Raw genomic sequence first — 144,179 nt, forward strand, 5'->3', positions numbered from 1 at the left:
TACACTGGGTAGCCATTGTTCTTGTCTGCCCTCAGCCCGTACAGCAGATCTGTCTAGGTGGAAAAAAAAACAGGTATACAGTGGAAAATTATACAACTCACTCTTGACCTTAGCCTCTTAATTTTCAAAGCAATGCAAAGTCGTGGCGTTTAGACGACTCCGCAATGTGATGTCAATAATAACACCGCTGTCTTCTAAGCTACCTGGCCAACACTCAGATTCAGACGGGGCTTGTTTGACTTGCTAGCGTAGCGGAGGGGAAATGCCGAGCCTCCACCTCCAGTCGAGAGAGCAAAGCGGTGGGTATTTCCAGGCCAGCACGAACACAATTCACCATTCAGCGGCAACGAACATCAAAGGCATATTTCTCCCCTCCCCCTACCACGGCCAAGTTCCGACCTCGCAGCTTGGGTTTCCAATGAGAGAAACAACCCCCTCCACCCCGCAATCACTTCCACGACTCCTCCTTTCATCGTGAAAAGAACCCAACAATCCACCGTGTCATGACTTACCTAAAAAATATCAAGATTATCATGTTACACCGATAACCAAATATATGTAATTGACAGATGACTTAAATCGGAACAGCTACCCTGTGCTAACCCGCTAACAGGTTAGCTAGCTTACCTTGAAAGCTCACAACGCTAACCTAACGTGCGGAGCTAACCACTCCACTAGTTAGCGGACTAGCTAACATAAACAAACACAGCTTTGAGCTTCACCCACAATTTCACAATTACAGCGTCTTGCGCGGAGATACAAATAGTATAAGGATATAACAGAATACCAAATTAGTCCGTTAGTGAAATTAGGAGTTTCACGTAACCCCTTCCGATTTTGATTTTTGGGTTGGTTAGCTTAGCTAGGACGTATGAAAAGTAGATCCAAGCACCACCGTACAAAACCTGCTGTGCTGCCAGCCAAATCAGAAAACCCCACCGGAGCCCACTCCCTTGCCAAAGATGATTGTCTTTGGTGAATAAAAATTGACGCGCTACAAATACAGCGTTCAACGGCAGATACAAGCATAATATCTTTACCAGTGTCGAGCGTTACCTCCGTTGTTCTCGTCAGGAAAAAAATTCTTCTTTCTCTCGGCTGAAAATAGGAAAGGACTGCTAGGTGAACCACCCGTGTTAAATCCGAACCACACCCGCTGTTGCTCCGCCGAAGATGTTGCTTCCGCCTGTATGATCGAACGACAAGATGGCGAAGGGAGAAAATACAGTATTCTGCCGCACTCGATAAACTAGGGCGCCATTTTAAACAAAGTTATCGCATCGAAACTACTGTTCTAGACATATTATCAGACACTATTGTTGTTTTATACGTGAAGGACATTCGGCTCTTTAATTCCCGAGTTAGAGCTAAGCTAAGTTGAACGCAGCGGTGTGATGCAGTAGTGGTGAGGAGGGTGAGCTACATGCATTCATTAGACAGGAATGTGATTCATGAGCTGCCGTGATGGAAATGGGGCTTTAATTAAATTGCAGCCGTGTCGGAAAACACCAAAGTTTCCCCTAATAGATTCGAATTGTGGAAACATTCGATAAATTTGTCTTTTTTTGGGGAGGGTGTATGTGTTTCCGTTTTGGGGTAATCATTAATAATTGAAGCAGATATTGACATGCCAGCTGTAAAGGAATAGCATGCCCTGGCACTATTTTTTTTAACATCCACTAATGCATACCTCTGCACTGGCACAAGTAAATACTGCAAAAATCCACTGATAAAACATCAAGTGAAACTGCCATGCATAGTGCAGCCTGTGTTCACATGTGGCTGATTCAGATATTTACCATAGACTAGAAAAGGTCAAAGTACAGGGTGTCATTGGGTGCATATCTTTGTTGCTGCAAGATATGTATGATGGGTTAAACACTGTCAATAGGTATTCAAGAATAACATGACATCAGGGATATAAAAGAATAAAGGGCATGTCGGGCATGTCTGAAAGAATCATGTGATTGTGCTAAATTATTGATTCATTTATCATTAAAAACTTCAGGTTAAAACATTAGGTTAAACCAGGGCATACATCAATTTTGAATGTACTGCAGAATAACAGTATTTCTTTTTCATATTCACAGTCTTGTCTGCTGTTGCACCAATGAAGTGCTTCATTCTTTTTTACTGATTTTTGCACCAAGAGCACCGCTGAATATATAATCCCTAGAGTAAATTCTATTTTCATTGTGTGCAAAGGGTTTGTGGTTATCTCCATGTTGAATCTGTGTCTTCAACTATAGGTGAATGTTCTTAAACTTCCTGAAATATAAGACATCTGTATGAATGGTAGTTACTGTCAAATGCTCTGGTGACATTTCTGTACTAGTGTCTTAGAGACGAGGTGATTTCTGCACACTGACATTTAACAAATCAGTATTTTCACAAAAACAACCATGGTAAAGAAAGGAAGCAAAGCCAGGTAGATGAATCCGAATAAATACACCTTTTATTTGACTGATTAACAGATCTGATTATACAAACGCCAACACAGAGCTCTGAAATAACAGGACCAATCAGCGAGACAATGACTGTACATTCTTGATGTGACGCTCCCGTATTCTGACCCCCTCCCGCCCGTCACCCTGCCCGCTGCAGTAACTATGGAACTGAATCACTAGTGTGTCTTTCTGTACAAGTAAAGCTCAGCTACCCACCCTTCTTCATTTTTCAGTGCACTGCCTGCAGTCTAGGGCTCTGAGTGCTATGTAACATGATGGGGAGTTTGGCCAATTGTAACAGGGTGCCATGACAGATCTCAGGTGCTTTCTCCACAGGACTAGTGCTTCGACTTGAAATTTATTTATTTTTTTTTGTAGTATTGTGTTTGTTACGTAGTCTAGCAGACAGGCTGCTGTAATAATAGTGTTTGCACTGTTTTAAGAGCTTGTAGTGTAAGAGCATAGTAATGTTTTTGCCATTTGGTTGAAAACGCAACCAGCCAAAAGTCTCTCAACGTACAGTTCTAGGTTGAAGTAACTTCCTTAATTTTATCTACATGTGCCTCACACTCCCTTTTGTTCACACACACACTCACACACACAATCACACAGACACACACACAAATACTGGTTTTGTTTGTCCCTTCATCTTAAAAAACAAGCTGTTTGCAATTTTGTTTCAGTTTTTCTTTTTTTTTTTTCTTAATCTCTTCCTCCATCAGAAATCACTGGCCAAGCATGATCAACAAACACTCACACAATCATCCCTACAGTACCTAAGTGCAGTTTCTTCAACATGCGCCCTTCAGCATTTCCTACAATATAAAACAGGAATCATCATACCATCACAATAAATGGATGGAGCCTCACTTTCACTCTTGCAATTATCTTTTTCAATCCACCTCTCACTTTCCTTCCTTGGGTTCTTTTCATCCCAACCTCCACATCCCCAATGGTCCCTTTATCCATTTGCGCTCATGTAACAGACAGTCTTGTATGTAACAGTGACACATAATCACCCTCAGCATAACAGCCAGGAAGAGAAAAGAGGGAGGTTTCTGAGGGGGTTTAGGGGGAAAACGGGTCGAGTTCTTTTCTTTTAGGAAAGTAAAAGATGATAGGAGGGAGTGGGGAACGGTGTCCACTCTGCCCTTTTCTCCTACTTCTATCTCTCTCCTCACATCTTTATAATAATGAAGCAGAAGATGGCAACGGAAGGAGAAAAAGGTGAGGGAGGTGAAGGGTGACTGAGGGGGAGGGGGTGAGAGAGAAGGAGAGCAGGATGAAGTGTGTGTTCGTCTTCATGTGTCCTGGCCGTCAGTGGCAGGGGTCTCGTTGGCATTGGGCAAATCTGAGTCAGTCTCACGACTGGAAATGCGGTCCAGCTCCGCCTGTACATCGCTCAGGCCCAATTTAGAACCTGTATCAAGCATAAAGACATTCACACAATTACAAAAAAGAACACAAAGGAAAATTATGTCATTCACTAACATGCATGCAACAAAAGAAACAATTCAATGCACTTTTCCAGCATGGGCAGATATAACAGACTGCATTTAGCACAAAGGCTGTTACACATGGTTACAATTAAGGCTGGGTCCAATATTTAACATTCTGTAGATAATATTCTGACTCATAGGCTCCAGAATCTTGCAATTCAATCAAATGCAATATCTCACAATGTTAGAAAAGTGAAAGAAAAGAAAAATCTGCTGTTTCCTGTGAATATGGTTCAGAAATTGAATGGATTTGTCTTTGGCCCGTTCCCTATAGTTGTTACATAATCCTGCTGATAAACAAACCAGCAGGCATGGACACTTTAATTACATCCTTGGTGGTGGTATACATCTATGACTGTATTTTGTCAAGATGGTTGTTAAATTGTTTTTTTTAGGTCTGATATTCCACTTAGATAATAAAGCATAATCTGAAAGAAACATTTTGACTGTTTTAATAATCCATTCTACAACATTCCTCATTGAGAAAAACTATGCTATTATTCATACTCTTTTTTTTTTTTTTTTTATATAGCAATATATAGTTAGGTTGGGAATGTCCAAGACCAAGTCTAGACCAAGGCAGGGCAAAACTTTAGCTACATCCCCCAATATATGCCAATATAATATATACCGCAAATAGCTGGCATACAACTGAAACTACAGCCCTGGAACTTTCAGCACAGATACAGTAGGTGGATAATATCTATAACTACTGTACATAAAATATCTTTGGGTGAGAGATGAGCAGATGTCTTTAGAGTTTTGGTACAGATTAGGTATTATTACAATAGGCAGCATCACTTACACTACCATTCTTTATACATACTGTTATATAGTTTCCTTTGGACACGGTTGTTCCAGATGAACTCTAGTGATCAAGGTTGCTGAATTTTATTACATGTGATGTGACTGATCTCTCCACCTATAGCTTCAGCAAAAATTACAAAGGAATAGATAGTGATTGGATTTGGTGCATGAAGTATTATGTCTAATCACAGTAATGATATTAATAAATCAGATAATGCACAGGCAGTTTAGTAATGCCCGTGGAGTTGAGGTTTAGACTGGTTTTGAGATTAAATCCAGATTCCTAATTTGTCTGTGACTGAGACAAGTCTGAGTAAAATACAGTCAATTCCAAGATAATATACAGACATTTACACGGTGGTGTTTTGGTGAGGTCAAGGTGAAGATTTATTATGAGCAGTAAGACACTAGAGTGATGGAGTTTATTAAAGGCGACAGTATGAAGAATGTGTAACTGCCATTCAGAATACATGTCCTGTAAATGGAATGATCTACCGCACCACCTTGACAGAAAATGCCAGAATCTTAGGCGACACGACAGAACTGACATGTTTCAGTTCTGCAGATTTGGGGTAGGAGAATGTTCTGAGCAGTTCTCCACATATCACCCAGCTTTAGTTGGAAGCATGTGCAAGGTGTGTGGCATGTGTTAGTAGCGAGAAATGTGATGGAACATGCCAAATAATAGTGGGATAATAATAGGAGTGGGCACAGGGAATGATTTAAACATTGCATTAAAGAAACTGTCCTAGCTGTGACTGGTATTTTTGCCTTGCCTTCTTTGTGAGAAACGCCAAAGAAGGTAAAAAAAAAGGAAAAAAAAAAAAAAAGAAGGCGGCAGTTGTTATAACACAAGCTTGGTTTCCTGCTGATGCTTTTCATTCATGTGGCTCCGACCAATACTGAAGCCAATACGACTATCCTGATTCATAGATGTAGTGAAACTAAATACTGCATGTTAGCAAACTTGAAGACATCAGGCTTCTCAGCTTTCATTCTAAGACGTTGAAATAGTCTTTAAATTGCACAGGCCGCCACAGCCTCAGCAACATCAAGGCATGTAATGGAAAACTGATACATCCGTGGGATCATCTCCTGGACCACTATTTCAGTTTTCACCTTCTCTGTGGATGCATAATTAATACAGCAAAATAAAATTATTCATAGCCTCAGTTCAGTCCATGCTTTATTTTGTTTAGAAGTAGTTAATGGGTGATACAGGAGGCCGGTTCCAGCATTGGTGCCCGAAAAAGTCAGAGGTTCAGGGAAACGGGTAAGGAAGAGGGATGAAAAGATGAATAAATGGATGCTTGTGATGATAAACAATGACATTCTCAAGCAATAATAAATGTGAATATCTCTCACACACACCTTAACGTGGCCAGCATCCTCTGACTAGTGCATACACACACACACATTGTGAAGGATGTTAACAGTGAAATTGCACAGAAAAAGACTATGAGTGTAATTATGAATGAAAGACAGCGTCACACAAAGGTTCAAAATGAGAATTCAGTGGAGCTGTGTGCTACGGGAAGAAGACGGAGTCAGACCATGTCATGATTCTCTTTACCAGGTGTAATGTTCGAGATGTCTGGAGGACAGGTCAGGCCGAGAGTGAAGAGGCAGAGGTGAAAAATGGCAGATGATGAAAAAAAAAAAGACAGAAAGAAAGCTACATAATGAGGAATGAATGAGGGTGAGGATGGTGTTAAGTGGGAGTCGACCAATTATCGGCTCAGATAAAACAGCATTTTCACTATTATCAGACTCATTTTGTTTCAGTGATCCAATATTCAGTAAAAAAAATAAATTAAGTTAAAATGTGCTTCTTTGACTTCAATGTCTTTGTTATATCTCTGCTCCTAATGTGTGTGCTAGTGTTAATACTAGGTCCTGTGTGTATGTGTGTGTATTAGAATCTTTGTTTTTTGTTGTTGCTATTGTTACTGAGCCAAAGGCATTGGGTAAAGTGCAGACTGAATTTCCCTACGGGGATTATAATGGGAGTTAACCTTTAACCTTTTTAACCTTTATATTGATCAAGCGGTAAGAGACTGGAGAGGGGAGTGGGAATCATAGGTACATGTGTGTAGATGCTTCATTGGTTGCTCCGGTCCATCGCTGCAGAATGTCAGTGTGGGTTATAGTGTTTTTTGTCCAGAAAAAAAAATGTAGCTCCCCCTTTCACTTGTATGTGTTCACTGAACAGTGTTAGCAGGGTCCGTGTGGTGGATGCAGGGTTCCTACAGGTTTCTATAAGTTCAATTTAAGACCTTTTAAGACCTTTGTAAGACTACTCAGAACAGAATTTAATGCCTATTTCATGATTTGTAACTCCTAGAATTTAGGAAAATGTATTTATTTACCCCCAATGCCTTGATTCCCACCGTTCCGAGTCATTTCTTCCAAGGGGCTGCAAAGTTAGTGAAAATTCGTTCCTAATTTCAATATAAATGATCAGGTTGGAACTGAATCAACTAACGTTACTTTGTTTGCAGCTTGGACATTTAACAGACACATTTAACACAACACAGAGGACAAGTTTATGGCAACATAACTGAAGATCTACCATATCAAATGTAATATGTTTTAAAGACCTTTTTAAGGTAATAAATGCAGATTTGTAAATTCAAGACTTTTTAAGACCTCATCTACATATATATCTATGATGTAAATAACATGTAGCAAATGGCCTCAGGCTGGGATCACACCTGGGCGATGGTCTGTCTGTAAACACAAATCTGTAACTCACTCAGTTTCAGTCTGCTTTCTGCACCACAATATGGTGCTGCTGATTCAGCATTATTATTCCAGACAAACATTTCTGTGTGGCTAATGACAAATTGTCTGGCTTTTTTTTTTTTTTTTTGTGAATGTCAAATTGACAGTACCTGTTTTCCCCCAAAATCCTCAAATTCCATTACATACATACATGCATGTATAATGTCAAGATCTGGTGCTACAAAAATTAGACCTTAAAAGATTATAGAAGGGTTTGAGGAAGCCAGATTTATGACTTGTTAAAAGGTAACTCATAGTTAAATCAAATTTCAGACATTACATTCACAAAAATAACGGTACAAAGGGCTTCATAGTGATTGCCTTGAACCAGTTTTAATCATGTTTGAATCCAGCCAATGTTACATTTACGTTTCTTTATGGCTAATGGTTGTGCTACTAACGCTGAAGCTGTTAAAACTCATACCTGAACACCTCCCACTCCACCCATGAATGACTGTTGGAGGCTCCACTCATTCACATCTGTTATGATAAAATGCTTAACACTAATTACATATTTGACAAATTCTTTACAAAGATTTCCAAAGAAAATATAGCAATATTATTTATTGTGTGGAATTTCAAGACCTTTGAGTGTCAAATGTAAGGAATAATTAGCAATTTCAAGGATAAATAATTAAGGCCTTATTTTAGGACAATCACACGTAAGACCTTTTGAGGATCTGTGGACACCCTGTAAAGAACAAAATCACAGAATCTTCCAGGACATAAAATAAAATCTTGCGTGAATTTGCTCAAATTTGCACATTTGTACATTACAACAACCTCCAGAGGAATAATCGATTTCTGTAATCAGTTTTTGTTCTTGTTCATCGAATACTTTAACGTACAGTTAAACAGAGGGGGCTGGCCACGGGAAGGCTAACATCTAGATCCAAACATACATTTAAAATCACCTTTTGAAGACATATATTTTGAAAGTACATTACTTCTAGTATCAGGCAAGTTTTATTATTTCGAAAAATGTTTTAAAAATACCTAGATGGCATTGTATTCAGCATAAATGTATGTTTGCAATCTTTGTCTGTCAGTGTAATTCAAAGCATAACTTTGATCCCCTTCTATTGGACCTATATTATACTTATGATAAGGTGTGAGGTCAATTTAAAAACCTTTAGCTACTCTTTTACAGTGGCTACAAATATATAATAAACTGAGATAAATATATGTTAAAATGTATTAAATTAGTTTATTAAAGTGTCTGACTTTGTAGATGTTATATATGCAATGTATATACTAATAAATATGCTGAAAAAAAAACTATTGAAACTTGTGATTATTCTCCCTTGTCCATCCATTATCCAAACACTTGGCAAAACTCTTGCTATTTTATGTCCTTATATACTGAAAAAATACAAACTGTTTACTGTTTTGCAAAATAGACACCCTAGAGGATTTGACAGTTAAATGAAAATTGGAACTTTAAGGCAGGTTTTGTAAAGTGGTCAAAAACAGATGTGCGGTAAATTTTCTGTCCATCTGTTACCGAGGGGTTTTTACTATTTTTAAGCCAGAAAATTAGGTTAAAACATTTTTTCCAATCACACATCTAAAAGTGCTCATTATTCTCTGCAAAATGAGGTATCAGTCATCTTTCTACCATAAATAGTTGTGAAAGGGCAAAGATGTAGTAAGGCTGTCCATCCGATAGCGCTTGGCCAGCCTCAGAGGCATATACATGTATATATATCTTTCAACAACCATGTATTTTTCCATGCATTTTCAACATGAAGAACAAAGAACAGAGGCTTTGATTTCAGATTGTTTCATTTCTGAGATAAATCGAGATTAATACATTTTGCCCAGTGTTGATGTATAATAGCAAATGGTCGTTGTTTCTGTATGGTGTTCTTGGGAATGGGAACTCATAGTTAATGTTTCTCAGTATGTTGTGGGGCTTTCAGCTGCATTGGGTGAGGTTTATGCTCTCCGAGTGCTGTCTAGTAAAACATGTACAAGATGCTCAGAGGAATTTCAGTAAAACTTCGGGTTTGAGTTTGTTACTCAAAATTTTAACATCAAGACTTTCATTTTATTTCCCAAGTACATCAGTTTCTTGCCTTACATCACTATTAATAATCAGTATCAGACCTAAAAATACAGGAAATACATATTGGTCGACTCCTACTGTTAAATCTGAACAAATGACTGTGTTGATGTACTATATATCTACGTAACTCAAAGTACCACAGCCACCTCTAACTCAAAGAGTGTAATCTCACCTGACTTGCGTACGGTTCCTGGAGTGTTGTTACCGCCGCCTGGCGTCCCGGGTCCCCCTGTTCCCGCCTTCTTTGTGAGTAGACTGTTAAAGAAGTTGGCCAACACGCCCTCACTGGTCTGACCTGCAGCACACACACACACACACACACACACCTGTGTTAAACTACCACCACGGCTTCACTATGGAGGCATGTTTCACTCATTAAACTGATGATATACCTGACTGTGGCATGGCGTTCGCTACGTTGGCAGCTGCTGAGCGATTACTCGTCCTGGGGGAGCCGGTGGGTGCTCTGCTGGTGGTGTCCTATCAACGACAATGAGTTCATTTACACACGTGGGCACTGAAGGGAGGCGACTTCACCTTCCTTGTGAGACAATCTTGGCATAAGAGGCACTTACCACTGGTCGCCCTGCTGTCACAGCAGGCTGTTTGGCTAGCAGCGACTGCAAATTAGAGCACAATATGCACACTCACTCCAATTAGTATCTAATTAACATATCATGACTCTGACGTCAGATTGGATTGATTAGAAGTAGAAAGCAAACTGGCATTCAGACAACAGAAAGGTTTTCTGACCTGCAGTTTAACCAGAAACACTTGGTCATCTTCAGCCTGAATCTCCTTTTCATGAACAATCTGTGAAAGAAAGACATTTTAAATGTATTTTCTAAAATATACATTTTTATTAGAGGTGTAGTGACCTGACATTTTCATTTCAATACTGATGGCTTTTTCCCAGAGTGGGTAGCTGCCAATAAAGAGTACATATCTAATATAAGTGTTTAATTAACAAGCAGTATGGCTCATTGTGTGGAAGAAATTCTGTTATGTATAAATACATGTGAGTTCACTTTATACACTCATTTCTACCTTTGTAAACTGATATGTTACGAGTGAAAACATATGCAATAGGATTAATTTCATAGAATACTTAATTTACTTTGATACACCAAATGGACAAACATACAGGGACACATCACACTTCCCATTTCCACTGATTTGAAATACTATCAGTAATAAAAAGGTTTAAATTCTCATGATATTATGAATGCTTATCACAATGAATTGCAAATCAACTTTTATTTTCAGGTTTAAAGACTGAATTTTCTTCCTGAGTGAGAGTTGAAGAAACCAGACAGTTCCTTGTGATTTAAAATGATTATTTATAGTCAGAATATGTCAAATATTTCAGAAATTTAGAGGCACAACATTTCAAATATTATAAAGACAAAACATTTCAACGCTGAGTTAAATCAGGTTAAAAGAAATGCATTTTGTCAGCACAGATGACAATGTAAAGAAAATGAGCCCTAATGTTTAATGCAATATTTATTCCAATATAAACTTATACTATGACAATTGTCAATATCATTTTGTAGCCCTGCCCCTGTTAGCAATGAAACACCTCCATTCAATCTGTGCCAATACTTCTGTTCATATAGTGTGTTTTATTGGATATTACAGGTTAAAACATGGTTTTAAGTGTAAAGAGCTTGGTGATTGTTTAGACTGGCAAAGTAATTGTAGGTCATTCCAACAGACATTAAAATGTTCACTTATGGCTAAAAACTCTGTCTGTTATCCATGAACCAAATGATGTTTATCAGTGATGCTGATAGAATCCCAACATAACCCGATATTACACTGACGACTGTGTGTTTGTTGGCTGTGGGTTTCAGTTTTTCATTTCATTTCAGCTTCATTTGACTTTTTTCCTCCCCTCACTGTGGCTGCATCTGTTAAACCTAAAGTTAAGATGGTGGCTCAGTGGGTACACCAATGGAATAAAACAGACTTTTCAGAGTGAAAGTCTCCATGATGAGGACAGAAGGACAACATCTGTAAATTACAGAGATTAAAAAGTACTTTTTCTCCACACACTCTTGATTTTCACATTGGTTGCTACTTGGGGTGCAACTGTACAGGTAGCCCACGGTTCGGTCCATACGTCAGTTTTTCGACCACGGTTTCGGTTCCGTTTTGGCATGTGTTTTGTGGATAAAGAGAACAGTATTTTCTTCCCAAAATGATATTTTTTGTCAGCAAAATCTGAATTTCACATTAGGAACAAATTATATCACTGTACTGAATAAAATAACACTTTGTGTACTGAACAATAGAGCCCTTTCTTATTCCTTGACTATTTGTATACAGTCGTGTAAAACAGGCACATGCACACATGTAAGGCCCAAAGGGGGCTTTTTAAATAAATAAATTCCTGCTCTGCATAGGGATGTAAAAGAAAATAGTGGTATAGTATCGCCATGGTTATCTACTGTACGCATTTCCTTGTAATAGCATGTCTCCGTACTTAAAAGTGAGTCACTGTGTAGACAATGTGTTAAATCACTGGTCGGGTTAGGTTGCAGGTCTAATGTACACGGGTACGGGTGGGTGTGGGTTTGGAAAAGTGGTGGATCTGTGCAGGACTCTGATGAGTGTTGAGACTAAAGCTGCTTCTCTAGCTGCTGTCTCCACTGAGAGAGGTGCTGTGTGCTCACATACATGTCCAGAGAGAGAGGAGAGAGAGAGCAGTATATAAAGTGCCAACGCAAAATCAATTGCAAAACCGAAATCCCGCGGTCCATAAGGGCAGATTGTCCCGTGCAAGGCGGACTGAACGGTATACGTTTTTTCCCAAGTACCGTTGCATCCCTAATTTGTACTATGGTAGAAAAAACCTAGATCTGATTCAAAGAGCAGGTACAGGTCAACAGTGCAGAGCTGATGTATGACATAGTACACACGTAAACCTAGAACTGAGTAAGGCGAGGTACACACTTAATAAGATAATCGGGCTGTTTTTGTCCCGATTTTCCCATTTACTACCAAGGCCTGCAAACGCCAGATTATCTTATGTTTTATGAGATTATCCTATAAGATTATCCTGTGGTCTGAGGTGTGTTAGGAGTGAATTTGTCCCAATAATCGGCCCTGAAACGCGTCAGGCCAACAATCATAATTATTAAACTTGTTCAATATTTACAACGAAAATCTTCACGTGTGCGGGGAAAACCGACAACTCCAGAGCAGAGTCCTGCACGGGTCCACTTTTCCAAACCCACACATGCTGGTACCCACATACATTAGACCCGCAACCTGACCCAACCCGTGATTAAACACATTGTCTACACATTAACTCACTTTCAAGGGCTTCATTTCTGCCTAAAACTCCCGCTATCTTTAAATCTCTAATATGTGCTGCTCAGTGACATCTGTGGCCAGATGTAAACAGAAGTGAAGCTCACTTCTTTGCTCACTACCCACCCACATTTCATTTAATTTCACCTGGGCCTGTATCCATGAAAATTCGTAACTTTTTTTTTTTTTTTCACGTCCCCACATGTTTTTGCGTATTATCAACCTTTTTTTGAGGGGGGGGTTACTCGACATGATTCAGGACTCTGCTCCAGAGTCATGCTATGTTTCTTCTTCTTCGTTTTTGTTAGCTCACATGTGACATTTGATCACCCGAGATTTCTGCCTTGGAGGACTAAATTCTAGATCGGTGGTTGGACAGAATCGTTATGTGTGTGATGTGCTGTGTTGAGATTATCTGAGCACACCACACACAGTACATCTTCATGTGTGAGGTCTGTAACAGATAAAAAATCTCTTCAGATTTAGAAAATCCTCGTGTGTACCCAGCTTAGGTCAACCCATGGATCAGACCGAATGTCACTGCTGCTTGTTCTAGGTGTGTGGGTCAGTATCAGACTAATATTCAATATCAGATAATTATAATTTTAATGACTCTGTATCAGCTCGTAATTAACGTCAGATACAATTGGGGTGAAGCTTAGTACACTGGTTATGAGGTCAACTGCAAACGAGATGTTGAAGGCAATGCTACATAATATTACAGCTCTAAATAATGTGATCAGTTGTAAGATTGTCGTATTATCTTTACAGGGGCTCGTACCTTTCTGACTGGCGGTTTGACTATTACGTCTTCAAAGCTGTCGTCTGATTTTACAGTCTGGAAGTTCTCATGGAGTATTGCAATCTTCTTCTCATTGTCCCAACCTGACGGACTGGTAGAGATTAAAAAAACAAAGAAGAGGAGGTTACAACCAAATAGAAGTGGCCAGCCTCTTTAACCCATAAAGACCCAAACATCTGCCATCCACCAAAATCATCTACTGATGTAAAATGTTTAATACCTGCATATACACTAATTCTATCAATACATGTAAATAATTGGTGTAAAATGCAGTTTTTCATTTTTTCATAGTCATCAGATATGACCCATTTGGATGTTCAGAGGCTCTGTAGTTACCGTGGAAACACTGTCATCTTCACTGATTCACCAGTAAAACCCATGGAGTTTAATAAATGACAGTAGATGGACATACTTGGTTTATGTTCACTTATTGATATCTTTTCTGAAAAACTCATATTTTCTTCAGTTTTCTGTTTCTGAATCTGAGTTTTTATGAACATCTACGTAATAGGTGAATTAAATACAGGAAAAGACCCGATTTTCACTGAAAAAACGGAAAATACAGAGGATAATATCATAATAAATGGTGATAAATCATTTAAGAAAGGTTAAAAAGTGAGGACAATTCATTTGAGAACTTCCCCGAAAGTAGCGCTGGGTCCTTACGGCTTAATGTACAGGGACATGTACAAAACACAAACAGAACACAGAGGCTTACATGAAGACAGCATCTCTTTCCACCACTTGCGCAGGGCAGTGGAAGGGAAAGCCGTAGAGTCTGTGAACCAAGTATTTATACAGAACGTCCAAGTTCTTCATCTCCTTCACCGACGTGTAAACCAGAGACGCTCCATCTGCCGAGGCTGTCAAGGATCATTTTGTCACAAGTACAAAACCTTAGGTCGAACTAGAGTGACTGACGAAAGGCTACATCTCTGTTTACCGGCAGTGTGCAATCTCATCTGTAAACACAATAACCATGGAAAGATTACATGGGTTGCTACTGAGCCAGGACTGAAGAAAGTGATTCTGAAAAACAAATAATTTCATCAGCACTGGGTAATCTTTGATTTTTATCCAAGTCTCTGTGCAACAAAGCAATTTAACCGGCACAAAGAAGCTCTCAGAGGCACATGGTGGAAACTGTGATCATGATAGTTTAGTTTTCCTACATCTTTTTTGTGATCAATTTATGTGTTTATTTATGTGGATAAATACAGCCAGGCCAAAAAAAGTCCCCACCTGGCATTAACTAAGCTAACCATTCATCCTTTCATTGAATAATTACTGAAGTGATTAATACGTTTCAGCTGCAACAAGTTCCTTAACTGATGCGCTGAGAAGCCTCTCATTTATTAAACAACCAGTTTGATAGAGGGAATAAAGACTGCACTTTCTTTCAGTGAATAAAGGTCACATGCTCTGATGAGTCCAGATTGACCTGTTCCAGAGGGATGGACACATCCAGGAGAGAAGTGAGGCAGATGAAGTGATTACCCATCATGCCTAGTGCCTACAGTACAAGGCTGTGGGGGCAGTGTGACAATCTAGGGTGGATTCAGCTGGTCAGGTATGGATTTAGAAATGTTATGTGTCCGTGAAATGATGTAAAGAAATGTTGCGACACTGCTTAAAGTGTACCTGTACTGGTCATGCTTAAAGGTGGGGTGCGAGATGTTTTCCTGGAGCATTTTTCACTATATTGCTTAAAATCTCCTTCACACCCCGATTTCAACCAATTAATTAAATGCTCTAACACACAAAAAAAAAAATTGTCACCTGTGGAACGGACAGGACTGAAAAAACACCATCCAATCATTTCGAGTGCCCAATCAAAATGATTGAATGGTGATAGGTCTATCAAATTCAACTGCCATTTGTCCTTCCCCCTCTTCATGCATAATCGTATGTTCGCAGAGGCTTGAAGTGCTTGTACAGGAAGCGAAGCCAGAGCCAGAGCTGGGCTATATTAGTTATATTAGGATGGAGAGTTCACTGTCAAACTGTTTTGTCACGAACATAAATCAGTCGGAAATGTAACGTTAGTCAGATAGGTCTGAACTGGAGCTGTTCTGTAAGAGTGGGGGTGTTGGAGGAGACTGAATGAGATATGCATGGATCGGGGCTGGAGCTGGGGCTGGGGCTGGGGCTGGGGCTGGGGTCGGGGCCGGTGAATTGTTACTGTGCAGTGCTTGTGAACCTTTGGGGACAAGCATTCCATGTGCCAGTACTCTGGACGTGTGGCTTCAGGGGGATGTCTGAAGAAAGGGGTTTGGACTTTTGAATTGAGTATTTTCAAAATGTAGCTTGCTCGAACCATTTTTCTAAGATCTCATACCCCACCTCTAAGACATTAATTGAGCATTGTGTATGAGTTACAAGCGAGAAAGGCGCTCTGATGACTGTCATCAGGTTGTGATGTCAGCTTGGAGGTGTGTCTCCAACTGAAGGCTGTGAGTTGCAGCTCATTAGAGTGGAGCTGCATACCTGGGCCCGGTGTGCAGACATTACTTAAGCTCCTCCTGTGACTCCCACTCTCTCTCTGACTCTCTCCCTGACCTGACCTGACCTTCACTCCTCAGGTATCCACTGTTGTCATTTGGTTAGGTTAATTCTTTTTTGCTTGCAACTTACAACACCTTCACACACCATTTCCACTCATGCATATCCTACACCACTGACTTAACTGACTTCCACATTTCATATAATTAAATCTTTAATTTGGTCCAATTTGACTTATTTAAGATTCGTTTGATTATTTAATTTGGTTGAATATGTTCAATAAAGATAATATGGAAAGTTTAACATGGCATTGTCTCCCTTTTTGTTGTGACCTTTTGAGCCAGGTCATGACAGGCGCAAACTCAGTTAAAAAAAAAAAAAAAAAAAAATCATCATAAAAGCACCACACTGGACCTTTTCATTACATGAATTACATGCCGGGGTAGAACTTATGGGAGCAGCCGTTGCTGGCTAGAAGTGACGTACCCATGTTGTTTCTGGGTGATTGAGTGCAAGTAAACAAGCAGCAGTCAGTGAGCCAGATTGAGTGGAAAGCACGAGTTCATGCTTGTTGTTTGCGCAGCCGTAAGCTTTGCACTCCGCCACTGTCTTAGAGACACGACTCAGCACTGGTCAGTAATGTGTCATCTTAGACTGGAGTCTGCTGCACGGGGTCAGTGACCAGTCCATCACAGCCCAGGTAATCAGACAACGCAATACTACTGTGTCACCACTCATCCTGGAACAGCCCTGTAAAGCCGGCAACATGTCGCTGACCATGCCTAACTGACGGAGCAGTGACTTAGTACTCACATGTACTTGACAACAGGCTATGTCGCAAGTTACCGGATGGAACCGCTAGTATTATATGTGATCTTCTGAAATAGCTAGCAATGAAAATTCACTACAGGTACCCTTTAAGTAACCACCAGTTGGATAGAGAGCATAAAGATTGGACTGTGTTTCAATGGAAAAAGGTCATGTGATCTGACGAGTCCAGATTGACCCTGTTTCAGAGTTATGGGTGCATCAGGATGAGAAGAGAGATGGCTGGAGTGATTACCCATCATGCCTGGTGTGTACAGTATGAACCTGTGGGGGCAGTGTTATGATCTGGGGTTGAATCAGTTGTTCAGGTCTGGATTTAGAAATGTTACATGTCCATAAAATGATGTAATCAAAGATAAAGATGAAATATTAGGGTGTGGGACTATTTTTTGGGCAGGCTATGTATGTTTGGATGAAGCTGCCATTGGAGAGAGTATATTAGTTCAACTTTACAATATTAAACCAGGAAAACATTTTCATCCTCACAGTGTGATGATACACCTATTACGATGCATTTAAACACTGGTCCTGAAAAAAAAAAAAAAAACATCTTCCCATTTTAAACAACACTTATGGCTATTGATTCATGAATTTACTGTTTAATGAGTCTATGAGGTGCAGTGAATGCAGCCCCATGACTGAGTCTACACTCCAGCAGCAGGAACAGAAGTTTGTCTGTAAACAGCACCAAATGACAGTAGAAAAGTTTTTTTTTTAATTACATAACTCCTTAGATACAAACATTTACCTGCCTGTGTGCTGTATAGTATTGAGAGATTTACTCACCAAATGCAAAATATTCACACTATGTGACAGGCTGTGAGATCTACCCATAGAATGAAAAGATTCTAACATTATAATATAATACTAAAAGGTGTTCCACTGTTATTTTCAGGAAATGTTGATACTGGCACAAGGACAAAAATGATTAAATTTTGGTGGTGATCGGGGGGTTGGGGACAGGAGGTGGGGATGGGAGGGGGGGTTGTTTGCTCGTCTGTCTGCTAGCAAGATAACTCAAAAAGTTACGGACGGATATTGATGAAATTTTCAGGAAATGTTGATACTGGCACACGGAACAAATGATTAAATTTTGGTGGTGATGGGGGGGGGGGGGGCCTGATCTGCCTTGGCGGAGGTCTATGCTCTCCGAGTGCTTTTCTAATTATAAATGTTATTGTGATTCTGTTTTGAGGTTGTCTGAGGCTGTCAGGAACTTTGCTTTGGCCTGGGATCATAACACTTTCCAATTCCCATTTTTATCCTCATCCTCCATCTTTAAATATACAGAAAAGAGGACACAACCAAAGTGTGGGACAAGGTGTTAATTCTGACTGCCAGAAATTTCAAGGTAACTGCATAGTCCTTGGACAGGGATAGTATGGTTTTAGTAAAGGATACACTGCAGACAGAAGCGTCTGATGTGAGACTGGATGAAGTCCAGGTGTTCATCTCTGTAGTCATGTTCCTTCTCCAATGTGCTGATGGCATCACACTGAGGACAGATAAGAGGGTGTCAGACAGAGGTGAATGAGTGTCAACAGATGAGACTCAGCGTTCTGCTGCTGTAAGATGCTGCTGTTTATGCAAAAATTTGATCATTGTTCAATTTTTTCCCCCACAGGATGGTCCCAAATTACACTATTATTTTTACACAGTTGTAAAATATTGAACCTAATAGGGCATAGGTGTACACAGCTTAGTTAAAGGTGTTTGTTTATAACCCTGCAGTGTGTGTATATGTATGTGTGTGTGTGTGTGTGTACCTTAGTGCAGACGACCACAACTGGTATGCCTAAGTTGTGTGTGAGTGTGTTGTCTCCTAATGGTAGAAGGACACTCTCCTCGTCTTCGCTCCTCCTCTGTGGGGTGCCATCCTCCCCACTGCCTGGCTCTGTGTACTCCTGGAACTGCTTTACAACTACACACACATACACAATTTATGTTAGCACACAACAACCAGAGACTATAGTTTTAAATTTTGTTATTACACGTATTACTCGTTTATGTGGTTGTTTATGAGGCGTGCTTATGGGTTTGCGTGAGGTACTGGGATATGGGTTGTGGAGACTGTGCTGCAACCACCATAATGGTCTGGAGACATACAGGATCTGGGATGTCCCCTGCATCCACTTTCCAAATCTGTGAATTTCTATAATACTCTGTAATACTCTGCATAGCAATTAGGATTTGTTTATGCCTCACTAGAATATGTGACCTTGCAAAATAATGTACTAACAAGTCTGTTTTTTTACATTCATTAACACTTTCAGTGCCATGGGCCGATTAAATCGGCTTTACGAAAACAACCTGTAAAGTGCCACGGGCCGATCAGATCGGCTTTGGAGAACACGCCATATTTGTGTACAAACAAACCATCCACCCCCATTTCTTTCTCACATTTCGATGACGTTCTTTCTGTGTCCCCCTTTTGAGACCAAGCAGACGGGAATTTGAGGTCACGTGACCGAATAATATTTTTATATCTTTTTAATGTTTCTTATTCTCCGGTGTTTCATCAGAGGGAGCCCTCCATGCCGGGGGGCGGCTGTGGACTCCGGGGGCTGTGGCGCCTTCTCTCACTGGGGTCCGCTCCTTTCTGGTGGGTGGGGGTCCCAGTTGGCCCTCTCCCACTAGTTGGGATGCGGGGCTGTGTTGCTGGTGCCTGGTCGCCGGGGTCGGCGGCTGCCTCCTGGTGCGGATGGCTCCCTGAGACAGTGCCTCCTAAATTGATGTTTTACTTTTACTTGTACATTTTTGTTCTGGTCTACCCGTGCTCAGTCAGTCTTCTTAAGTATGTGTGAGCTTGTGGGTTTGCATGTATATGTGTGTGTGTGTGTGTGTGTGTGTGTGCGTGCGGGTGAGTGGGTGGGTGTGGGTGGGGGGCGGTACTGATTTTTAAACTGATATGTAAAGCACTTTGTGCTACAGTTTTTAATGTATGAAAAGTGCTATATAAATAAAGATTATTATTATTATTATTATTATTATTATTATAAATTATGCAAATTACGATCAATAATGAATCGGCTGCGTCCGGTGCGTTTTGAATCTAATCAGCAATCGGTCGGATGTTACCGAGCGGTTTCCTGCAGGATGCTTCAAATATTATAAAAACAATGCGAAATACTGAAAAACGGACAAATTCTGTGGCACTTTTAAGGCTTATTAGCCCCTTAACTGTCTGGCACTTAAAGAGTTAATCAGTTAAATTTAGCCTCAAATACTACATTTACATGCATAAAATATTACATTTTCTGCTTTTATTCCAAAAAATAAAACCTGTCCACGTCCTGTTGTTTACACTAGTATTCTAACTGACATACAGCTATATATACTCTGATTAAAAATATTCAGAAAATCTGGATGGACATTCTGACTAATTGTAAAATATGCATGTAAACATATATACAGATACATTTACGACTATAAAACAAGGACATGTTATATAATATTTTTTTGGTATGTACGTAATACATGTGAGAATGCTTCTTTGAATGAAAGACTACCAAAGAACTTATATGCAAAGAATCTCATAGCAACAGGGCTACTTTTCTGTCATTCTGGACTAAAAGCAGTTCTTACAAAGCCCCACAGAATCATCTTTCATCATCTGTCTCCAAATGCTTTACAAAGGTCAAATAACTTATGACAATGGGACGTGAAACTAAATTATTTTTTCTATGGCAACATCAGCATGTAGCAGCAGAGCGACTCTTCCGCCACGCTGGACAGAAAGCTGTTATGATAAAAGTAACCGTGTTTCACTTCTTTGCTTCTGTAATCTTTGATATATATGGATATCATATTTTTTGAGTGCTGTCAGTATGACTCACTTCTGTGTTCTAGCTCACGCAGTGTTTCCGGGGCGACCCGGAGTTTGTCGATGTGTTCCCTAGCGACAGCGGCCCACTTCTGCAGAGAGTCCAAGGCATTCCATGGCCGTGACATGTCAACTGTTATCAGCAGCAACGTGTCTCCAATTGTATCCACTGGTACAGCTACTCCCTGCAGACCTTTGTGGTAGAGGTCTCCGTCTAACACCCAGGCATTACACCTGGTGTGGTCTAAAAAAAACAAAACACAAAAAGACCCAGAGAAATGATGTAAACCAAAACCACAGGATTGCTCTCAATGGTACCATTTACTCTGCAGTGGTATTTCTGATGTTAAATGATGAATGAGTAGTTGTTGGTTACCATCAATGTCGTCGTCATGGACATTGAAGTAGAGGTATTCCAGGCCACGCCCTTTCATGTATTCTTCAACACCCTGTAGCTTAGCAACCAAGGTGGTCTTCCCCGAGCCCACCTCACCTAAACAACAGGTTCAGGAGATGGCATATTTATAGTTACTGCACCTAAATATACTTCTGCTATGTTGGCATCCACTGCATTAAGAACAAGAACAACAGCAAATTAATGCTTCTAGTTTAATTAAAGCCTGAGGTTGATCAGCCACCATACTGCACAACTGTGCAGTTTGTTCATGTATTCAATGGTCCACAATAGTAACACAACACAGGTTTAATAACAAAAACTGCAGGTTGCTCAACCATACATTTAGAGTTGGTGCAAACATCATATACAGATGCACAACCAATCCAACCGTCCTGTAAGAGAACTAAAAATGTGCACACAGAATTAACTTACTACCTAAATAACAGTGTGTATAACCAGTATTAGAAGTAATATGTAGGTCATATATTGAAGTATTAATACCACACTATGGAAATCCACGACTACAAGCAAACGTTATGGATTGAAAACGTTACTGAAGTATGTATGACAGTATTATTGGTTAAGTGCTATATGAAAAGTCAAATTAGTCATTATGCAGTAAAATGGTCCCTGTCAGTGTTTAACTAGTATACATGATGTTTTTGGATTCATATTACTGATGCATTAATGTAATGTACTATTGTATTGTATTTTACTAAAGTGGATGTTTAAGGCTGAGCTCATTTGAATTATATTATTTACTGTTGTGTAATTTAATCTACAACAACATACCATATTCTTTAAAGTTATAATGTTTGCAGCAGTGCTGTCCTGTGAAGACCATGCATATCTAAGTCCATCTGTACCATCTGAGTCCATTTTTCAAGCAATCAAAATGACAAGTCTTTTTTTTTTTTTTTTAGCTTTCTGGCAACACATTTCATTCATGCATTCAGCAAAGGAAAGACATTCAAAATAGACTCATTCGTCTCTGACATGTAGAGCAGTAGACATATAAAGGAGAATACAAAGGAAATACGCAAATACTAGTTCTTCAAATATGTACCTAAGTACAGCACTGCTGAGATTCCACTTGTGGAACAAATACACTGTCGCTACTAAGTAAATATCACCCAGTACTGACAGTGGGTCTAACTGTAAGGAGTGAAAGCCCTTTAAGCTGAGTTACTTCCTCGTGATATTTGATTGTAGGTTGACTCTCCCTTTAGTTTTGAGAAGCTTAGGTGCTGTTTTGGGTTCTAGCATTTCTTCCAAATTTGTTAAAGACTTAAGTTCATAGTTATGGAGTTATTACCTCCGCCAAGGGGGTTATGTTTTTGCCGGCATTGGTCTGTCTGTCTGTCTGTCTGTCTGTGTGCAAGATAACTCAAAAAGTTATGGATGGATTTGGATGAAAATTTCAGGAAATGTTGATTCTGGCACAAGGAACAAATGATTAAATTTTGGTGGTGATCGGGGGGGTATCATTTTTAGACCAATTTCATCATCATATTTTTATATGCAAATCCCAAAAAAGCATTCAAAAAACCCCACAAAAGCTTAAAAGCAAGGTTTGCTTAAGTTCTCTGCATCTGCAATCATTATGTCTGTGAAGCATCATTTTAGATACGTCAGATGATCTTTAGATTGACTTTACATGATTTTGGCTTATACGAGTCCTTAAACAGACTAGATGCTCCATCCAAACCTCTATATAAACGTATAATTATTCATCATACCGTATGTTATTTTCATATGCAGTACATTTCCAGAAAAAAATCCTATACTATAGCTTGGTGCTTAGAAAGCTGTCAGGTGAATGTAATAAGAGTAAAAAGTACATTCCCTCTAAAAAGTATTTCCATCTGATGTAGTAGAGTACATCTCTGAGCTACGCAATATAAAAATACTGAAGTAAAGTACAAGTACTTCACCCTTGCAGCTCACTATGACAGTATTAGTACATCTCTGACATTGACAGTGCATGTCCATTTGTTCTGGCATATGGGGTAAATTCAGGCTGACAGCATTATTCCTGTCATTGCTTTTGTGTATGTCATATTATCTTGTGCCGACAGGGGGACTCCATGCATCATGAACTGCTGATGTTGTGATGGGAAGCATCACAAATGGTTTTCCAGCTCCACTAGGCACCAGGAACCACCTCGTTGATGAACTGGGATGAGTTGGTGTGTGTGTGGATAATCCCAGGTGGATGTGTAAACAGTGTGTGTGGCGGGGGCAGGAGGCACCCTCTCTGGTCCTCTACAGCCCCGTGGCCCTGTCTACACACACACACACACACACACACACCTCGTCCTCAGCATCCTCTCTCTCTGTGGCTGCTGTTAGCATCACTAAATGCTAGAATGACTTGCAGTGTATTTATGCTAGTCCACTCTCTACTAGAAGACAATGAGGCTGTGTGTTGTGTGTCTGCGTGTGTTCGTGAGCCAGTGTGGACGTCCAGAAAATAAATACACCTGTTCATCTCTGTTAGCAATCGCAACCAGCCTTGAACACAAAGCATCACCTAGCTAGCTGTGCTCTACCGAGACGAGATGACCAGCAGCTTCAGAGCTAATCAAGCTAACGATGACTACTGGCTAGCATGGCAACTGTCTGCACACAAACACCAGATACCCACCCATGACCAGGACATTTTTCCCAGACGGTAGCTTTGATCTTGAATGGGTGGACACTTCACTCAGGATGGTCGACCTGCGAACATAACAGTCCACGTTAAAACCCACGCAAACGCCTGTGGTTCATTCATTTAACGGCTGACAGCGAGAAGCTAAAGGCGAGCTAGTGCGGCTGTGTCACCAGTGAACAGGCTGTCTGGTGCTGATGCTAGCTAGCCTCGTTAGCATCAGGCTAGCTGTCAAACCATCCTCATCCCTGCACAATGAACCCTGTGCGCCCACCCTAAACCCACTAAGCCCACTGTGTCCAAGCATTATGGAACACTTGTCGCTCACCATAAGTTCTGGCCGTCATCCTCCTCTGGGTTGGAGTTCTCCAGTGTGTTCTTAGGTCCAGCTGAGGTGGAGGATAATAATGCACTCCTCCCTGAAGTCGCCATCTTCGCAGGGCTGGTAAAACCGAGCAGATCGCCCGGATGTAGTAGCTCTGCGCTAACATAGCCTGATGCACAGCACAGCACGGAACAGCACAGCACGCCGGGACCGGGGCGTGGTCCGCCCGCACAAAGCTGAGGTCCATCCACCCCAGACATGAGATGAGCTCATCAGCAAAGGGTCACATCTGGACTGTGCATCAACTGCAAGTCCTGGAGTCTGCAGGAACAAACAGACTACAGTGAAGGAGCAATCACATCCAAATAAATACAGAAGAATAAGGGAAAAGGTGTTTATTAGCCAAACCAGTAGGTTTATAAGTGGGATATATGAGTTATGGATGGATAAATGAGTCGTATGCATGATCTGATCTCATTTTATACCTTATTAGTCTATAAAATATTTTTGCTATTATCCTGGTGTTTCACAGATGCACAAATCACATTCAAATAAATATAGAAAAAGGAGTGAAAATGTGTTTATTAGCCAAGCCAGTAGGTTTATAATTGGGATATATGAGTTATGGATGGATGAACGAGAGTCGTATACATGATCTGATCTCATTTTATACCTTATTAACCTATAAAACATTTTTGCTATTATCCTGGTGTTTCACAGATGCACAATCACATCCAAATAAATATAGAAGAATAAGGGAAAATGTGTTTATTTGCCAAATGAATAGGTTTATAATTGGGATATATGAGTTATGGATGGATGAATGAGAGTTGTATGCATGATCTGATCTCATTTTATACCTTATTAACCTATAAAATATTTTGCTATTATCCTGGTGTTTCACAGATGCACAAATCACATCCAAATAAATATATAAAAATGAGTGAAAATGTGTTTTTTATCCAAACCAGTAGGTTTATATTTGGGATATATGAGTTATGGATGGATGAATGAGAGTCGTATGCATGATCTGATCTCATTTATACCTTATTAACCTATAAAATATTTTGCTATTATCCTGGTGTTTCACAGATGCACAAATCACATTCAAATAAATATAGAAGAATAAGGGAAAATGTGTTTATTAGCCAAATGAATAGGTTTATAATTGGGATATATGAGTTATGGATGGATGAATGAGAGTCGTATGCATGATCTGATCTCATTTTATACCTTATTAACCTATAAAATATTTTTGCTATTATCCTGGTGTTTCACAGATGCACAATCACATCCAAATAAATATAGAAGAATAAAGGAAAATGTGTTTATCAGCCAAATGAATAGGTTTATAATTGGGATATATGAGTTATGGATGGATGAATGAGAGTCGTATACATGATCTGATCTCATTTTATACCTTATTAACCTATAAAATATTTTTGCTATTATCCTGGTGTTTCACAGATGCACAAATCACATTCAAATAAATATAGAAAAAGGAGTGAAAATGTGTTTATTAGCCAAACCAGTAGGTTTATAATTGGGATATATGAGTTATGGATGGATGAATGAGAGTCGTATGCATGATCTGATCTCATTTTATACCTTATTAATCTATAAAATATTTTTGCTATATCCTGGTGTTTCACAGGCGCACAAATCACATCCAAATAAATACAGAAGAATAAGGGAAAATGTGTTTATTAGCCAAATGAATAGGTTTATAATTGGGATAAATGAGTTATGGATGGATGAATGAGAGTCGTATGCATGATCTGATCTCATTTTATACCTTATTAATCTATAAAATATTTTTGCTATATCCTGGTGTTTCACAGGCGCACAAATCACATCCAAATAAATATAGAAAAAGGAGTGAAAATGTGTTTATTAGCCAAATGAATAGGTTTATAATTGAGATATATGAGTTATGGATGGATGAATGAGAGTCGTATGCATGATCTGATCTCATTTTATACCTTATTAACCTATAAAATATTTTGCTATTATCCTGGTGTTTCACAGGCGCACAAATCACATCCAAATAAATACAGAAGAATAAGGGAAAATGTGTTTATTAGCCAAATGAATAGGTTTATAATTGGGATATATGAGTTATGGATGGCTGAATGAGAGTCGTATGCATGATCTGATCTCATTTTATACCTTATTAACCTATAAAATATTTTTGCTATTATCCTGGTGTTTCACAGATGCACAATCACATCCAAATAAATATAGAAGAATAAAGGAAAATGTGTTTATTAGCCAAATGAATAGGTTTATAATTGGGATATATGAGTTATGGATGGATGAATGAGAGTCGTATGCATGATCTGATCTCATTTTATACCTTATTAACCTATAAAATATTTTGCTATTATCCTGGTGTTTCACAGATGCACAAATCACATCCAAATAAATATAGAAAAAGGAGTGAAAATGTGTTTATTTGCCAAATGAATAGGTTTATAATTGAGATATATGAGTTATGGATGGATGAATGAGAGTCGTATGCATGATCTGATCTCATTTTATACCTTATTAATCTATAAAATATTTTTGCTATTATCCTGGTGTTTCACAGATGCACAAATCACATCCAAATAAATATATAAAAATGAGTGAAAATGTGTTTTTTATCCAAACCAGTAGGTTTATATTTGGGATATATGAGTTATGGATGGATGAATGAGAGTCGTATGCATGATCTGATCTCATTTTATACCTTATTAACCTATAAAATATTTTTGCTATTATCCTGGTGTTTCACAGATGCACAATCACATCCAAATAAATATAGAAGAATAAGGGAAAATGTGTTTATTAGCCAAATGAATAGGTTTATAATTGGGATATATGAGTTATGAATGGATGAATGAGAGTCGTATGCATGATCTGATCTCATTTTATACCTTATTAACCTATAAAATATTTTGCTATTATCCTGGTGTTTCACAGATGCACAATCACATCCAAATAAATATAGAAAAATAAAGGAAAATGTGTTTATTAGCCAAATGAATAGGTTTATAATTGGGATATATGAGTTATGGATGGATGAATGAGAGTCGTATGCATGATCTGATCTCATTTATACCTTATTAACCTATAAAATATTTTGCTATTATCCTGGTGTTTCACAGATGCACAAATCACAGTCAAATAAACATAGAAAAAGGAGTGAAAATGTGTTCTTTATCCAAACCAGTAGGTTTATAATTGGGATATATGAGTTATGGATGGATGAATGAGAGTCGTATGCATGATCTGATCTCATTTTATACCTTATTAATCTATAAAATATTTTTGCTATATCCTGGTGTTTCACAGGCGCACAAATCACATCCAAATAAATACAGAAGAATAAGGGAAAATGTGTTTATTAGCCAAATGAATAGGTTTATAATTGGGATAAATGAGTTATGGATGGATGAATGAGAGTCGTATGCATGATCTGATCTCATTTTATACCTTATTAATCTATAAAATATTTTTGCTATATCCTGGTGTTTCACAGGCGCACAAATCACATCCAAATAAATATAGAAGAATAAGGGAAAATGTGTTTATTAGCCAAATGAATAGGTTTATAATTGGGATATATGAGTTATGAATGGATGAATGAGAGTCGTATGCATGATCTGATCTCATTTTATACCTTATTAACCTATAAAATATTTTGCTATTATCCTGGTGTTTCACAGATGCACAATCACATCCAAATAAATATAGAAGAATAAAGGAAAATGTGTTTATTAGCCAAATGAATAGGTTTATAATTGGGATATATGAGTTATGGATGGATGAATGAGAGTCGTATGCATGATCTGATCTCATTTATACCTTATTAACCTATAAAATATTTTGCTATTATCCTGGTGTTTCACAGATGCACAAATCACATCCAAATAAATATATAAAAATGAGTGAAAATGTGTTTTTTAGCCAAACCAGTAGGTTAATAATTGGGATATATGAGTTATGGATGGATGAATGAGAGTCGTATGCATGATCTGATCTCATTTTATACCTTATTAATCTATAAAATATTTTTGCTATATCCTGGTGTTTCACAGATGCACAAATCACATCCAAATAAATATAGAAAAAGGAGTGAAAATGTGTTTATTTGCCAAATGAATAGGTTTATAATTGAGATATATGAGTTATGGATGGATGAACGAGAGTCGTATGCATGATCTGATCTCATTTTATACCTTATTAATCTATAAAATATTTTTGCTATTATCCTGGTGTTTCACAGATGCACAAATCACATCCAAATAAATATATAAAAATGAGTGAAAATGTGTTTTTCATCCAAACCAGTAGGTTTATAATTGGGATATATGAGTTATGGATGGATGAATGAGAGTCGTATGCATGATCTGATCTCATTTTATACCTTATTAACCTATAAAATATTTTTGCTATTATCCTGGTGTTTCACAGATGCACAAATCACAGTCAAATAAACATAGAAAAAGGCGTGAAAATGTGTTTTTTATCCAAACCAGTAGGTTTATAATTGGGATATATGAGTTATGGATGGATGAATGAGAGTCGTATGCATGATCTGATCTCATTTTATACCTTATTAACCTATAAAATATTTTTGCTATTATCCTGGTGTTTCACAGATGCACAATCACATCCAAATAAATATAGAAGAATAAGGGAAAATTTGTTTATTAGCCAAATGAATAGGTTTATAATTGGGATATATGAGTTATGAATGGATGAATGAGAGTCGTATGCATGATCTGATCTCATTTTATACCTTATTAACCTATAAAATATTTTGCTATTATCCTGGTGTTTCACAGGCGCACAAATCCAGACTAAATATCCTCTTAGATTAGTGGCTTCTTGAACCAGGGCCTTGACTGGTGCATATGGCATCATGCCTGAGTCTAGGATCAACCACTGTCGGAATTCTGAAGCACCAATAAAGGCAAGTAGTTGTGTAGAGATTATGGCCCAGTTACTGGAGCTGTACAACACACTGACTGAGAACACTGGTCCCTGGTATGCACTCTGTTGTAGCCTATTTATAATCATGCAGCCTCATTGAATTAAAAGTGTGGAGCGCAGTAAAATAATGGTCTTATGAATGTGTGCATAAATAATAAATAAATAAATAAATAAATAAATAAATAAATAAATACAGGTTGTTGTTACTGTACTGTAGCCTACATACTGTAGCTCCAAGAAATGTGAAGTCAACGCATTCAGATTCAGAATACCTTATATATAGCCTATGTGTGTTTGTGTGTGTGTGTGTGTTTTAATATATATACCTAAATATACATTAAATATACATAATAACCCTTTCATGCATAGTGGTCATTACAGTGGACAGTTATTCTACAGCTGTTCTTTTGTATATTCATGGATTTTGTTGTTTTAGTTCCATGTCAGCCAACATCACATAATACATCAACCCATACACTGCATTTGATAACATCACTGTAACTTGCTGTTCTTGATAAACCTGATCTAACATGTTTGACTGTAAATGAATTCCTTGTTATTGTTATTAGACTGTAATTAACAACAAAAATTTTGTCGTTTTTTCTTTGTATTTTATCTCCATGAAGTAAGTAATGACTACTAGAATATGTTAAAATGTGAGAAAACATCAGATTAACAGCATTAAAATGTTTTTATTTTATAGTTTTTGCACAGTATATCAGTAAATACATGTTTCTTTGCTTCATAAATTAAACACATGGTGTCCAGCTTAGTGGCCATTTTTGCAGCTCTACAAAAAATTCAATCGCATTGTTTTTTTAATGCCTAAAGAGGAATATAAACACTCAAGAAAAAAAAAAAAAATCTTGATTAATGTTCTCATAATTTCATGTATGAAAGGGTTAAAACACTGTTAAAACACAATTAGAACTTAGAAGAAGTAATATGTACAATATGTACCAGACAAATGTTATCACTATGATAAGTAAGAGAAATATAGGCTACATGAATAAAAATGAACATTAACCCTTTCATGCATAGTGGTCACTACAGTGGACAGTTATTCTACAGCTGTTCTTTTGTATACTCATGGATTTTTTGTTTTAGTTCCATATCAGCCAACACAGTGGAAACTTATGCACCATCCCAAACACTGCAATTCAGACCATTACTGTAACTTTGCTGTTCTTGATAAACCTGATCTGCAGTGACATGTTTTAGTGTAAATCAATTATTTGTTAGACAAAAAGTTTTTTTTTTTTTTGTTTTGCATATTATCTCCATGAAGTGAGTAATAACTAGCATTAGAATATGTTAAAATGTGAGAAAACATCAGATTAGCAGCATTAAAATGTTTTTATTTCATTGTTTTCATCTCACTTTCTGATATTGGGTTGTAAACATGTTTCTTTACTTCAAAATTAAGTACATGGACATTATGTAACTCCATGAAAAGAAAAAAAAAACTTGATCACATTGTTTTTTTCATGCCTAAGGAGGAATAAAAACACTCAAGAAAAAGTTTTTGACTAAGGTTTTCATAATTCATTCATGCAAATAATAGCTAGATGAAAAAAGTGTAACTGCGGTATATTTGGTCTTTCTCTTCTCTTTCAGAAATTTGTGTCTGCTTTTTCTTCAACCCTTATGTGTAATTTAATTTTAATCTTACATGACACACTAAAAGCAGGCTACATATATTATTACATGGTTTTTCTTATTTCAGAATCCGCACTGCTTCACTGATACTGCAAAAAAAAAAAAAAAAAGTCTTAAATTAATCGGAGAATCTGATGGTCTGTGCGTGAACTTTAAATTAACTGCAAAGTGGTCTCAGGTGTGTGCCACCGCTTCTAATAAAACGACTCAAGCGTATCTCGGCCAATCAACACCGAGACCCCCATGAAAAGCCTTGTGGGTGCAGTTCACAGGAATAACCACTAGATGGCGCTGACACACTGCGCGTCGGTGCCGCAGGTCCCTGGGTACGGTGCGCTCTCTGCGGCCCCCGATGGAGTCAGAGGATTACAAACTCCAGTTAAGTGGCGCACCGTCCTCCTCCTCCCCATCTTTCATCCAGAGTAAAGCCAGGCGCACGGAGCGCATCCGGACCGAGCTCACCCACTGGGAATTCCAATTCAGCTCTGTGCTGTCAGCGCCTAAAGCAGCCGAGCTCTGCAGTGGAGGGGGGACTGAGGAAACATAGAGACAAAGAGAGTGAGGGAAAAGGGAGATGGGTCCGGTGGCGGTGAGGTATCCGTGATTGTCAAGTAAACGGCGGTGAAGTTGTTCGGCTCCGCTCGGATCTTTTCTCCAGGTCGTTGAGGTGAGTTTGTGTGTGCAGGAGATGATGGGAGCAGTGGGACAGTGCATGCCTTACCATGAGGACTATTTCTGTTATTTTCTCAGGAAATTGTTTTCTGTTGTCATATAAGTGCATATAATAAATAATACAGGCTACGATGGACTTAGATTTTGCAGCCTGGTGCAGCAGTAGGAAAAAAGCTTCAAATGCACATCATGACTTGTCTTAATTCTATGGACAACTGTACCTTTTTTTTTTTTTTTTTTTTTTTATCAGTCATAACAGTTTTATTCTGCAGAAGTCTATAAGGACTTGAGTGTTTGTTGGAGAAGAATATTGCAAACACCTTTCTAGGATACTCTTTGAAAGACCTTGTTTTAAGTGTATTCAGTTTAGGTGGTACAAGACAAGATAAGCCCTCTCAGAAGATGTGCTCCATCCTCTATCCTCTATCCTCCAGCCCCCTCTCCCCTCTGTTTCGCTCACTCTCATTTGCCAGCCTTCCTCCAGCTTTTCCTCTCACCCCATCTCTCTAATCCCCCCTCTCACAACCTCTGTCCTCCTCACTCTCACTGGTTCCCTCTCTCTGGCAGCTCTAATAGCACTGCCAGTTCACAACACCAGACTGCTTCACTTCTGACACTGCTCTGTTTCTTTTCTCAGATCCAGACCTGCTCTTATGCGTCCATCCATTTAACTGTGCATGTCGCTGTCACCTGTCAGGACTAATATCCCACACAGAGTTGCATAACATGCCCCATTGCTCCTTAACTGCCTTCACTGTAGCTGGGTGGTGATGTTGCTTCTCTTTGTCTAATAATCAATATGTGAGGAGCAATTACAGTGTGAGTGAGTGTCACGGACCTTCCCGTGGCAACATCATTAATGTCACATCTGTCACTGTCACTGTGCACGTGCATATCTCAAGGTGAATGGATATACACATAACTACATCTGTGTTCATACGCAGCAAAGAATCCAGATTGATTCCCTCTTTGTGGAGAAGAGATGACAACAAGTAGCCTTGGAATGATTTCAACATGTCTTACATCACTTGACAATCAATCACTGCGATTGTCTTTTTTTGTTAGGGTATTATTTTGATTTACGCACCAATTTCAGGGCACACATGCCACTTAGTTCCAAAGCAATCAGCCTCTCAATCTGCTGTTTTCGAGCACAGTTTCAAATGTCAGTAGTACTTTGTAATGTACACATTTATTGTTTTCTGCAGACATATTTATTGTCAAATATCTGTCATGTCTTATTTGATCACAAGTCAATATATTTGTACACTAGAGGGAAATAAAATGTGTCAGAATAGGGGCTCAGATAATTTATTGTGTGCTATTTGCAGTCCTCCACAATATCTAAACCAGAAGGGCACTCGGAGAACGTAAACCTCCCCTGAAGGCCAACACTCTTATACTCTTCTTCTGCTTTCATATGATTATTGACCAACAAACAAAGCAACCACTGACAACTGCTATATGTTCAGGTGTCCTCATTTTTGTCACAGGAGCCATAGGTTAGGTTAATTGACTGTTACCATGGTTACAAAGGTCTTAGATCTGACTTGGTGTGTAGAAGCACAAAAGTGAAACTCTAGTGTTTTCTTAACAGTTTTCAGTCCAGTCCAACATGGTGGAGATAGAGCTCTGCTGCTATGCACTTGTGTTGAGAAAAAAGAAAAAAAAAAAAAAATCAGTTTCACTTTTGATCAATATAAGTGCTCAAACAGTAGAAATGTGTATTGATAAAGAGATTAGAGGAAAAAAGATGAAACTGTGGTGCTTTCTGAGAAGCACTTTCAGTCCAAAATGACAGAAAAGTAGGTCTGTAGCGGCATGATTCTGTGGCAGTATAGAGCGATGTATTAACTCTGAGCTCTTGCCGATGTAGCGTGTTTTGTTCTAAGTTGGCCTAGAGCATAGGTGTCAAACATGCGGCCTGGGGGCAAAATCCGGCCCACCAAAGGGTTCAATCCGGCATGTAGGATGAATTTGTGAAATGCAGAAATTACACTCAAGATATTAACAGTCAATCCTTTTCCTTTAGGGACATATAAAGCCCTACTTTAGTCTCAAGTGGGTCAGGTCAGTAAAATACTATCATAAAAACCTACAAATAATGACAATTCCAAATTTTTCCTCTGTTTTAGCAGAAAAAAGTGAAATTCCTTGAAAATGTGTAAAATTTATAAACCAGCCTTTCACAAAAAATATGAAAAACTAGAAATGTCCTAAAAGAAGTAGGTGCAATTTTCCTAATATCTGCCATTTACTAAAATATTTTGTGTATTTACAGATCCATTGTGATCTGTAAGTTGTAATGCACATTTACAAATGATAAGCAGAGGCAGAATAGAGTTAAAACTGCACTTATTTTTCTTAATAAATTTCAGTTTTTTCATGGTTGTTCATGTTATTCACATTTTTAAAAAGACAGTTTATAGATGTAAATGTTTCCATAATGTAATTTTACTTTTTTCACTATAAAACACATTGAAATGTTTGGAGTTGGTATTATTTATATATTATTATGTTATTATTTTACTGGTCCGGCACACTTCAGATCATATTGGGAGGATTTGGCCCCCGAACTGAAATGAGTTTGACACCCCTGGCCTAGAGTAAACCCAACTCCTGTTTTAAACAAAGAGAAAAACAAGATATAACTTTTCCTACTTTGTGAATCAATCAAAAGTTAAAAGGTTTTTTAAGATTCAGGAAAATCAGCATGTTTACCCTTTATGATGGTTAAAAATAAACCTGATTAATTAACTAGATTTAACGCTGTTTAACTAAACAGCTATTAGAATTTCCCCCCGATGAACATATTACAACACCCTGTGACAAAGCGTAATATCCAGATTCACTGTCACCTCTGGCAGCGTGCAACACATGTGACAGCTGATCCAAAGGCGCGCTGTAAAGATGGGTTCTGCACATAGCTGTTTCACAGTAGCTCAAGCTGGAGAAATCTTCCACATCCCCCGTCACTATCAGTGTCATCTGCTGTCAACCGGAACAGACAGGCATCTGCTGCTTCCTGCACACACACACGCACGCACGCACACACACACACACACACGCAATAAGGTACCATCACACTTGGGGGGGGCACACAGAAGCGCACTAACTACACACCACCCACACACAAGTCTGCTGTATGTTGTACACCTGCTCTCCAGTTTGCCTGTATACAGCCCATTCAGCGTACTTAGCTAAAAATAATCACCACCATCCAACACACACATAGAGCATGAATTATGGAAGACAGAGGAGAGAGAGAGACATTCAGGTCAGAGTCAGACCCAGTTCTAAGAGCTGAGCTCCCTAAGGATGATACTACTAGACCGCTGCATTAATATTCAGTTTGTACCATCCACCAGACCCGCGGTTATCCTTTAGTTTGGACTAACTGGACATGAGGATTCCCAAGGATTCAGACTCAATGCTCCATGTACATTATGGGCTGGGAAAATTGATTTTAAGATTAATTATACATTCACAGTGGTGCTTCGTGTGTAATAGTAATATGTTCTGCTTTCAGGGGGTGTCAATTAGATCAAGAGCCAGAAAATGTAAGGGAATAGCACATGTAAGTGGGAAGTGTTACTGATGAAGGTACAAAGTTAGTTATTCTGTTTGTTTACTTTAAAAGCCCTGCACTCCCACGCTTGTGTTATCAGCAAATTTTCGATTTGAGAAGTTCAAACTGTTCTGGAAAAAATGACAAGAGTATTCATTAAAAAAGCACACACACGTAACAGTAACAATAACACTGTACTTTGTGCTGCCAAAATAGGTGTGACAAGAACAGAAACAAAGTGAGGAAGACGTCAGTCAAACTGAGTGTGCACAGGCCCACACACACCGACACGTCACCTCACCGGGCAAAATAATTAAAAACACCTGAGTGGGTGGATGATGGATCGAGGGTGTCATCCTCAGTAACTCATTAATTGTCATGTATGCACTATTTGATATTCACCACTGCTACAGTATAGAAATGCATCCCACCTGTGTGTTACCCTGCTGGTAATAAGTGTGTTATGGTGTACAGGAGCTTTAAGTAGAGTCGCCTTGAGCAAATGCAAAGCACGTAAAAAGATCTTTTACTGCTTTTTTTTTTTTTTTCACTTTGTTGTGGGATTTGTCAAACTGGCAGCTTTACTGTAAAATGTGCGGGTGAATAAAAGTCCTTTAGAGTCTCATTTTCATGTGGAAAAACCTCTGTAGCACCATGTTAAAGTGGCTGGCAGTATTCTATTTGTGGGCTATGAAAGCTATACACTCTGTGGAAACGTGAGGAGAAGCCCAGTGATCTGTTTCAGTTAGTCAGCAGAGTTCAGCGTTTGTGTATGTGTACATCTGTGTGTGTGTGTGTGTGTGTGTGTACAGTATATATCATGTCATGTGGAAATCTGCATACGTGTACAGATTCTAACTGCATGTACTAACGTGTACAGTAAAAGCAAAAATCCATATGCATGTGTATTTGTGTACTTGTGTCCTGTACAGTTTCATGTGTATTTGTGTATATTTTGGGACCTTGTCTGATATTCAGTGGCTTCAGAGACCTGACCTTGAACAGTCTGAATCCTGTCTGCTTAGTCAGGGCCACTGCATCTGCTCAAGCCTATGCAAACAACAGTTTAAATGAACTGCAGTGCATGTTTTTTTTTTTTACTTCACAGGAAAACTCTATCTATCTATCTATCTATCTATCTATCTATCTATCTATCTATCTATCTATCTATCTATCTATCTATCTATCTATCTATCTATCTATCTATCTATCTATCTATCTATCTATCTATCTATCTATCTATCTATCTATCTATCTAATCTATCTATCACCATCTCTCTCTCTCTCTCTCTTTCAGTGTGTGATTGTGTGTTCAGCATGAGTAACATCTACGAGTCGGCTGAGGCCACGCTGGGCTTCATCAGTTCTCCATGTCTGACCAAAGTGGAGCTGAGAGTGGCCTGCAGAGGAATCTCAGACCGCGACGCCCTCTCCAAACCCGACCCCTGCGTCGTGCTAAAGATGCAGTCTCACGGGCAGTGGTTTGAGGTACTGTAATCTTCATGAGGGTGAAAGCAGGGGCACGGTATGCGTAGGTGGATCTCAGCTTTAGAGAGACTCTCATAAGCAGAAAATGAGGGTGTAATTGCAAGCAGCAGGGGTTTTTATATTGTTCTGAAACATCTCTGAACATAACATTTACTGACCCGCTGTAAGAGATTTGGAACAAGAGCTGCTGGGGTTATCTTTGAAGTCCAAGAAATGTCTCAGTCCATAAAAATATCTTTGCGAGGTTTGTTAAAGGTACTTTTTTTCTGCTTCAGGGCTAGTCTGAGTAAAAGAAAGCATGTATTTTCTTACCACACAGTGTTTGCCCATGACCCAGTGATGTACTCGTCATACTGGGAATTTAACTTCTGTGCATTTACTTTTCACTTCATGAGTTCCATTCAACCACAGTGGCTTTTAAAAGTCATTGCAGAGCACTTGAAATTATTGAAGCACCTTATTTGAATGCATGTCTGACTAAATGACTGTGTTTAATCAAGGACCTGAGTATCATGCAGAGGTGTGATTGTATCGTTTCTCACACTCATTTGTAGGTTATGTTTGGCTCTTAAAATATAAATGCTAATTGTTGCAAACGGCAAAAACAGAGCCGCTGAGGACTGATGAACGATTTGTATTATTCAATCCAAATGCTTTATCGTCCTGAAAGGGAAATTTGTCCTGGTTCTTAGAAATCTAAAACAAGGTGTTGACCCCAATTATTTGTTCTGAAAAATGAGAGTTAGACTTTTCCTGACACAAAGCTCTGCAAACTCTGAGAATATATTGTTTGCCACTTAATAGGAAATGGAAACGGGTCTTGTTTCGTGCATGTAAGTGTTAGACTTTTTGTATTTTTGGTTCAAAGACTCAAGTACTTCAAATGGAATTTCCTACTTAAGGAAACAACCTTGCTCCAATGAAGTGTAGTGGCAGCAGCAGCAGCACAGGTATCAGCTGAACAATGTTATACCACAGCAAAAAAAAAACAAAGTCAGGCATGTGAGAAGGACAGATGTGCATTTAATGGATGAAAATATTGGGACACATCACGTCTACAGCTTGTAGAACTTCCTATTACTGTTGATTTGAAATATTGTCCCAATGAAAATGTTCATGTAAGGCTTTGTGAGTAAATGTCAAATCAATATTTATTTTAAGTCAGAGGTCTCAAAGTCATTTTAGTTCAGGGGCCACATTAAGCCAAATTTGATCTGAAGTGGTGTGGGACCAGTAAAATAATAACATAATAATATATAAATAATGTCAACTCCAAACTTTACTTATGTTTTAAATTGAAAAAAAAAATTTACATGATCAAAATATTTCCATCTATAAACTATCCTTTAAAACAACATGAATAACAAGAACAAACTGAAATTTCTGAAGAAAAAATAAGTGCAATTTTGACAATATTATGTCTCAGTTTATCATTTACACATGTGCATTACAACTTACAGATCACAGTTGATCTACAAATACACAAAACAGCACAATGTTATTAAAATTGCACTTCTCTTAAGACATTTCAGGTTGTTCATATTGGTTTAGGTATTGACGTTTTCTTTTTGTGAAATGATAGTTTGTTTTAGTGTAAATACAGTAAAATTACATGAAAATGTTTACATTTACAAAGAGAAAAATTGTGAGTTATGAGTATTTATAGGTTATTATGATAGTATTTTACTGGTCCTGTATGTGGAACCCGAACTAAAATGATTGTTGATATCTTAGTGTAATTTTTGCATTTCACAAATTCATCCCATGGGCCAGAACGGACCTGTTGGTGGGCTGGATTTGGCAACCCAGGCCACATGTTTGACGCCTCTTTTTTAAATCTAAAAGCTGATTTTTTATTCCTGAGAGAGAAGTGAAGAAACAAGATGGTTAGTTGGATATTTCAGAAATCTAGAAGTAGAACATTTAAACCAGTGTTTTTCAACCTTGGGGTCGGGACCCCACGTGGGGTCACCTGAATTTTCTAGTAATTGATAAAAATAAATTTAAAAAAACTTACTGATAAAAAATATATGGTGAGTTCAGAGAGACAATCACAATCCAAAAAAGACATGACAAACTGAAGCTGAAACTGAAGCACTGTGATTCTGTTTATCTGTCAAATGTTCACTGTGGTCGGTTTGAGATGCTGCAGCTCTTGTATATATATATATATATATATATATATATATATATATATATATATATATATATATATATATATATATATATAATTCATAGTTTGAGTTATTGTTTGTTCAGTATTAATTGTCAGCTTTGGAAATCCAAGCTGGACTGACTGTACATATCCTGACCAAGGAAAATTAAATAAAATTCTCACTTTGTGCAGTAATCTACACCTGGCTTTTCTGCCTCCGTCCATAATAATATATATTATATAGACCAAATGTTGTCTGAAATTAATGTTTATTTACAACATAGTATAGCAAACTATTACATGATCATAAACAAACTAATTTTAACAAAAAAAAAAAGTCTCAGTTTTGAATGCCTGGGGTCGCCAGAAATTTGTGATGTTAAAATGGGGTCACGAGCCAAAAAAGGTTGGGAACCACTCATTTAAACAATTTTATAACAAAATGTTAACATTACGTAAAGTTAAGTAAAAGCTCATAAGCATTTTGTGAACTTAGATGATAATGTAAATAAAATGAATCCTAAAGACATCATCATTTTGTTGCCCAGTCCCCTCATAGCTATAAAACACCTGAATTCAGTGTGCCAGTGTATGTGGAGGGAACCATCTTCATTTAACATATTTTGATACTCACCCATGCATACACATCCTTACACATACGGTGTTACAGTGGCCCTTCAATCAGACGTACAAATGTTTTTGCACATATTTACTCACACATGAATAGTACACTAGGATTCCTATATGACTAGATTTTTTTGCCAGGAGTTGTGTAAACAACATATTCTGTCTGGATATTCTAAATTAGGCCAAATGGAGCTTTTTCTGACAAAGACATTTGGGAAATGCCGATGTTATTCAGGTTTGATGAAGATTCGTTAAGTGAACACGCAGCACATTTGGAACATGCATCTCATTTGTGGCTTTTCCTGCAGATTAAGAAACACGACTGCTGTTTACAGTCAGATGGAGTAGAGACAGGAGGAGAAACATACCTACCTTTAAATATTACAGAGGAAGGTAGGAGGAGGTTTTAAGATAAGAGCAAATATCAAGACGCTGACCTTTCCATGAAGGTGCTTGAAGGAAGGAATGAGGAACGCTGTGTTTGGACAGTGGAATGTCAGTCACCAGTGAAAAACCTAGTTTTAGTTGGTTTATGAACTGTTGCATGTAACCAGTAATATCAGTGGACTCTTCAATTTCATTAGCTGTGAAAAAATGTAGACTTCTTCATAAAAATGTCAAAACTTAAAATATTTTGTGCATAGAAACATAGGGTTTGACCCATGTTGTCATGGGTATTGATGCCGCATACATGCACACATATTCACTGCAAATTTGGAAATGCAAATTTAACACCCTAAAAGTTGAAATTAACACCAAGCCAGGGTTTATATGGGAACCACCGGTTAAGTGTTAAATTAACACTTTTGAAAGTATTAAAATGATTAACACTATGACAGTGTTCAGACAAACTCTTTAAGTGTAAAATATTAACACCACAATAGATGAAAAGAACACTAGATTAGTATTCAAAGTTCATTAATTAGTGACACCAACAGAGTTAACTATTCAACACTGCACCAGTATTCAAGTAACATTCTGAGGTGTTAAATGCAAATTTAACTATTGTTTACTATACTACTCATAAAGTGTACATTGTCCACTGGGATTAACACTATTAGAGTTAAAAATGTACAATCTGTTAGTGTTAAGTCTAACTATCCACCACACATGTACAATAATCACTCCAAAAAGTACTGCAAAAAAAAAAAAATATATTTTTCTTTAACGGGGGCTTCACATAAAATTTGACAAGGCGCACAACACTCCTAAAACCCTGTAAAACCACCTTTTACAAAACTGCCCAAAACATGAGGTAGCTTGGAAGTGCCTGAACAAAAAAAAAACAAAGGAAACAGCTCAACATTGTTGCTGTTTTAACCAGTTACTGTCACGACTGAGTGACAGACTGAACTCATACGCACGGTGCTGAAGGGAGAAAATGGGTTTATTAACATTAAACAATACATGAGAATGAGACACAATCTGGGTTGGAAAACATCAGAGTCCACGGGAAGATAGGATCAGGATGGTGAGAGTCCGGGTTATGGCTCTGAAGTGAAATGGGATGAACGTCTATGGAACGTCTATGGTCTGAAGCAGTGACAGCAGCAATGATCTGGCACCAGACCAGAGCAGAGGAGCCGCTTCTATGGGCTCCTAATGGAGATGTGCTCCAGGTGTGACAGGTGCCAGCAGGTGACGTTGATAATGAGTCTGAGGGAGGGGTCTGTGGCAACGCAGGAGTGCACCATGACATGCACTATTTGTTCAATAGCTTTGCTCTCAACTCTTGTATGAATTGTATGAATTACCTAAGACTACAATGCAAGAAGCCGTCGAGCTAAAATTAGCCTGTTCGACGTTCTAAATTTGCAGCAAGAGCTAATTTTAGCAGCTGGTTAGTAAGTTGGTCTGAACAGAAATATACACATTATGATACTGACAGAGCTGACAGAAAAGTTCCTTCCAGCCTAATAAACAGCCTCGTTTCAGAAGTAAAATGGTACTTATACGACGTCCATGAGCACACTGGTCTTCTCTGTTGTTCTGTCCAGAAATCCACACCCATTATGGTGTTCAATCATGCTCCTCAACACCTGGTAAATGTACCCCGAAAAATGACACCATCAAAGACACAAGCTGACTCTGTGAGTGTTAGTTTTTATGGATCAAACGTTATATTAACTCTGAATGGTGTTAAATACAAGTAACACTGGAAAATCAACACTGGCGGATTTGCTGTGTGACGTGTACAGTACTATGCGTGCACAAACATCAAAATCAAACCCTTACACCTAATCTTAAACCTCACAAAGCCATCGCAAATTTCAGTCCAAACTGTCTGTACTTTGTAGGTCAGCTCCTCATTTCACTGGTTTAAAACCCAAGCTGGTTTTTTCATTGCCATAGAACTGCACACATGCACATTATATTTTCACAAGGCCTCAAGATCAAGTGCTCAGAAAGTAGTGCAGCATTATTCTGCCTTTGGAGACTCTACTTTGTGCAGCTTTGTGTGTGTGCGTGCATGTGTGTATGCATGTGTGCGTGTGTGTGTGGGTGAAGCAGAGAAAGAGAGAGAGACATTGTGTGTGTTAAGATAAGCCCCTTTGTGGGAATGTGGAAAAGGATAAATGTTATCGCTGCCCATCAGATTCAGATACTCTTAATTGGATAATTGTTGAGGGAGGCCGTGCATATAATGTATGTGTGTGACATGATTGTTTTTGCTTTAACGAGATGCCAGCTTATTGAGGTAAGTGTCAGAAAAAGGCCAAATCTGTGTGCGTTTGTGGATACTGAATGTGTGCTTTGTGTACAAAAGGGTTATCAGCAATAAAAGGGACTCAGTCATTCCTGCTAGTGCCGGATAGGGGTTTTTCTTTTTTTTTTTTCTTTTTTTTTTTTCTTTTTTTTTTTTTGGCAGCAGTGACATAGCTGTCTTTTAGCATTCTATAGCTTTCTATGTTGGGTAGTTAGAGAAAAAAAAAAGTGAGATCAATGGTCTAACTCTTTGTAGTCAAACAGCTTGCATGATTTTCAGCGTCAGGGGAAAATCCATATCCCAAGCTCTCAGACTGAGAAGTGTAAACAATTTGGTAATGGCTACTTGTGGTAATTGCTTCAATGGTGCTGAGATCCGCAATCAATGCACTGTGTGTTTACATGTTGAATGAAACTGTCATACATTAGCCCACTTTGGAAGACCATCACACTTGTTTTAAAGTGACACTGTTAACCCTTTCCACATCACTAGGCTTTTGTTCCACATAAAATGCCCCACAGTTCTATGTAGGGCTGGGCAATAAAGTGAAAATATTATTACTATGATAAGTGTTGAGACGATTATAATTATATTCATTATGGTATTAATTTTTTGGGGGGGTTAATTTTGTTTACAATCTTAATTTAACTCATATGTATTTTGGTGTTGAACAAACCTCTGCTTCTAGATTTGTCAGATTTTCTGCTCCTCACTGAATGTTTGTCATGTTCTGACTATAAAGAAGAGTTCAAAACCACAGGGTGTTTTCATCTGTTGAATATAAAGCCCAATTAGACTTTCTGGAGAATTTTGAGAACACTGGCTCTTGCAACATTAATTCTAAGTGAATAAAATTAACAAAACAAGCACTATATGAGAAGATTAGTCTTGAATGATTCATCTAATATATTTTAATTATAATATCTGCTTTTTTTTGTCGTTGTGCGTCTCTGAAGATCATTTTTATCTTTCTCTTTTTATCTCTTTTATGAGTAATTTAAAACAAAAAATAACCATCTATTTTTTGTTTTTTTTCAACCTTCACTCAGGACCAAAAATCGGCAAAACAATTAAAAAGACAAAGAAACTAGATGGTTTGTTTTGAGATGAAATAATAATGTGACATTAATCATGACAATTTTCATCTGAATATTTCTGTTGCCATTGTCCACTATGTGATAGCATAAGATTAACCCTTTCATGCATGAATTATAAGAACCTTAATGGGTCAAAACACAGTAATGTCTCGTCAGAGAGCGAATTTTAATTGATTGCCATTCCAACATTTATTTCACTATAAAGTACCTCCTTGTTTTGGATGATCCCTTATGGTTCAACTAAAGCAAAAATGAATTTAAACGTAAAAATGTGGGTCAAATTGTCTCTAAAATATCCTGTCAGATTTTGAAAACCGTTTTTTGACCCTAATCAAGATATTTTCCTGAGTGTTTTTATTCCTCTTTAGGCATGTAAAAAAAAAACCATGTAATTGAAGAATTTTTTATGAACCTATTTTTCATGGAGTTGCAAAAATATCCACTCAGCTGGACATCATGCATTTAATTTTTGAAGCAAAGAAACATGTATTTACTGATATACTGAGTGAAAACTATAAAATATTTTTTTAATACTGTTAATCTGATGTTTTGTTACATTTTAACATACTATTATGTTAGTTATTATTCACTTTATGGAGATAATATGCAAAAAAAACCAAAACTATTTTGTTCAAGAAAAACTGTTAATTACAGTCTAATAACAACAACAAGCAATTGATTTAGACTCAAACATGTTAGTGCAGATCAGATTTGGTATGGTATGTGTAGCAGCCCTTGGCATCAATAAAACGGCGTAGAGTTCGACTGGTGCAAATCTTTATTTCATCATCACGCACCGTGAAACTAAAACACAAACATTTGTACGTAAGTTATTGTACAAAGTTTACTTAGGTTACATTTTCTTATCCCTTAAAGACCCCAACATCCACCTTTAACCTAAACCATTTAATACCTGTTGATCCACTAATCCTATCAATCCATGTCAATAACTGGTGTAAAATACAGTTCTTCATCTTTTCATGGTCATCAGATATGACCATATTTGGACATTCAGAGGCTCCGTAGTTACCGTGGAAACACCATCATCTTCTCCAACATTGATTCTCTAGTAAAACCCATGGAGTTGGATCAATGACAGTGGATGGACACACTGGGTTTATGTATAGATTAAATCAGAAATGAATAAAAAAATGTACAAAATGTGAAAAAATTAAGTAAAAAGGAGGAAAATAAACAACAAAATAAACTAAAACATCCAAAGTCATCAATAAAATGAACAAAATTAACAAACGTAATAAGCAAGAAGAACAGAATAAGCCACAAACTGAATGAAACTGAAGAAAAAAAACTTAAACCCACGTAACTTGATAAATGACAGTGGATGGACACACTTGTTTTTACGTTTAGTTAATGATAGATTGGCAAAAAAAAAGTCACTTTTGTTTTTTCAGTTTTCTCTTTTTTGATGAAATAACCTTTGAATTTACTCTGAGCTTTCATGAACATCTACATGATCGGTGAATTAAATATGGAAAAATACAGGATTTACACTGAAAAAATGGAAAATACAGATGATATTAGAATAATTGGTGATAAATCACTTAATAAAGGTTAAATAGAGGGAAAGTGACACAAAAGTAGCTCTGGGTCTTTATGGGTTAAAAGCACAGACATTATTACAAACAAGACATATTGCTCATAATTAAAATTGTAATTTAATACACATTTCAAACAAAAGAATAAACAAAAGAACAAAACATGCCACTACAATTAATTAACACATACCTTGCTCCGCCTCCCAAGGGTGCAAACTCCTCACTCATCCAGTGTATAACAACAGGTATGTGAACCAATCTGTGTTTTAACAACAAAAAAAACGACCCATTCCACATGACTGTCACGCTTGATATTTGTTCAAAATAATGTGTCAAACAAATCAAACTCAAATGTTCTTTCTGCTCACCTCACTTCTTTGTTCAGCACAGTCCTGCTCTGCGTGGCAACCCAAATGCATATGGCAAAACAGGTGTGAGCCAATCAGCCTCATTATATCCCAAAAGGGGGTGTGGCAACAATAAAACAAAATGGGAAGAAAATCCAACAGAAGCCAAAAATAAATAAAAACAAAAAAAAAAAGGGAAAAAAAATCTAAAATAATAAACCTATCAACCGGCCACTAACAGTATGAATGTCAGTGTATGGGATGGTGCATAGGCGTCCACTGTGTTGACTGATATGCAAATAAAACAACAAAACCTATGAATATACAAGAGAACAGCTGGAGAATAACTGTCCACTGTAGTGACCACTATGCATGAAAGGGTTAATATTAGGTTTGATTAGCTGTGTTGTGTTTGTCGTGTTTGTTGTGTGTGCAGTGTGTGGATGCCCTCTGCTTCTGTGCACATGCTCGTTTGTGTTCGCAGGTGGACCGTACAGAGGTGATCCGGAGCAGCAGCAGCCCAGTCTTCTCCAAAATCTTTCTGGTGGATTACTACTTCGAGGAGGTCCAAAGGCTTCGATTTGAACTTCACGACATCAGCTCCGGGAACAACGGCCTCCGTGACGCTGACTTCCTGGGATCTATGGAGTGCACTTTGGGACAGGTTAGTGTCCACGCTCTAAACCAGGGCGGTCAAATTCATTTCAGTTCAGAGGCCACATACAGCCCAATTTGGGTAAAGCAATATCATAATAACCTAAAAATCATAACTAAATATTTTTCTTGTTTAAATGGAAAAAGTAAAAGTGCAGTTTTAACAATACTATGCCTCAGCTTCTCATTTGCACATGTACGTTACAACTTGCAGATCGCCGTAGGTATACAAATGCACAAGACTTTTAGTAACAAGCAGAATGTTGTTAAAATTTCACTTATTTTTCTTGGGAAATTTCAGGTGGTTCATGGTTGTTTAGATTATTTGCATGTTTTTAAAGGATATTTTGCAAATCTCAACATTTTCATTTTGTAATTTTATTTTATTACAAAGATAAACATTTGGAGTTGTCATCATTTCTAGGTTATTATGCTATTTTACTGGTCTGACCCACTTGAGGCCAAATGGGGAAGGATGTGTGTGACCCTTGAAATCAAATGAATTTTACACCCTTGACTGTATCTTTAGTGTAATTTCTTCACCTCAAAAATTCATTCCATGGACCAGATTGGACCCTTTCGATGGGCAGGTTATGGCCACAGACCCCATGTTTGACACCCTTGCTCTAAACAGTCTCTGTAAAGTAGAATAAAAGCCTCCAATAACAGTCTTCTGTAAACTCTGTAGTCAGGCCTGTAACAACTGTTATATAATCACATCATTATTTGAGCTCCCCCTACACTTTTCATGGACATTGATCTCCATTCACTTGTACAGAAACAGCTGGAGGACACTAACAGGACAGACATAAGCCTATTTCATCTGTATTTCCACTCAGTTTTCCAGTGTTTGACATTGGATTCCTTGAATCACGTCATCTTGCTGGATCTGTGTTGTTTTGAGATGCTTTACTTCTATTACATGCATTGTTAGTTATTTTTGGTATGACTGGATAAAAGACATGACTGAAGGAATTAATTTGATAAATGAATTCAATTTTTTCGGCATAAAAATAATAAAAAACACTAAAGTTGAGATTAGTGCCTCAGGAGACATTACTAGCTCAACAATAATTGAAATTACAACCTGTTTGATTGTCGTAATGCATTAATTGTGAACTCATTTCTCCAGTGACTGCCAGTCATAAGTGATGCTTAATTTTATCAAATTTTGTGGAACATTGTGTTTGTTATTTATACCCACTTGAGTACTGTTTTTCTGCTATTATTTATCATTGTACATACATTACATTGCGCATAGTTATATTTGTTTTTGAATTGAGTTTTATCTTAAGTTCATGTCCATAAAAAAACTGAAATACAGAAAAAAATTTACCCAGCTCTCTATTTTTCAGCACTAGGCTTTGTATATTTTATTTTATTGTATTTCAAATCTGCCATATGCACTTTTTGTTTCTAAACCGTAAAAGTGAACGTAAAGCAACTTTAATGTACATGCTCCAGTTTTCAATGCAGTAATCGCTTCTTCTTCATTTGTGGTATGGTATGTGTATAAATGATCTGTCCTAGTGGCATGAAATGAACAGGAAAAGTCTAAAACCATCATTTTGCCAGTGTGATTCAGAACCACAGCAGGTCAACATCCACATCCATCCATTATATGCTGTTCAATAACGCTTAAATCTCTTAGAAATCATGGTTATATCACTTTATTTGAAACAGTTAGGTAGGCCCATATGTGAGCTAAGTGATTCATGCGAGTACATTGTTGCATGTAAACAATAGTTAGAGTGAGTTTGCATTAACCTATAAAAACCCAAACATCCATCGCTGACCAAAAGCATCTACTGATCTAAAACGGTGATCCACTAATCCTATCAATACATGTAAATAATTGGTGTAAAATGCAGTTTGTCATCTTTTCATGGTCATCAGACATGACCCATTTGGATGTTCAGAGGCTCCGTAGTGAATGTGGAAACACTGTCATCTTCTACAACATTGATTCACCAGTAAAACCCATGGAGTTGGATCAATGACAGTGGATGGACACACTGGGTTTATGTTCAGTTAATAATATATTGTACCGAAAACATCACCTTTTTTTCAGTTTTCTCTGTTTTGATACAATAACCTTTGACTTTACTCTGAGCTTTTATGAACATCTACGATAAGTCAATTAAACATAGGAAAATAGATGATTTTCACTGGAAAAAATGCTAAATTCAAAGGATAATATTATAATAAATAGTGATAAATCGCTTAAGAAAGGTTAAGTAGAGAGATGAATTCCTTTGGGAACTGCCACAAAAGTCACACTGGGTCCTTATGGGTTAAAAAGCAGATGTGTACAGGGGTTGGACAAAATAATGGAAACACCTTCACCTCAAGATGATAATGCCCCAATCCATACAGCTAGAGTTGTTAAAGAATGGCATGAGGAACATTCTAATGAAGTTGAGCATCTCGTATGGCCGGCACAGTCCCCAGACCTCAACATTATTGAGCATTTATGGTCAGTTTTAGAGATTCAAGTAAGACGTCGATTTCCACCGCCATCGTCTCTAAAAGAGTTGGAGGGTATTCTAACTGAAGAATGGCTTAAAATTCCTTTGGAAACAATTCACAAGTTGTATGAATCAATACCTCGGAGAATTGAGGCTGTAATTGCCGCAAAAGGCGGACCTACACCATATTAAATTATATTTTGTTGATTTTTTAAGGTGTTTCCATTATTTTGTCCAACCCCTGTATATTAGAGCAGATGAGTGTATGTAGAACATCAAATTTGATGAAGTATATTTGTACATATTTACTAGTGTAAGAGCAGGTGAGTCTGTGTAAGGCTCATGCATACTTGAATGCACCCTGCATGTTTGAGTGTAAGAACCACAGACTAGTGTATATAATCCCGTGTAAAATGCAATGATGTATGTACTTCAACAAAGGCACAGGAGCAACTTCAGCAGGCAAACATTACTGTTCTTTTTTTCTCCATTTTCCCCAAACTCCTTTGTCTTTGAATCCTTTGTTTAATTATTGATGCAGTTTCTTGAACTTTGCGTGTTTGTGTTTCTATGTTAATTTTGTAGGCTAATACTAATGGCCTTGTTACGGACCAGTTAATAGTGTTGTTGCCTTTTCTTAATGATGTGGTTCCAATCAATGTTGCAAATATCCAAGAGTATCTAAGAAGAGATTTTCTAATTGCAGTCGTAAACATTAACATTTTACAAAATGTTAACATGAAAAGTATAGGTAGTTAGTAAAAGTAGTTGTGCGGTAAAGTGGCCCCTGTTAGTCTTTTACTGTTACTTATATTGTTTTTGGACTACTGCTGAATTAATGTGTGTGTTGCATTTTACTGCTGTGGATTTTTTTAGGAAAGGCCTTTATAACCCATAAAGACCCAAACATCCACTAGCAAACAAAACTATCTAGTCATGTAAAATGTTTAATACCTGTTGATCCTTGTAAATAGTTGGTGTAGAATACAGTTTATAATCTTTTCATGGTCATCAGATATGACCCATTTGGACGTTCAGGAGCTCTGTAGTGAACATGAAAACACCGTCATCTTTTACAACATTGATTCACCAGTAAAACCCATGGAGTTGGATCAATGACAGTGGATGGACACACTTGCTTTATGTTCAGCTAATGATGTATCTTACAGAAAAAGTCACTTTTTCTTCAGCCTTGTCTGTTTCGGATATAATAATCCTGTATTTTAATCTGAACTTCAACCTCCTGAGACCCTGCAATGTATTTTTGTCCTCTGTAATGGACAAGAGTTTCACAGCTTTACTTAAAAGAATTAAAAGTCCACTGAAAAGAACATTATAAATATATATGTAAACCAAAACAAAAATGTATTTGAAAAAACTGTTGCATCATACTGTTTCCAATCAAGGCAATTATTTAATGCAAAATGGCAAAAATGTTTGCTTACTGGTAGGGATGGGAATCGAGAACCGGTTCTTTTTGAGAACCGGTTCCCAGTAGCTCGATTCCTTGGAATCGTTTGCCTGCCTGCTTAACGATTCTGCTTATCGATTCCGCCTTCGTTGCGCTTGCACGATGACGTCACACGTACGCTGCATTGTTTTGGTCAGATCGTGGCCAACATGGTGTTGAGCCATAAACGGTCTAAAAAGACGACACCAGGTCCACTTACTTCTAACACTTGCAAAGCGTCCTTATCTTCAAAAGGGTGGAATCCCTCTAATATCCTCAAACATTTGTCCACAGCATGTGAATCATTTACAGGAATGTCATGTGTTTGATACTCAGTGGCGCTTGTGAATGCAGCGGCAGAGTGAATGCTGGGCCAGTTCCGGTGTGGGCAACAAACGTCATAACTCCTCAAATACAAGTTTCCGAAGGTAAGAAGGGAAAGGAAATGAGGTGCACAACAACGGGAGACGAGCCGAGCCGAGTCAAACTGGTTCCACGTAGTAGAAATGCGGCAATAGAGGAATTAGTAAAGCGTCTTTAGTTTCACTTTCACTGTAGCCCCCCCCGCAACCGGCCAGCGTCATCTGTTATTATTATTTGTACATACCGTATATGGTATATTTTCTGTTTAGAGATGGAAATATAAAAGACAGTTAATGCAAACACACCCGTTTGTACTCTTTTATTCCCTCACCCAAAGAGAATCGATAAGGAATCGGATCGATAAGCAATATCGATAATGGAATCGGAATCGTTAAATTCTTAACGATTCCCATCCCTACTTACTGGGTCTCAGGAGGTTAATGCACATTTACATGATCAGTGAATTAGATATCGGAAAAAACCTGATTTTCCCTGAAAAAAACAAACAAAAACAAACAAAAACAAAATACAGAGGATAATATTACAATAAATGGTGATAAATTACATAAGAAAGGTTAAATACATAAATACAGAGGAAAAATTCATTTAGGAACTGCCGCAATAGTAGCACTGGGTCTAATAAGTTTATTCTACTTAAAGGATGAGAATTTCCTCAGCCCAAAAAGGAACTCTTTAATCCAGCAGTTTATCGCCAACATTCAAATTAGGAGATTCATTTGATGGTAAAGAGAAAGACAAACTGTAATATCAAAAATAACTGCAAGCAAAAATGAAGTGGAAGTACTTCGATAAGTGCATTACTTGAGTAAAAGTACTTACATTGGGCTAAGGCTGAATCCAGTGCATTGAGGTCTAGTCTGCCAGATTAAAAGTGCTTGTTTGCATTACAATCCACCTCTTATTGTCAGCAACACTATAAAGCCAGTGGATTTACAATAGTCGAGAAGTGAGATAATTGACTTGGAGGGGGGGTGGGTGGAGTTTGGAGGCGAGAGTCAGAGAAGTGTACTGAAATAGCATAAAATGAAATCAGCAGTCATCTGGGTGTGAACAGCACTGCATGAAAAAGACAGCATTATAGAGCCTATCAATGAAATACAGAAGAGCCAAATGAAAGAGTGGGGAATTCAATAAGCGACCCATGTTGGAAAAATGTAAATGTCTGAATGTGAAAAACTATAGCCTGTTAAATCACTTTGTTAAGCAGAGTCATTTATTTTCTGTACTGAGTTGTATATATGAGGAAATTTCACTCTTGTACAAAACACGTGTGAATCACTTTTGCCCTTTTGATAATAACGCTCACTCCCATTGCTCAGTGTAATATGAAGCTATTGCTCATATTCCCGTCACCTCTGAGAAACAACACCTTCGTCTGTAGCTGTTTTTTTACAGCTTCTTTTTTGCTGTAATTCTTGTTCTTTTGGTTCATTGCACTGTGTGGTCAGCACAACGCAGCTCAAATGGTCTCAAACAAATAAACGGCACTCGTCCAGCTTGAAATGAAAGGTGAAAAGAGGCCTGGTTTTGTAGAAACTGTCAGATCACACCAGGGATAGAGCTAACACAAAATGACTTTTGATAGATAGTGAGAAAGGTGACTTTACTGTGTTGTTTTGTTTGTGTTGGATTCATGATTAGCAGCTTTAGTCTAACTTTAAAGGTCCTGTGTGCAAGATTCAGAGGGACTTAAAGAAACCTAACTACAGAAATGATGCACAATATTCACAATTATGATGTTATTGGTTGTAATCACAGGAAAGTATTGAAGGAATGATATTTTGCTTTTTAAATGGAATTTTGCATTTTAAAACATTTCCCTGTGGTCTACATAAACTGTAAATGCTCTGCTTGGGTCTGAATTCTTCATTAATTCAACTCCACAGGTCCATCTTCAACCCCATTTCTGAGTAATGACACCAGAAAGGTCGTTTTGAGCGCTGGCCCTTTAAATGCAAATGCGCCACTTCAGGCCCCGCCCCCTCCAGGTTGTTGACCATGCTTTCTGTCCTGTTCAGCCACTTGTGTTCGCTAATACTACCAACAACTGAACATTTTAGGTAATCGGCTCGAAATTTGGACATATTTTCAGTTTTTCCGAAAACTGCTGCTGATAGACAATTATTTCGTACTTGGGGAAATGTTCGTTGGAAGTCTTGACCTTATATGTGCAAATGTCGTGATGTAACTAGTTATAAAATGTAACAAATTAAGCAGGAATTAAAACAGGTTGTAGAAATCCACTCGATTTTTGCCAAAATGAATATAAAGATAGCTTTGCAGCACCTGGAGGGTTCGAATTCAAACTTTATGAACAACAGGGTTATTCAAAAAGAATGAACTGATTTCATTACTCAATATTTTAATATGGAAAAGCAATAGAAACTCCAGCCAAGTCACAAGTATTCTACTCAAAGTCAACTTTTATTTCCTTTCTTACAAGTGTTCAGTGTGGCCACCACTTGCAGCATGGACAACATCAATGCGATAAGAGAATTCCTCCCAGATGTGTATCAGAATATCACGATCCATTGAGATGATCGCTGTTGTTATTCGATGTTTAAGGTCATCGAGGTTAGTGGGTAGCAGTGGAACATGAACGCGTTCTGTTACATATCCCCACAAGAAAAAACCCACGTACGGTGAGGTCTGGGGATCTCACAGGCCAAGCACAAAGAGCAAGGTCTTGGGCCCCCTTCCGACCAATCCATTGCTGGGGCACTTTTTCGTTTAAAAATTAGAAAACTCCTCTTTCAAATGGTCACTGACTCATTCCATGACAATGCTTGAGAACTGAAGCAATGCGTCATGAAATTGGTTCATTGTTTTTGAATAACCCTGTATTAGGGTCTCCAAATACACAAATAAATGTACCAAAGACTAATAAAAGTGGGTTTAGCAAACTATGGCCCCTTTAATTGTTGTGTGGTCATTACCTTGAATGACATTTCATCATTCACATAGTCCACCATGTTGCACCGTACAGTACATACATTCTTTTCCCCATTTTATAACAACAGGCATCCAATATAAAAGGGTACCTGTAGTGAATTTTCATCGTTAGTTATTTCAAAAGATCACATATACCGTACTTTCCAGGCTATAAGGCGCACCGGAATATAAGTCGCACCTGACTATAAACCACAGATGTCCACATTGTGACATGAGATATTTACACAGAAAGATGGTAAACAGAAAGATTATTTAAATATTTATTTCCATACCTTAACTGCTTTTTTCCAAACAGTGCCTGTAACACGGCAGTAAAACGGCAGGAACATGGCTGGTTAAAAAAAACAGAAAAGTCATTGAGCTCTCTCTTCATCTTCCTTCTGCTCATTGAAACCACTGCAGTCGTCTTCTTCAGTGTTCTTCAGTTGAACAGCCTCAGAAAGGCTCCGTCACACACCTTCTACGTCTCTCCTCCGTTGTTGCTCAATGGCACTTCCCTGCAGCAGCTCTATTTCCTTCTTGGACAGACATATCAATTGCTTTTAACTTAAAAGCTGCATCATATGCATTTCTTCGTATGTTTTGCCTGACGAGGGTTTGTGCATGACACGCAAAATGATTGTTTAAAGTTAAGCTTAAAACTTCTCCTCTTCATCACCTCGTCCACCTGTCTGTCTCACTTTTGTGCTTCCTGCTAGAGCGCCCCCTGGAGACCGTTAGCCCGTATAAATCTATACTCGAGCTGCATCGTTGTATAAGCCTCAGGGTTCAAAACGAGAAAAAAGTAGTGGCTTATAGTCCAGAAAGTATGGTAATACTCGCAGTTCTATCAGGTAACTTATATTATAGCCCGTTGTCAAGTACACACAAGTACTAAGTCACTGCTCCATCAGTCAGGCATGATCAGCGACATGTGTCCTCCTTCATTTTGTATTTATTTATTTACTTACAGGACAGTGTGTATTGGTATTAGATGCAAAAAAACAAGATGCATGCACCAGATTTAGCAGAGAAGCTAGTTTTCATCAGTTGTCCATGGGCTGTTCTAGCACCAGTAGTGATGCAGTAACAATGTTTTGTCTGCTTTGCTAGTCTGCGATGGACTGGTCACTGACCTCGTGCAGCAGACACCGGTCTAAGATGACACATTATCTCCCAGTGCTGGGTCACGTCTCTAGGACAGTGGTGGAATGCAAAGCTTACGGTTGCACAAACAACAAGTACGAATACATGCTTTCCACTCAATCTGGCTCACTGACTGCTGCTTGTTTACTCGCACTTGATCACCCAGAATCAACAAGAGTACATCATTTCTGGCAATGGCTGCTCTCAGTAGGTGCTGCCCCCGCCTGTAATTTATATTATAAAAGGTCCAGTGTGGTGCATTTATGGTGTTTTTTTTACTGAATTTGCGCCTCTCTTGCTCATAAGTAAAACACAAAGCACAGCTAATGTCATAAGCAGGACCAGTACAGGCAGACTTTAAGGTGCATTACTGTCACCTTCTATGTTTGAGTTCATATCCCATCATCTCTACAGTCGTCGTGGCATTTTTAATGGCCACTACACACTGCAAATTATTTAGTTCTTACCAAGTTGTTTTAAGAGTTAATTTCTTATTTTAAGTGGTCATACATCTGTAGACATGCTTATTTCTAGATTTAACAATCTTAATTCAAGAAATTTTGTTAAGTGAAATTATCTTGCTGCATGGACAGATATTTCACATGTTTTGAGTACCTTTTACCTCAGATTTAGTGTTTTTATCTTGAATTTAGACATCCTGTTTTGCAGTATAGGTCAGGTTGGAGGTCTGTAACTTCACCATGAGCCATCACATATCATACACTGAGGCTTTAAGGAAAGAAGCCAAATAACACAAGGATGACTCTAATAAGAATGTGTATACTGGAAAATACATCAGTGTAAATATTTTAGATGCGTGTGTCCATGGTAACTGCTTCCAAAGATGGTGAAGACTCATTTCCTGCTTCTGCATCTTGTCCCAAAAGTTTTTTATACACTGAAAAAAATGATGTTTTGGTGTAGTAATATTTATTAGGTTAACTCTCACAATTTTTACTTTCTAATTGTAAGTATCAGTGAGAACTGGAATTATTCAAGTAAAACTAAATATGCCATTCATATAATAAATAAACTGTGTGGGAAGAGTAAGTTGTATTATGTAGAAATACCAAGTAAGTTTTAATAGGCAATTTAAACTGCAGAAAAAATATGTAAAATGTTGTGTAAATGTTACTTACCATTAGTAACAGTTAGAAAAAGTATTGTAGCGAGCCACACTGATCGTAATGGGGACAGTTCATGCCTAGTCATGTGACTCACGTAGTCTACAGTGTCACTGAGTCATGTGACGGTGCACTACCTTGCAAGTTGTAAATATTTGTTAAAAGCAAGTTACTGTTCTGTGTTCTGTAGTTCTATGACTCATGTTCTGCCTATAGGAGAGAGTATCTAAGTTAAAGGGGTGGAAGGAATATTTCAGTTTGACACCATGACTGAACACTCTGTGCTGCTGTCATACAGTCTATGCTGTTATACACACCTGTTTTTTAATGCAAATAATTCCTACTGCCTTCTCATAAGCATGTGATGTATTGGGATTGAAGAAGTGTGATCAATATTCACTCTCCCGCAACTTCGTTCTACCAAAATGTCACAATATTTAAAAATTACCTAGACAAACCAGTATCCTTAGGTGCATTAGCATTAGTATTTTTTAGTGATGGGACTTTTGGCTCTTTGAAGGGAGCTGTTCAATCAGGAGTCGTTCACTGAAAAGAGCCATTCAGACTTCAGACTTCCTTTATTGTCATTTAATAATGCACCATCAGTACCTTATCAAACGAAATTTCAGGTGCTTAGCTCAACACAGTGTCAGTTATAAAAATAAATAAAAACACACCTCACAAAATATAAAAATAATCTAAAATACTGTAAACGTGTATATGTATAAAAATTAGATAAAAAAATGTAAAGACTAAAAACTAAAGTGCATAGTGCAATAAAGTGCTTCAGATTTATTGCACTAACAGGGCAGCAGCAGATTTGGAACAAGTCCTTTTTCTGACTGGCTTTTTTATGTTTTTTGCATTATTTTGAAACACAATGTTTTAATGACTAAATAGGCTACATGTGATGATTGACATTACATTTTAAAGGTGTTTAATTGGCGCGGCAGTAAATATTATCTTACTGTAAAAAAGAATAGTTAGTTCAAATGTGTGGGCTAAATACATGACATGAGAGGTGACATTAGGCAAATGCTGGAATATGACCCAAAACATCACAGTACATTATGTGGACTAGTCTGTAGCCTAAAAATGAAGAAGAAAATAAAATATTTTCTTATGAAATAACATTTTATTCTCCTCAAAACAAGAACAACAAATGTGTGTAAACATACGGAAAAAATTGCACAAAACACAACAGTGATTAATCACTGCAAATACAGTACTTAAATACCTAAAAAACTGTAGTGCTAATAAAATACTTCAAGTAACATTGCAAAATACCTGATATCTCTAATGTAAATATCAAAATGATACCACATCAGGAGTTCTCTCACTTCTACTCTGTATAAAAAGCCAATGCCTCCCCAGTGACGCTAAATTGACAGGCAATCGGACACTCTCTCCTTAAAAAAAAAAATGAGCAGCTCTTTACAAAGACTCGGTTCCCATCGTTCATTTCAAAGAGCCGTTCAAAAGATTCGATTCGTTCGTGAACGTCACATCACTAGTATTTTTCAGTTCCAAGCAGTCAGAGTCTAAGCAGAACTTAGAAAGAAGGAGAAAGTAAAATTCAACGACCATATTAATAATCATCAGTAAATTACCTGAGGTTTGCTAGTAAAATAAACTTATATCTGCAAGTATAGTTTACTTGATCATCGCACTTGTAGAATTTACTTACAATTCTAAGTGCAAATACTTTCCTCGGTTTTCCTAAGTAAATATCACCGCCAATTTTTAGCTTACAACCAATTCTTTTTCCCATGGACAGAATAATTTACCGTCAGCCATATACAGTATCTCATGATCATCCTGACATTAAAAGGACGTGTTTCAGACTCAGACCTTTCTCTGTCTCAGCAACAAACTTGTGAAATCTGGTAACACTGATCTCATCTGAAAGAGGTAAAAAATGAGCAGGAAAGTAAATCACCTGGTAATTATGAGGAAGTGATGTAAGTTTACAGTAAACACTATTATATTAGTGTATAGATCTGATTAATCTACTTTCATTCCTCCACACCCACTCAGGAGACAGGTAGGGAACTGTTTCATATGACCACCACCGTTTGTAATGAATTATATTTATATATGAAGGATTTCGGTTCCCCTATACTTTTGCTGCTTGTGCAGAGAGCCGTCTTTATTACTTCACTTCAATGTTTCCTTCAACACTGTGTGTTCTTAATAATTTATTACACTATGTCAGAGGTCTTACAAACAGCAATTCAATCCAGACCCAGTCTTGGCTTTATTTGGGATGAAAACAACTATACCTGAACTGACTCATAAATAATACACTGCGGTATGTTTTGGGACGTTATTTGCACAAAGGCTTATTTTGCTAAATTGGAAGCATAGGAATCCACCAGTGAAATGTATGGAAGAGTGTCATGAAGCATTTACATGTAATAAAAAAAAGATGACATTTGAGAGGAAATGTGGACATGTTCTATGTCATATGGCAACCAGTGTTTTCAGTTGTATACAATTAAATGAACTCTGAATTACAAAAGAAGATTACTCTTGAAAATTAAACAATGTAAACTAAATGTAGTTTTGTGTAATATTTTCACTTTCTGTTTCTGCCTTTGTTTCAGATCGTTTCACAGAGGAAACTGACCAAAGCTCTTCTGAAACAGGGAAACACTGCCGGGAAGTCTTCCATAACGGTACGGCGACTGCTTCTTAAGTCGACCCACAGTATTTAGCACCAGCTACACACATCCAGATTCCACACACACTCACACCTCTTTGCACTGAAACAGTCTGAAGATAATTAATTTGATGATGTTGCCTGTTCAATCTGTTCTGTTCCTCATTTCCATCTCATTTTCGCCTCTCTCTCTGCCTCTCTCTCTCTCTCTCTCTGCACCCCCTCCCCTCATTTTCATTCCCCTACACTTCTTTTTTTCATCCTCCCCCTTTAAAGGTGACAGCAGAGGAGTTGTCTGGTAATGACGACTATGTTGAACTCTCCTTCAGTGCTCGCAAGCTCGATGACAAGGTTTGTTGTGTGTGTGTGCATCACAAAAACCGTAAAAATGCTTGTTTTTCTATTAGATGCAGTATGAGTTTAGTGTTTAGAGATGTGAGCATCCTGGTGTGTGTAGAGGTATGTGGGTGGAGGGCTTTGGGATTTGGTGATGAAGCAACTCGCGCATAATACACAGAAGTACCAAGTAGCATTAAGAGGCCTGTTGAGATAGGTGGGCACCCCTCCCTCCCATTAAATATCCCCTCCTATCTCCTTCACCCCACCCCCACCCCCACCACACACACAGATAACTATATTAATTTTCAGCCTCCACATGTGCACACACACATGCACACACACAGCCACGGATGACTAATCCAAAGGAGTTATGCCTTAGGGGAAAGATGGGAGAAAGCAGGGGAGGGGAGGACGAATTGGAGAGGACAGGGGAGGAATGGGTGGAAGAAACAAGGAAGACACAGAGAGACGGAGAATAAAGGGGTGAAATAATGATTCTGTTAGTGTATGAATGATTTATGGTGATCAAAAGGAGTTCTGAGGCGTTGCCTTACATGTACATTTCCCCCTCTGAAGGATTTCTTCAGCAAGTCAGACCCTTTCTTGGAGATTTTTAGAATAAATGATGACGGGACTGAATCCCTCGTACACAGGACTGAGGTAATTACATACACACCACGTCCCACGTCATTTGAAGAGCTGACAAAGCTTTGATTATGAAATAACTGTCTGTTGTTTGTGCGTGTTGTGCATCTTGTGCAGACGGTCATGAACAACCTAAGCCCAGTTTGGAAATCCTTCAAAGTTTCCTTGAACACTCTGTGCAGTGGCGACCATGAAAGGGAGCTAAAGGTGAGTCTGTGCCTGGAACTATATTTAACAGGTCATTACAATGGACATATACTTCTTAATTAAACCTAAAGGTGCAGTGTGTAAAATTTATGCGGATCTAAATGCTGAGATGAAATTTAATGTTTATAATTATGTGTTCTTTAGTATAATCACCATTTACCAACTTTATAGAGCTGCAACAAACTATTATTTTTGTTGATTATTCTGCCCATTATTACTTCCACTGGTTATTACCTCCGCCAGGACGTAATGTGATCACTTTGCTTTGTGTGCGTGCGTGTTTGTTTGTTTGTTTGTTTGTCTGTTAGCAAGATAACTCAAAAAGTTATGGACGGATTTTCATGAAATTTTCAGGAAATGTTGATACTGGCACAAGGAACAAATGATTAAATTTTGGTGGTGATTGGGGGGGGGGGCCACGGGGGCCCACTGATCTGCCTTGGTGGAGGTCTGCGCTCTCCAAGTGCTTTTCTTGTGTTTTCATTGTGGTTTGTCTGTTTGTCTGTCTGTTTGTCTGTTAGCAAGATAACTAAAAAAGTTATGGACGGATTTGGATGAAATTTTCAGGAAATGTTGATAGTGGCACAAGGAACATATGATTAAATTTTGATGGTGACTGGGGGGGTGGGGTGGGGTGGGGTGGGGGGGACAGTCTGCCTAGGCGGAGGTCTGTGTCTCAGTGGGTCTCAGTGCTTTTCTAGTATTATTTTTCAGTTCATTTCAGTTTTATTTATAGAGCCCTATATCACAACAAGGTTGCCTCACAGGGTTTTACAGAATTAGTTGGATATGAAAACAAGCAACAGTCAAATAAAGAGTAGATGAAGGAAATGGACATCCCCCATCCTTAGACCCTCCTTCTCGGCAAGGAAAAACTCCAAAAACCCAGTAGGAAAAGAGAAACCTCGGGGAGAACCACAGTGAAGGACAGATCCACTCCCATGGACGGACAGGCTATAGATGAGACCAGGACTGATGGACGTCTATTTATGGATGTAGTTCCAGTCTGGAAAGATGCAGTAGGTGGGGGCACATGAGGGGATTAGCCTAGTCAGATGAGACAGGTGAGGGTGAGGAGGTCCATCCAGACAGGTGGGGGTGGGGGTGGGGGTGGAGGTCTGGGGTCACAGGTCAGGACAGGGCACAAATGAGTCACCTCAGACCTCATCCTCATTAGTATAGGCCCCAGGCAGCTACAACTGAAACAGTAACCACTCCTCCAGAGTGGAGTGGGGAAAAGGGACACCGCGTGAATAGTGAATGAATGAGTCAATGAATTCATTCATTATTTGGCCTCAAAAATATCAGAAAATAGTGAGAAATTGTTTCCCTTTAACTATGACAGTGTCCTCAAATGACTTGTTTATTTGAAAGCCCAAAAATGCTCAGTTTACTGACATGGAGGGGGTAACAAACCAGAAAATATTCACATTTAACAAGCTGGAATCAGAGAATTTCGACGGTTTTTTTTTATACTCAACCTAATTAGTGGTTGATTAATTCAGTCCTCGTGCACATCTACTCTGGATAGGCATGCTTGTCTTCTCTTTTCCATTTTATAGTGGATTGCATCTAGGATTAAGGTGCCTTAACATTATCTGCTGAATGGATCACAGTTAATGTCCCTTCAAATAAAACAGCCCACAGATTGATTTTAAGAAGGTGGCTGTATTGTTTTTAGCTTACCGGCAGAGAGGCAGTAACCTATTGTTGTCATGTGGCGTCCGGCGTCAGCGTCGTCTGTCGTCGTCGTCTGTCGTCGTCGTCTGTCGTCGTCGTCTGTCGTCGTCTGTTACAAAAATTTCAATCGTCTTCTTCTCTGAAACTACAATTCCGATTGACTTCAAACTTGGTATACAGCTTCTTTATGATGATGTCAACAAAAGTTAGTGAAATTATTTGGATCCAGATCTGATTCTGGATTTGGTGCCACTTTGAAAAATTTCCCAATTATAAGAGATAGAAAGTGGATCGATGCAATAACTCAGTAAATATAAATGATATCCAGTGTAAATTTCTACAGTTCAGCCCTGATGGGGAGATGACCAAAACATAATGGCCACATGCTGATCAGGACCTTCTTCTGGATCCGGGAACTTATGGAAAATTTAACATGGGCTCTTATGGGGAAAAAATTTCAATCGTCTTTTTCTCCCAAACTCCAGTTCTGATTCACTTCAAACTTGGTATACAGCTTCTTTATAATGATGTCAACACAAGGTATTGAAATTATTTTGATTCGGATCTGATTCTGGATTTGGTGCGACTTTGAAAAATTTTCCCATTATAACAGATAGGAAGTGGATTGATCCAGTAAATCAGTATCAATGATATCAAGTTGGAATTTGAATTTTTGACAGATCTGATTGGAATATGACCAAAACATGGGTTATTTCTGTAATAGAATAAATACACAGAACTGGGTGATAATAAATGGCATCTGGATACATTTCCCAAAGCTTTTCATTTGGCCGGTAAGCTACAGGGCCATTGGTCCTATTTTTTGCATCTACCTTAGTTGAGTATGAGGGGATATGTTCAGGTGGTTATAAAGTAGAACTGCATTGCTGGATATTATGCAGGGAACCTTTAAAAACAATCTGCAACAGTCTTATTTTGGAAGAACCTTTTGCCACATCGGGCTTCATTATTTCAGTTTCCCCTAGTGAGATGTTTTGCACATTTGGAGTGCCAAGGCCATCCAGCGCCTGATGGCCTGCAGGTGTTCATTTGCAAGATGCTACACTCCGTGCCACATACTAATGATGAGATTTATATAATACTTTACTTCAACCGTCAAACATATAACTGAACTTGAATCTAAATTGCAGCAGAGCGATATTCATAGCTCGGAGTCATAAGTTGAGTTCAGGTCATGTGCCCTTCCTGAAGTAAGTGTGTTATTTAAAGGCCTGGATGGGTGTGAAAGAGCGCCGTGGTTGTCCTAAACTCTCACCTTTACTTACTAAAATAGATCTGTGTGTGTGTCTACAGGATGTGCAAAAGTGGTGGCCGCACATCAGCTCTGAACAGTTATTCTTTGCCATGAATAAACATGAGCTTGTTCATTAAATATTCAGAGGCGTCTTAACTCTGCATGGTTCCTGACAGCAGGAGAAAGGGCTCACACACATGCACGCCATTGGCTATGGTTTCCAGGGCTACCTGTTTGAAGCATCAGAGCTATAGTGAGAAATGGCAGGGCAGAGATTTCTATTCACACAGTGCTTTCTTTTCACCAGGCTCTTAGCCAGCCGATGCATAAATGCATTACCCTTCTCTGCTGTGTCTGGCTGTCTCTCCCTTTGTATTTCCTCCTTATCAGTTTCTCCACCTCTCTACTTTTCTCGCTGCCCTACCGTCAGTCTTTTCCCTCCATCTAGCAGTTAGTATTCAGTGAATGGAGGCGAGGTTCTTCATTACTCTCTTGCCCGGCTCTCGACTTGAAGTGGAAGTGAGGCTGCAACAGCGAACTCTCTCCCTCACGCACTCACAAAATGACTGTCAAAGACACACACATGCATGCCACGCGCAAATGAGAAAAGGCGCACGCACTTCAGATCGAGGCACTCGGTAGCTGAAGTGGGGAAAAGGAAATGAGGGGATTACTGCCGCCGGTTGTTATTTTTTAATCAAGCATTGTTGGCTTGGTTTTGATCAGCAGGTTTTGTTGTGACCTCATACAAGAAGGTCACAAAGCTCTACAGTGTAATGACTCATTCACAGCCATTAAAACCTTTGTCAATCATACAGCAATCCCTTTATGCGTGTTTGTGATTGTCTGTAGTGGTCAACTTTATTGAATTGTATTGATTGTACTGACTCTCTGGGACAGCCCCCCCTCCATATTTGTTCCTTTTGTTGAAATTATTGGATAGTTTTTTTATGATCTTCTACGCTTTGGTCCTCTGACCATTGCATTTCACTTGTGATTGAAGCCATTTATCTTGTCTAGTTGCTCCTTGGAGAGAAACAAACTATTACGCCTAAACACACAGGAACCTCCTCCTCTTCCTCCTACTCTCCACACACACACACACACACACACACATACAGTTGTCTCTTAAGCTGCGTTGCTCTCAGCATCCTCAGATTAATATTTCACCGCTCTATTGCCCCCCCACCAACACCTCCTTATCAATCATTCAGCATGGCATTTCCCTGCATGCCTGCCAGTGTATGTGTGTGTGTGTCTCTGTTGAAGTGACAGCCTTGCAGATGCCACTCTAACTCTAGTGTTGTCCAAACTTGTAAACTGTTTGGGTCAGAAACAAGGTTATTATTGTTAACGGAAATTAATGAAATGACAAAAACTAGAATTAAAAAAACATTTTTGTTAACTAAAATAAATAAAAACTATAATTAAAAGAAAAAACGATAACTAACTGAAACTGTATTGTGTGCTTACAAAACGAACTAAAACGTATAAAAACTATGGATAAAAATTCCCTTCGTTTTTGTCTTTGTCAATGTCGGATTGATACGAAATCGATTTACTTCAAGCAATTTTAGTTAGCGGCACCATAAGACACTTCACCGTCCGTCACTTGTCGTCACTTGTGGTTTCCAGTCGTCTTCTGGTCCCCACTCTACCTGGAAACATGGAAACTAAAGTTGGGAGAAAGCAGCAGAGTTCTGTCTGGGATTTATTTGAATATGACGGAGAAGACGATAAAAGATACGACAAAACTAAAATTAATACTAAAACTAAACTAAAACTAAGCATTTAGAAAAAATGAAAACAAATAAAAATTAGCAAACCTGCTCTAAAAATGAACTAAAACTAACTGAATTAGAGAAAAAAAAGTCAAAACTAAATAAAACTAAACTATGATGAAAAATCCAAATCTATTATAACCTTGGTCAGAAACATGGGTGCATTTTTAATTGGGTTGCTGATGAAAATATACAAAAAGTCATAGTTGTATGTATTCATTTTCATTCATTCAATCTAGAAGAGTTTAGAAATGGTAACAACACCAAAGCCATGGGAAGTACAGAAAATAATGTAAAAGACATAAGTGGACAGAACTTACATAAAATGCAGATGAAAACAAGAAAATGGTACAAAATGGAAGCAATGAAATATAGTAAAAGATGCAACAAGGCAAAAATGACTCAGAAAAATGCAAGATGAAAACAATGTATCAAGAAGAAAACTGTGTAAAAGCCACAACAAAGAGAATGTGACATAATAAAAACATGATGGTCAAAAATGACAAGATGAAAAAGACAAAACTATGTAAAATACACAAGACAAAACAATGAAAAAGATGCCACAAAACAGAAATGATAAAACAAGATTAAACAGACAGAAAAACAAATGCCACAACCAGAAAAAGCTATATAAAAGATGCAACAAGATGATGATGATGCAAAAGACGTACCTACTAAAAGCTATGTAAAAGTCAAAACAAGATGAAAACATAATGAAAATATAATGAGACAAAAGTGAGCTAAATGAATGGAAGACAACAAAAATCATGTAACAGGATAAAAAAACCAATGAAAAGCCACTGCAAGAACAAAATGACCTAGAAGACATAATGGGACAAAAATGTCATAAAAAACAGAACAAGATGAAACAAGTTTGAAGATGTAATAAGATACACATGCAAGAAAACAAAGACGATGTAACAAGATGAAAACCCAGTAAAAACCAAAAGAAAACATCATCAAAAAGATACAACAAGACAAAACAAAAAATATGTAATAACATGAAGCTATGTAAAAGCCACAACAATGTAAAAAAAATGTAGCAATGGAAATTATTAACAAGATGAAACTTATATTCAAGATACAAAAGATACAAGAAAGCAAGAAATATCTTATAAGATGAAAACTGTGTAAAAGCCACAAGAAGAAAGCCTCAACCAGACAAAAAAATGCAAAAGACACAAGAATGAAACAATGTAAAAGGTGTAAGAAGACACAAATGACATGAAAGATGCAAGAAAACAACAGCAATGTACAGTATCAAGATAAAAAACGCATAAAAGCCTCAACAAGAAAAAATACCTAAAAAATGGAACAAGACAAACCTACATAAAAGCCATCACAAGAGAAAAAAATACGTAAAAGATGCAACAAGACGGGACAGAAATGTGTGACAGAAATGATGTCATAATGCAAGAAAATGAAAACAATGTAAAAGATAAATACAGTGTAAAAGCTTTAAGAAGAGAACGACCAAAAAAATGCAACAAGATGAAAATGATGTGAAAGATGTAACATGACAAAATGGTTAAAAAAAAAAAAAAAAGTATTTAATTTTGCATCTTGCAAATGAACACCTGCATGCCATCAGGTGCTGGATGGCGTTGGCACTCCAAATGTGCAAAACATCTCACTAGGGGAAACTGAAATAATGAAGCCCGATGTGGCAAAAGGTTCTTCCAAAATAAGACTTTTGCAGATTGTTTTTAAAGGTTCCCTGCATAATAGGTTCCCTCCAGCAATGCAGTTCTACTTTATAACCACCTGAACATATCCCCTCATACTCAACTAAGGTAGATGCAAAAAATAGGACCAATGGCTCTGTAGCTTACCGGCCAAATGAAAAGCTTTGGGAAATGTATCCAGATGCCATTTATTATATAATGTTGATACTGGCACAAGGAACAAATTATAAAATTTTGGTGGTGATGGGGAGGGGGGGCACTGATCTGCCATGGCGGAGGTCTGCGCTATCCGAGTGCTTCTAGTTTATAAATGTTTCTATCTGATTCATTAATGTTTCTATATGGTTTACTGCTTGTTGGCTGGTTTATATATGTTTCTATGTTGTTTATTTATGTTTCTATGTGGTTTATATATGTTTCTATGTTGTTTATTTATCTTTCTATGTGGTTTATATATGTTTCTATATTGTTTAGTTATGTTTCAATGTGGTTTACAGGGTGGGGAAGCAAAATTTACAATGAACATTTAGTTGTTTTTTCTCAGCAGGCACTACGTCAATTGTTTTGAAACCAAACATATATTGATGTCATAATCATACCTAACACTATTATCCATACCTTTTCAGAAACTTTTGCCCATATGAGTAATCAGGAAAGCAAACGTCAAAGAGTGTGAGATTTGCTGAATGCACTCGTCACACCAAAGGAGATTTCAAAAATAGTTGGAGTGTCCATAAAGACTGTTTATAATGGAAAGAAGAGAATGACTATGAGCAAAACTATTACGGGAAAGTCTGGAAGATACTATTAAAAAGAATGGGACAAGTTGTCACCCGAATATTTGAGGAACACTTGCGCAAGTTTCAAGAAGCATGTGAAGGCAGTTATTGAGAAAGAAGGAGGACACATAGAATAAAAACATTTTCTATTATGTTTATGCATTTGGCAGACGCTTTTAGAAGAGGAAAATTATGTAAATTTTCTTGTGGCAAATAAATTCTCATGACTTTCAATAAACTAATTGGTCATATACTGTCTTTCAATCCCTGCCTCAAAATATTGTAAAATATTGTAAATTTTGCTTCCCCACCCTGTATATATGTTTCTATATTGTTTAGTTATGTTTCTATGTGGTTTAGTTATGTTTCTATGTGGTTTATATATGTTTCTATATTGCTTAGTTATGTTTCTATGTGGTTTATATATGTTTCTATGTGGTTTATATATGTTTCTATGTGGTTTATATATGTTTCTATATTGTTTAGTTATGTTTCTATGTGGTTTATATATGTTTCTATGTTGTTTATATCTGTTTCTATGTTGTTTAGTTATGTTTCTATGTGGTTTATATATGTTTCTATGTGGTTTATATATGTTTCTATGTTGTTTAGTTATGTTTCTATGTGGTTTATATATGTTTCTATGTGGTTTAGTTATGTTTCTATGTGGTTTATATATGTTTCTATGAGGCTTATATATGTTTCTATGTTGTTTAGTTATGTTTCTATGTGGTTTATATCTGTTTCTATGTTGTTTATTTATGTTTCTATGTGGTTTATATATGTTTCTATGTTGTTTAGTTATGTTTCAGTGTGGTTTATATATGTTCCTATGTTGTTTAGTTATGTCTCTATGTGGTTTACTGCTAGTTGGCTGTTTGATATATGTTTCTATGTTGCTTATATATGTTTCTATGTGGTTTAAATATGTTTCTATGTGGTTTGCTGCTGGCTGCTTTGTGCTTCATGTATCTCCTCTTCGTGCCCCCCCCCCCCCCCCCCCAGTATGTATGTGTGTGTGCTTGTGTGTATTTTTTAAGGGGGGTGGGGGGTGTACCAAATTCATATCTCGCCTAGGATGCCAAAATGGCCAGAACTGACTGACTATGATTGTTTGCTTGTTTGATCAGCTCTACATGATGTGAAATTATGATCGCAAATGCAAGAAAACATCAACTTTCAGGAGTGCTGCCTTGGAGCACTTCAGTGTCCCCACTAATGTCAGAATCCAACCTACTGTCTTGATTGAGAGTATACCCACTTCTCCAGGGACCACTACACCACTGCATGAAAGGGTTAATTTAACATTGCTTTAACAGTGGAAATGAATGGATTTGAACTCCTGTGTGTGTGTGTGTGTGTGTGTGTGTGTGTGTGTGTGTGTGTGTGTGTGTGTGTGTGTGTGTGTGTGCGTGCGTGCGTGCGTGTGTGTGTGTGTTCCAGTGCACTGTTTGGGACTGGGACTCCAACGGGAAACATGACTTCATTGGCGAATTTCAGACCACCTTCAAGGAGATGAGAGCTGAGCAGGAGGGCAAACAGGCAAGCACACACACACACACACACATATATATATATATGTACACACAAACTCACCCACACACTCATAACATGACTCAACTGCCACCATCTGAAACGTTAAGCATGTTTATCTGCTCAGATCCAATGGGAGTGCATCAATCCAAAGTACCAGATGAAAAAGAAGAATTACAGAAACTCTGGAATGGTCATGCTCAACCACTGTAAGGTAAACTAACTGTGTCATCTCTGACTTTTCTGCATCCTGTCTCTGTTTGTGTTGTTTGTGTCCCTCAAGTCACACTGCGGTCGAGTATAATTGCGAAGTCGATTAATTGTTTAGTACTTTCCCAGAGCCTAAATGATTCAAACTGCTTGTTTAAACCACTTCAAAATGCAAAGACATTAAAATTACAATGAAATAAAATGTGGAAACGCTGCATATCATATTTAATTCATTTTCTGTACATTTAAAGGTCTCTATAGAACGCTGCAGGGATGTATTTTGCAGGCCAACGCAGAATATAGCACTCGAGCTCCCTTGGCAAATAATAAAAAACAATGATTTTTCCGTTTGCTTTAAGTTATTGCAGAAAATAAGCTCCATGGTAAAAGAAAAGCTTATGATACTCACATGTTTTGGTTAGTATGATTATCTTCACAAATTTAATCCTGAAAAGTAGAATGTTAGCAACCATATTTTCACACATACATAAATCTTGTGAATTCACGTCATTGTAATTAGGTCAGTTTGTTCATGTAACTCGAAAGTATATTTTTGCTTGAACTTGTTACATAAGGTCTCTGCAGGTCTCTGTTCTCCTTAAAAATGATCCAATTCTAGACTAAAAAAAGGATTCTGTACTATTGGGTGCTTTTTGATGACTGTTCTAAAACAAAATTGCACACATGCTGGATCACGCTATCTATCAACATGATTGTTTTTTATAATGATCTGGAAGACGATCCATAGCTAAGAGCATTTTTTTTTTACACTTTATTTTTATTGTTTGATTTCTGTACAATACAGAACAAACATAAGGGACATTTGGGATACACTGATCATAATAAACCTTTGTGACTAACAATTAGTTTTAGTAATGTGACGTTGAAATGAAAATTGTCCATTTCTCCCATTTATCATGATACTGCTCTTTTTTTTTTTTTTTTAAATTTTCATTGTGCTTCTCCAAAAGTACAATACAAAAAAGAAAGAAATTCACATTTTATGATATAAGATTTTGTGACATAAAAAGTATAACCCCCCCCCGAACCAAAGGCGACCCCCATACCAACCCAATCTGGATCTCAAAACCACTAATAAAAACAAATACTCGTATATAGATGAAAGAGAATATAATTTACAGATATAAACAGAAAGGTGATCAGGAAAGGCATAGATAATTCTGTTGCACTCTTTCTTTAACCATATTGTAATTGTAATAATAATAATAATAATAATAATAATAATAATAATAATAATAATAATACATTTCATTTATAAGCGCCTTTCAAGACACCCAAGGACACTGTACAACAAGATAAAACAGACAATCCATAAAATACAAAGAAATAAACAGGTAATAGAATAATTACGATATATAGATATAGAGATATGAAGATGTAAAATGGAGAGTAAAACTTATGGTGGGTAGGCTATTCTGAAAAGGTGAGTTTTGAGTCTGGATATTGTAAACACCATCCCACATACTAAGGGCTTTTCGACTGGCTACACGCATCCGGGCCACTGACCTTTCCATCATAACTATGTCTAGAAAATAATTGATCCATTGTTGCTGTGCTAAAGTATGAGGCGGCTGCCATCTCAAAGCCAGCATTTTCTTGTGTGCAGTGAGGGCAGCCCATAATAGGCGCTGCTGTTCTTGAGTCCTCAATCTATGGGTCAGAATCTCCAACTCAAATATTTCATTCACAGTTTGTAGCCGGTCATTAGTTGTAGGTGGTTCTAATCTGCACCATTTTTGGTAATAGCCTTTTTACCGGCTGCTAATGGTAGTTTAAACAAATATCTATCATTAAGAGCATATTTTCATTTGTCAAATCTGATGAGCATTCTTGACCTCAGTTGTGAACATGGTAATGTTAGATTTTGTATTTACACTCATTGCTGATTCCTTTTTCATGTAAAACCTGTTCAAACTCAATGACATCCACTCTACTCCAGGCAACTTCAGACCAACCAATGATAGAAACATGAATCCAAATCCTGGGAGTAAATTCTAAAGATCAAGGAATTGATTTATAACATATATTATAGATGTTTCAGATGCAACAAGTTCTTTAATCCTTTCTCATTTCTGAAACAACCATCAGTTTGATAAAGAGCATAAAGATTGGACTGTGTTTCAATGGATAAAGGTCATGTGGTCCAATGAGTCCAGACTGACCCTGTTCTAGAATGATGGGTGCATAATGAAGTGATTACCCATCATGCCTAGTGCCAACAGTAGAAGCCTGTGGGGGCAGTGTTATGTTATGTTATCTGGAGTTGATTCAGGTGGTCTGGGTTCAGCAACGTTATGTCCATCAAATGAGTTCAGCTCAAGGTTATAACAGGTTTGGATTTGTCATTATAGTGTAGTTTTATTTAGTTTTGACTTTTTTTTCCTCTAATTCAGTTAGTTTTAATAACTTTTTAGAGCAGATTTGCTAGTTAAGTTATGAACGTATTTTCATGAAATTTTCAGGAAATGTTGATACTGGCACAAGGAAAAAATTATTAAATTTTGGTGGCGATGGGGGGGGGGGGGGGGGGGGGGGCTGTCTTGGCGGAGGTCTGCGCTCTCCGAGTGCTTCGCAGACCTCCGCCAAGGCTTATCAGTGGCCCTCAACAAACCCTGAAAATGTCATCCAAATCTGTCCATAACTTTTTGAGTTATGTTGCACACTAACGGACAGACAAACAAACAGACAGACAGACAGACAAACAAACCCTGGGTGGGGGGGCCCATGGGGGCGGCCACTGATCAGCCTTGGCGGAGGTCTGCACTCTCCGAGTGCTTCTAGTTAGTTTTATCACACAGTATTTTTGTAATATAAAACTTTGCAGAAATTAAAAACATACCTGTTGAACATTGCACAGTCCTCTTTAAAGATGACCAACTTAACCAACTCAAGGTCCAACATGTGGTTATTAAAGCAGCGTACAACTTCATCACAATTTTTTTTTCTAATTTGTAAACCTGAGTGATATCCTAATTATGACTACTATTTTTATACTACTATTATTATTCTTCATTTTACTATCATTAGTCCGCTTGTTTACATAACAAACCAGAACATCACTCGGGTCTTTTCGGAAATTTTGTCGCCAAGTGCAATGTGGGAATGGTGACCAAGCAAAAGTGGTTTCTGACAGATTTGACAAGAAAACGAGCCAGATCACTACAGCATAAAATTATACAGTCCACCAGGGTTTGATTGATTGATTGATTGATTGATTGATTGATTGATGTATTAATTTGAATATGAATGTCAAAACAGAAAAAAATAAATAAACAAAACACTTAAACATGAGACATGTAATACATATTCGAAAAGGAGTGAGAAGAAATATAACTTATAAACTCCCACCCCTTCTCCTTCAATAATTAATAACAATAATAACCTTCCTAGTCTAAGCATATCCATACTATATATTATAATATGACTGATACTGATTAAATAATTACCTCCGCCAAGGAGGTTATGTTTTTGCCAGGGTTTGTTTGTTTGTCTATTTGTTTGTTTGTTTGTTTGTTTGTTTGTTTGTCTGTCCGTTAGTGTGCAACATAACTCAAAAAGTTATGGACAGATTTGGATGAAATTTTCAGGGTTTGTTGGAAATGGGATAAGGAAGAAATGATTAAATTTTGGTGGTGATCGGGGGTGGGGGGGCCCACGGGGGGGGGCCACTGATCAGCCTTGGTGGAGGTCTGCGCTCTCCGAGTGCTTCTAGTTTGGTTTCTGGCTTTATGTTACTATGAACAAATATAATATGATTTAAAGAATGAGTACAGTCGGTGGATGGAGGTAAAGGCCACATTTGGGTTCAGCTCTCACCAAGAGACAGCAAAATTGCTGTTGCGTGGAATTCCCATTCCCACAATGCACTTCATGACAAAATTTCTGAAAAGTGACGTTTTGGTTTGTTATGCAAGCAAGCGAACTGTGATTATGATAGAGTCATCTTTGAAATTGTTCACCGGGTGGGAAGTGATTCAGGTTTGTAAGCACGGAAAGACTAATAGATTAGTGATAATTAGACTATCACTGGGGTTTTACAAATTTGAAACAAAAAATGTGATGAAAGTGTGAAGAACTGAACTGAAGAAGTCTCTTGGATGAGAGACGAAACATTTTCAAAAGAGCTAAACCAGTCCAGTTGAAGAACCACCAAGTAGAACGATGACTTGGGCAAATGAGAACCTACACAGAAAGTCATACACTGCTTTAAATGATTACTTTAGCCAGAACTGTCCACCCTGTCACCAATCCTACAACTGCAAAAATCTAAATCTTACCAAGTGTATTTTTCTCATTTGCTTGAATTAAGCTAAAAAATCTGCCAATGGAACAAGTGAAAATTATCTTGGTAAGATCTCTTGAAATAAGATTTTCAAGATCTATTGTCTAAAAATCAGTTCTTATATCTCACTGAAAAGTTATTCTTAAGGTGATTATGTCTTATTTTAAGTGTGATGAAATATCTTGACTAGAAATGAGAAAAATACACTTGGTAAGATTTAGATTTTTGCAGTGTGACAGGGTGGACATAATGGGGCATAACAGAGAATTTGTGCTCAGAATGTATTCTTATTTGTTACCCATAAAATTTACAGTCTAACAGTAGATATAACTGATGTGGGTGATTTTTGTGGTATCAATATCAGCAGGCCTTCAGATGAATTCTGTTCTAATTCAGAAAGTCCATGTAACAGTATGTTTGCTCCATTATGGCTTAGTAGATAAGATGGCTAATTTCAAGTTGGTCCACAAAAGAGTCATTTCTGGTTCTGTATGATGTGGATGTTTGGCTGGGCAGTGTATATGTTTCTTTGGGTGTATTCACAACATAGTGACATTACTCAGCATGGTGAATATGATCCATGAGGACAAGGTTGTGCAAATCTCTGATTAGGGGTGTTGTCTGTAATATATCGCGATATTTCATGTCACAATACTGTATCAATATTAAAAAGTACTGTATCGATATTTTTAGGTATTTTATTCAAATACAGATCTGGCCGAGGTTCATTTTTGTTTTTTGTTTTTCTTTATTGTTTATATCTTATTTATTATTCTTTAACACTGTTTTGCTAAATAATGGTTATTTGAAGCATCCTAAAAGCATTTTTTACTGAGAGGCAGATTTTACTTCCTTCGGAAACTAGGAGAAGTAGAAAAATTTTGTAATATAGCATTCTGTTGTGATCAAATCAAAATGTGTTTCGTATTTGTACATATTTCTGGTGTAATTCAATTCTTCCAGGAAATAATCTTAAAAAAAAATAAACAAACAAAAAATTGTCTTTTTAACAGTATCATGATATATCATGATATATCATATCATGATCCTAGTATTGTGATTTGTTTCGTATCACCAGATTCTTGCCAATACACACCCCTATCTCTGATTGTCTTGTTTATGTTAGAGAAAAATGTGAAATTGTCATTCAAACTGAGCCTTCATTTTAACCCTTAGGGGTCCACGGTCACGGCCCCATGATTGAATCACATGACATTTTCAACACGCTGTAGTGTCGGAAGTCAGAGCAAATACAACCAGAGATATGATGTTTTGAAACCAGAGCAAACAAACATGAATAAAAATATGGAAATGAGATGGGGGAGCGTTATATTTCTTACTATATCTTCGTCATTTTTTGTCCTTTTTCAAAACAGAAAAAACTAGCTGAATCTGTGGCTTCCAATCCACAGACTGCATTAGCATTGCAGGTTAGGGTGAACTGGATGCGGATCCTGGGAGAATCCGGGGGGGAAGATAACCGGAGAAAACTCCTATATGAAGATATGCTTTTATGTCAAATATCTGAGTATAGTTTTAATTTATTACAATTTTGATTTTGTATATCTAGTATTTTGAACCAATATTCACTTGTAAAGTCCTTGAAAAGGTTCTTTTAGCATCTTTGTGTTATTTATGCAATAAATTATATAAATTTTTCAAATCGGATTTTCTATTTTTTGTGGGTTTTTTTGGCCTTTTATGTTGATATAGTATGTTAAAATAAAAAAATAATAGGCAGATTAGTTGTCCTGACAAAAAAAGACACCAAACATGGGTATATTAAACATTTCTTTATATAGTATATAAAGGCAAACTCAAAAGTACTCAAAAACGGCCAAAATAGGCTCAGATCCCTAAGGGTTAAGAGTCATTTCTGCATAATTTCATCAACATCATGCTGTGTAAATTGCAGCACTCCTTTGTGCAAATGTATAGATTTAGGCTTTGGGCTGTTCAATATAAAACTCGACTTACTAATCAGACAATCACATCCGCATTACTGTTGCCCATCACTGCTGCTGTAACTGCTCTGCTTTGCCCTAAATTTCACTATCTTTCCCGACAGATCATCAAAATGTACTCCTTTCTGGATTACATCATGGGAGGCTGTCAAATTCAATTCACAGTACGTTTTTGTCAAACACAGTCTCAGTGCAGCATGTTATTGTCTGTCCATGTTCTGTCACGCTGTGTGAGCACATACGTGTATATGTGTTTCTATCCCAGGTGGCGATAGACTTCACAGCATCCAATGGGGATCCCAGAAACAGCTGCTCCCTCCACTACATCCACCCATACCAGCCCAATGAATACCTCAAAGCGTTAGTGGCTGTAGGGGAGATTTGCCAAGACTATGACAGGTAGAATGCACCACATCAATCATCACTCACACTGGAAAAGAAGGCACACTGGGATGAAAAAACACTTAGCAAACTTTAAAATGAGCAAGTTAAGTTGCTATTATTGATTACATTTTAGACTATTTCATTTGAAAAAATCAAATGATATAATATTGAGGAGACTTTAATAGTGGAAAAACTTTGGAGCTTAAATATTTTATTCATTTTAACTTCAACCATTCTTGAATTTCCACCAAAATTGGAATGAATATATTATTATATTTAATTTTTTTTTTTTGTTCAGAGTGTTTTTATTACATATCGAGTCAGCCAGAAAAGCATAATACAGTCATTGTTTTTGTTTTTTTTATACCCAAACCCATGAACATTCCTACCCTGTTGCACCATGAAAAAGATAAATGACAATAATAATAAATAAATACATAAAAAACTCAGATATTAGTCACAGACTCATAGTAATAAGACTCCTCTGGAATGAGTGAGGGATCTACCTATTTTATGTGATTCAGAACAGTTGCCAGGTATTGAAAAACTTATTGGCACATCCTCTTACAGAATATCTAATTTTTTCCAATGTTAAATGATGTAAAAGATCCAGAAACCAAGATTTAAACGTTGGAGGTTGTGTATTTTTCCATTTAAGTAGTATTAGTCTGCGAGCTAGAAGAGTGGTGGAAGTAATTAGATGTTTAGATTTTTGGTTAAAATGAAAAGAATGTAATGTAATGCCAAATATTGCAATTGTTGCCTCAGGTTCAATATGAGACCCTATTACATCAGAAAGAAATTTAAATATAGACTGCCAAAAGTTTTTCAGTTTGAACAAATCCAGAACATATGAGACAGTGGGGACGGTTCAGCTTCACAACAATCACAAGTAGGATTCAAGTCCAATTTAATTTTTGTCAGCATCACTTTAGACCAGTGGTTCTCAATCTTTTTCTGTTGGGCCCCCCTTTGGAGCACGAAAAATCTCCAAGCCCCCCTCAACCCCAACAACATTGTACCTATGGTGCAATTATTACTTTTATTGAAAGAAACATCAATATTGTAATAATACTTTTTGCTTTTCCTTGAATAATTTGCCGTGCAAATTAAAAATAGCCTAGATTTTTGATTGAACAATACAGATGGACTCAACAAGACTGCTCCCTGAGACATAATTTTCAAAATAAAAATAGGAAATGTGTAATTATCTTACAACTATGACAATAAGGTAATTTTTTTTTTGAACAACAAATTTTGGTAACAAAGATGAACATTTTAACAATATCAGCGGCTGCAATGAGCCCGTTTACGTTGCACATCTGAGAACATCAAAGTGCAAACTGTACAAACTGTGCAAAAACAGAAACATTGCACATTTTTCTTTTCCAGTCCAATCCTTGTCCACTCTCCAAACCTAAACTCTTTGTCTAGTCTATTGACAGATCACCATGGCAGTAGATTTGTTTGTTGTACGTCCCCAAAATGAGTCCAGAGTGCTCCAACGCTAAAACATTAGTTCCACCTGCTACATGTTGGAACCTGAAGAAAAAATAAACACCTAGGAATGATCCCATGCCCCCCCATGGTAAGCCTTCGCACCCCCTTCGAGAAACACTGCTTTAGACCAATGCAGTCTGTGAACCACCTTGAACTGAATTACTCCATGTCTTAAACCGATTGAGGATGAACAAATGTTGTGAAGTATAGATTGCCATACCTCTTCAGGAAACTCTGTGGCAAGTTCTTTCATTTTTTTTTTGAATATTATATTTTAATTTGATAATAAAAATGAAGAAGGCTAACACTTGGTTCCCATGCATTGCCTTCATTTAGTATTACCTCATGATAGCATTTATATACTGGAAATCTTGTGAACAATGAATGAATCAATGGGCAACAAAATTATGTAATATTGCTGAAAATATTGAAAATGATAGAAATGTACAAAGATTATTAAGTAAATGTAATTAAATTTTACATGGAGGTTGAGTACATTTAAAATCTAATCATCCACCAACCTGATTAGGCAAAAATTTTGACAAACATTTTTAAGTTAGGATCTACTTTTTTGTGAAATTAAAGCTGCTCTGGACAAAATATCCATGAATACTTCATCATATTGTGATTCAACTTGTCTTAGAGGACATGAAACAGCTGCATCTATTACTTTCTTGTATTTTTGTGCTGTAGAAACTATATTCCAAGTTGCAGGTTTTTGTTTAATAAAAGGCAATTTCAGACAGGTAGGAGGGTTATGTATTTGATTGACAGCTGTAATCACCAACCGCTGATCAGATTCCAGATTCAGACCTGACCTGGATGTGATTCTTCTGCTTTAGTTCATGTTTTGGTATGGTAGTTCACAAAAATGGCTTCACTTTTCCATAAACCGCATATACCAGTGTAAGATTATCTGTATTTATATTTAGCTTATTGATTTGGACTGAGAGGAGAGAGCTGCAGAGAGGAGGAGTGTATTTTAAAGCTGGCATTTTTTCCCTGTGATTTTGGCTCCAGCAGCTTTAATTTGCTTATATTAAATGTTTTGTTTGTTTTAAGCACATTTTATAACTTTTCTACTCAATAATATTAAACTTTATTGCATTAAATTAACTAGTAATAGTATACACAATCCCGTAACACATGCTAAATACACACCCTAGATCTCCTAAGACTGTATTCTTTAATGCAGGGGTGTCAAACTTATTTTCTTCCGGGGGCCACATTCAGCCCAATTTAATCTGAAGTGGGCTGGACCGGAAAATAATAGCATGATAGCCAATAAATAATGACAACTCAAAATTTTTTAGTGCAAAAAATAACATACAATTATGCCAATATTTACATTTACAAACTATCCAAACAAAAAGGATGTGAATAACCTGAAAAAAAATGAAATTTGTTAAGAAATACAAGTACAATTTTATCAATATTATGCCTCGACTTATCATTTATATTTATATACATATGCATTACAGATCAGATCTACATGTGCACAAAACACTTAGTAACAGGCAGAAAATAGTTAAAATTGCACTTAATTTTCTTCAGACATTTCAGGTTGTTCATATTTGTTCAGCGTATTCACATTTTATTGTTAAAGGATTGTAAATCTTTTCTTAATTTAATGGGGTTTTTTTTAAATCAAGGAGAAAAAATTGGTGTTGTCATTATTTATAGGTTATTATGATAGTATTTTTGAGTTTGATGCCCTAACTTGCACTTTGTAAATTCATCCCGTGAGCCGGATTGGACCCTTTGGCGGGCTGGTTTTGGCCCCCGGGCCGCATGTTTGACACCTGTGCTTTAATGAGTCTGGATGAAGGGATTTCTTTGTGTTTCTTTTCATTAAGTCTCATAACTATTAAGGCTTTTATCCAGTCCTCCTCCTCCTTCCCTTTGAGCCTCTCTCTATTCTTTCAGCGATAAAATGTTCCCGGCGTTTGGTTTTGGAGCACTGATACCACCTGATTTCAAGGTAAGACATTTGTTTTGTGTGTCTGTGTGTGAGTGTGTGTAACGGTGGGCAGAAGGAGCTGGTGTAGATCAAGTAGATCAAGATTTCTACATTGCTTTCCGGAGGCACAGCTTGCTTTTGATCAGGATGAAAGGCAAATGCATCTGTCAACGTGTAAATTGCGCTGAGCATGTTAGCGCTGAATGTTTGGTCTTGTGTTTTTCTTTTTTTTTTTTTTTTTGCTCCACTTGTAGGTTTCACACGATTTCGCTGTGAACTTTGATGAGGACAATCCTGAATGTGCCGGTAAGCCCCTGCACACAAACACATCTACACAAGACACTCACCTCACAGAGAAACTATAGAGGCTTTCTCATGCACCGTCAAACATCATAGCCCCAAAACAGTTCTACAGAACCTCTGCTGGACTTGTCTCATCTCTGCTGTGCTGTCAGTCTCTTATTTCTCCGTCTCTGCATTCTGATTTTTTGGCTCACACCTACAGTACATATACAACCACACTGTTAACCACACACACACACACACACACACACACACACACACACACACACATACATGCATCTTAGTGATTTGTCACTATGCTGCAGGAGGTATTTCAGGCACTAAGACATGAAGAAAAACAACACTAATCTGTATGTGTGAAATGGGCTTCTGAGCTCCTATCCTCACATAGCTGCATTCCTGCCGTGAAGACATGTGTGTGTGTGTCTTTTTTATGTTTGTGAGTGTGTGGACAATGATGGAAAATGCATACAATACATATGACCTTGGAGTGTTTCCACCAAGTGTGTGAACTTTGACAATGCATGGTCAGCACAGTGCAATATGCCATAGAGGGTGACAAGTAAACAACAGCAGGAACACTTGTATTTGTGTGTTGCAGGAATCCAAGGGGTAGTGGAGGCCTATCAGAATTGCCTTCCTAAGATTCAGCTCTACGGGCCCACCAACATTGCCCCAATCATTCAGAAAGTGGCCTCGTCTGCCTCCGAAGAGATGCACACCAAAGAGGCCATGGTGAGAGAGAATGAGAAAGATAACAAAAATAATAAAAGAAACTCCGGACAATTTTGCTGCTGTTGTTGTTGCTGTTTGCACTGCCACAAAAGAACAGCAGGGGAAAAAATAGACCAATAGAGCTACAGCTACTGATTATTTTTGTAATCCAATATTTTCTTCAGTTCAATTGGATTAAACGATTATTTGAGTAGGTGAAAAAAGAATGGTAAAAATGTGAAAAAGGCATGTTTGAAAATGAAAAACCACTTGTCCTTTATTCCAGAATCACCTGAAACAACCACAAAAAGAACAAGTGGTTCCAGGCACAACAAACCCCGCCCCTCGCACGTATTGTAGCTTATTTTGGCATCGATCCAGCTGATGTCATCATGTCTATGTGTGTGCTGATGTCAGCATATTAGTTGCCTCTATATACGTGCCAAGTTTGAAGTAAACTGAAACAAAATTTTTGTTTTTATAGATATTTGAAATTTCGCCCGTTATAAGTAAATTTAAAAAAAAAAAAAGACTTTTGAAAACTTATAAAAAAAAGTGGAACTTTGATGTACTTTTCCCAAGAGTTAATCATACCTATTCTGGGTCACTGGCTATGTATAAACCCAATTTGGTATGAATTCAACCAATAATTTTGCTGCTAGAGTGTTAACAAACAAACAAACAAACCGAACCAAAAACAATACCCTTTGCCTCCCCTTTGGGGGATGGAGTAAAAACAACAACAAACAAGTCAAATGACATAAATAAACAACATGTACACTGCAGTATTCAACAAATTTGTATTCAAATTACTAACTTATGAACAACTTAAGATGTAACTAACACAACTTAAAAAAGCCAAATATTTGTAATGTTTGTGTGAAAGCTTAAAAGTTTAACAGAACAAGTGATGATTCCAATGAAGAAGAGTAAGTGCATGGACATTTTCTGCCTTTTTGTCCTCGTCTCTTCTGAGTTAGGCTCCATGTTGTTAGTGTTGATCCTGGCTTCATGTACGTCACAATAAGCGTCCGTGTGAAACAACAGTGGGACCAGTGTGTAGCAGCAGCGAAATTAAGGAAATGAAGGTCCAATTCAGGAAAATTGTAATTGAATATCATTTTTAATCGATTCAAGTTGATTAATTGATAAAATGTTTCAGCTCTAAACAGCATAAAAATGTCAAAAACTGAGAGGTAAGAGGTAGAAAAAGATTGGACGAAGAAGAGTGAAAGATGTGAAAAGCAGGAGAAGGGATTGGTATTAATTTAATTTCAGTCATAAATTTTACAGCACAAATTCCTCCCTGTCTTAATGCCTCCTGCTTCTCTCCGGCTCTCTGGTGGATTAGACTGAGTTTTATTCAAATTAGCCCCTGACAAGAAACCACTTTTAAAACATAAAATCCACCCCCTCCTCCACCTCCATGTTTCTGTTCTCCCCCTCGTCTTAACAGGAGTACTTCATCCTGCTGATCCTGACGGACGGCGTCATCACTGACATGGCGGACACGCGGGAGGCCATCGTCCACGCCTCCCACCTGCCCATGTCCGTCATCATCGTAGGCGTAGGCAACGCAGACTTCACGGACATGCAGATTCTGGACGGGGATGACGGGATCCTGCGTTCACCCAAGGGCGAGCCCGTACTCCGTGACATAGTCCAGTTCGTCCCCTTCAAGGACTTCAAACATGTGGGTTTTTGGAAACACGGGAGGTTGAGGGAGATGTGAATGTCTGGATTTCTGGTAGTTTTGATAAATGTATTTCAGGCACAAAATGAGACTTACTCTCAAGGGAAGCCTCAATATCAGTCAAAGTGTACAGTTTAATGACTTTCGTAAAGTATAGAAGGTTGGCACTGACATCTCTTTCTGGAATATTCCCCCTCAGGCAGAACTAAGTCGTAAAACATGTTAAAGCACTGCTACCTGTAGATGAGAAAACAAAAAAAAAAAACAAAAAAAAAGATGTGACAAGATGTATTAAATTAAAGTCAGGCCATACTTTCGTCTACTATATACACCAAACATATTACCTACGCTAATGTACTCTCTCTTAATTGGAAGACTTAGGCCCAATCCCAATTCACCCCTTAGCCCTTCCCCTTACCCCTACCCATTGGCCCTTGTACTTGGCACTACCCCTTGAAACAGCTGCAAGGGTCAGGGGTTGAAACATTCCCCTATGAAATGAGACAACCCTTCAAGACCTGTTACGTCATCAGCAGTCATCGATGCTGCTATAAACAGATAGAAGAAAACTTTGTTTCTGAAAGTATTCACCATGTCATCAGCAGCTGTAACCGTCTCTGTTGCATGGGCTTTGGGCATCTTTTTAAGGCTATCAACTATAAACTGTAGAAATGCGATCTATAACACATTGAAACGGCATTAAATGGTCAATCAAATTATTAAGTTGTATATGAAGAAAATACGTACGTTTGTGTTTCTTTCATCACGCTGCTGCACTTGTTGGCTGTATTTACCTCCAACTTGCCAATGATTTGAACAGAATTATGGGAAATTTTCCTTCCCCTCCGTTCATCGTGTGGTCCTGAAAAATCTCCATTTCGAGGCCTCCGGCTTAGTCCGCCTTAGTCCGCTCCGTCTAATCAACAATCGGGACAACACTACCCCTTCGCGTGTTGGCACAAAATGGAGGGATGAGGTAAGGGGGAGGGCCAAGGGGTGAATTGGGATTCAGGTTTAGTGACATAATAGCACTGTTTTCCCAACTATTGTTAAAAAAAGCAAAACAAAAAAAAACAACTTTATTTTGTAGCTGCTTAATTGATTAGAATCGTTATGCAATCAATTGTTCAGTTATCAGTAAACATATAACTAAAAAAATGTTAGCTAAAAAACAAAAGTGTCAGCTGTTAGCTTACGGCTGGTTAGCTTTTAGCTTATGCTACGCTAATGGCTAAACTCAGGGTGTATGTGTTAACATTATAATGAATATGGGAATGAATGATGATTTTTTTTTTTTTTTTACTTTTTACTTTACTTACTTTTTTTTCTAAACTAAAGCCCTTTCAAGCAAAATAAAAGGAAGGCTATAAAAAGTTCTGAGGCCATTAAGAGCCACTAGCTATTATGAAATGTTAAGAGACACAAGCTGTAAGCAGAGCTGTGGAATTTTAGCAAATACTGACGTTTCTAAAGAGTTTGAGAGATTGGAGTGGCTGACCCTGACCACAGTACTGATTCAGATCTGGAGTTGGTCCCTGAGCTCCTCCTAATGTGCGTTATGTGCTGATGCTAATTGCTAATGTTAATGCTAGGTACGGTGTGTATGTATTAGGACTGGTAAAATGTAGACACCAAATTTCCCCTTGGAGATAATAAAGCAAGTTAACCTTTAATCTTTAAAAGCTCAAAAAAAGCAAAACTGGTTCTGACTTTTATAGGCATTCTGTTTTCTACATCGTTTAGATAGGCTTATGCTTTTAGCTTGACGTTATCCATTTTCTGATAGCCTCAGGTTAAAGTAATTTATTCAGTCTCTGTTTTTTAACCTTCCCTAAAACACACAACACCTAGCATTAGCAGTAATGCAGTAGCATTAGGAGTTAGCGATAGCCCTTAGCACAGTAGGAGGAAATGGGTTAAACATACGCACACACATAGTGACGGCAGTGCATTAATCAAATACAATAAACTATTGCCACTGTATCAATAAATACAGGTACAATAGCAGCTGATCTCTAACCTCTAATAACTCTAACTGTAACTCTAGTCACAATTCAACAACTTATTTTTACTATTTCATATGTAATTTAAAGACAAACTATGAAAATGAATTGCATTTTTAGCACCAAGACACACACCAGTTTGTCATGTTCAATTATGTTTTTTATAATTTGCTATTAATATGTTTAATAATGAATAATCTATACTTACCTTCTTCTTAATTAGAAATTTCAAGCTGTTCCAAACCATTACTTATGCACTCGATTTTTCAATCCACGTTGATAATCAACATAGATTATTTTCTGCTCATATTATTCCACTAGTAGCTTATAGAATAAGCCTCAAAGACGTTTATTTCTACACATACAGTATTCCTAATTAAGAGGAGTCATTTATTAGCATTAAACACTGGAACACAGAAATGTAAATTGTATTTGTGTTTTTCCTCTTAGGCTTTGTAAACAAAATTTTCATAGGGCACATTCTAACTACATAATTTAAGCACACAAATCCTGTTAGTGAAATGTAAAAATAAATTGCTGAGTATGACAGGTGCCAATGGAAGTGACATGCCTCAAGATTAAAGGGGGGGCCAAGGAGGTGACATTAAAAGACAGCTGTTGTAAATGGTTGAAAATGTGGAAATGTTAAATTAATTATGACATCTCTGGTCCAGCTGTGTCTTTACAGCTGGGAAAGGAGATAATCATCACAATTATACAAAAATAATGGTGAAAATTGGATTATAAAAGAATTGCCACGGGCCTAAATGTTAAATGGAAATGATATGCGGAAATACTTGATCAACAAACAAGGCTGAACAAGTGGCCAAACCAACTTTAAATATTTATTAAAATGTGAAACACTCAAAACTTCACATATTTTGTTGAGTTTAAGTAACAGCCAGTGACAAACATTATAAATTAGGACGTATCAGTAGCATTTAACAAGTTCCACTTCCACAGTGGCTGTATGTGTGTGGGTGGGTAGGTGGGTGCATCGATATTTTGTATTTGGAGGGTGAGGAGTGTGAGCGCGTGGGCGTAATATGCTTGGTGTTGCTCGTCAGAACACATCAGCTACGTGGTCACTGGGTTTGACTGTGTGTGTGTCTGGTGGCATTAATTTTGCCCAGCTTTGACAGGGTGTGTTTGGCTGGGTCTGTTATGGTGAGTTTGGTGTGTGACAGGATGAGAAATCAAGCAATTACTGGTGTGCTAAACAGAACCGAGAAGGTGTAGGCCTCAGCAAACTGACAAAGGAGTACAAACTCATGTAATGGAAAGTACAGAAAGAAGGGCAAGAAAGGAGAAGTAAGGAGTAGAGTATGAAAAGAGGAATGAGGAAAGAAAGAAAGGGAAGGTGGAGGGAGATGGAGTGGCCAGTGTTAGCGGTAGGGGTGGTCAACAAGAGACCAGAGCTAAAGACAAAAGGGAGCGAGGGAGTGTGTGACAGAGGTGGAGAGGTGATTTTCTGCTCTGTCGTTTCTTTTCAGAAGGGATTAGCAGGACGGAGCTGCTGTGTGACAGGCAGAGAGGGGGGGATAACAGGTAGATAGGAGCGGAGGGGAGAGAGCAGGACGGAGAGGGAAAAGAGAGGAGGAGGAGGGGGAGGAGGAGGAGGAGGAGGAGGAGGAGGAGGAGGGGTTGAGGTGGGTGCACTTTGGTGGTGCATTGTCTCTGGGAATTATGTGAGACGGAGTACAACAGCCTCCCTGACTTTGAGGATTCTGAAGTGTGTGAAAGTGGATGGAAGAAGGCGGCCCGTGTGTGTGTGTGTGTGTGTGTGTTCATGTATGTAAAGAAATTAAGACTGGACAATGTGGGCAAAAATGTTGCCATGATTAAAACTGTCACATTCAGATTCAAACTACTTTATTAATCCCAGAAGAAATTGTGTGTTAGAGTTGCTCCACACAAGCAGAAGTAGAAGTAGTAGGGAAAAATTGATCAGTTTTGTTAATATATATATAGGGTTGGCAGTTCAAATCCCGCTCTGTCCTAGTCAGTCTGTTGTGTCCTTGGGCAAGACACTTCACCCTCCTTGCCTCCAGTGCCACTCACACTGGTGTATGAATGCGTATGACTGTTTGGTGGTGGTCGGAGGCGCGAACTGGCAGCCACACTTCTGTCAGTCTGCCCCAGGGCAACTGTGGATACAAGTGAAGTTTACCACCAACAGAGGGAGAATGTGAGAGCGAATGAATAATGGGTCAATAATGGAAAGCGCTTTGAGTGACCAAAAAAGCGCTATATAAATCTAATCCATTATAATATATATATATATATATATATATATATATATGTGTGTGTATGTGTGTATGTATATAAAATGGAGTGTGTGTGTGTGTGTGTGTGTGTATATATATATATATATATATATATATATATATATATATATATATATATATATACACACACACACACAGGGTGGGGAAGCAAAATTTACAATATTTTGAGGCAGGGATTGAAAGACAGTGTATGACCAATTAGTTTATTGATAGATAGATTGAGAATTTATTTGCCACAAGAAAATTTACATAATAGAAAATGTTTTTATTCTATGTGTCCTCCTTCTTTCTCAATAACTGCCTTCACACTCTTCCTGAAACTTGCGCAAGTGTTCCTCAAATATTCGGGTGACAACTTCTCCCATTCTTCTTTAATAGTATCTTCCAGACTTTCTCGTAATAGTTTTGCTCATAGTCATTCTCTTCTTTCCATTATAAACAGTCTTTATGGACACTCCAACTATTTTTGAAATCTCCTTTGGTGTGACGAGTGCATTCAGCAAATCTCACACTCTTTGACGTTTGCTTTCCTGATTACTCATATGGGCAAAAGTTTGTTAAAAGGTATGGATAATAGTGTTAGGTATGATTATGACATCAATATATGTTTGGTTTCAAAACAATTGACGTTGTGCCTGCTGAGAAAAACAACTAAATGTTCATTGTAAATTTTGCTTCCCCACCCTGTATATATATATATATATATATATATATATATATATATATATATATATATATATATATATATATATATATATACACATATAAAGCTCTAAATAAACACACACAAACACACATATACATATTAAATCAATATTATCAATTATCAATGTAAGTAATAAAAATATACATGAATAAATTGTGTGCAAATTACTGTGTGTAATTAAGTCCTTATAAGGAGGAATTATATAGTCGATAATATCAACAAAATCAAAATTAATCCATAAAGACCCAAACATCCACCACTGATCAAAAATGTTTACTAACTGTTGATCCACTAATCCTATCAATACATGTAAATAATTGGTGTAAAATACAGTTTGTCATCTTTTCATGGTCATCAGATATGACCCATTTGGACGTTCAGAGGCTCCATACTGAACATGGAAACACCGTCATATTCTACAACACTGATTCACCAGTAAAACCCATGGAGTTGGATCAATGACAGGAGTTGGAGACATCTGATTTTATGTTCAGTTAATGATCTGTTTTGTTGAAGTCACTCTTCTTCATTTTTTTTCTGATTTGATCTTAGGGTTAGGGTTATAACCTTTGAATTTACTCTGAGCTTTAAAGAACATCTACATGATCAGTAAATTAAATATAGGAAAATACCTGGTTCACTGAAAAATGCAGAGGATTATAATAAGATTAGATTATAATAAATGGTGAAAAATCACTTGGGAAAGACAAAAAATTATTTGGAAGTTGTGATAAAAAGGGTTAATGTTTGTTGTTTGGAGATTAGGTTGATTTTTGGTCCTAAATGAAAATTGAGGACTAAAATATTTTTTTTTACTGATGGCCAGAATTTTACTGAATTATTACAAACTAAACAAGAACAGTTTCCATAGTAACATCAAACTTCTGCATAACCTTCCACCCACCTCACAGAACCTAGACCTCCTCACAGTCCCTGTGGTCCTGGTCTATCAGCTCACCCACCATCAGCCTCAACACAAAAGGTGCAAGGGTTTTCTCCAGACTCTGGAAATCTCCTCCTACTCAAATCTGCACACTGGAATCCATTACAGAATTCAAGTAAAACTACAAAACATTAACAAATTTTGTCATTTTTGACAAGACAAAAAATAGACCTAGAAAGACATAGAAAGACAAAAATGTATGTGTAAGTATGTCTCTAGAACAAAAAACATTGTAACATACTATCATGATGATGAAAAAAGATTACCATAACATTCTAGAAAAATTATATTGTAATATATTATAAAGTTATATCCCGATAATTGTTTAATTACTCTAGTGTAATAGGATTTTTGAGTGAGGGTTGTTTTGGCTTGTTTGGCTGTTTTCTTTTACTCAACATGCATCCCAAATGTATGTTACAGATTATGAACCATCCTGTTTAAAACAGAATAAGTGCTGCAACTCTTTCACTGACTTGATCAAACTGATTACATTTCATTACTTTTTGATCACTTATTCTAACAAATGTTTAAACTTGGCAATTGTTTTCTCTGGCATCCAAGAGGCTGTGAAAATCCAACAAGAATCAGTCACAAACAACACTTCAAATCTGAGCGCATGCTGCCAAATGAATGAGGTCCGTCTAGACGATGAGACAGCTCCTTGTCAGCCATCCTGCTCTGGATAGTGATGCACTCAGATGTGTTCCAACAGCTAAAAACAAAGCTGCCCAAAGAAGGCATTCCTGCACAGCATAAAGATTCACAGACACATCAATAATATATTCAGAGGTAACCGCTTAGTAATCACCAAGTCTAATAGATGACATTTGATCACGTACGGCTGTGTAACTGTAATATGTAACTTGTGGCATATTTTATACTATATGTTCTCCCTTGGGCGCCACTACCAACTGTGGACCCCATGGGAGGTAAACGTTGTGGGTCCTTCAGAGGGGGTATGTGTGTGTGAACGTACTGTAACAGCAGGAGGCATAGGGGTGCATTTCATAAGTCCCGTAGCAACCGCAACAGATGTGAAAATGAAAGTAAAACATAACTTTGAATGTCCGACTCCTGGCTTCTGTGCCTTTCTTCTTCTGCAGAGCTTACACAAAATTATCATAACTTCAAACCTATACCCATGGGGCCCCCTGGAAATGCTGGGCCCCATGAATTTGTCATGTTTACCCCCCCCCCGCCCTTTACGGCACCCCAGTGTCCTCCCTCCAGAATATGGGGATAGTCTGCAACCCTTGATAACACTGTTGAATACTGCAATGATTATAAGACTTGTCATGTCTTAGATGAACATAACAGTCGACACCAAAATTGCAACAATTAACCTGAGGGTAGTTGGAGCTAAGTCAGATTGTCTAAATGTTTAAAATTTTTGAGATATGTATATCTTATGCACTCATATTACAGTTATGGTGAAAATACTATTTACCAGTCAGCTCCAGCTCTACTCAAGTCCCTCAGTGTAATGTAGATGTCAACCAGTGGTGGATTTAGTTTGGAGCAGAAAACACCTGAAGGTGATTCACTGGATGATATTAACCACAAAAAAAAACAGACTGTTGAATATAAAGTAATTAATATGTAAAGACATAAATCTGTGTCGCTGGAAACATTAAGTCAAAGTTAATTAATCAGTAAATTTGGAAATGAGCATCAAACTAACCATAAAAAATCTAGGTGGGACCAAATTTGATCTTTTGATCTATTATTTACACTCAAAGTCACTGCAGTGTTTGAAGTTCTGTTTTAAAAGCCTACACAGTAAAAAACAGAGTGTCAGTTTAACTCTTAGAACAGTTGAATTTAACGCTGTTTCAGATGACATTTGGTCCCACTCAAAATTAGTGTCAAATGTACTCTATGGTCAGTGTCAGATTTTCAGAGTTAATTCTACTCAATTCAGTGTCAAAATCAACAATGAAATGTGTAAAAATATTTAATACTGTGGTGTTTTCACACTGCTAAGAGTAGGCTTGATATGATTGCACTTTATAGAGTTACTTTAACTGTGAATTTAATTAAAAATGACTCTATTAAGTTTTAATGTTTATTTCTCTGCAGTGTTATTACCTCGGCCAGGTGGTATTGTGATCGCTTTGCTTTGTGTGCGTGTGTGTTTGTTTGTTTGTTTGTTTGTTTGTTAGCGAGATAACTCGAAAAGTTATGGACAGATTTTCATGAAATTTTCAGGAAATGTTGATACCGGCACAAGGAAGAAATGATTAAATTTTGGTGGTGATTGGGTGGGGGGGCAGATCTGTCTTGGTGGAGGTCTGTGCTCTCCAAGTGCTTTTTCTTGTTTTAGTTGAGATCATATTGTTCTGTATGTGGAACCTGGACTAAAACGAGTTGGACATCCTTTATTGTTAATATCTTAAGTGTAATTTTTGCGTTTTGCAAATTCATCCCAGGCCCCCGGGCTGCATGTTTGACACCCCTCCCCTGGGACATGCTTTTCCTTTGAAATAGCAAAGTCCTTCAACTCCTGTCATTGATCCAACTCCATGGGTTTTACTGGTGAATCAATGTTGTAGAGGATGATGGTGTTTCCACGTTCACTACGGAGCCTCTGAACGTCCAAATGGGTCATATCTGATGACCATGAAAAGATGAAAAAACTGTATTTTACACCAGTTATTTACGTGGATTGATAGGATTAGTGGATCAACAGGTGTCAAACAGTTTACATTAGTAGATGCTTTTGGTCAGTGATGGATGTTTGGGTCTTTATGGGTTAAATTGAGCGGTGCATTCTGGTGCCTTTTTCTTGAGGACACATATACAAACCCATGATGGTCCTGGAGGACGAAAAGGTGAAAGCAGTGATGTTTTGGAGGTTGTCGAATATGCTTGTCCAATTGCATCAGTCTCAGTGGTCTCAACCTACAGCGGCATCAGGCTCAACAGATGTGTGATGATAATGTGCGAGTGTATGTTTTGACCTGTCGCGTCCTCACTCATTCTGTCTCTCTGTTACGTCCAGGCCTCCCCTGCTGCCCTGGCCAAGAGTGTTTTGGCAGAAGTCCCAAACCAGGTGGTGGATTACTACAACGCTAAAGGCATCAAACCCAAGTGCATGTCAGATTATGAGTCCACGAGAACCTTCAGCCCCTGACAATGGACTTATTGCACACACTCCAATACACACACCCATATGTCATATATAAACTGTATATTGACGTACTGTATCATACATTAACACATGCAAAAGCACAAACACATATAAACACATACATGTACACATAGCCGTCATACATACAGTAGTCTAGCTCAAACAATTAGCTCGTTCTGGTGAAATTATTCCATTGATGACTATTGCATGTTTGGCCACAATGGCTTCACCTGGGAAATAATTACTCTCTACTGTATATCTGAAAGATGTTTATAGACATAAGAGCAGTCTCTTGAACCAGCATGCAGACTCAGATCATAGCCTGCCCAAAGAAATGACACTCCTACCTTATTTAGATAACTAGCAAGTTCTTAGACTTAAAGATTTGTGAGTAGAAAAACCAGAATATGTGACTGCATAATCCTAAATGCTTAGAATTAGCATTGCAAATGTTATTTATGGGAATGGTAGTGTCCCTATTAGTGTACTGCATAAATGCATGCATAATTCAGCGCCTGCTAATATCCAATCTCCAATAGCTGCTTGCTAGTTATGAAATAAAGTATCTCTGTCATTTGAGTGACATTCAGGGTTGTCTTGGGTGTTTTGGGTTCTTTTCTACAGATCTGTTTCAGATTTTGAATGATCTGAACAACTGAATAATTGTAATAATTTCTTAATAACCTTCTTACATTGTAAAGAGTTTTGGAAGGGATAGCTAAGCGTGCGTGGTAGACACTCATCTGTGTGCTGAAAAGTGTTTTTTTTCCCCTGTATTCTGCATGTTGATTATAATAAAGACACTTTGGGTTTTCACTTGTGTGATCTTTATGTGTTTGTGTTTATGTTAATTGTAGCAGGAGGGTCAGTGTGGTAGAATAATCAACGGGGAATTCATGTAGGTAGAATCAGTGCCCTTGGAAGTTAGAGAAAAACTATTTATCTCTGCGTGTGTGTGTGTGTGTGTGTGTGTGTGTGTGTGTGTGTGTGTGTGTGTGTGTGTGTGTGTGTGTGTGTGCGTGCGTGCATGTGTGTAAAGACTATTATGGAGAAGGGCAGAAAATAGAAAAGTAAATAGAGCAAGCAGGTGGTAACCTCATAGTGGATTTATTTTTCTCCACCTCAGAGCTTCCTTTTCCCTCAACACCAGTAAATATTCAGCCTATTTGTACATGCAGATCCCCGCTGAGGACATAGTACATATCTTTGTCTCTCATGGATAGTCTTGCTTATTGTTAAATGAACCAGCACTCTGCAATATTTCAGACCACCGCACACACATAAATACAGTAGCCCTCAGACACCTTCATCCATAACATCTCTCTCTTATGCTGTCTGTTAGACAGGCATTAAAATGCAAGAATAAATTATTTCACTAATCTCCATATAGTTAATTAGGGCAAGCCAAAGTTGGGCTGTCCTGAGAGTATACTCTATACGTGCCTCAGTCTCCGTCAGTCAGATCAGTATTCAACACATGAGCCTCCTGATGTCTATTTCACCCTGAGAGACCACCTGCATCAGGGAGAGAAAGAGTTCTGATGAGGGTGAAAGATGAAAACCACACAGAATTAGACCAAGCAATAAAGAAGTAACAGAATAAAATAAAAGGATCAATGAGTTGTCTGATTTCACGATAACCAGATAGAATAGAGGCCAAGAGGTGAAACTGAAAGATGTAGTGCTGCTGTTACACGCTAATGTCGACATGGTAGAAATAATTATGCTTCCTTTTTTTTAATTTTATTTATTTATTTATTTTTTTTTTATCAATATCATATATAAAAGTCACTTGAAAAGAGTAATGACGGCAGACCAAAAGTTTAGAGGAAAAAGCTGAAACTTTTTGAGGAGCTAAATAAATAAATAAATAAATTTCTATGGTAATCATTATGGTGGTACGAACTGAAAAAAGTCGTACATTTCCCTTCAATAAATAAGCTGGTGATTTTTGTTTCAGTAATATATAAATTATTATTATTAGAATGTATTTAAATAAGTCATTATAATGCTCTGTATTCATACATTAAACTCTTTTTTTTTTTTTTTTTTTTTTTTTTACATCTTTAAATGTACAAAACTCTCGATGGGAGACATACAAATTATGTTGTACACACTGAATACATTAAACGTTTACTGTACAGTGAATGTTGGTCGTGCGGAACCATCGTGAGGAGGTACCGACCTGTTTTTAGTGACGTACCGGAAGTACCCTGGGTGACTTTTACCACAGGACGAAAACGAAGGCATGGGTGGTGGAATTACGCCCAGATAGTCTATATTTGATCGCTTTTATATTTATTTTCGTGTATGAATCTGACAACAATGGCGGCGTGGAGTTGTCGCATTCTTCTTCAGCGAGGAACTCGACTCATTTCTGTCCGAACGGCAGCTGAAAGGTGGCTAATGCTAACTGTGTGTTAGCTGTTATGTACTTGGAGCTTTAGCTTTAGCATGCTACTGACACTGACCACTGAGGTGAAGTGGCCTTTTAGTGTTGCAGTTGGTCTATAATCACCTGCTTGATTTAGCTGCAGTTTTAAACATGACCGTTTCATGTGGGTTAACTGGTTTATTGCTAAGTAGTATCAACCTTTGTCCAGATTTTGTTTTAGCATAGCTGGTGTATATGTTAATATCACTTGAATTACATTTTTTAGTGATTTAAGTAATATGATTTTAGCATGAATAGAACAGGACAGATACCATTTAACCGCCCGATTTCCTCCATTAATGAAATGCTCTAATACAGAACAGCAAGGCTACGTTTCAGTTTATTTTGGATTGTAAAATCACATATGTATATACTGCCTAATACCCCACAGTTGCCATTTGAAAACTGTGTAAACATGTGTATTGTAATCCAAACGTCTACTACTGTAACTTAGTTCCCGGGCTGACAGCTCCTTAATACATGCAGTCTTGTCCTCTCCAGTCCCTCCCCACTGGTAGGATGTATCAGAACAGTTAAAACCACAACTTGGTTTGAGGAGCACCTCACAGAGGACAACCAGGAGTACATGAGGAAGAGCACGGCAGAGGAATACAGAAGACAGATGGCTGAAAAGCTCAACCCACTCAAAGATGAGCCTTGGCCACGGCATGAGTGGACAGAAGGTATGTGTCATGATAAGCGAAAGCACTGTCTCTCATTTGGTCTCATCCCTGTGGCTTTGGTTAACATAGTGTTCATCTGTCCACTTGACAGGGACTCGGAGAGTGGGATTAGTGGCTGTGAAGTTGGGGATGGCTCCCATTTGGACTAAAACAGGGGAAAGACATGTAGTCACCATGTTACAGGTAACACAAAGATACTCGCACATCAAGGGCTTTTTTGATGCAATACTAATGTTGCCTTAGTATTGCATCACAACAACGTCAGGCTTTCCTCAGGAATGACAATGTGTGTGCATATCTGCCATCAGTAAGGAAATGATCAGAAGGTCAAACTTGAAGTCATATAAATTGGATTGTTCTGTGGCGCGTAAGGAAGAGAAATGCAAATATTAAGTACCTTAAACTTCAGCTGCAGGCTCTTGTCTTGGATGAGAAATCCTTCAGCTTCTATATACTCATTATACCTACCTTAAACCAAGGTGCAAGCACCAGATACCTAACTTTTATTCATCTCACGCTTTAATCTCAATGACTAATCTCTCCATGAATAATTTTAAAGCAAACTGTGGCAGAGTGTTCATTCTACTTAATTGATAATGTCATGATGTTGTGTGTAGAATAACAAATTTCAGCCTGAGTAAGATGTCAGTGTACAAAAGAATTTTCAAGACTGTACAAAAATATATACTGATACACATTATCACACATGCATATATGCTAAATGTGTATAGACACTTAAAAAAGAGTTTCACAACTCATTAATCATCATTACCTCCACCAAGGAGGATTTTTTGTTTGTTTGTTTGTCTGTTAGCAAGATATAACTCAAAAAGTAAAGGAAGGATTTAGATGAAATTTTCAGGAAATGTTGATACTGGCACAAGGAACAAATGATTAAATTTTGGTGGTGATTGGGGGGGTGCCTTGGTGGAGGTCTGCACTCTCCCCGTGCTTTTCTAGTTATTATTTGTATTTGACCAGACATCATTTAACATTTCAGTTTAAAAATCATATTTGAGATATTAGCATGAATACCTTTTTAACATGGCCTTCGTATGAATTTATCCAACAGTTTCAAAGGGAAATTGTCATTTTTGTGATTGTAGTACACACATTATCTTTCAAGGGTCATTGAGTTTGACATATAAATACAAACATACGTGATCAGACCCAGTAAATGTCAGATTGCTTTAGATTTTAAAGAGACTTTGTAACCTTGGCATACGTTTTATAGTTACACTGCAGTGACATTTTTGCCATTTTGTTCCCGGTATCAAAATGTATTAAAACTACAAATTTTAGACTAGATTCTTAAAGATGATGTTTATATTCATGTACTTTCTATGTTCATTTTAAAATTGTAACAATTTTAAGTTGAATTTAGAGGATCACATCATTGAATCCTATTATGACACGAAGATTAATTCTAAGTCTTGTCATTTGTTTGTTTATTTATTGAGAACATACAAAAGGATACACAGGAAGGATACAGGAATCTGTTCCAGATTATAATCAGAACATTCAAGTTTATCTTCTCAATGGGATGTCATGCCATACACACAATACATACAATAAACCTTTAATGACTGCAATTTTTCATGAATAAATGTAGACTTTTTTGAATTATATTGTCCTCATCTTTTTTGCAGTTGCGTGTTATTTTGTGCAAAACACCTGCAACATTTTTCATGAATAAATGTAGACTTTTTCGAATTATATTCTCTTCATCTTTTTTGCAGTTGCATGTTATTTTTTGCAAAACACCTGCAACATTTTACACTCAGGACTCCATCACTCAGCATAACTACAGTTATTATGTTCAAATGAAACACCATCATCATCATTGTCTTACTGATTTTCTGTCCTCTGTCTTTTAAACAGGTGCCAGACTGCCATGTGGTAAAGCACCTGTCCAAAGAAGCATATGATGGACGCACAGCTGTACTGTTGGTTGGAGGGAAAAATGTATCACCATTCCATGTAAGAAAAAACTTTAATATTTATTTAAAAAAAAAAACAAACAAAACATTGTCAAACCCACTGTCAAATACCTTTAGCGGCTTTGGGAAACTAAAGTTAGGCTGAAGCTGTGAATTTGTTGTACACACACTCTTTTGTGGAGAAAGAAGAGACAGATGGAAAAAAGGCTGTGGGTTTTAAAGTTCTCACGTCTTCGAGGACAGAACACCCAATATCCCAGCTTCTGCTGTCTGGAGTTTGCTTTGTCATGGTCACTTAATGAATGAGTCCTGCACTAAATCACCTGAATACTAATAAGAGAATAACAGCTTACCCGTAGGCATAATCTGAAATGAACAACAAAAAGCAACAGTGGAAAAATATTTATTTTGAGTGGCTGTGTGACCATATTTGCAATCAGTCGTCGTCCACATCGAAAAATGTGTGTGTAATAAATTAATTGCCTTCTGATAGCTTTTAAAATTACTTGACCCTAAAAATCAATTTGCTCTGTACTTTAAACCTCATCTGTGCATTCTCATTCATGTCAAATAGAAAACAGTTTTTTTGTATTCAAGGATTCAAGAATACAAGGATTCACAAAGAATGAGCAATTACATATTATGATTTTAACACCGTAAACATTACTGCATTTTGCCCGTGGTTAGAGAAAGAAATAGAGAAATAGACTGTATAACGTGTGGTGCATAGTCCTTCTTGAATCCATCAGAGCAACACACTGTTGATTTATTTATTTTATTTTACTAGAATTAAGAAGCTGCTTGACTGTACTGTACCCATTTATTATTCCACTGCTCATCACTGTCTTGGTTACATTTCATAATCATGCAAAAAAAAATCTAATCAGGGTGACAGTTTCATGGAATCATAACTGTATTTTGTCATTTCCCTTCAATGTGATTGCCTTTGGCGTTCATATCAGTCCTCCCAGTCCGTAGTGAGGATATTATACCCACCCACAAACCATCAGCGACTTGATTTCTCTCTGCTCTCTCCCTGCTGTCTAAATAAATGGGTCCAAGTGGTTTTTATTGCTGCTGTGTTCCACTAACACTGACAATCCCACTTCATCTGAAAATATCTCTGATGCTTGTAATAAACTCCTCACCCCATTATTGCCTCAGCTGCTTGTCAAACCTCTGTCAGTGAAAACTAAGCAGGAAAGAAGGAAAATATGAAAAGCTGAAACGTTGTAAAAGTTTTTAAGTAAATCACTATGTATAAGAAGCACTTCCTCCTTTTTAAAAATGCATCCATCTTTTAAAGATACAAATGAAAGCAGTGAATAGATCAAGGTCTGTTTTATTCACTGAGTCTTGAGAGATCCTTGATGAGCCACTGTCGGGGGTTTCACTTGTCAAAGTTGTTTTCAGTCAATCTCACGCAGCCGCATCTCACTTCAGTCAGAGAAAGAGTTTGTCAGAGTGAGAAGCTTTGGCAGGCTGATTTTTCAGTCAACAGAAGGGGGAGTAGAGCGTTTAGAGTGACTGGAGGGGCTTGAGATGGGAGTGAGCCGAGCGCAAGCAAATGTCAGAGCTGCCCGCTGCCAAGTGAGCGTGTGTACGCCTGCCCGCTCGCGTGTGCTGTTGGCTCGAGTACAGTCATAACAGACCCACGGCTAATTATATCCCCAAATTTGAGTTTCAGGGATATAATGGTTTTACCCCGACCACCGCCGCCGGATATCCTTCGTGTGAACGCGATAACTAGAACAGATTTGGTTCGATTTCTTATCCCTTGATGACCACCATAGGAGACCCCTAGTGGAAGAACCTTATCGATTTCAGCTTCTCTATGAGTATCAGAAGTCATCCAAATGGGGGCGCTTTAGTTACCTCCGCCAAGGAGGTTATGTTTTTGCCAGGGTTTGTCTGTCTGTCTGTCTGTCTGTCTGTCTGTCTGTCTGTCTGTCTGTCCGTTAGTGTGCAACATTACTCAAAAAGTTATGGACAGATTTTGATGAAATTTTCAGGGTTTGTTGGAAATGGGATAAGGAAGAAATGATTAAATTTTGGTGGTGATCGGGGGTGGGGGGGCCCATGGGGGGGGGCGCAGACCAGAAAATTTAATCAAAATCTGTCCATAACTTTTTGAGTTATGTTGCACACTAACGGACAGACAGACAGACAAACAAACCCTGGCAAAAACATAACCTCCTTGGCATGGGGGGGCCCACGAGGGGGGGGGGCGGGGCACTGATCAGCCTTGGCGGAGGTCTGCGCTCTCCGAGTGCTTCTAGTTGAATATTAGTTTTTACCTCCGCCAAGTGTAACGGCAGAGGTTATGTTTTCATCAGAGTTTGTCTGTAACACTGGTCTACAATTTTTTAGAAATGACTTGCTTCAGAGATTAAATGTGCTAAATGTTACATATTTTAATAAGATTAATTGGAAAATAAATGACAAAAGTGCCGGTTTGCTGATGTTTTCAAGGTATATGATCTAAGTGTTATTACACATATATATTGGTTTATGTACATTTATATAATAGTTTTATAAATCTTCCACTAAATAGAACCTGTAAAGTGAATGTATTCTAATGTGCAGACAGTGTTTTGAAGTAGATCTTGTAGCTCTGAGACAAATATTCCTTTTGAGTCAAACCCATTCTCTTGTTAATTCTTGAATTTCACATTTTGACCCAAGGCTGTATCTTGGAAAGTTCAGCCAACCAGCATTTTTTACTTGATTTTTCTTTATCAGTGACTCTCATGTGGTAAAATTTCATTACTTTTATTCTGGAAGCATTTTCCTTGTAGACCAGTGTAATGTAAAGTTATGGACGGATTTCCATGAAATTTTCAGGAAATGTTGATTCTGGCATGGGGAAAAAATGATTAAATTTTGGTGGTGATCAGTGATCCGGGGGGGGTGGGATTTTTTGTTTGTTTGCCTGTCTGTTAGCAAGATGACTCAAAAATTTATGGATGAGTTTGGATGAAATTTTCAGGAAATGTTGATACTGGCACAAGGAACAAATGATTACATTTTGGTGGTGGTGGGGGGGGACTGATCTGCCTTGGCTGAGGTCTGCACTCTTTGAGTGCTTTTCTAGTTTGGACATAAATTAAGCAATTGGCAATTGAAATAAAATTTGGTTCATATTGATGGTCTTACAAATGTCCATTTTCTAGCTACCATCCAATAATAATAATGGATTAGATTTATATAGTGCTTTTTTGGTCACTCAAAGCGCTTTCCATTATTGATTCATTCGCTCTCACATTCCCCCTCTGTTGGTGGTAAACTACACTTGAAGCCACAGCTGTTCTGGGGCAGACTGACAGAAGCGTGGCTGCCAATTCGCCCCTACAGCCCCTCCGACCACCACCGAACATTCATAAGCATTCATACACCAGTGTGAGTGGCACTGGAGGCAAGGAGGGTGAAGTGTCTTGCCAAAGGACAAAACGGACTGACTAGGACAGAGTGGGATTCAAACTGCCAACCCTTCGGTTATTGGACGATCCGCTCTACTATCTGAGCCATGGCCCCCCCAGAGTTCATATGGTGTCATTTTCATTTACGAGGAGGAGTTTTGTGGGGAACAGTTAGTTCTTTGACCATTATTCTTTCATTATCAGGTCGATGTAGCTCAAATTGAGTTCATATCAGTTGTGTAACAATTCTCTTTTATAGGTGTATATACAGCAGTAGGTTGGGGGGATTTCGGGGATATACCCTTGCTGTCAGCCCCCGACAGCGTAAGCCTCATTTTAAAAAGTCACACTTCTGCTAGCTACTCATTCGACTCTCACCACTTTATTTCCTTCCTTTTGTGTTTAAACATCTCTTTGTTTCCATCAATTCCGACCGACAGAGGTCTGAAGAGGAAATGGACATGTTCAGGGCTGCAGGAGTTCCACCAAAACAGAAAGTCACCACCTTTAAAGTCTCAGACGACGCCATCGTCAAGCCAGGTACCATATGTGTTACACGCTGCAGTCTTATTATTTTACAACGCCAAAAAGTTTTGAAAGTAACCTCAGTCATGGTTTGTTCAGGCACTCCTCTGTATGCAGCACATTTCCGTCCAGGCCAATATGTGGATGTCACTGCCAAATCGTAAGTCATGTTCTGCCAGCTTTCCTTCTTGGCTGACGGAGTTTCTTCTTGGCTTCTTTTTGCCCTCTAATCTCCAGCATTGCATTTTAAACTCTTTGACTTGGCTTAAGAGTGCAAATACTGCAGTTTGTATTCCCTCGTGCAACAAGTGAAAATCATACTGCTACCTGAAAATGTATAAATGCACATGAATTTACTTTTGTGTGTGTGTGTGTAGCATTGGTAAGGGTTTTCAAGGTGTAATGAAGCGATGGGGGTTCAAAGGTCAGCCAGCCTCCCATGGCCAAACTAAAACTCATCGCAGACCAGGAGCTTCGGGACCTGGAGGGGTGAGACGGACAAACACTCACACATAAATTGACAAACATGAATCTGTGCCAAACATGAACAGTTGGCGTCCTATAATCCACTAATGTGAGTACTTGTCGTCTGTTCATCGTCTGCGCTGTAGGATCCAGCCAAAGTTTTCAAAGGAAAAAAGATGCCCGGCAGGATGGGAAACGTCTTCGTGACAGCCTATGGACTGAAGGTACACAGTCACAGAACCAGGAGTATGACCCTCACAGACGACAAAATGTTATTTGATGAGAAGAGTCTTATTTGACCAAGTTTTGGGGCCATATTCATCAACACTCCCTGTACAAATGAGTTGATCAGAATTTTTAGACTTGTTGCCAATTCCTGAGATCCAAGTAGTAGATCGTAGGAAAGACAAAAGTTATTCACAAAGCATCCTAGTCCTTAAAAGGGCTTAGACAGTGAAAATCTGTTGAGAGAAGGGAGAAGAGTTTAAAGAGGCTTAAGAGTTTCTGAAGCAGAGAACAAGATGTTAAAATGACAATGAGGCTGAGTTATTGTTAATGCAGTGCAAGGTTCAAACTGAACCTAGCAAAAAGTATTTTCTTCACTAGAATAAATCTAAAAAAAAAAAAAAATTCTTTTTTGACACTCACATTTTTATTGAAGTTTTTCACATTTAAACAGAGATACATATTCAAATTATGTATATCATTGTAGAGTTAGATCGAAAAATAGGACAGATGTGTTAAGTAAGAAACAAAAAACAGAAGAAACAAGTGGTGCCAGGAACAACAAACCCCGCCCCTCGCACATATTGTAGCTTATTTTGGCATTGATCCAGCTGATGTCATCATGTCAATGTGTGTGCTGATATCAGCATATCAACTGCCCCTATATATGTGCCAAGTTTGAAGTAAATTGAAGTAAAATTGATGTTTTTATAGACATTTGACATCTCACCCATTATAATTAAATGGGTGAGAAAAAAAGATCTAAAAAATTTAAAAAAAAATCTGAACTTTGACTTATGTTTCCCAAAATGTAATCACATCTATTCTGGGTCACTGGCAATCTATAAACCCAATTTGGTATGAATTCAACCAATAGTTCTGCTGCTACAGACATTTGAAATTTTGCCCATTACAAGTAAATGGGGGAAAAAAAGATTTTAAAAACTCATAAAAAAAATTGAAACTTGGACCTATTTTTCCCAAAATGTAATAACATCTATTCTGGGTCATTGGCAATATATAAACCAAATTTGGTATGAATTCAACCAATAGTTTTGCTACTGTAGTGTTAAAAAACAAAAAAACAAACTGAACCAAAAACAATACCCCTTGCCTCCCCTTTGGTGGGCGGGGTAACAATAACAGTCATGGTTGCTGATATCGATCATCCAAAACAAAGTACATATATTTGAGCCAGTCAATCCTTAAGTGTCGTTCACTGTGTCATACTATGTCCATTTCTCCCACTTAGTCATAAAGACACTTCCTGTCATTCTAAGCCGATGGGTCATTCTCTCCATGTTTTAAACCTCTCTTACGATTTCTAACCACTGAGTTGTAGTGGGTGGTTCAGCCTTGCACCAGTTTCTTGTTATTGCTTTTTTTCATGTGACCCATAACATTTTGGTTAAATATCTACCTTTTTCTGGAACATAACTATTCGAACTTCCAAGTTTAGTTCAGTTTTTTGTGTTTTTAGCTCACTGGCCTTTAGGACATGAGCTATTGAGCTATCCAGCATCGTCATAGTCGTCTTCATTAGCAACTTCTTCAAACATCTTCTCTGATGCAACTACTGGTCTGATTTTTGAATTTTTTTAATGAAGTTTCTTTTGGACAATGCCTTCAAAGCTTATTCACAGTTCTGAGAAATTTTGATTTTAGAATTTTTTTAATGAATTCTTGAAATACTAACAATGTGCCTTTACATATAATGGTTCATGTTTTGATGGCTTATAACATGAAAATGCTTAGAGTTATCATTATAGTTACTATTGAGCACTGATAGGAAGTCATATATGGACTTTGATTGAATTAGTTGAGTTCTCCTCCAGTGAAAGTACCACCCACTTCTATTGGAAGACTGATCTGCATCAAGACCACAGGACTCTAACATAGTGGCAGAACCTGACAACCTCACAAATTCAACTTGTTATTGATTCTTGATAGAATATGCCGGTGAGCTACAGGGCCATTGGTCCTATTTTTAATACTTGTACATAATCCCTTTATTTTGTTGTGTCTTAATAAAGTGTGAAATAAATAGGTATGTTCATTACAACCATCCAAAAACAACAAAACTAAAGGTGGCCTGTGGTGCTGTAAATAAATAATGACTCTTAATCATGTGACCACCAGTCAACCCATCACTTAAGTAACAACTCCTAATCATCTAGGGAAATGTTTAGTAAGGGGGAGTTCTGATTGGTGTGAAGCCCGTCCACACAGCTGTGGTTTTCAACTTGTTTGTCCTTGACTGTAATTTGACTTCAATATTCTCTCCTCTGCCTCCTCTCCATCTCTCTCTCTCCTTAGATATGGAGGGTCAATACCAAGTATAATGTGCTGTATGTTAACGGCTCTGTCCCCGGCCACAGGAATTGCTTACTAAAGGTAAAAATAATCACACACACACACACACACACACACACAGAGCGAAGTGTAATGTCGAAGGCCAAATCAGCGTGCTTAGTGTTCTGACAGAGGCAGGTGACCTTGCACCTGTAAAGTGCCGTCACACCTGCAAGACAGTGTGATCCATCTTCATTGACACCGTGCTGGATCAGCATCGTGTGTGCGCATCTGTTTATGTGAGGCGAGAGAATGGGAGCACACACCTTAATGATGTTAGTAATATCCTGAGCATCCATCTCCATATTCAGCATGTTGAGCTTGACTTTTGCGTGTGCACATATACACACACATAGACTCTTATTTGTTTTGCAGACGAGTGATAATGAATACAAATGTGCATTCCATTTCACCAACCTCAGCTCTGTCCTGTACTCACTCACACATACACACACACACACACACACACATTCTGTTTGCATGGGTTTAGAGGACATTACAGTGACTTAGGTTTCCTGGAGGTCTACACTAAACACAGTATACCCAATAGGCCCAGCCTTAAAGGTCCACCGTCTAATATTTAAGGGGATTTAGGAGGATCTAATTGCAGAAATGGAATACGATATTCATAATTTTGCTTTCATTAGTGTAGAATTACATGAAAATACGAATCATGTTTGTGGCGGAGCAGCTCTGCCCCTCACCATCACTCTCCACTGCTACCTCAAACACACACTCACTCACCTCCAAACTCAGCAGTCATGATCTCAACACCAGCCTTTTTTACTTTTTTCACATTTTTGCCATCACTGTGACCGAGGATTTGACACCCGGCTCAACTGCCATCCCCATACGCACACACACATTCACATTTTACTTCACTTTTGAGTACATGCAGCAACAACAGCTGGGCGCAGGTGGCGAAACAGTATTACTGTTTAGATAGTCAAATTTCGCGGGCTTGGGGGAAGTTACGTCATGCCCAGGGGAGGGGCTATGACTGTAAAAGGGGACATTTGGACCTGGTACGGGGGAGAATTTGTGGTCGTTGCATAGAAGGTTTCAGTGAATTTTTGAGTGTTGTGTTAACATTGTTGTGATAATTTTTTTTCCTATTAAATGGAGTTAAAGTTGAACTCTTGTAAATATGATAATATCTGTAAATAGTATTTTTCCACCTTTTTTGTTATACTTTTTGTGCTGTTTTTCCTTGGGCACTTGTTTGTACTGGGAGGAACATTAATAAAACACCATCACTGCAGCTTTACAACTACACCATCATTTTTTCACACATTTTTTGGTCAGTTTGAGAGAACTTTGTAACAAAGATTTCATTATCTTACAATGAGCCTTTTATTTGTACACTGTAAGACCGCATAAATTGAGTTTACTTAAAAAAAATTGAGGAAACTGGTTGCCTTAAAAAATTTAAGTACTGAGTAATGAAAACTTGAGTGTATTAAACTTAAATGCTTGATTTGAATGGAATTGCTATTTTTAGTACAACACACTAAATGCCAAGTTAATTTAACTTAAAATTTGTTGCAATGTCATTTGCTTTGTATAATCATTAGACTTAATATCATCAGTTCATTGTACTCAATTCCAAGTTGATTTAAATTCAAATCTTTTGCAATATAAATTGCTTTGTATAATTATTCAACTTACTATATAGTAGTGTGGATGGAAGTTGGGTCAGGAAGTTTGCTCAATGTAATTTACCAATACAGGAAGTGCTTTTATTTTGGCAAGGCTCAAAGATTTATGCAGAATGAGACCAATCATAGATGAACAGTAAAGCCATTGTTCAGCCTATGGTTCTCACTCATGGTGCAGCTCTACAAAAATACAAAAACAAACACAAGAAGGCCAATAAACATTGCCATACACACATTAAGTCAAAATTAACTCTAACACCACAACCCCACTGCACAGAAAAAGAACACATTTTCAACAACATGTCCAGTACCCACAATGCAATGCAGAGATAAAAAGGTGTGGTTATGACTAAAACTTAGTGATTTAAATCCATTCAACTTTAACTTTTTTGTGCTTTTGACTATGTCTATAAATTAGTAGAATATACTTAACTTTTTATAGTAATGTAATAAAACTGAAATCATTTAAGGACATTGTAATTAAAGCATTTCAGTAAATACAAAGTCCAGGCTTACAGTGTATAGCAGGAGCAGATCACTGTTGTTCCACCATGTTGTCCCTCAGTGTTTTGAGACCTCTCACTCTTTATCCATTCCATAGCGGGCAGCATTCAGTGTTAAGCTGCATTTGTCTAAAGAGAGACTTCCAGGTTTTTTGTGATCACTAATCTGCTTCTTCTACACTAAATGTCATTAAATATCACACATTAACCTTTTAACCCTTGAATTTAATGGTTTACGTTACAAGGGGTCATGAATTTTTGCTCCAATAAGGGAGCCAAGGCCCGACACGTGACTGTGAGTGGAGTCTTCATGATAAAACGAATACAGTACGTGGCCACAAACACACACAGAGGCACCAGGTTCCACATCAGATGAAAAGGGTTCAGATGTAGGTTGATGATGTTTTTTAATGAGGTGTGGCCTTGATGTCTCTCTGTAAATATTGAAGGTATGGTTTAAAAATAGGACTAGAGCTGCTGCATCTTGTGATTTTTTTTTTTTATTATTATTTTTTAATAGGTTATCACTTAGCCAATATGGATGATGGGTCTCAAAAGAAATCATTGCAGTGGATTGTAAATCCAGCACTGCAGTAGTCACTTTTGGTGTCATGGCTGCGACAACCCAACATCGAATTAATAACACATAAGACGATAATGCAGATGGTCTAGAGCAGTGATTCTCAACTGGTGGGTTGCGACCCAAAAGTGAGTCGCAAACCCGTTTTAAGTGGGTCATGAGCCTTTGTCCTGGCAAAAAATAATGTAAAGAAACCAATCCTGTGGTTTATTTTTTATGGAGCGGAGCACCACCCATTCACACCCCCCATCAGTAGGTGGCGGTAATGCGCTGTAATGCTAATTAACTCCAGACATTTCACAGCATAAAAGAAGACCCCAAAGTTTCTATTCAAATCATGTCGAAACTCAGCAATGACACCGACTACATGTGGTTTAACCTACACTGAGGACAAAAACCGCAGTGTGTTTAATGCTTGAATAAGAGACTGAATTCACTTTTAATTTTTAATTGAGTGCACTTTTGGGTTTTGGTTAAAATCTACCTTATTTATTGTTAAATATATATTTCCTATATATTTATGTACAGTCGCGTAAAAAATTATTAGACCACCCCTTGTTTTCTTCAATTTCCTGTTCATTTTCATGCCTGATACAATTAAAGGTACATTTGTTTGGACAAATATAACAATAACAACAAAAATAGCTCATAATAGTTTAATTTCAGAGCTGATATCTATCCATTTTCCATGTTTTCTTGATAATAACCAAAATCACTTCAGTTCTTACGTCAATATCAATGGCATTGTACTGACAAAAACAGTGCTTTTAGGCATTCCATGTTTTCTTTTCTGTCTGTTTTAGTCACATGATATACACAGGATTTAGTACTTGATTGCATAACCATTGTTTTTGATGACGTTTGATGGTCTAATAATTTTTCCGTGACTGTATTTCCGTCCTTAGCATCACCACCTGCTGGTCAGTTTAGTTTATCATTAAATTCGTCTTCTGTGTTTGCATACTGTGACATTCTGTATTATCTCAGGCTCAAAACACACAATCTTTTCATTAAGTAAATTTGAGAAGTTTAACTTTTGTCATTTTGTGTCACAGTTTGTCATTGATGGGTGGTAGTGGGTCCCAAAGCCAGACCAGTTGAGAACCGCTGGGCTAGATAATATAACAGAAGTGTGAAAACAGCTTCACTAATGTCTACTACGCACATACATAAACAGGGATGTGTTCAACAAACCCACCGAGTCAGACGGTCAACACCAGCATCTGCAGCTGAACATGATCCGAACATGTTTTAAATCTGCCATCATGACTTTACCATGACATTGACAAACTTTACACCAAGCTCTGCTGGTTGAAGTCAATGAACCAAACACTTGTGCTAATGCTAATGACCCACGATGCAAAGTAGTGAAGCCTCAACACAATTACTGACCAAAGGAGCTGCTGGTGTTCAGAAGAACCTTTTATCTTAATACAGATGAATCCAGGCAGTTATAATTGATGTTCTGCTTCTGGTCTAACTTAAAAGCCGACATGAGAAAGATTACCATGTGTTTCCTAGTGTTAAATTCTTTCATGATTACCTTTTTACTCAACCACCGTATAATTCAGAGGTGAATCCTTGAATATTAAGATAAGATAGTTTTATTTGCTATTTTTTACACATTCAGGTACATAGAAAGTATTATGCAGAGATCTCTGAGTGTAAGTATAAAAGATTAAAAGATACAATCAGAGTAAAAGAAAAAAGCAGTGTAACAACAATTAAAAGACAATATCACAATGACTTGTAATAAATATCTAAATATAAGCACTACCCAGAAATTGAACTTGAACATATTGCACATGAGAACATTGCACATTCCCTTTCCTTTTATACATTATGAATATAAAGATTTAAACCTAAATGTCTGTCCATCCAATGAGTTAGAACACTCAGTTTCAAACTCTTGCATTTCCTCCTTTTTTTCCTTGTGTTTGTGCCATTTCCGGGTGTAAACCATTATAATTTGTTCCTCCAACCAGTAACAGCATTAAGAGAAGTGTGTGGGTGGAATAATACAATAGCATCCACTCCAGTTACAGCAGCATACGGGGCTCATGTGGTCTGTTCTCATGCTTCACATCTGTTAGAGCAGGGGTGTCAAACTCAGATCCTCGAGGGCCGGAATCCTGCATGTTTTAGATGTTTCCCTCTTCCAACACACCTGATTCAAATGATAAGCCTATAATCAAGCTCTGCAGAAGCCTGATAATGACCATCAGGTGTGCTGGAAGAGGGAAACATCTAAAACATGCAGGATACCGGCCCTCGAGGACCGGAGTTTGACACCTGTGTGTTAGAGAGAGTGAAACTGGGCAAAGCACACACAGTGTTACAGAAACCTCTTGGTCTTTGGAACACAAATAACCTTTGGCCACAGCAGACAAGAATGAGTGTGTCCTTCAGCTGTGATCATTTAAGATCCATTAAATCAACTCCACAGGTCCATCTTCAACCCTATTTCTGAGTAATGACACCAGAAAGGTCATTTTGAGCCCTGGCCCTTTAAATGCACATGAGCCACTTCAGGCCCCACCCCCTCCACGTTGTCGGCGGTGCTGATCTGTCCCGTTCAACCAACAACTGAACATTTTAGGTAATTGGCTCCAAGTTTGGACATATTTTCAGTCAAAACTACAACCGCTGCTGCTGACAAACAGTTATGTCGTACTCGTAGAAATGTTTGTCGGAAGTCTTGACCTTATATGCGCAAGTGTCGTTACCTAACTACTTATAAAACATAACAAATTAAGCAGGAATTAAAATAGCTTGTAGCAATACACTTGATTTTTGCCGTAATGAATATAAAGATAGCTTTGCAGCACCTGGAGGGTTCAAATTCAAACTTTTGGAACTGTTAGGGTCCAAATACACAAATAAATGAACCAAAGACTAAAAAAAGTGGGTTTAACAAAATATGACCCACTTGAAGATGCAGAATTTCACTGGACACAAAGAAAAATTGTCTTCTTCTAATTAACTAAAGTTATAGTGGAGTAAATAGTGCAATGTTTGCCCCTGAGATATAGTGAAGTAGAAATGCACATTTGCAGAAATTGGAAACACTTGAGGAAAGTACAGAAATGTCAAATTTCTGCTTACGTTCGGTACTGCACTAAATGTACTTACGTTGCGCTGCTGCTGTGTTTCAGGTACGGGATACGGTCCTGCCAAACAGATCCTCCACCCTGCTCAACCCTCCCTTCCCCACTTACTTCACAGAAGACGAGGAGAACCTGGAAGAAGACCTATACGATGACGACCTGTTTGTTCACACAGAGCCGTCTTTAACACTGACCTGACCACACACACACACACACACACACACATCGCAACACTTTTCCACCTGAACACACAAACTGTCTGAATCATGTAATTAAAGAGTAAAATAATTCCTTGACATGTTATGAGCCTTTCTTTGTGTGTACATGTATTACAGAACAGCGTGAGGCTTGTGTGATCCAAACAGTTATTCAGTTATTGTGGTCCCTTTTTTTTTTGCTGAAACCATGGTAACTGTAGGAGTGATGATGTCACCAGAGGATCCCCAAGCAGAAAGAGAGAGGAGGGAAAAAATAGGAAATGAAACAAAACAAAGAGAGGCAGATATGGTGGAAAAATGTGCAATATCTATGCAGGACGACGAGAGGAGAAAGGAGGGGGTGAGTGGAATACAGTGAGTTGCAGAAAGCTGAGTGTAAAAGAGTGATGGGAATAAAGAGAGGAGCGAAAGGGTGTGTAGGTAGGGGTAAAGGAATGAATGAGCAGAGGAGTATAAGGCATGAAAGCAAATTCAAAAGGTGGAAATGTGGAGGGAAAGGGGACATGAGCCGCTGCAGGTGTGGAGGGCAACTAAACAGGGAAAGGAGAGGAGAGGCAGGGATGGAGGATGACAAAGGTTGACATTTGTGCATAAGAGGATAAATGAGGACATTAATGTTGCAGCAGGAACTGCTGGGCGGTTAAGTCTGTGTGTTTGTGTTCAGCGGTATTTAAATGAGAACAAGCTGGCTGGGGGGCTGACAAATCTCCTTGCACACACCACATGGACCGCTCCTCACATTTATAGGCAATAAATAATCAAATGGGGAATCATCCAAAGTGTGAGCGCGGTTTAATACACACTGTAAATGTATCCTCAGAGGCCTTCATGCGATTCAGTCCCTCGCTCAGTTCGTCTCTGCTCAGTATTCGCTGTATAATTGACAGCAGCAAAAACAAGGCTTTTGTTTGAAATACTGACAAGCAGCAGTGATGCCTCACAGGATACCCTGACACAACTGCAGCTTCACACACCATCAGTGCTTTTCCCCTAATTGAAGCAACACGCTGCAACGAGCAGACTCAGAGATGTGCAACATACAACCAGTTGTCTGTTATTTACATCAAAACAATTAAAACGACAATGCAGCTTGTGGTAAATCTGCATCCTGCTCCGTGGAACACAGCCTATAGGTCCATAAGGCTGCTGCATGTTCTTTGAAATGCTAATGGTATCGTTTGAAAGGCCTGCTCTGTGGAGTCTGCACATCATCAGGCTCTTGTGGGGGTGGACGAGAGGAGAGCAGAGAGGCGAAGATGGGGGGGGGGGGGGGGGGGGGGGAGAGAGTCAGGAGGGTGGTGGTGGTGGGGTTAGGGTAGGCGCTGCCTGTTAAAGCAGCAGAGCAGAAAGAAAAGACGATGAACCCAGCTTGTTTTCTTGTAGCTGTGGTCTTCTCTTACTTTTATTGGACTCGTACTTACACTGAGCACATGATGTGAGACAAGACCAATAGGCTACTCAGTATTCAATGTGGTGGAGTAGTAGTGAACTGATGGAAGGAAAATGCTCCCCAAAATGATAGAAGGGTTTTACAGCATACAGGGTGGGGAAGCAAAATTTACAATATTTTGAGGCAGGGATTGAAAGACAGTGTATGACCAATTAGTTTATTGAAAGTCATGAGAATTTATTTGCCACAAAAAAATTGACATAATAGAAAATGTTTTTATTCTATGTGTCCTCCTTCTTTCTCAATAACTGCCTTCACACGCTTCCTGAAACTTGCGCAAGTGTTCCTCAAATATTCGGGTGACAACTTCTCCCATTCTTCTTTAATAGTATCTTCCAGACTTTCTGGTAATAGTTTTGCTCATAGTCATTCTCTTCTTTCCATTATAAACAGTCTTTATGGACATGGACACTCCAACTATTTTTGAAATCTCCTTTGGTGTGACGAGTGCATTCAGCAAATCACACACTCTTTGACGTTTGCTTTCCTGATTACTCATATGGGCAAAAGTTTCTGAAAAGGTATGGATAATAGTGTTAGGTATGATTATGACATCAATATATGTTTGGTTTCAAAACAATTGATGTAGTGCCTGCTGAGAAAAAACAACTAAATGTTCATTGTAAATTTTGCTTCCCCACCCTGTATATAAAATACAATATGTTGTTTGGTTAACATACTTTACCCTGAACCACAGGCTAGGACAGTGTGGTATTAGAAACACTGACACCATAATTTTGTTTGCAATTTATTTTGCAATTTGAAACAGTTCTGTGACATTGAGCAGAGGACTTCAGCTTTATTTACTTTTAATTTCGTTGTACCTGTAAAAGGACAATAAAGACATTGTATTCTATTATTTAGAAGTAATTACTGTAGAATGAGTGGTGTAATTTGGTGGGGAGTAAATCTGTAAAGGATTTTTTTTTTTTTTTTACTCCTTATATCACTCATTAGCATCAACATCTGTGCATCCAAGGACCCTTAAATGACAGTAAAGACTTCTCAGCCTTGGTACTTTTAATTTTGGATCAGGAGGTAGAAAAGTATTTGAGTTCTTTTTGCTTTTTTTTAACTTAACCTCCTGAGACCCAGGAAATGTCAGCAAAGTACAAGCTGTTTTTGTTTTTTATTAAATAATTGCCTATATTGGAAACATCATGATGCAACAATTTTTTCAGATGCAGTTATTGAAATTTTTATGGAATGTCCTTTGTGGTGGACAGTTTTCTTTTTTTTGTATAAAGTTGTGAATCTCTTGCCCACAAATGTGGACAGAAAACCCATATCTGTCTTAGGAGGTTAAACGTTTGTGTCCTAACATTGTGACTATTGCAGATGTGTACACTGTGATGGCACTGTCAAAACATTAATGTGCCTCTAGACATCAGAATTCATCCTCACAAGATTATAAACTAGATCACCTAACATGATCAGATTAATATACATTCATAATTTCAGATCAAACTACATTCATCTGTAATAGAAAATGATCTCATGATGTGTTTTTACAGCCACAGAGGCTAATTTGACCTCTCTTCTCACATGGCTTTTTTTTTTTTTATCTGTCCATTAAAATGATAGAATAATAAGTTAATAGAGCAGAAGGTCACCAGAAGTATGTCTTGTCTTGTGGTCTCATGAGGATGAGCTACTATACAGTATGTTATTACAGAGATATACAGGGTGTCCATAATGTCTCTTTACAATTCAACAAATTTATTACAAAAGCAAATGAATAGACAAATCTGTGGAAATTATTACAAAATTAAAAGTAGATATTGATGTTTTTGTTGCCTCACTTCTGTTGTAGTAGTTATTATAATGAGGTCCATGCAAAAAAATGCTCAATGCACATCTATGAAAAAGTCTTTTCAAATAGGTCTGCTTAGGAAACAAATACAGGGTGTCCATAAAGTTTCATTACAATTTGACAAATTTATTACAAAAGCAAATGAATTAACAAATCTGTGGAAATTATTACAAAATGAAAAGTAAATATTGGAGTTTATTTGCCTCATTTAATTCACCTCTATATGGACACCATAAGTTACATGAAGTACATCCAGATGGTCCTGGATTTGTTTCCATGTTGGCTGTATCATAGACTCATCAATGGTTTCAAACATCAGTGATCTTTTACTTCAGGTCGTTGATGTTCAGTATCTTTGTTCGCTACACGATATCTTAAACATAACCTCATAGACAGAAATCCAGGGCAGTGATATCTGGTGAATGAGGTGTCCAGGGAATTGAACCATCCCTTCTAATCCACTGTTCTGGAAATGTTTGATTTAGGAACCCACCAACATGCAGTCCCCAATGTGGTGGTGCACCATCTACAGGGGTTGGACAAAATAATGGAAACACCTTAAAAAAATCATCAAAATACAATTTAATATGGTGTAGGTCCGCCTTTTGCGGCAATTACGGCCTCAATTCTCCGAGGTATTGATTCATACAACTTGTGAATTGTTTCCAAAGGAATTTTAAGCCATTCTTCAGTTAGAATACCCTCCAACTCTTTTAGAGACGATGGCGGTGGAAATCGACGTCTTACTTGAATCTCTAAAACTGACCATAAATGCTCAATAATGTTGAGGTCTGGGGACTGTGCCGGCCATACGAGATGCTCAACTTCATTAGAATGTTCCTCATGCCATTCTTTAACAATTCTAGCTGTATGGATTGGGGCATTATCATCTTGAGGTGAAGGTGTTTCCATTATTTTGTCCAACCCCTGTACCTGGAAAAGGATGATTGGTTCAAGGTCATCCAGTTGTGGTGACACATATTCAGTCTAAAGGTCAAAGGTAAACATTTGCAGTAATTGATCTGTCATTGAAGAAAAATGGACCAATGATTTGAATGCACATGTGATTAAAAACTTTGATAACCTCTGAGTACATAGAACAAATCTGATGAACACATCTCATCTATTGCTTTTGTAATAAATTTGATACATTGTAAAGAGACTTTGTGGACATCCTGTATTTCAGTATAACAATGCCCTACAGCAGGGGTGTCAAACATGCGGCCCGGGAGCCAAAACCGGCCCTCCAAAGGCTCCAGTCCGGCCCACGAGATGAATTTGCAAAGCACAAAAATTACACAAGGATGTCGAACTCATTTTAGTTCAGGTTCCACATACAGAACAATGTGATCTCAACTAAAATAATAATATAAGAAACTAAAAAAAATGACTCCAAATTTTCTTAGTTTAATGTGAAAAACATAATATTACATTACACCTATAAACAATGACAACTCCAAATTTTTTGTTTGTTCTACTTTGTTTTAGTAGAAATTTTGAAAGTGAAATTTTAACACTATTCTTCCTGTTATTAAATATTTTGTGCCTTTGTAGATCCAATCTGTAATATGTTTATGTTTGTTTATGCATTTGGCAGACGCTTTTTTCCAAAGCGACTTACAGGGGAAAACCAATCAAATCACTCAGTCAATCAAATTTTATTTATACAGCGCCAGATCACAACAAAAAAGTTATCTCATGACACTTTATATATAGAGTTGGTCAAAACCAGACTCTAAGCCAATTTACAGAAACCCAACAGAATCCTCCAGGAGCAAACACTTGTGACTGGTGACAGTGGTGAGGAAAAACTTCCCTTTAACAGCAGAAACCTGGAGCAGACCCAGACTCCTGGAGGATGGACATCTGCCTTGACCAGTTGGGGTTAAACAGAGAGCAATAGAGACTGGGGGAGAGGGGGAGAAGGGGGGAGTAGGGGGAGACACATGGAGGCAGTTGAGGATAAGTGAGTGATGATGATGTAGGCAGGAGAGAGGCAGGACCACCGCAGCAGGTCCAGAGATAATCCTGGGAAATTCTGTGATAATCCCAGGAAAAACCTTATTAAGATCTTTAAAATAATATATGTATGCATAAATGGTAAGTTGAGGTGTAATATTGTTAAAATTGCACTTGTTTTTCTCAATAAATTTCAGTTTTTTCAGGTTATTCACATCATTTTTGTTTGGATAGTTTGTAAATGTACATATTTTCATAATTTAATTTTATTTGCACTAAAACAGAGAAAAATTTGGAGTCGACATTATTTACAGGTTATTATGCTATTGTTTTACTGGTCCGGCCCAGTTGAGATCAATTTGGGCTGAATGGGGCCCCTGAACTAAAATGAGTTTGACACCCCTGCCCTACAGCATTGGTCCAAGCAGACCACCGCCTCTCTGAAGGTGATCTATAATGCCTCCTGATCTGAACCCACTCCAGGACTAGTGAAGCATGCAGAATGTCAGAGGTCCAACATCAGGCAGCTCAATGAGGTCGTCACAGAAGAGCTGAAAAACATCCCACTGAAGACCTGTGCAGCCCTAGTGAGCTTTGTGTCAAATAAGATCAATGTTGTTCTGAAAACCAGAAAAAATATTGACACTGGTGTAGATTCTAATTGACTTTGCTGTAAGTTGTCGAACAGAGGGAGCAGAAACCAATTTGTGTCAGCATGTATCACATAAGGGCCTGATCACAATCAAGGGTAACAGAAAGAGTGCACATATAGATAAAAAAATAATAATGCTCTATGAAAAAATCCGACAGGCCATTTTATTTGTCTGATATTTCTCTTTTAAAGTTTCTCTTTTAAAGTCCAAAATATTTTTGTATTATGGTGTCTACTCAAAATTTCACAGGCTTGTACCCCTGTCAAATCAGAAATTATTGGGTGTACGGACACTCCAGCCTAATAGCCTCCATATTTAATGCCTACAAAGATATACAAATGTTTCAGCACTCAGGTGAAATCATGCATTGTTTATTGCATAGATGTCGTGTCCAAAGCATGCGTGCTGAAAAATTCCATATATTGACAGAAACAATAAAATTAGACCCACATATTTTGAATATGGTGTACGGACACTACTTGGTGTACGGACTCTACAAGATTGGAATGGAAATCTGGTTTAGCACATGGTCACATTTCTGTTAGATCTGTAACTAAGTCTTCCTGGTACAGGAGGAAAGAAACATTTGTGAACAAGTTAGAACAATATATCTATAAGGCATATACGCCATATTATTGATGGAAGTATATTGGTGTTCGGACACTACAGGAATTTTGGTGAAAAACTCACCATTGAAAACATGCGGTTGGACGTAAACATCCGTTTGACACATTGTTCCCAAATTTTCTGCAGCCAGGGAGCATACCAAAATCTGTCTAGTTGTGCATATTTAGTCATAATAATACTGAAATAATAGGTTCCCATTCTATTATTACAATTAAAGGGCTGTAAAAGAAGGGTTTTCAGAACAAAATGGTTGATTGTCTTAATACTGAAAATAAGAATTGATAATACTGGGTTACAAAAAAATGTTTTTTGCAAGTTGTCTAGGTTTTTTCAACTGAATTAGGACCATTTTGCACCGCTAAATCCAAAAATGACATCTGTTTTTCCCAGTCAGGTCAGGTTTTTTTGCTAATTTCATTTTGAAAAATTTGATCTTCTCACAAAAATTGATTACATTTTTGTGACTTTATCGGTTGATTTTTTATATAGTTCTCACCCAAAATAGGTTTTAAGAGAAAAAAAAAAATCATTTGATCACTTGATCCCTGTTAGGTATAATGGTGTATTCACCGCAGATGTAGGCTTATTTTTGCAAGATCTTCTAGTCAAAGCCATTTCATTCACCTGTAATATTAAAAAAACCATTAGTCATAAATTGGCAAAAGTAAAATCTTCAGAACTCGTTTATTGCAAGAAATATGAAAGAATTTTGTATCATATGATGTGAAAATGCCCATAAATGTAAGCCAAAATGTTAAAAAGCCAATATGTAGCATAGTTCAGAAAGTTGACCTGATTGAGCAAAATTAATGTGATTTTTGGATTCAGCACACCAAAATTATCTTAAATCAGCTCAAAAAACTTAAACAATAAATTTGTTGTTGACCAGTCAAACAGCTGTTTGACAAAAATGATCAATAAATGAAAAGCAATGTGATGTGTGTATTTTGTAATTAAAAAGACACAGGAGATGAGTAGTAATTATTTATTGTGTTACAAAACATTATGTACAATAATTTTGCTCTCTTATAACAATAAAATTGTGCACATGTTTTCACGCTCATTCGCCATTTTATCAGTTTTTATCTGATTTTCTTCAAATTTGGAGGATTGCAAGATCTAGTAATAAGATGGCCAAAGAAACATTTTGGGAATGGTTTTGGGGGGATCTTTTTGCAATACTGATTAATAACTGATGCAAATATACTTGTGCACCTTGATTGTGAACAGGCCGATCAGCCAGCCTCAGCGCAGTGGTACGTTCAAGTACCTGCTCTCTGGACCCGTAAATCTTCATACTTAAGTGCCCCCACTTTAACCCCACCCACTTGTTTCCTTGTCTTGCAAATTGTCTTATAGCTGATCCTTAAATTCGTTGCATTGGCTGATTAAAGAACTGGCTGCGTTTTGGCTGAATCGAAACATTTCACGAGAATTACTTACAGTATGTGAGTGAAGGTCGGCCCGCGACTCTGACCCTGGTCTGACATGATGGATCTACTGCTCGTCTTCTGCTGGCTCAACACATGAGAGATCTGATTTCCATTAGTAAAGAGGACATACACACATACACAGCCTCTCATCAGTTGGTTTCCACACACACACCTACACTGGCGCTCTCTGTCACACACACTCACCCTCTCACACATTCTTTTATTGCATCCTTAGCAAGCAGAGTCTCTGTCCAAGACTGCTCAGCACTTATGTTGCTACTTCCTCGCCGAGATTACACAAAAAGTGTTGAACCAACTTGCATCTCATCACATAGGAGCTCAGTATGTGCTTGTGTGTGCCTTGCAATATGAATTATTGAGTGTGTTATTTGAGGGACAGCTGGCTCTTGAACACATTAGCTCCCTCAGTCAGACAGCCGGTTGTAAGTCTGTAGTAATGGGAGTGAGTGTCTAAACAGGAGAGAAGAGGGAAATCAAACAGTGTTAATGCAATTTCACACTGCCTCGTATCAGTAAGCAATGATATTCCAGTGAGTTTATATAAGCATTCAAGGCAATTAATAAGAGGAACAGAAGGAATTCATCTTCTTTTCACCCGTAAAGAGAACACTGAGTTATTTTTATTAGACTGCATATAATCACATTGTGCGAATGGAGGAGTTGGAGTGACATTTGAAGTTTATAATGGAGTCACTTGTGAATTGATTGTTCTGACTCAAGTTCTTGCACTGCATCATGTATTGCATAATAATTTGTTTCTGCCGTTGCACTTCCTTCCGACGGATATAACTTCAGTTGTCAGTGATTCAATTATACAATACAACGCCTATAAGTTTCAACAAAGCAATGGAGCCAACTATGACTGTGGGGAGCTAAAAATGATGTTTTCTATCCTTCTAAAATACTTTGTCGGAGTTAAAAACCATATTAATTATGAGTTCTTTGGCTTAAAGGTAGGGTAGGAGATGTTTTCCTGGAGCATTTTTTACTATATTGCTCAAAATCCCCGTCACACCCCGATTGCAACCAATTTAAAACCCCTTCAGCCCTATCGGCCCGCCCGCGGGCCTAAAAAATTATATTAATATTAATTTATTATAAAAATATAATAAATCAGGACAATGGATGTTTTTTTCAACTTTTGCTCAAAGTTTAGACCCTAATACTAATACAAGTACATCAAAAGTGTGTTTTAGTGCAAACTTTAATGTTCAAACATGATTTTTAATCTTTGTGGGGTGAAATATACGCTATTAAAAATCTCCGACACGAACACTTAATTTATGCATATCATCGTCAATCCAGCCGGAAAAAAAACAGGCAAGGATAAAAAAATTCTAATTTCTCTTTTAGTTTGTTACAGTTCACTCAGGCATAGTAATAGATACAACATTTTAGGCAACGGGAATAGATTCTGTGAGGTCTGTAAATGTCCATAGACACCAAGAACATCCATATGAACCTTATTATTGTGAAGTAATTCTTCATTTACTTTGGGTTTGTCTTTTTAGGTGTTTTTCCCCTGAAAATATGGTCAGGGTTAAACAGGTTAAATAAATGCTCTAACACAAAAATGAAAAAAATGTAGTCACCTATGGAATGGACAGGACTAAAAAAACATCATCCAATCATTTCAACCGGCCCATCGAACTGATTGAATGGTGATATGTCTGTCAAACTCAACTGCTGTTTGTCCCTCCCCCTTCTGTGAGTACAGTCTGGTACTCTGGAGGCGTGGCTTTGGAAGAAAATCTAAAGAAAGGGGTTTGGATTTTTGTGTATTTTCAAAATGTAGCTTGTGTGAACCGTTTTTTCAGGATCTCCTACCCCACCTTTAACTGTTTACCTTTAAGGTTGCATTATGGGTAAGGAAGTTAGATTGCCAAGAAATGAAACTTAACCCTTTCATGCATAGTGGTCACTACAGTGCACAGCTATTCAAAGCTGTTCTCTTGTATATTCATGGATTTTGTTGTTTTACTTGCATATCAACCAACAGTGGTCGCTTATGCGACACCCCATACATTACAATTCACACCATTACAGTTCCTGGTCTTTCTAAACCTGATCTGCAGTAACATATTTGAGTGTAAATCAATAGCTAATTGTTATTAGACTGTGATTTAAATTTCTTTTAAAACAAAAAGAAGGGCTTTTTTGTTGCATATTATCTGAGTGAGTAATAACTAGTATTTTAGTATGTTAAAATGTGAGGAAACATCAGATTTACAGCATTGAAAAGAATTTTATTTCAGTTTTCACACAGTATGTGAGTAAATGCATGTTTCTTTGCTTCAAAAATGAAATGCATGGTGTCCAGCTGAGTGGACATTTTTGTAACTCCATGAAAAATAGATTCATAAAAAAATTTAATCACATTGTTTTTTTCATGCCTAAGGAGGAATAAAAACATTAAGGAAAAAAAAAATCTTGATTTAGGTAATCGTAATTCATGCATGAAAGGGTTAAAATTAATGTTCCATTGCAACACCTTTGCCCAGCAGCAGTGCTACATTTCTGAAAAAGCACCACAGTTTGGTTGTTTTCCTCTAATCTCTAGAATAACGTAGAGATACATAGTTTTTGTTTGAGGGCTACATTCCTGAGTGTCAGCAGCACTGTCGGAGAAACATCAGGTTTTGCTTCCATGTTCTTTAAGTGTAAACGATGATTTAGGTTCTTACACAGTGGGTTCAGAGATCATTATTATATGTTATGAAGTCATGTGTCGATGTCAGAGTTATAAAAACCACAGCTACTGTAAGTCCACAACCGTTTCATCACTGCTGCAGCTCATTTGTTTCCGTACCTTTTCCACTGCTTCTAAAGATGAAATTAAAGGCCTGGTTTGTGTTTCTGTGCCTCTGTGTGCCTTCATAGAATAGACCCAGACAGTCGAGCTTGTTACCGGCAACAAGCCAAGCTAAATAGTGCTTTTTCACAGCAGACATTTTGATTTCTTACCATTAAAAATGCCTGCATCTCATTTCAGTTCCAGGCCTTGGAATAGTTCACACTGGTTCACTGGAATGGACTCCTGGGGAATCTAATGCCATGTCTGCTCAAATAGGCATTTTTTTTTTCCCAAAATGGATATATATTCTACTTTCACTTTATCTCTGTTCACACAGCCTTGCATATTAGAATGCAAAAATGAACACAAATCAGTATAAACCTTCAGATCAGCTATCATTTCTGTTGGAGTTTGCAGACTTAAGACAATAATACTGGCTTACCTGTAAGTCAACTTAAAAGTGTTAATTCAGGTTTTTGAGGTAGTTTTCACCACAATACCAGTATGTGTTTAGCTCCCAAGGGTTTCGGTGCTGACCGCAATCTACTGCAGGTCATACACCTACTTAAACACCTTCATGATCTGTATTTGATATTCGAGGTGCATTTCATTTTGCACAGCGTTTTAAAAAATCTCTGTTTTAGTGATCACTGTTTACATGTGGCCCTGAGGCTCAAATGCAAAGAAAAATGTTTCTTCAGCAAAACATACAAAATGCACATCCAGCAATGAAATGATTCACGACCTGCTTTTACCAGTCAAAATGGCTGCAGTGAAAAAGGTATATTTAACCCTGTAAAGCCTGAACCATTAAATCATTGACAGAAAATTCCAGTTCTTTGAACCCAGAGCCTTGGTCCCTCTGAACAACCCAAAAAAATATTTTTCAAATATTAATTTCCATGTATGATTTTCAAGTTTGTATCATATATGATACATTGGGTCTCAATGCTCAAATAGTATTATTTTTGAACAAACAAAAACATAATATAACACAAACATGTCTAACAAATTGGTAATTCCTCTCCAAAATTAGCGAAGTTCTGCCTCCTGACAATCTTGGTCACTGGAAAGGCCTCTGCAATTGGTGTTTCAAGAAAAAAAAATCACACTGATCATGTAGAGGGCTTCAAAAGTTATGTATGAAATATGATACATTTGGCATTATAGGGTTAACATAGTTTCCAAACATCTAATGTAATGCACTGATACAAACTAGACAGTTTCTGCTCTCCTCCCTATCCTTGACACCTTGAAATATACAGAGAGAACTGAGTTATTGTGCTAAATGAATGTAAAGGCGGTAAAATAATGTTCCGATTTTTGTACTGGTAACAGGACCAGTCAGAAACAAAGAGATGATGATGATGATGAATGAATGAATGAATGAATGAATGAATGAAAAAAAAGAAAAACAAAACATCCACATAATGCTAGAACCTGTAGTTATAATGATGCTGTAGCTTAATAAAAGTTTAGCTAACTAGCCTGTTGTTGGCCACAGTGTTTATTTTCATATTTATTCATTATTTTGATGCATTATTTTTATTTTACTTACATTCTTTAATGATAACGGGGGATGTATGTCCAGTATGGTACATTCAGGATGTTCCATTACAGCCTCTGAGTGGTCATCACATGATGAATATTTGAATTAACTTTGCAAAAGCAAACCAATAAAGCAGGGGTGTCAAACTCATTTTCTTTCAGGGGCCACATTCAGTCCAATTTGATATCCACCGGGCCGGACCAGTACAATAATAGCATAATAACCAATAAATAATGACAACTCCAAATTTTTTATGCAAAAAATAACATTAAATGATTAAACTATCTCTATCCAAAATCAAAAAGATGTGAATTAATGGAATAAACTGAAATTTCTGAAGAAAAATAAGCACAATTTTATCAATATTATGCCTCAACTTATGATTTCTACATGTGCATTACAGATCAGATCTACCAAGGCACAAAATAGGCTGAGTATTGTTAAAATTGCACTTATTTTTCTTTAGACATTTCAGGTTGTTCATATTTGTTCAGGTTATTGACATTTTATTGTTAAAGGATATCAGAATTTAATGCTCAAAGAGAAAAAATTGGTGTTGCCAGTATTTAGAGGCATAATATAATTTTATTTTTCTCACATTAAACCAAGTAGACAAATTGGAGTCATTATTTCTAGGTTATTATGCTGTTATTTTTGAGTTTGATGCCCTTGAATGTTAATATTTTCAGGGTAATTTTTGCATTTTGCACTTTGTAAATTCATCTCGTGGGCCGGTTTTGGCCCCTGGGCTGCATGTTTGACACCTGTGTAATAAAGAGTCATTTTCAAAAGTAAAATGGAATGAAAGAATGATCGTTGGATGATCCACATATGCCACATATCCACATATGTTGCACTCATCATCCATGACAACCCAACACATCTCCCTCTAAGCCCTCAGCGCCGGTGGTCCCGCTGTGTTGGACCCCCCCTAGTCGTGCACACCTGCATCTCATGAGGGTGTGGGTCTATTTTTATGTGATGCCACCCACCCACTTTGGTGAATTTGGGTTCCTTCCTCCCAGCACCACTGGGTGAGAGCAGGGTGCATCCTTTGGGTCCCCACCTTCTTCTCCACAGGTGTTCCCATCCTGGCGTCAGATGTGTGTGTCTCTATGTACTTCCTCCCTTTACTTGACATTATAAAAGCTGCCTTTCTTGCAGCTGGTCATTGTGTTTTCACTCGCACTCTATCTGTCTTTATTCATGTCACTCTTTCCACTCAATTAAAGCCCACCCAGGATCGGAGACATTTCCATGGTAACGCGGACCTAACTGAGGAATGGAAAAGTAGAGTTAGCCTGACAATAAGGAACAAGTGAGAAAGGTGACTTTGGAAGTCCGGAACATTTGTAGTATGGATGTTTCTGTCAGCGCTCTGTAGGGTACTGTCAGGGCACGGATATAGAAGAGTTGTTCATTATGGCATTACATTTCTGCAAAAATTCCTCAACTTTCTTTGCAATGAATTGTAAAACCTGCTCTATATTTTGTTGGGTTTAAATGAGCCATGTTGTGACTGGGAGGTAAATGTCAACGGTTTTCAGCCGGAAGCCTTCACCACAAGAATGTGACCATGGGATATCAAGTAAATCAATATGGAAGCCAAGGGAGGATGATGGGGGGAGCAGACAGCGATGTTACCGGAGGTGAATAACAAAACTGACAGGAGAAGAAGGAGACAGTGTGAAGAAGAGGGAGAAAAAAAGAAGACGACCAGTAAGATGAACTTATGGTCATGGGACTCCTGCCTGCATGTGTGGCTGTCGACAATCCAAAAGCAGGTTATTAGCTTACATGTATTTGTACAAGTGTGGGAGGCAAGTCTGACATGTGCTGACACCTAATGGTAAACTTGTAGATTTCAATCAACTGAAATCCTCCACATCTTCACATATGGTGGCAGCAAAGAAAAAATAAAATAAAAAACCCTAAATGATTTATTAGAGACAGTGTTTGTTTTGTTTTGTCTCTTCTGAACTTTTTGTGAAGGAATAATAATGCTGCGTTCCAGGCCATTTTTTGAGCCCGTAAGTCATGACTTAAAACCACAATTCACAACTTTGTAGCGTTCCAGGCAAGTCACACCAAACTGCCTGAGCGCAAGGAAGTGTGGTAGCTAGATGTAAACAAACCAGCATGGTGGACTGTACATTATGTTCATTTACAATCATTTCTATCCCCAAAGGTGCTTGCTCCTTGGTTATTTGAGGGAAACAGAGGAGTAAAAACGATGCATAAGGCAAGAGAAGCTGTTTAAATTTATTCTTGCACTCAATGGACTGAAAACTAGCCAATACTAGAGTAGCTGCTGATTATGCAGAATATTTACAGATGAATAACGTTAGAGCAATACCTTGTTTTAATAAACAAGCATAGACAGCGCATCCACAGGGGCTGCCATTGCTACCTGACATCAAAACTCGTAACTGGGAGTACATGGATCTAGTACAAGTTCATGAGTGGGAAGTCACAGGTTTGACTGCCATTCCAGTGCATTTTCACTGGTAGAAGGTTGGAAAGACACGAGTTACGGGTGGACTGGAACACAACATAAACTACAGTCTGTGTCAAGACATAAGGACTTCAAAATGAAGATAGTGCATAAGCATCTTAAACTTGTAATACCACTGATGACCACTAGGTTTGGCTCCAAAAGCCATGGCTGCCATAAGTCACTTTTCCATTGGACATCTGCGCAAAACTTTGCCGATATTTACAAAAATGTAAAAAAAAAAACAACAAAAAAACAAAAACAGAAGTGCGTAATGTCGGTTTTTCCATTAAATCACAAATGCGATGATTTGTTTATTTATTATCGTGAGATGACACGAGAAGTCATTCCATAAACATGGCGACGAATGTAAATATGGTGTTGATTTACAGATATATTCATTATTATTATATATTAACCCTCTATCTCGTACTAAATTTAAAAAAATGATTGGGTTTCCTGATGTGTCCACACATACCGCGACATGTTTCTTCTTCTTCACTTGTTGTAACATACGTCAAAGTACGTTTTTTTTAATTCACCTGACTCTAGTTGCGAAAAAAGGTCTTTCCATTGCTGTTTTGTGTGATATACCATTTGCGCTATGCCCAAAAACCCACCTCTCTCCAGCACAAAAACTTTTAATCGAAAAATGAGACTTTTGGTGAAATTGTCTTTTTTCTATTAGGTAAATTTTTATGTGCAAGTTATATTTGTGCAATTTGACAGTCAATGGAAAAGTGACTATAGACTCATAATGAACTCCTCTTGAAAAGTATTAAAGCTGCGTATGACTTTCATCACTAATTTGTCTTTAAATTTGTAAAACCTGAGTGATAGCCTCCTTATCACTAATCCATAAGTCTTTCCACGATTACGCATCTGAATCACTTCCCTCACGGTGAACAACTTCGATGTGTACTCCATCACAAGCCATCTGTTTGTTTACATACCAAACCAAAACCAAACCGTCACTCGGGCCTTTTCAGAATTCCACGCAGCCACAGCAGCAAGAAGCAATGAAATCGTTTCCTAGAGTAACCAGTGGTGTCGGACTCTGCGTTATGTTCTTTTTTAAGGACGAGACCCGCTCGTATGTCTTTGGAGGCAGTCTCTGTTTATTGTTTTTTTTTTTTTTTTTTTTTCGTTCCTGACAGAAGTGGCAAAACACAAAAACCTCTGGTCGGCAACCCCCGTAAAACAAGCTCCTCTCCCACAGAAATCCAGAACAAAAGGGCAATACATTAAATTATTTAAACAAAATACAACATACCTGACAGAAGTGACAAAACACAAAAACCTCCGGTCAGCGACCCCCGTAAAACAAGCTCCTACACAAACCAAAATGATATAGAAATGTGTTTCAGCACATTATAAGCACCTCATACAGCTTGAACTAGCCAGTTCAAATAAAAAAATTAAATTAGCAGAGACTAAACCAAAAATTTTCATGAACTGCACGGCTGCTTACCTCTCCCACAGAAATTCAGAACAAAAGGGAAGAGGTAGAGGCGTGAAAACTCTGGTTATAGCACGCAGTGTCACACTGTAAATTGCTCGTTGGGGAACAGACTCAAATTAAACGTTCCACATACTGACTTGGAGGCCCATAATGTCAGGTATTAACCAAAAGAAATGAAAATAAAATGAACAGATTTTGTGTAATTATAACAATATACAATTTCCATACCCAAATTGCAGCGAAATAATTGACCGTTACACTAGTTTGTTGCTGGCGCGGCTGTACTGCGGCTGTGTGGAATTCCGAAAAGGCCCGAGTCACGGGAAGACTTATGGATTAGTGATAAGAAGGCTATCACCTGGGTTTTACAAATTTGAAGAAAAATTAGTTATGAAAGTCATAAGCAGCTTTAAGTCTTTTTTTATTTTTCCAAGAGTCATTCCACTTTCTTTTTTATTTTTAGATGTCTAGTAAGTAATGTGGCAGTCCATCTTTAAATTATTACTCTTCTAATCAGATCTCAGGTCACATAGAAGGCCTTGATGCCTGCCATGTCAGACTATGATTGATGAACCTGTATGACAACTCACTCACCTGCTGAGTGAGTTTCTTTTTATTTAATAAAGCACATTTTTTATGCAGTACTTGATAAAGTTTACCATTTTACTAAGTCAGTGGTCTAGCACTTAGCATTAGCTCACCTCTGTAGCATATTGGTCAATTATCTATTTTTATAAGAACAAATAACCTAAACTAAAACCAAACTTTTCAGAAAGAGATAAAAAATCACCTCGGGAAAAATTCAACACTGAGACATTTAAAGTGTTCTCATATTAGTCTATAACTCAACCATAGCAACTGACTGTAATGGCTTTAACACTGGATGATGTCATGTCTGCTCCCAGACTGTGTCTGTCTTTTCTGTTTTCTCTGTCATTTCCTGTTTTATTTTGTTAAGTTTCCCTCTTGTGTCATGTCTGGTGTCTTTACTTCCCCTCCTTGATTGTTTCACCTGCTCCTGATTACCTGACTCCTCCCTGATTGTCTCCACCTGTGTCCTATTGTCTTCCCTCCCTCTTGTGTATTTAAACCCTGTGTTTTCCCCTGTTCCTTTGCCAGTTTGTGTTCTACCTTTGTGTGCTCACTTACCAGTGTTTTTGGATACCTGTCAGTCTGTCTGCCCGTTCTTGACCCGTTTTGCCTTCCGACCACCGATTCTGCCTGTTCCTTGTCTGCCTGCTCGTCTGGTTCTGACCTGGTTCGTACTTCGACTTCTGATTCTGCCTGTTCCCTGTTTACCTCAGCCTCCAACGTGTTACCTTGTGTTTCGACCCTCGCCTGGACCCTGACCGTGAGTAGCCTATCCCTCATGTCCCGTTGCCTCCTGAATTGCCCTCCTGTGTATGACCTGGCTTGTTTTTTGACTATCCTCTGTTTTGCCCTAGTCGGGGTGTTGACGGGAATCCTCCGGCTCGGCCGTGCTGACCATCCATATTCCCCGCTCACAGCCCGGACGAAGAGTCCAGAATCACACGCCTTCACAGACGTGTTAACTATTTTGTGCTGTGTTTTTACTACTGTGATTGTGTTTAATAAACACTCTCAATTGGTCATCTGTGTTCTGGTCTTGCATTTGGGTTCAGCCTTTGTACTAGTCCCATTACAGATGATTCCAATATAAAGAGAGAGGAGGAAGTCCATTCTGAGCAACTGCAGAAATATGGATGATAAATCAAACTCTGGGACGTTCCTCTCTGATGCCGCTATGTTAAAATATGCACTTGCCGTAGCACACTAATCATATTTAGAATCTCTCTTTGATAACTTACATTGTGATGAAACAGAACAGAAATACAGTAAACCATAAAAACTATAAATACAGAGACATTAGCTTCTTCCGGATGTAAAATGTCTGTGATTAGTACAAATGTTGGCTCAAAGCAGCGTATGACTTTCATCACATTTTTTTTTTCTAATCAGTAAAACCCCAGTTATAACCTAATTATCCCTAATCCATTAGTCTTTCCGTGCTTACACACCTGAATCCCTTCTCTCACAGTGAACAACTTCAAAGAGGACTCCATCATAAACACAGTCTACTTGTTTACATAAACTGAAAGGACACTAGGGCCTTTTCAGAAATTTTGTTGCAAAGTGCGTTGTGAGAATGGGAATTCCACGCAGCAGCAATTTCGCCGTCTCTTCGTGAGCGCTGAACCCAAATGTGTCCTTTACGTCCATCCACCAACTTTATTCATTCTTTAAAACAACCCAGGTGGACTGGAGAATTTAACATTGTTGCGATCTGACTTGTTTTCTTGCCAAATCTGTGAGAAACAGCTTTCACTTGGTCGCTGCATGGAATTCCCATTCCCACAATGCACTTCGCAAACAAAGTTTCTGAAAAAGCATGTTATGTAAATAAGCAGACTGTGTTTATGATGGAGTCATCGTCACAGTTGTTCACTGTGAGGGAAGTGATTTTGGTGCGTAAGCATGAAAAGACTAATGGATTAGTGATAATTGGGCTATTACTTGGGTTTTTACAAATCTGAAAAAATTTGTGATGAAAAGTCACAGGCTGCTTTAATGTCCTGACACTGTTAACACACAGGTCAGGTATGTCTATATTCACAATGCTGCCCAAACCTCTGAATGATCCAAATAAATGAAAGGAAAAACAGCAATTCTGCAAATTTTTGAACGCTAGAACCATGAAATTTGTGTATTTTACAAAAACAACTCAAACCATTAACAAAAATAGTTCCTGATTAACCCTATTCAGGATAACTGAAAAACTTACGTTACCGGATAACCAGGGTCCAAATGGACCCTATTTGTCAAAAAATCACCAAAAATGTATTTGAAGTCCAATTTTTATGATCAATAGTTCAACTGAAAGCCTGGATTGTCTATTTTTAGATAAGCTGTAGATAATTTGGATCAAAGTAGTCTGTAAGGGTCCCAGATCTCCACTTCTGTAGAAAAGTAAGAAACCAAAGACATATTGTCTTTCAAAACTCAAAAATGTCAAATACAAATTTGACAACACTCTATCTAATTTTTGGTATGCTAGTGCTGAGCCTATAAACCAAATATGAAAGAAAAATACTGAGTAGGTTTTTTTTCTATGAATTTTTTAATACCGAAAAGTAACAATTTTCTATGATTTGGGCATTTGAAAGAACATACAATATATGCCCCATTATCTACGGAATTAATATTCAGTAATAAAGTCAACAAAAGTTATTCTTTCTCATTCCTTTCAACAATGCTTTTCCAAAACAACTGCTATAAAATGTATATAATTTGGTGGATTATCATTTGGATCAGGTGGATTTACTATACCTTCATCATGAACAGCAATCTGGTGTTGCACTTGACCACGGCCTCTGCCAAGGCCTCTGCCCCCGGAATTGCCTCTTTCTCTGTCACCTCTGAGTTCATTGTTTTCTACATTACCCTGAATATTTGCATTTTGATCAGGAACATTCTGTTCCACTGCCCCATTTTCATCAGTTTCCAAGACATCATCAGTATCTGAGTTTATTTCAGCCTCTGTATCACTATCAAGGCTGCTGTCACTGTTTAGAACAAAATAATCATCTGAATCACAATTAGCACTATCTGAATCACTTTCACTATCAAATAGTTCTTGGATGACAGCTGGGGTTGTGCATTTTGTCCTCCTGTGGGCCATGGTTCAGTTATTTACATTTCTGGAAAATAAGAAAAAAGGTTAGTAAAGTAAATCCAGAATTACAGCATGAAATACGTGATCAGTTTTACAGGGTCTGAGTCTGTTGAGAAACTTAATACTACATAAAAACAAACAGAGCTATCATCATAATTTTCTACGGTCCACAAAACAACAAAATTTGGTTCACTGAAAAAAAAAAAAAATCAGACCGATTCATTGATTTTTGCAAAAAATAGGAACATTTTTTCATCCACGGACCCTGGTTATCCTGAATAGGGTTAATTGTGGGCCAGTCAACTTGACATTAATGTACAACTAGTGTCATGTTTGACAGTTGACTGGGGCTTCATTGTATAAATGTTTTCAAGTGTTTCCAGATTGAAACAAAATAACTTTCTCAATAAAGCTACCCTGAAGCGCTGTACCACTGTTAGTATTAGACATAACGGCTAACTGCATTAACATCAGCTTAAAAAAAGGCTGCCCCAACATATTGGACCCACCCCTTCAATACATTAATCCAATTCTTATTTGAACAAAATTAAACACTAACAAAAACGTTATTCTGTATATCTTCTTCTCTTTCTGCTGGTAGATCCTCCTACATCTTACACAGGATCAGTTTTTAAAGAATCACACAAATAAGATAAAAATATATCAGATCCCATCATTTGACCAATATGTACCATAGACTGTTCCTCAACATTACATTCATAAAAATACAACCACAGCTGGACAAGGTTCCATTGTCAGACACCATATGACTGTAAAATTTCTCTTAGAACTTTTTTTCATAAGATTTTTGTTGAATTGACCCTCTACATTGTCACCTTCTCATAAAAATGCACACACTCACACAAAGCGGTGACATTTCTAACTCCTGAATAGAAAGCCATTTACCCGGTCTCACAGAGCAGAGCAGACACAAAAGCAACAACAGAGAGAAAGTGGGAGAAAGGCGGATGGGGTGGGGAATAATAAATACATTTTTTCCCTCCTGTATAGATAATATTGTATCTATTGTGAATGAAGAATAGAAATATTTCATCTAGTTTCAGACTATATTGATTGTAGTTCAGTGGAGCTCATATTTTAAATTATGGAGACAAATTAAATAATTTTGATCTACTTTCTCTCATCACCTTGTGGATGACAGTAAATAAATATGAATCACATCTATCGCAAATGATTAAAAATCAAATTAGGTTTGGGTGTAAATGCAGTCACTTCACTGCACTGTGTGGGTTATGCACTAATTATAAAAACCTTCATGAGCTATGAAGGCATCTCAGGAGACGAGTGTGTCGACACAAAGTGGGTGTGTTTCTGTATGTCAGTGTGTGTGTGTGTGTGTGTGTGTGTGTGTGTGTGTGTGTGTGTTTCTGTATGTGTGTGTGTGTGTGTGTGTGTGTGTGTGGGTACATTAGAGACAGAAGGAGGGGTAGAACGGGAGGAAAACAGAGAGAATTACATCTGTTTTGGGTCAGCAAAAATATTTTAACAGCTTTACTTAAAGAGGAAGCAAAGAAGCTGCCAACAGGCGCTGCACTCTAGTAGTCCACACACACACACACACACACACACACACACACACACACTGAAGAAAACACACAACCTCACACAGCATACACTGCACTGTAGATGCATCTAATCTCAATAACCCTGCATGAAATTCACATCACATACTGTACACCTCCACTTACACAGACCTGTGCACTATCCCACCTCTCATCTCCCCTGAAGAGCTCCCCCTGTTACACCTGAGATCACCTCAGATCATGTGGTTATCTCCATGATAACAGTATCAATTATCACACAATCATGTTGAATCAGCACACACACATACCCTCGGTCGACACAAAGTGAATGCTAATGAAGATACAGATCAGCGCTTTCAAAGTGCCAGTGGGTCTTATCTGTATGTACTGTACAGCAGTGCATGCTGGGATATGGAGCAACACCGCCTCTCAGTGGTCCGGACTGGAGCTGCACATACAGACAAATGGGATAAGACTGGAGAGGAGGTTGATCGAGGTAACATCACACAGGAATGCAAGGAAAAATGTGCTGTTTGAAGTATCAAAGTGCATGTATTTAGTTGAATCTTATAAAAACATGACAGCGTTTAATCTAAGCCTTTCATGTACGGTCAGTTAATTACAGTGCATTATGGGTTAGTTTATCATAACAGAGTTCTTCAAGCCCCTCGTGAACAGTATCAGTATAATTAATTACATAATAGTAGCTGATTCAATAATAGGACTGGCTGTTATACTATGTGAAGTTTTATATTTAAATGAATGCGCTACACTTCTGTTGTAGGAGTTATTATAATGAGGTCCATGCAAAAAATGCTCAGTGCATATCTATGAAAAAGTCTGTTCAAATAGGTCTGCTCACGTAACAAATACAGGGTGTCCATAAAGTTTCATTACAATTTGACAAATTTATAACAAAAGCAAATGAATAAACAAATCTGTGGAAATTATTACAAAATGAAAAGTAAATATTGGAGTTTATTTGCCTCATTTAATTCACCTCTATATGGACACCATTAGTTACATGAAGCACATCCAGACGGTACTGGATTTGTTTCTATGTTGGCTGTATCATAGACTCATCAATGGTTTCAAACATCAGTGATCTTTTACTTCAGGTCGTTGATGTTCAGTATCTTTGTTCGCTACACAATATGTTTAACATAACCTCAAAGAAAGAAATCCAGGGCAGTGATATCTGGTAAACAAGGTGTCCAGGGAATTAGACCATCCCGTCCAATCCACCGGTCTGGAAATGTTTGATTTAGGAACCCACCAGCATGCAGTCCCCAATGTGGTGTAGTGGTCCCTGGAGAAGTGGGTATTCTCTCAAATTTTTCTTTTTTGTTTTTTAAGTAGTCCAGAAAAACGCCCTGTTTTAGAAACAGTGACATGTAAGACTACTCTATTTAGTTTATCCAAAAATCCATCAGTAGTATTTGCTCACTATTATAAAATTATCATGACTTGATCAGGAGCAGTTTGTAGGTATTACTGGTCACACAAGCAGCTGCATGAATGGAAATGTATTCAACATGAGGCAAACACAGGATAATGTTAGCCTTTCATAACATTAGCCCTTCATAACGTTAGCCCTTCATAACATTAGCCTTTCATAACGTCAGCCTACTCACACAGTTTAAGTATTGGTGACAAAATCTCTTCTCCTCGAAGTGTGCAGTCATATGGCCAGTAGTTTAAAACAGTGACTCATTCTTAAACCACCTTCAAACTTACCTCAGAATTATGTATTCCACGAAAGTAGGTTCTCTCGATATGTGTCACTCACTTGAAAGACATTTATTTTGCCTTTCTTGTTTGCATTTCCAACTAGAAAAGCTCTCGGAGAGTGCAGACCTCCACCAAGGCAGATCATTTGTTCCTTGTGCTAGTATCAACATTTCCTGAAATTTTCATCCAAATCCGTCCATAACTTTTTGAGTCATCTTGCTCACAGACAGACAGCCAGACAACCCAACACTGGCAAAAATATAACCTCCTTGGTGGACGTAATAATCGTGCACCTTTCAATGAGACGTACAGTGATCTGTCAATCAACTGGGGTGGAACTGGTTCCAGAGGTGTCCAATCAGGTTCCAGAGGTGGCCAGCGCTAGTTAGCGATATTTTCCTCAGCATGACCCGCCCTACTTTTCCTCTGACTGGCTCATTAGTCCTCATGCCTAAAGTTAACCAATCTAACCAGTGATGACAGCGAGTACTAGCCAATTAGAGACAGAGTAGGGCGGGTCATGGCTTCACCATCCTAGGAGAAAAAATAGCAATTTGGCTCAGATACTACTGAATGGTGCACATCAGGGGGATTTAGAAGTGAGTATACGCAATGAAGACTGAAAAACAAGTAGGTATACTCCATGTACTGCTGTATACCCTGGACTACACCACTTGTCCCCAATGTGATGATGCACCATCCACCTGGAAAATGATCGTTAATTGAAGGTCATCTAGTTGTGGTGACACATATTGAGTGAAAAGATCAAGGTGCAGTAACTGATCTTCCATTGAAGAAAAATGGACCAATGATTCGACTGCACACGATCCCACAATGATTAAAAACTTTGATAACCACTGAGTACATAGAACAAATCTGATTAACACATCTCATCAATTGCTCTTGTAATAAATGTTTTAATTATAAACAGACTTTGTGGACACCCTGTATATTTAGCTGCATCAAAATGTGATGAGCATGTCTGCATTTTTAAACCTAATTTACAGTAAAATGCAGTCGTCATACCTGGTGTGAGCATCATGCTGTTCAGCATATTCATGACAAAGATCACACACAGCTACACACCACTCCATTAAATATAAACTTTATATATCCATACAGACACAACATATTAGGCCTGTTTATTTATGCGTTTCTGCATATAGCCCAGATGGTCAGCGACTGTGTTCACATATTTAGTACATTGTCGTAATATGTGTACACGAATTTAACCATCTGTTGTTGATATCACATAGATTTTTTTCCCCTTTCTATTAGTTCTAACAGGGTTTTTTTTCTGTTTTTTCTTTTTTTTTTTTTTTTAATAATTTAACTCATGTATCCAACTAAACATAGTACATTTTGGACACTTTTTTTAAAAAAAAAATGAGGGTCATTTATGTCATCATGCATGCATGAAAGGTTTTTTGTGTGTCTTCCCTGTGCTCTAAATATTTTATTTGCCCTCTAAAACCTACAGTTTTCAGTGTAAAAGAAAAACTATCAGAGTTTGACTAACTTTTGTGGCCGACTGCCCACACGTTAGTCAATCAGAAATACAGATAACTCATCACTGAATTGATCTTCATACTGTACATATGAGAGTTTGCAGGCGGTCAAATCCAACTTGTTTTGACTGCTGAGGTTTTCTCTGAGGTCAAGACTTCACAAGGTTGAGACAAATCCCATATAGGAGCAGCAGAAATGTATTTCCTGTATTAAGCATTTATACTTTATACATTCTCTCAGAGTCTGTAGAAAACCTAAAAGCTCACTGCAGTATTTTTCAATTGTGTGGGTTCGTCATTGGATTTTTATAATAAATAACATTTTGGCTTGAGAATAGATGGAAAAAAAAAGATTCCATATGTTTCTTATTCTAACTGAACAGTGACATGTTTGACTTTTAGGAATTTAAAAAATGGCTCAGGGGCTCAGAACATAGTAAGTCATTTAAAATTTATAGGATAGACAGCAGGAAAAAAATGGGTTCACCCTGTTAGGTAACATAACAGGTCAGAAAATTTAGAGCTCAGTCATCTGTAGCTGTTGAGTGGCATTTAGTGGGTTAATCTGCAGATTAGTTTTATGATGATTTCAGATATGTTTACCTTTTTCCTGACATACATGTTACATAAATAGTGGATGACATCTTGGTTTTATGGACAAATGTGAGTGGAGGTGGAAAAGAGCGAGAAAACTCTGATCACATTCACTTCCACATGCAGTGTAATGATAAACGCCAAGTCATTTCAGCTACTTAATAAATGTTAACACAAGCACCTATGTTTATGGCACAGCAAGAAGGTCCTGGGTTCGATTCCAACACCAGTCGATGGGGGTGGGACCTTTCTGTGTGGAGTTTGCATGTTCTCCCCGTGTCTGCGTGGGTTCTCTACAGGTACTCCGGCTTCCTCCCACCATCCAAACACATGTACTGATAGGTTAATGAGTTAATCTAAATTGTCCATAGGTGTGAATGTGAGAATGATTGTTTGTTTCTATATGTTCAGCCCTGCGATGAACTGGCGACATATCCAGGGTGTACCCCACCTTCGCCTGTAAGTAGCTGGAATAGGCTCCAGTGACTCTAGTGAGGATAAATCAGGTTCAGATAATGAATGAATGAATAATGACTTATGTTTATAATAGTAATGTCAGGGAATATATGCATATACCCATTAAATCTGAGATAATTGAGATTGCCTCATGTAGTTGAGCCCCATGGACTAAACTTTAGAGGAAAATTGTCTTACAGTCAGTGGCAAGAAACAAGTGATTTTTGATTTGAATGATACCATTTTTCACACGTATGACCGACAAGTACATGAGAATGTTATGTAATACTTTGTCGGAGTGTTGTGGAGTACTGTGTCATGCACGTTGTGGTTCCTATCTGAAAATGTGCATTATTTGTATATGGCTGTGTTGGTTGTACCAGGGTTGTGTAAGATTTGTGTGTGTAGTTTACTATAGCTGACTGAAACCACATGGTACTGGGTAACAGCTGTTTTAGTGTTGACGATGTGTAGCACTAGTGATGAGAGATGCAGTCCACTGAGCCATTTCACATAACAGTGAGTGTTACTTAAGTATCTTTACAACAAAATGTGACTTTCTTGACCTGTGAAATTACATTTTAAATAGACAAACATCATATGTGTAAATGGTGGCAAAATTCAAACGGGACCAAAAAATTTGTGAATGATTGACCACCACGTTCGTTTACGTTCCTCCAAGTGGTTGCTTTTGACTGTTCCCTGAGTTCTGACAGACTAAACAGCATTTTACCACCATGCACCAGGGACATGGAATAATCTTCAGAAAACTGTAAAACTACACACATTCATTTCTATTAATGATTTTAAAAGTATCATGGAGAATGCAGTGAAGAAGGAATGTCACTGTTTTTCTTGATGCCATTAGAGTTGAATAGTTGTTATTGTGTTTTATTGTTCATTGTGTGTTATGTATGTATTTTATGTTGTTTGGACTTTGTACGGCTGCTACCTTGGCCAGGTCTGCCTTGCAAAAGAGATTCCCAATCTCAATGGGACTTCCTGGTTAAAGGTGCTGGAGAGTTTCGTTGACCAATTTTTCATCAACTCTCTAAAACCTCAGTCATATCCTCAGTATCATGAATCTGTAAGTCTTTCTGTGATTACTCACCTGAATCTCTTGCATTATGGTGAACAATTTTGAAGTGCCATCCACCGTAAACAAAACCCATGTGTTTACATTCAGACTGGGAGGTAACTCGGGCATCTTCGGAATTTTTTGTCGCAACACACATTGTGGGAAACAGAGGCTTGTGTTGCCGCTGCAGGCGGTTCATGCAGCGCAAGCCTAAAATTCAGGTGAGTAATCACAGAAAGACTTACAGATTCGTAATACTTAGGCTATGACTGAGGTTTTACAGATTTGATGAAAAATTGGTCAATGAAAGTCTCCAGCACTTTTAAATGCAGGTAAAATAAATAAAATAAATAATTCACCGTTCATATTTTATTGTAAGACATGGTCCCACACCTGACCATGTGAATTCATGCAAACATTAGCTAATGCAGCTAAGTTATGCCCCATATTGTATAAAGTACCAGAAAGTTGATGAATCCTTGGAACTTGGTAGTGTAATACAACTACAACAGAGCTGCATGTGAAGGAGAAAAATATGTTTTATTCAATGACTTCTGAAGGTGAGCTAACGCTAAGGGTCAATCACAGACACAGACAGACTCATGAAATATTATTTTAAACTACATAGTTGAATTCTTAAGTTTAATCACATATTAGTCGGTATTAGTAAGGATTTCTTTGTGTCAGCAGTTAGTGTTAAAGGTCTTAGGATAGGTCACATCTTGGTCAACATACTAAACTGATAGATTTATGATCACAGGACTTAGGTTTTATCTTAGGCACACTTTTAAATGTACATGTCCACAGACGATCGTAAACAACAAGAGATAAGAGGTAAACACACTGACAATATGGGGTTTTACATAGAGTTGAGGAATCACATCTGCTTGACTTTAGAGTCAGATGACACCAGTCCATGTTCTGTGACCCAGCCCACCTAGCACAAGGGGGTCAGCCCATAGTTTGGAGATGAGTTTACAAGGATTATAAAAGTGATGTGCATGGAATGTCTGCATCCATTTCCCTACTTGGGGTGTGGATCCTCAGCTGAATTATATTTCGTTTGTGATCAGATCAAGTCAATAATTAAATGTATGAAAATGAGACCAAAAAGAATCCAGACTTATTCTTGGAGCTTCCAACAAAAGTACACGATAACACTCACATGTCAATCATAGCGGCCACTCCCTTAATTGTGCAGAACCTTTTGAACAGGTACCAAATTCACCCCCTGTACAGCTGCCACAGATGACATTACAATAAGGACTCTAAACTCATTTTGACATGGGGGTCTATGGGGGCTGACTTACTCTTGGATCCATCCTCTAGTGGCCTTTTAATTTACTACAGATTTTTACTCTAAAGCATTGGCTTCACTTTTCAGCCCCAGAGGTTGGTCTTTGATAAAAACCATAATGGTGAAACTTTAAGGCTATGATAAGCTAAATGACATTTTAAAAGCAAAATTTTTTTTAAGAAAAGTTGGAGTGACAGATGAAGCTGAGCGTGGCATAGATAAATTCTGTTTGTGCATTTCTTGAAAATAATCTCAATAGAAATGCAGTCTTTTTTTGGACGTTGATAAAGTACATCATAACACGGTGGAAGATGACTTCAAGGACACATAGTAAACAAATAAGTGAAGTTTCACCTGATTTAAATGTTTAATTGGAGGCATTTCAGCCTCATCGAAAACATAATTACAGAGTTTTAAGAGAGTTTTTAATCCTCTTGTGGGTTATAGTTCTTGTGGAAGCTGATTACTCTGCATCTGCAATTTCACTTGATGTGATGAAAAGACCTAAGTATTTCATTTTAGCCATTTTTTAAAATAAATATGCGATTTATTTCATACAAAATAGGAATCAGTAAATCATAGGGACAAAAAAGAGAAAGATGTGAATGAAGTAGGTAGCTGAATCTTCATTAACCCTTTCATGCATAGTGGTCACTACAATGGACCGCTGATCTCTTGTATATTCATGGATTTTGTTGTTTTAGTTCCATATCAGCGAAATAAGTGGACATACACACTGCAAAAATCTAAATCTTACCAAGTGTTTTTTTCTTATTTCTAGTCCAAATATCTCATCACACTTAAAATAAGACATAATCACCTAACGAGTAACTTTTCAGTGAGATATAAGAACTAATTTATAGACAACAGATCTGGAAAATCTGATTTCAAGAAATTTACCAAGATCATTTTCACTTGTTCCATTGGCAGATTTTTTTGCTTGAATTAAGCAAAAACAAATTTACTCTTTAGGTGATTCTGTCTTATTTTAAGTGTGATGACATATTTGAACTAGAAATGAGAAAAATATGGGTGACACAGAGGTGCAGTGGTTAGCACTCGTGCCTCACAGCAAGAAAATCTTGAGTTCGATTCCAACACCACTCGACAAGGGTGAGACCTTTCTGTGTGGAGTTTGCATGTTCTCCCCTCGTCTGCGTGGGTTCTCTCCAGGTACTTTGGCTTCCTCCCACCATCCAAAGACATGCACTAATAGGTTAATTGGTTAATCTAAATTGCCCATAGGTGTGAGAGTGATTGTTTATCTCTACATGTCAGCCCTGCGATAAACTGGCGAAATGTCCAGGGTGTATCCCGCCTTCGCCTGTAAGTAGCTGGGATAGGCTCCAAGCGACCCCTGTGACCCTTGTGAGGATAAAGCGGGTTCAGATAATGAATGAATGAATGAATGAATGAGAAAAATACACTTGGGTAAGGTTTAGATTTTTGCAGTGCATGCACCATCCCATACACTGCAATTCATACTGTTACTGTAACTTTACTGTTCTTGATAAACCTGATCTGCACTAACATGTTTGAGTGTAAATCAATTGCTTGTTATTGTTATTAAACTGTAATTAACAGGTTTTTGTGTTTTTTGCACATTATCTCCATGAAATGAGTATTAGTGTATGTTAAAATGTGAGAAATCATCAGATTAGCTGCATTTAAAATGTTTTTATTTCATAGTTTTCACTCAGTTTATCAGTAAATACGCTTCTTTGCTTCAAAAATTTAATGCATGGTGTGCAGCTGAGTGGACATTTTTGTAACTCCATGAAAAATGGGTTCATAAAAACTATTCCAATCGCATCGTTTTTTTAATGCTTCGAGGAATAAAAACACTCAGGAAAAAAAATCTTGATTAAGGCTCTTATAATTCATGCATGAAAGGGTTAAAATCACTGATTTCTTCCGTGTCATGAGGAATTGATGATTCCTCAACTGCTTACAAAAAAAAAGAAAAATGAAAAAGCCATGACAACGGAGGACAAACAGAGGACACACAGTGATCTCCATACAGGTGGAGGCGGACAGGACTGCTGTTCAGGGACGCCGAGTGTCGATGAAAAGACACATGCACCCCTTTTAAACCTGTCAATTTTTTTTTTTATGTGAACACATCCCAATTCTGATGTACGAGGACAGAGGGAAGGATGACTTCACCTTCACCCAATCCACATGGAGAGAAAAAAAGGGTTTTTTGCATTCAAGAGAGAAACAATAAAAAATTCAGACAACAGAAGAAAAAAGAGGAGGGAGGGTCAGTGTTGCCTTTAGTGAGAGCTGTGCAGGGGGAGGTCATACTGTGGAGAAAATGAGATGCTTTGAATTGCTTAAAGAAAACTGAGCCTGCTGTCAGAGAAGAGAGGTTGCAATGAAGCCATGAAGACCAAAGAGGACAGAAGCGTTACACACCCTTGCATTATAAATAATGCACAAAGAAGAGAGATGTGCAGAAGTAACAAGCACTTTTAAAAGAACTTCATCATTTCAAAGGGAATAACATGTCCTCTCCTTTCTATATCTGAGCTGTCAGTATCGGGCATGTTGCGTGTTTCTTTTCTTAAAACAGAAAAAAAATATCTGCGCTATAACTCACATATGAAATAATAGAGAAAAAAATATAATATTATATGGTTTTGCAGTAAACTGTAAATGCTTGTTCTAGTGATTTATGTGACGTGTTTTCACAGCAGTGGCCTATTCAGTGTGGGTTAATTATCATTCGTCTGTAGCTAATGTTTTCTTCATTAACAGGGTAATTTTATGTGCAGCTCATGTGCAGTGCAGTTAGTTTAATGCCTTAGTGTGATGCTGGTTAGGTAGGATACTCTGTCTTCACCACAAACACAGATCAGTCCTGGCTTTTGAGTGGAGTTCACGAACTGTTTTGTTCTGGCTTTGCTTTCAGTTAAACTTTGATGAAACATAGCTTCTGACCAGAGGCGGCTGGTGAAACTATTTTTTGCCGGGGCACAGTATCCAAGTCAGTTTTCAGCTGCACTATAACCACGTATAACCACAAGAATACAAAGCACATGCACCACTGTTTTAAAATATGAATTTAAATTGAAATTAAGATACACAGTATGTGTTTTCAGTCATGTATTTTTTATATGTACATTTCTCCAGTCTATCTTTCAAATATGCACATTTTTCTATGAGTATTGTTAAAGTCAGATGCCTTTGACAATTGTCTTTTCCACTGATAGTATGGACAGTGCATTTAGAACTGGGATGAAGGTAGTACAGGTAGATCACATGGTATTAAAAAACAGAAAATCAACACAAGGGTTAAAAACATCACTGGTAACACTTGTACCATGCCTCTCCACACTGTGATAACCACTGAACTAACCAGCTGTTTAGTCATAGCACAGTAGTATGACTTATGGACTTATTTGCTGATTCCATTTCTGAGGGAGGTGTTGATTCTTTTCAGGATGTGATGTTCACTCCTGTGGGCGGTGCTTGGGTGCAAGTTTTTGTGCCTCAAGGCTCTCCTTTCTCTTGTATTGGAGGGGGGTCCACTGCATGCGCCATTTATAGCATGAGTCTACAGGGTTCTCATCTGGTGCCCCAAACAGGATACATGTGACTTGACTGCTCATTAAACGATCAAAAACATTTTTAACCCTTTCATGCAGTTGCGATTTCTCATAGACTGCAAGGGAGGCCCGGCTTCCCCTAAAATTACAAAAATTAAATGGTTAAATATGTTCGGCTGTGTTGACATTTCATTGACAACAAATGTGTTAGAACACGTTCATCTCACAGACGAGTTTGTTCAGAATCAGCTTTATCACAAATCAACAGACTCGATGTTGTTCACTTCTCATACATTCCCGTTGTACTGTTTTCTCATCCATCTCTGCTCAGTGCATTTGTCCGTAGACTGCGGGCGTCTCTGGGCTTCAATGGGACTGAGTGGAACAGTTTTTTTCATTGCCTCAAAACTGGACGGTAATTGGATAAATGCCACGATGTTGTCCCGCCCCCGGACGCCGGGCGTCTCTGGGGGTGAATGGAGCTGTGGGCGGAGCTCAGCCGGGCTGGACGCCAGAATCCCACGTGCTGATTGGATGATCAGTCGAAAGGCTGAATCCCGTTTGATTGACAGTTATTTTGAGATCTCCTCCTTCACTGACAGAGTTCAGTTTAATACCGTCGCACATTCTGCTGTGAAAGAGAGAGAAAAACCACTATGAAATTACTCATTCGTTTCTTGTACTGTAAATAAAACCCACTCGTTGTACTTCCTTGTTTCAATTTAACATCATTTCAGCATTTTCTTGTTTCAGTTCCATAATTTAATCAATTCTTGTTCGAGTTTAATATCGTTTTGTAGATAGTTAAATCAATCAAACTGTTGGCTAGGTCACAGTGAAAGGAGCATCTCTTGTTTAAAAAGGCTGAAGTCTTACACCCACAACACACTGGGCCAAGGCAATCTAAGCAGCCTAGCTCTGCTGGACATTCAGAGGACACTGGTCCAGTCCCTGGAAAAGACACCTACTTGGTACGATAAGGTCACTGAGCATTTTCTTGAAAAGGAACGGAGGGCCAAATGTATGTTTGAATAACTCAACAATTTTTTATTTATTTATTTTTTATTTTTATTTATTTATTTATTTATTTATTTATTTATTTATTTAGATGTAAGTCGACAATGAGCTTCCCCTGTCTGAAAGACGAGCAGCCGCCACTGCTTTCATGCATAGTGTTCACTCCAGTGGACAGTTATTCTACAGCTGTTCTCTTATGTATTCATGTATTTTGTTGTTTTAGTTCCATATCAGCCAAAACAGTGGACACTTATGCATCATCCTAAACATTGTAATTCATACCATTACTGTAAATTTGCTGTTCTAGATAAACCTGATCTGCAGTAAGATGTTTGAGTGTAAATTAATCACTTGTTATTGTTATTAAACTGCAAATAAAAATTTATTATTATTATTATTATTATTATTATTATTATTATTATTATTATTATTATTATTATTATTATTTTGCATAATATCTCCATGAAGTGAGTAATGAGTAGTATTAGAGTATGTTAAAATGTGAGAAAACAACAGATTAGAAGCATTAAAAATGTTTTTATTTCATAGTTTTCACACAATATATCAGTAAATACATGTTTCTTTGCTTCCAAAATTAAACGCGTGGTGTCTAGCTGAGTGGGCGTTTTTGGAACTGCATGAAAAATAGGTTCATAAAAAAATTTTCAATTGCATTCTTTTTTGTTTTTCATGTCTAAAGAAGAGTAAAAACACTCCGGAAAAAAAATCTTGATTAAGGTTCTCATAATTCATGCATGAAAGGGTGAAACTACACTTGAATGCAGATTTTACACAGTACTCACTGCCTGTTTCATGCATTTATTTAAATATTAATGTTTTTGTAAAATTATTTTACATTCCTATCGTCTTCTTCTTCATGTGAGACAGGTGGGGCAGTGCTTTAGCACCCTCTACTGACGCCCTCTGACATTTTTATAAATTCCTTTTTACCTTAAGTTAAGCATCAGGAAATTGTTGTCTGTGCTCAGCTCAAAAGCCTTCATCTCTAATAGAATCGGGGTGCATTAGCACAATATATGCTCCCATCCAGACAACGACCTTTCCAGGATCACCTTTCATCTTTTAACGAAACAGTACTAGTCTGCATTCTGCATCCATTGCAACTGCATGGCTTTTTAGCGGAAGAGTCTGGGTACTGAACTGGCCTGTCTCCAGTCCAGTTCACCAACTGAAAACCTTTATGGCATCATGAAATGAAACATACAGCAAAGACCCAGGAGTATTGAGCTGCACAAGTCCTATATCAGACAAGAATAGGACTACATTTCTCTTCCAAAATGCCTAAAACTGGTCATTTATTGTCAGTCGATGTTAGGACACTGTTGACCTATGTCTTTGGGCCAAGCATCCTTCACAAAAAGAGCTCCCCAATTCTGCAATATACTTCCAATAAATAATATGTTTGGGGACTTTGTAGGTAATGTTTAAACTTGGTTAAAAGGCAACCAGACGTGTCATTATACCTACTTAGTGCATGCTTGTTTTGTCTGCTCTTTTCTGTCACAATCTGTTAAACTGAATCACCCCTCACTTTGTCTTTTCTGTCGTGTAAGTGGCCTTTGCTTTGATGTGGATTAACTGCCTGGGGTAAAAGGGTTAAAGGTTAATGTGCTTTATTATCCCCAAAGGGAAATTCTGCATTTAACCTGATACACACACACGGTACCTAATATTAGCATTAGCCCATTAGAGCAGTGAACTGCCAATGAAGGCACTCAGCGACCAACTCCAGGGTCCAGTCCCAATTCACCCCTTGGCCCTCCCCCTTAGCCCTACCCCTTGGCCCTTGCACTTGGCACTACCCCTTAAAGCGGAGTTGCAAGGGGTAGTGGTTAAAACATTCCAATATGAAATGAGACAACCCCTCAAGACCTGTTACATCATCAGCAGTCATCGATGCCGCTATAAACAGATGCGACAACTTTGTTTCCAAAAGTGTTCACCATTCCCTCAGCAGCTGTGACCGTCTCTGTTCCATGAGCTTTATGCATCTTTTTGTGGCTCTCAACTGCAAACCACAGAAATGTGATCTATAACACATTGAAACGGCATTAAACGATCGATCAAATGATTAAGTTGTTTACGGAGAAAATACGTACATTTATGTGTTTCTTTCATCACACTGCTGCATTATTGGGCTGTGTTTACCTCCATCTTGCCGATGATTCAAACAGAATTATGGGAGGTTTCTCCTATCCCTCTGTTTGTAGTGTGGTCCTGAAAAATCTCCATTTCGAAGGCCAAACAGCCCTCCCCCTTAGCCCTTCCCCTCCAACTGATTGAGAAGCGGGACACCCCTACCCCTTCACCCCCAGATCATTGTCAGCCCTGTGGTCAGAAGCACAGACAGAAAACTTAGTGTTTAAGTACCTGTTTTTAATTTTAATAGTATTCACTTCAGGATGTCTACATTGTCTTACCCTGCACAGTGTTCGATTCTTCTAAACTTTCTGTAATACTCTTATTTTTAAAAAAAAGCAACATAGATAGATAGATAGATAGATAGATAGATAGATAGATAGATAGATAGATAGATAGATAGATAGATAGATAGATAGATAGATAGATAGATAGATAGATAGATAGATAGATAGATAGATAGATAGATAGTGTCGTGGAAATGTACCGTTCAACTGATGACCCACACAAAGAAAGAGGGAGAAAGTTAGAGTTAAAATAATAAATGCATTTATTGAGAAATCAATCACAGAAAAAGCTCTGTAAGTGAAGTCTGATTAACCATGAAAATATTAAAGATTATATAGACCAAAAATCCAATCCCCCCAATGGTGACACCCAAATGACAACCCCATATGTAAATCATACCACTCTATACCAGTCCTTCTGGTTCCGGGGGGGAAGACGCCATATTGGCCTCTTCCCCCTTACCTTGTTTAAATAATATCTAGCATGCAGGCGCCATCACATATCCAGACATTAAGGTGTCTGGGTTTTAACTCAAGGTAAGAACTCCGTTCCCGAGTCGGGGTGTTACAGAGTGGTAAACATCACACATAACAATGACTCAGCATGTACTTAACAGTATAACATATTAAAAGAGTATAAAATATGAAGAGTATAAAATATAAAAAGTAAATTTTTCCACCACAATAGATAGATAGATAGATAGATAGATAGATAGATAGATAGATAGATAGATAGATAGATAGATAGATAGATAGATAGATAGATAGATAGATAGATAGATAGATATCTACGAGGGGGGGCTGAGAAGTTCATAGCCTGACTAAGAAGGAGTTCTTCCACAGCAATGATCCTTGGCATACATTAAATTCAACCTTTCCTGATACTAACTGCATGGTTTCCTTCCAGATAAACCCACATTGGATAAATAATTTAGGACTTTGAAAAGTAGTTCTACAGACAT

At 37.8% G+C, this 144,179-nt stretch overlaps 4 protein-coding genes across 7 annotated transcripts in view; 2 read left to right on the forward strand and 2 right to left on the reverse strand.

Moving 5' to 3' along the window:
- Positions 1-1,263, reverse strand: part of LOC115428257 (catenin beta-1-like) — an 8,056-nt gene extending 6,793 nt beyond the window's left edge. The window contains exons 1-2 of one of the 3 annotated variants that reach the window (XM_030147128.1): positions 1,041-1,263; positions 4-49 (exon numbers count right to left, since the gene is read on the reverse strand). In XM_030147128.1, the coding sequence (XP_030002988.1) occupies positions 4-16 (13 nt within the window). In that variant the 5' untranslated portion in view covers positions 17-49; positions 1,041-1,263. Of the gene's footprint in view, positions 1-3; positions 54-1,040 lie in introns of all 3 variants that reach the window. The other 2 variants (XM_030147127.1, XM_030147125.1) reach the window with 2 other exon arrangements.
- A 1,170-nt stretch (positions 1,264-2,433) lies between these two features.
- Positions 2,434-24,407, reverse strand: dync1li1 (dynein, cytoplasmic 1, light intermediate chain 1). 2 transcript variants are annotated; one of them, XM_030147462.1, is made up of 14 exons: positions 24,257-24,407; positions 23,923-23,996; positions 21,255-21,371; positions 20,892-21,122; positions 18,822-18,976; positions 18,457-18,550; positions 14,444-14,579; positions 13,705-13,816; positions 10,359-10,418; positions 10,181-10,225; positions 9,998-10,085; positions 9,778-9,900; positions 6,327-6,347; positions 2,434-3,867 (listed from the first exon to the last, which is right to left on the reverse strand). In XM_030147462.1, exons 1-14 carry the CDS (start codon positions 24,358-24,360, stop codon positions 3,749-3,751), a joined length of 1,479 nt encoding a protein of 492 aa, XP_030003322.1. In that variant the 5' UTR covers positions 24,361-24,407; the 3' UTR covers positions 2,434-3,748. The 2 variants fall into 2 exon arrangements, with proteins under 2 accessions (XP_030003322.1, XP_030003323.1); XM_030147463.1 differs by lacking the exon at positions 6,327-6,347.
- A 6,849-nt stretch (positions 24,408-31,256) lies between these two features.
- Positions 31,257-90,752, forward strand: cpne4b (copine IVb). The gene is made up of 16 exons (XM_030147696.1): positions 31,257-31,559; positions 36,430-36,620; positions 45,594-45,773; positions 57,873-57,944; positions 58,205-58,279; positions 58,844-58,927; positions 59,030-59,119; positions 67,743-67,841; positions 67,960-68,046; positions 74,414-74,473; positions 74,575-74,708; positions 78,120-78,174; positions 78,408-78,459; positions 79,058-79,191; positions 80,627-80,863; positions 89,808-90,752. Exons 2-16 carry the CDS (start codon positions 36,450-36,452, stop codon positions 89,937-89,939), a joined length of 1,662 nt encoding a protein of 553 aa, XP_030003556.1. The 5' UTR covers positions 31,257-31,559; positions 36,430-36,449; the 3' UTR covers positions 89,940-90,752.
- A 1,392-nt stretch (positions 90,753-92,144) lies between these two features.
- On the forward strand, positions 92,145-108,130 carry mrpl3 (mitochondrial ribosomal protein L3). Its single transcript, XM_030148050.1, has 10 exons — positions 92,145-92,335; positions 92,872-93,053; positions 93,145-93,236; positions 94,935-95,033; positions 98,853-98,952; positions 99,037-99,097; positions 99,315-99,426; positions 99,549-99,626; positions 101,944-102,021; positions 107,876-108,130. Exons 1-10 carry the CDS (start codon positions 92,247-92,249, stop codon positions 108,023-108,025), a joined length of 1,041 nt encoding a protein of 346 aa, XP_030003910.1. The 5' UTR covers positions 92,145-92,246; the 3' UTR covers positions 108,026-108,130.
- The last annotated feature ends 36,049 nt before the right edge of the window (positions 108,131-144,179 follow it).

Source organism: Sphaeramia orbicularis, chromosome 11 (assembly GCF_902148855.1).
Source record: "Sphaeramia orbicularis chromosome 11, fSphaOr1.1, whole genome shotgun sequence".
In the NCBI taxonomy this organism is placed as follows: Eukaryota; Metazoa; Chordata; class Actinopteri; order Kurtiformes; family Apogonidae; genus Sphaeramia; species Sphaeramia orbicularis.

Coding starts and splice junctions, on each gene's coding strand:
- dync1li1 (XM_030147462.1), bottom strand. CDS start 24,360: ATGGCGACTTCAGGGAGGAGTGCATTATTATCCTCCACCTCAGCTGGA. Junction 10,086..10,180: donor TGACAGCAGGGCGACCAGTG/GTAAGTGCCTCT, acceptor TGTCGTTGATAG/GACACCACCAGCAGAGCACC. Junction 6,348..9,777: donor AGGAACCGTACGCAAGTCAG/GTGAGATTACAC, acceptor CCTGTCCTCCAG/ACATCTCGAACATTACACCT.
- cpne4b (XM_030147696.1), top strand. CDS start 36,450: ATGAGTAACATCTACGAGTCGGCTGAGGCCACGCTGGGCTTCATCAGT. Junction 36,621..45,593: donor CTCACGGGCAGTGGTTTGAG/GTACTGTAATCT, acceptor TTGTGTTCGCAG/GTGGACCGTACAGAGGTGAT. Junction 59,120..67,742: donor ACCATGAAAGGGAGCTAAAG/GTGAGTCTGTGC, acceptor TGTGTGTTCCAG/TGCACTGTTTGGGACTGGGA.
- mrpl3 (XM_030148050.1), top strand. CDS start 92,247: ATGAATCTGACAACAATGGCGGCGTGGAGTTGTCGCATTCTTCTTCAG. Junction 99,627..101,943: donor TGACAGCCTATGGACTGAAG/GTACACAGTCAC, acceptor CTCTCTCCTTAG/ATATGGAGGGTCAATACCAA. Junction 102,022..107,875: donor ACAGGAATTGCTTACTAAAG/GTAAAAATAATC, acceptor GCTGTGTTTCAG/GTACGGGATACGGTCCTGCC.